We start from the raw sequence: 141,480 nt of genomic DNA, 5'->3' as shown, positions 1-141,480 counted from the left end.
CGAGGTGCAGAATACCTCATGTTTTGGTAATGAGAAAATTGCTGAGCCATTGCAAAGTGAGTAAGCAGAAAGAGATTGCAGAGTAAGAATGTAGACTAATTTCAAAAAAGTGAAGAAGATGAGATGAGAAAGAAGATGAACTGAATAATTCTTTTATAGAGAAAATTATGACGAATCATCTCTCGTGAATCATTTCTCTACAAGAGACAAGAGCAATGTAGTATCATAGCTGCGGTGCCTGACAACTACAGAAGAACAAAGTAGTGTCATAGCTATGCGGCGCCTGACAACTACAGAAGACCTATAAAAATCATGCGGATCAGAGTTGTCTGGTCTAAAACAGAGTGCCACCGATTTTGTTAAAAAGAGAGAGAGAGAGAGAGAGAGAGAGAGAGAGAGAGAGAGAGAGAGAGGTTAACGGCTTAATTTTGATGAATTCTCTACTAACTTTGGTATTTACAAGAACACTTAAAGTATATCGCCTATGTTTTTCTAAAGAAGAGTTTCGGAAGATTATTTACTTGAAATTTTAGGTTTGGAGAGTGTGTCGATACAACTTGGCCAACCTTGTGGAAAGAAGTATAATATCATTGTTGATTAAAATAAGAGAGTTAAGGAATGACATAATCTCAAAGGAAAATATATACGGGATAGATACCAGGTTGGTAAGCAACGCATATTCTTTAACTTGTTATTTCTTACTTACTTCGATTTCGAGGACGAAATCTTTTTTTTAGGAGGGGAGATTGTAACAGCCCGCTAGAAATTCAATTGTGAAATTTCTATTAACTTTAGGAAACTCGTGAAAACCCCATAAGTTTTCACGAATCCATTAATCGTATAGGTTTTTGTCTAACTACATAGTTAGTGTTATTATTTACTATGGTATCAGAAGTGTGTTTTTGATTATTGGAGATAGTTAGAAGTGTCAAAATGTATTATGGTTTGTGCCATTAGACTCGGAGGGTTATTTAAAGTCTTATGGCGCAATAACATTTTTTTATATTTTCGGACAAAACGTCTGTTCAAAACTGTAGATATTATTGGATAAAAAGAAATATCTTGAAATAATTTTCATGAATATTATTGGGTAAAAATATTTTGAGTTGATTTTTATAGATATTATTAGATAAAAATATCTTAAGTTGATTTTTTGTAGATACTATTGGATAGAATATTATGAAATAATCTTTTATAGATATTTTGGGTAGGAGAAAACTACACTCAACTCTCAACTCCAGCCTCATCTCTTCCATATCTCATCCATAAGTATCTCCAGCCACCTCTCCCCACGAAATTATTTCCATTTATACTTTTCATTAAAAGAATATCAAACACTCTCTCTCGGACAACTTTTAGGAGTTCTTTTGCACGCCCATTTCAAAGCTTTTGTAAGTGTTTTATCATAAAGTCTCCTTCATATAAATTGTTCCTTTTTGAGTCTAGTTTACATGGATATCTTATTTTTTCCATTTGAAGATCATTTGGTCAGTACAATATTGTGTAAACTATAGAAAGGTCATTCTGGGAGATAAACTGGAGAATATGTTATAGTTTGGAGTTTTTGACCAAGCTAATGGATATATATTGGTCCGAAATTTTTATGGAATATTGTTAACATGTATATGTGACTATTGGTTGAGGATTTTTGCATGATTAAAGGTTTTGATAAAAGATTTTCTTAAATTTAGAAACTTAGAAACTGGAAGAAGAAAAACAGTTTCTGTTTTGAGAAAGTTTAACTTTTTGGTGGTCTAAACCTATTCTAATGACTTTAATAATTTTATTGGAGGATCCTAAGTATCTTATATACATGTTATATTATTATTTTAAAGATATTTGATGTTAGTTTCAAAGATATGAAATTTTATGCAAAGAGATATTCAAATAAGCCAAAGTGTGGATATTCTTGGCTAAATTTATGTTTTGGTTAATTTCTAACCATGTGATCTTGAATTAGAAGCTTATATATGTTTTAGGACATCTTTTTAAACCATGTGATGGTTTGGTTTGAAGATCATATATTTATAAGTCATAGATCAAGAGATTTATCAAAACTAGTTGAGGAAAAAGTTTTTGTTTTTGGACTAAGTGTAAAATCAAAAACTCCAAATGTTATTTTGTGATTTTGGTGACTTTAGTTTGATGATTTAAATCATGATTGATGTTAGGATGATATTATGAATATGTAAGAAGTAAGATTTGATTTTTGAAATTCTTGGAGATGTTTTGATTTAAGGTCAAAACTTGTGATTTAAGTGCTTGGATCTTTTTAAAAAAAAGTTTGGTGTTAATTATTAGTTTTTTCTAAATGGATGTTTTAAGTATGGTTTTGAACTTAGGATTGGAAGATGTTTATTGCAAAATTTTGGTTTAAGCATGAGTTTTGAAATTAGAAGGAATTGCAACAAAATTCAAGGGAAATGGCCTATGAATGTTTCGGCCATAGTGTGTTATTCATAGTTGTGTTTTGTTTTAAATTTTTCTGAGTTGATATTTAAGTTTAGGACAAAATTTACATGAGGAATGTAAATTTTGGAAACTTTTGGAGTTAGTATGCAAAATCCTTAAGTTATGGATAAAACGGTCATTTTCCCACATGTAGAGAGTAAAATGAAAATTTTACTCTTTAAGTTAGTATTTTCCATATTTAAAATTATTAGTGATTTAGTTCTAACTTTTAGAATCACTAATTACAGTTCCTCGTGATCGCACTTGAAGTTTTATAAGAAACGCAGAGATCAAGGTAAGTTAGTTTTTAACTTACTAGCAGTCTACTGTGTATGTGTGCTAAGTAAAAGAACTACAGTGTATGTATGTGTGTTATCATATATGTCATGCCATGCCAAGTTATCACGTAATTGTCTATTGTACAGAATTTATTCTGTCATCAATTTTTATCTGTTACATAATATATTCTGTTATGTATTACTGTACATTACAAGTACGTCATGCTAAGTATGCCATCTATTACATGTATGTCAAGTCATATAATATTCACTGTTGCAAGTATGTCATGTTAAATATGTTGTCTATTATATGTTATGCCATGTTACGAAATGTTTCTATCTCAAGTTGGTCATGTATTTCAAGTTATGTTCAAGTCACGTTATGTTATGTCAGAGCTTCAATCTTTTCGTATTTCAGTCACGTTTCATCTTGATTACTTATGTATGGGGTCACAGCAATTGTGACGCATACATTACGTGAGACACAGCAATTGTGACACGTAGAATACATGGGGCCACAACAACTGTGGAGTATGTGTTTAAGCAGTTAAAGAATAAGTTTCCGTATAATACATGAGGCCACAACAACTGTGGAGTATGTATTTTTCATGTTAAGTCAAGTTTGTGTAGAATACATGGGGCCACAACAACTGTGGAATATGTATTTACACGTAGAATACATGGGGCCACAACAACTGTGGAGTATGTATTTTTCATGTTAAGTCAAGTTTGTGTAAAATACATGGAGCCACAACAACTGTGGAGTATGTATTTACACGTAGAATACATGGGGCCACAACAACTGTGGAGTATGTATTTTTCATGTTAAGTCAAGTTTGTATAAAATACATGGAGCCACAACAACTGTGGAGTATGTATTTACACGTAGAATACATGGGGCCACAACAACTGTGGAGTATGCATTTTTCATGTTAAGTCAAGTTTCAGAACAAGTTCATGCTAAGTCAAGTTTCAGATCAAGTTCAGGTCAAGTCAAGTTCAGTTCATGTTTCAATTTAAGTTATGTCAATTATGCTATGTTGTATGCCAAGTTATACTTTAATTACTTATGAATTTGATTATGCATTTATGCTTTTACTGTCATCCATGCATTATTAGCTTGTGTGGAAGTTTTTTGTTAACTTACTGAGATTTGTAATCAAATCTCATTTTGGTAGTCCCAACTACCATTCCCCCCGAATGGTAGATCTTGTTACAGGACCTGAAGGAGAATCGGTAGCTGATCAACTAGACACAGTTGACTAAGCGACGGTGCGACGTCAATGTTAATATAGTAATTAACGTAAATTACTACTTGTACGATTGAGTTGCATCTCTAGTACTTTTTGGATCATAACTATTTTGGACTAGTGTTGTGATCTTAGTTGTTCAATGGGTTTTTATTTATGAAGTATGTTTTAAGTATTTGGGATATTTTCAATTTGGTGCATAGTATTGTTAAAGAAAAAAAATTTATCCGCTGCGAATATTGCATATTGTTAGATACATGTTAGGAATATTGCATCTTATATGTTATGAACGGGGGCAGGTAACCTTATGTTGCATGTCTCAACACTTCAAATGTTCGTCCAATCCCAAACGGAATTTGAAGGCGTCACAGTTAAAATTTGAAAAGCTAAAACTAAGCTGTTGGCAGATAGATATGAGAATTAACTGACTTAAAAAAATGGGCTTCGTGATTTGTGATATGGTAAGTGAGGTAATAAGTTCACAAGTGACCATGCATGTCAATTTCGGGTAAATATGCTTTCAATTTTTTTAATTAACGTAACATGTCATTGCTTTAAAAATCAATTGTTAAGATTTACTATGTTAATATAATAACTGCTAGTATTTTTAAATTAATAAATATTTTTTTTAAAGATAATTTCTGAATAAAAGATTTCATAAGAGCCGACCAATTATATCAAAGTAACTACACATAGTATTTATCTCAATATGTATAATGCTATATAGTTCGTCAGTCAACTGACTCACTATTATTTTTCCACAGCTCTTAAATTTTATTGACTTGTATCCACAACTACAATCTTTTAAAAAAAAAATCCTTAACACCGTTCGTTTGAGAGCGCTAGAATTGGTTTCTCTATATGAATCTTCAAAATTACATCTTTTGAAAATTGATTTTGTATATCAAGAAAAACTCTCACATTGAATCATGTATTTTTTAACCAAATAATAATATTTTTTTTTTATTTTTTCCTTAAATTTATTATTTTAAAATTAGCACAATGTGCTTAAAAATATAAATTTCATATATCTAAATATTATCAATTTCATATATCATAATGACAAATTTTATCAATAAATTTTAATATGTACTAAAAAATATTTTGTATAATCAACTTAATACAAATTTTATATATCAAAAGCATTTTAATACAAATTCTACAAAATTAATTTTAATGGATATGAGAGAAAACAAAAAAGTAAAATAATATATGTAGAGTGAATAGAATTTCTTCAAATTTTGAAGAAATACTATTTATAAATATGTAAAATTTTGACGATGTATGATTCAATAGACTAATTTAAAAAAATATTATATAAATATGAAGATAAATACGGGGAGATGTACAAGCTATTGCAAATATTTGGACCTCCATTTTTTATCCCTTTACCAATCCTCCAAGTTTTAATGGGGCCTAATAGAGCGGCCTAAAGTCCAAAATCGAAAAATCACAAACCAAACAGCGAACGACTCATTTCGATTATCGAAGTATGGGCCGAGATTTAGCCGCAGTCATGTGTTGCTGTCTGGGCTAATGCTTTTCTACCTATGAGGTCCATAGTCCATACAGGAAGTAAAGGGCTAATGACAGGTCATTTTGTATATACATTAACAGGAATTCCTATAGAAGTTAAATCCATGATTATTAACAAAAAAAATAGCCCAAATAAAAATACTTCTTGTCGATAAGTTTTTTTTTTTTTTTCAATAGCATTATTTTACAAGAAATGTTACTTATTATCTATACACCACACACTAAAATATAATTTATTATTTTTATCTAGGGGTGTGCATCCGGACCGGATTTTTTTCCGGTCCGGTCCGGAAATCCGGATCCGGGTGAATCCGGGCGGTTTTATAAAACCCGGATCCGGTTACGGATCCGGTTTTATAATCCGGTAATCCGTAACCGGGTTTTATGTCCGCTTGTTTTATTATTTGCCAAAAACGACACCGTTTTAATCATTGATTTCTTTTCCTCTCAACTCTCTCGAACTCTCTCGAACGGATTGGCGATTTCGAAAACCCCTCACTGCAGAGTCTTCTCTCAAGTCTCAACCCTAGCCGTCCGTGCCGTCTCTCAACCCTAGCCGTCCGTGCCGTCTCTCAACCCTCTCGAAGCCTACGGTATGTTAATCTCTCTCTCTCTGTCTGTCTCTCGGTTTGGTTGTTGTTGTTGTTTTTTTTTTTTTTTTTTTTTTCTGGGCTTGTATTGGATTTTCTGGGTGGATCCGGTTAAAGCTATAAATTATTTCATCATCTGTCGTTGCCCACTCTGGCTAGATCTAAGCTTTGGTGTTTGTATATCACTTTCCTCTCTCGTTGGCCGTTGCCCACTTTAGCTAGATCTGAGTTCATATTTACATATTTGAGTTTCTGTGTGTAGATCTATAAAAAGTAAAGGATTTCTCTAGATGCTGTGATTGTGTTTATTATACTTTTTTTTTTCTCTTCTTTTTGGTTTAGATCTGGGCTACGTGCCGATTGCGAATCTGTGTCTGGAATTTCTGGGTTTGGATAGGTAGTCATCATTTTCCTTTATCTTCACTACATTCCATATTTTTTTCAAATTAAATCATTGATTATCCGAGTGAAGAAACTTGAGAGAAAGTCCTTGAAATTATTGTGAATGGGTTACTTTTTTTATGTTCTTTGCGAAATATAAACTGATGCTGAAGATGATGGCTTGGAAGATATGTGTAATGTTGTTGTTGGAGTTAGAAAAAGAACCATGTTGTTCTTACATCTAGGGGTTTCTATAGTTATTAATTAGAAAGCTAAATTTTCATGTACTGTCATGATCAGTACTGTAATGTTGTTATTGTTGTTGTTGTTGTTCATATTTTGGGAACTGATCTAGAATTTTAGACCAATAAATTCATACACACACACACACACACACACACACACACACATATATATATATATAGCAGCTAACTAGGTTGTGCCAAACCCAGGGTATATGTATGTATGTATATAGGCTTGATACAATGTTAGAAAGAAGAGGGGGATTGTCTTAGGAGACAGGAACTATGATGAGTTGTTTGTTTGACAGTGAATGGACATTGGCACAAGGTTTTTCTCCCCACTGATGTAGGATAAAACATGTGAGGTTGCATCTGATTGGTCCCTCACTGTTTGAACAAACTCAGGTAGGACCTACCCACAACGGGGCAAAGTTGGGGGCCACATGTACCAGTTTTGAGGCAAATGGTCCCCCTGAACATGAATTGTCCAATCAAACATTGGCAATAATCTTGTTGATATAAATAAAAACCAAACTGTCTTTGTAAACAAATGGGTATTATTTTGCTTCTGGTAAGCTCTAAGATCTATCTTTGTAATGGTTTCCACCATCTAATTAATATAAAAAACAGTACAGCTTTTAGGGGGCCTTATAATACATCATGATCATGATGCTTTTCTTTCTTTTGTTGTTGATTGAAGTGATGCCGATATTATCGATTTAAGATCGTCTGAATCGTGATTATGGCCCACCAAAGTTGTGTTTATCAAGGAAATTTAACCAACGATTCATAAAAAATTATATTTTACAATGGATTATTTGAGACATGATTCTATATCATATTACAAACTCCATTAACTTTCTAATCATGGTTCTTAATTTTCAGTTTATTCATTCTGTTTTATTTTTCTCTAAGATGAGATAGACTGAAGAAGATGATGAATACTTTCTGCAAAGAAGTCACTAGGATGATGCTGGAGATCCTCCATCTGAAGAACAAGCAAGAGGAGGGGAAGATTGTGATCATTCTTTTGTCTTGAAGGATGATCTTTTTTTTTTTAATCGGTTAATGTATTAGTTTAATTAGCTGTGATGTATTCTATTTATTTTGTTTTTTGTAAATTTATGTTTTGCGTTGTGATGTAACAATAATATTATCTAGTTTGCATTTTTATTTATTTTGTTCTTCAATTATTTTTTTTTAGAAAATTCTTTTCAAGTGTTTTAATTATTTTTTTAAAAAAATCTGGGCAATTTAAATATGAGATCAGAATTTTTTTTTTAAAAAAAAGTGCTATAATTTTTTTTTGAAGTTATAAAGATTTTTTCAGAAATTTTTTTTTTTCCAAAACCCGGATTGAATCCGGGTATAACCCGGATATCCGGGATTAAAGACAAAAAAAAAAAATAATTCCGGATATCCGGTTACAATCCGGATATCCGGATTGAATCCGGTTATCCGCCCGGATTGAGTCCGGGTTCAATCCGGGCGGATAACCGCCCGGATTTTAAAATCCGGATCCGGATCCGGTTATGGCCGGATACCCGGATCCGGATCCGGATGCACACCCCTATTTTTATCCTTCTATTTAAACATACTTAATTATACATTAATATGAGTGTGTTTAAATTAAAATAAAAAAATGACAAATCACATATTGGTACGTGGGGTAGAAGATGATAAATAGAATTTTTTTTTATTATATTATTTTTAGAGTCGGTCTAGCGTGTCGCTTGCAACTTATTATTACAAGTGATCGCTAGTGTAAAATTCATATTTTATTTTTATTTCATTTTTTATCATTTTTAAATATTTTAAAAAAATTAAAAAAAAATTCAATATATTAAAAATCATTTCTAATTAAATAAAAAAAATCACTAAACGGACGGCATAGTAACTTTCCTGTTATTTTTAACCATGTTTAAACAATATTGTTAAAACCATCCCTATGTGATGTGGCGGTTTTATCCGTTGACATGGACAGAATGACCATGTACTTGCCTTCTGTCCATGTACTTGCCAGCAATACTAATTAATTGATGTGAATCTTGACTTACAAGTATAAGCATTCTCATCCAACAAGAAAACCGAAAGATGAACAGATACTCCATAGCATTCCAATCAAATGTCTATTGACCAAAACGACGGGGAGGCTGGAACATATCTGTGCGTGGCTGCACCGTCAGAATAAGACATCAGTACGTATCTTACAAGTTTGCAGGTACTTCCAAGAAAAAGTACCATCAACGATTTTATTTTTTATTTTTTAAACTTTGGTATAGCTATATATATATATATATATATATTAAAAATTAATATATATTTATAATTAATAATGCTATGCACATATAATTATGAAATATATAAACGTTATGCAATTATTTAAAAAAAAAATAAGATTTACGATTAAAAATTTAATTCTTTTTATATAAGTCTCGTATTAAATTTTCTTTTTTAAAAACTGCACACTTGCACAACTACGATTATAAATATTATTTTTCTTTTATAATTGATATAAAACCAATAAATTCAGTGGATTGAAAGAATATGGATTCAACTTTCTATATTATTACTTCATTAAGGCTGTATTTGGTTTTTAAAAAAATTTGTGCTTGATTAGTGAACTAATAATCTCAAAGTTCAAACTACTTCACTAGTCTTTATAATTATTTACAACTGGTCAGTTCACTATTTATATTCACTATTTTTTATTATTTATTATTATTTAAAATTTATCTAGAATCACCTCAATATTGAAACGTAATTATATATATATATGTATGTATATATGTATACCATGCAAGAGAAGTTCTTGGATCGACAGTCACCCATGGATTTAGCGAAGTACATACATATATGGCGGACAATGATGGTACACGTAAGAAGGATGAGATACGCACAGTTTTGCCCACTGATCAGGATCGGACGCGGAACTTTGAACTTTTTACACGGTACGCCAACTTTTCCAGATCCTTTCACAATTCAACATCAGCTAGCATTTATAATATTTAATATATATTAATACTAAAGGCAGTGAAAACATGCACGTATTAGTTTCACCACCACAAGCCACAAATTAGAGGTAGCTGAGCCTGGAGGAGTAGTACTACTAGCTACTAGCTAGTATTCAATCCACAAATAATTTATACGAAGTGATCATCACCTAGAAATTAAGTTCAGGGGATAAGATTAAGCCATAATATATATTAAAGGCAGGCAAGCAGCCAGGCTAGGCACGCAGTCATGTGAGAAACTTGCATGATCGAACAAGGTATAATTCCATGATCTCGATCTTTTAATTTGTGCGCGTCAGGCAGCCGTACTGTTTACTGTTACCATAATGAGATCAGTCAAGTCGTGATTCACACTCCACTAGGCTAGCTAATTTCCCAAATGCATCATCAGCACCTATTTCATCGCATGTAATATTAATTATTGCTTAATTTGGACTAACTGTTTAATTTATAACGCGTACGTATAAACGCGTACACGATCTTCGTTCACATGATCCTGAATTATTAGGAAAAAAAATTGCAAAATTAAATATAGAAATTCTAAATTAAGCTAGTCACAGGAAAAACCGGCCAAAAGTAAAAGCAAGATTTCAAAAAAAAAAAAAAAACTTATAATTCGTATAATCGTACGTATTACATTTGACCTATGATATATATATAGATATATCCAAATCGCATCATGTGTACATGTATATTTTTCTCTCTTATTTCATGTGCTTCAGAATAATCTACATGAAAATCTAATGTAATCGAGAGTCATGCTTTTGAATAGTAGAAGTCCGAGGGCGAGGAGTACTGACGACCCGGGTGCGATCGGTTTCATACTGGGAAGTAAGTAAAATCTGATTCTTTGAGTTCTAGAAGTTGAAGAAGATTCTGGGAAGGACTCACGAGTCACTGAAGCTAGCTTGCTGCCAGTACTGGAGACTTGTTCATGGTTTATTGCCTCAGCAACGAGGTCATGCTTACGCAGTCGATCCCATGGCGGCACTTTCACACTGTACCCCCCGCTCCCCCCCCCCCCCCCCCCCCCCCCCAATATTTTACTTAATTCCCAAATTAAATCCCCGGCCCCTTACAATCATACTCCTCGTGTTGCCTTATTGTACAAGTAATTAACAAGCTGGTTACTGCTGTCATTCCAAAATGTCAACTTTACAAAAGAAAAGTCACAGTCCGCAACTAACAAAAGACGAATTCCAACCCTATATATATCGAAAACCCGCAGACTGCCTAAGTTTCATTCAGATTTTCATCACACCAAAGCCAAACTTCTTTTACACCGAAGCCATATTATTCATTCAAAAGGACGTATCCTTTATCCTTTTTCACACCCTGAATATTTCCTGATTTCTGTTTGTTTAAGTTTTTGGCACACATCATGAAGAGAACAATAGCAGAAAGAGAGATCGATCACATGACCATGGCAAACTGCTTGATGCTACTCTCTCGCGGAGGAGAAATGGACGCTTTCGCCGACAACTTTCCAAGCCGTGTCTTTGAGTGCAAGACATGTAACAGGAAATTCCAGTCGTTCCAAGCGCTAGGCGGTCACCGAGCGAGCCACAAGAAGCCGAGGTTGATGATGGGAGGCGCAGACGGAGGAAATCTTGATCAGTCTCAGTCACATGGTTCATCCCCAACCAAACCCAAAACCCACGAGTGCTCTATCTGCGGCCTAGAGTTTGCCATAGGGCAGGCTTTGGGGGGTCACATGAGGAGGCACAGGACAGCCTTGACTCATCACCAAAACCAAGCTCCTTTCAATCTCACACAAAGCCTGCAGCAGGTTCCTGATCTGGGGGCTAGTTCTTCTTCTTCTTCTTCACATGAAGTAGTACCCGTCGTAAAGAAAACGACTAGTCGGAGAGTCTTGTTTCTGGATCTCAACCTGACACCCGTTGAGAATAATCTGGAGTGTGTAAGGCTTGGGAAGGCAGCACCCTTGATTGATTGTTTTTTGTAATATGATTAAGCTTGTCATGTGTTTACGCATGCGGTAGGCCGCTAGCTACGGTAGTTCTCTCTGTTGATCTTTCACACGATGATCAGTACTAATTAAGATATATTTATTATACATATATATATATATTTGTTCATTTATTATAGTATAAAACCATCGGGTATTTCTACATAAGTAGGTTAATTTAGTGGAGCTTTTTTCTTCTTTTTTTCCCCTTACATACATACAAACATCTCGTGTATATATGCAATATCTGAGAGCTTAGAATTAAGATTGCCAAGCAAAACTATCCAAGAACACATGACGCGAGATGCAACGTACGTACAAGAGGTACTGGTATATCAGAGATCATGTAGTAGTACTGCATGCTGCGCTTTAATTCATGATTATCAGAAATAATCCGTAGAAAAAAATTAGTGTATTTGTTATATATAAGCATGAATTGGATGAACAAACGACGTATAAATGGCTGGCAGATGCAGGTCTACCATTGATATCAGCTATGGCATATGATGAAAGGCAATACTGCCTTTCATCATGATTAGGTACCTAACCATATATTCATGATTAAAATGGCCGGTGTGGCGATGTTGTGTCTAGCCAGCACACTGAATCTGGCTTGGCTTTGGATGAAGGAATTGAAGCGCGCTAGGTGTTATGAACTTTAGGTACAAAGAATAGACCACCCTGCCCGCGTACGTGGCCACCTCGTGGCAGCAAAAATAATCATTGCCTTAAGTTTGGATTAAAAAGACTCTTACTCGTCTTATTTTATCTCTTATTATTATTATAATTTTTATATAAAATATAATAAATAATTTAATTTTTTTTAATATTAAAAAATAATTTTTAAACAATAATTTTTAAGTATTAACTTATCTCAATTCAACCACCAAACCAAACTTAATTTTTCTAGTCTATATCAACGACACTAAGATCAAATAAATAATAATTAATGGTATATATATTGCTAAATTTTTTTAAGTGGTACTATATATGTTTATAAATTTATTATAATTCTATCGATAAAGTATGTATATATCGTGATCAAAATAAAATTTTATTTTATTTCAAAAAAATAAATAAATTTTAAACAAAATAAAATTTTATTTTATTTCAAAAAAATAAATAAATTTTAAATAAAATAAAATTTTATTTAGAATATATGGAAAATTTGTCTTCTCGAAATTATCACCGGGCCAATTAGAATAATTTGAGAGACAAAATAGAACCTCGAGTACTAATCGAGATGTAACTTAAAAAATAACGTATTGTAGTAATGTCAATGCTTCCATACAATTAACAAGAGAGTTGCTAGAGATATAAATAAATCTTTATAAGCTCCATACCGGTAGTATCTTTTAGATTGTCAGCATCTTCTACCTATCATGAGATAGTCCCCGACCATCATAGTCGGCACCTGGAGAGGCCACAAGGGTGGGCACTGGGGAGGGGAGGGAAAAAAAAAAAAAAAGGAGACAACAAGGTTCCATGTGGTTAGTGCCGCTTGGCCGCCGACGTCTTCTACACACCATGAGGTGGTCCTTGACCACCATGGCCGACACGAGGAGGGGGCACGGGGAGAGGGCAAGGAGCGGGCACTGGGGGATGGGGAGAAAAAAAGAAAAAAAAAAACAATTAGGGAGAAATATGGCATATTGGTAGTATGTCACATCAGTGTATAAAAATCTCTTTGTATTTATAATATTTTTCAATTAATAAATAAAAAACCAGGCAATTTTTCCCAAAGTCATAATTCTAGAAGACAACTATATTATATATATAGGGGTGAGCTCGTTAATTCCTAAATTAATGTGGCGTGAGCAGCTTAGTAATGTCTTATTCTTCTTTTCTTTTTCTTTTTTTTTTTTCTATTCAATTACGAATGAAATTTAAAGAAGAAATTAAGAGGATAAGGCTCATTGGATATAATACTTATAAATCAATCCAATGACTCTCAACTAATTTAATTAAATATTTAATAAATAACCGCCCTTTTTAATTACCCTCTTCGAATTAGTCAGCATATAATACTGACAGATCGAAGTAATTTTTAACATGCTAGTTAAGCTTGCATGAAGGTTTTAATTAATCATTCGTTCAAAATTATTCCACAATTTACTTAAAATACTAGCTACATTATAAGAAAATAAATATTTATAACTAATTATATGTGATGAGAATGATTATTTATTTTTAAAACAAACTCATCTTGATAAAAAATTATCATAAATATTTTTATAAAAAATAACTAATCACAACTAAACAATTTTCTTGTTCGGCTAATATCAAAGTTGCCCCCACCAAGTAAGCATTTATACTTCTTTTTTGTTTTAATTTATATATAATTGGGTGGCACCGGGGAGCGATCAAGTAACTCATGATCAGAATAAATCAAATCAAACTCTAGATGATCTCCGGCCGGTGTGTACGAATACGAACGGTTTAAAGCATGCAGCCAAGCTAGCTACATATATAATATTATTTCTTGATCTTGGCTGTTACCACTTCTTGCCACGTACGTTACTGAGTAGCATAATAAATCTAATTAATTACTTGGCTTATAAGAAATATATATATTAATTAATTATTGTTGACTTTGCTTACTTTGATATGATCATGAACAAAACAATATTAATGTTTTTATCATGATCAACCCCGGCCACAGTCGTGGACGTCGATCGATCATTTTACTTATTATCGTCCATATAGCATATATAAGTGGCAAGTGTCGAATTGTTATTAGTGATGATGTTGTAGGTTTTTTTTTTAAACAATTTACTAACTGAATTTTTGACATAAAATCAATTTGATCGTTTTTAATTAATTACGTAGATAAATTTAGATTATTAAAAGGTTGAGGAAATAATTATACAAAAAAAATGACTTTTTGTATCACTTAAATTAGATACGAAAAATATAAAATAATTGAAGTGACGTAAAATATCTTTTTTCTTTTGTAATTTGGCTTTGAGTACAAGCTATATATATATATGGCAGACCCAAATTTGTAAAGATAAACTATAAACGATTAGGACGCAAGCTCGTAACTAACAGGATTAAATATTAAATTTGTCTTTATAGTTTATCTTTATAAAATTGGGTCTGCCCTATATATATATATAGCTTGTACTAGCCATTTAAATGATCCCAGCCACGTCCTTTCAGCTGCCTAATGTCATGAATATATAGCTAGCGTGCAGAATGATCTCTCTCTCTCTCTCCCCTAATTTCACGCAATGGATGGAGCCATTAAACCCCTCGTCTCTCCTCTTTATAAATATTTTCTATCATCTCTCGATCGTCGTGCATGCATCTTCTTGCTAGATCTCTGGTTCTCAAAACATGCATGACTATTTGACTTAATTTTAATTAATCAGCCTCTTCTTAATTAAATTGGAAGGGAAATAATTCCTTAAATACTTCTTGTAAAACATGAGTACAAATACTTTGACACAAATAACTTATAAACATAAAACAAATTAATTAACAAAGGTAATTACAAAAAAACAAAACAAAACTTTAGTCTTTCTTTGTTAATTATTGATTAATGATGCGCACTCTCAAATCAGCCACCGATTTATAGATCATCTTGTCCTATAGATCTTAACATTACCGAACTAAGCTGCCTAACTAAGTAAGATGATTACCATATATTAAATTAAGGGGCCAACTACTGATCATTATATTCTCAATCGGTACTAGCAGGCCAGCCAAATGGTACTTGTAAAACGCATATATTATTATACACTACGTTCCCACGTACATTAAAGATATTCGCACGCTACGACCTGGTCCTTAATAATTAGTGCGCCAAGATGGAGATCATGAGAAACCAGATTGTTCAAACAGTTGGCATAATATATATATAGGTACAAAGGTAGATAGCTATTTAGTTAAACAGTTGGTGCAAGTTGCAACTGATCATCTTCATATTGTACTAGTTTCCTACTTCCCCTAACAGAAATTAACGGCCTAGCTACTTACTATACATAAATACATATATACCAATTATTTGTAGTTTTGTATTTATACAAAATTAACGTACGTAATATTCTTTGTTTTATATATGGTCAAACTAAAAACCACTGCTCAAGACTTAATTTCCTCCTAGCTAGCTGTTATCACAAATACATTTATGATTTGGTAAACATGAATATAATTTACCTCTTAAAATTAGTTGGTTTGAATTAAGAGATGAGATGAGATGATTTTAGATAAAAGTTTAAAATTGAATAAAATATTGTTAGAATATTATTTTTTTAATATTATTATTATTTTAAAATCAGGAAAAATTGAATTATTTATTATATTTTATATGAAAAATTAAAAAAAATATAATAATGAGATTAAATGAAACACTCTCTAAATCTATACAAGCTCTGAACAGAAAAATCTAATGATAATTATTAATAAAAAGTGAAAGTAAATTATAAGTGCAATTATCACTTCTGATAAGTATATATAATAATATCGATTCAGAAATGCTAGCTTTTAGATGATCATTAGTATTGGATGTGAACCCAAATGAGCACTGCTGATCTATAGGTATACGTCCCATATATGTGCATGTGTATACGCACGACCGGCCTTGATGACTTAATTTCATACCCAACAAATATATAAGACATGTATTTTTTTTTTTCCGGTACTCTTCTGTAGATAATCTCGAGGATGATTAAAGTATTGATGTTTGGCTACCAGGAAAGAATTATCACTTATCAGGTAAGCGGTGACGTTAAGGGAAAAGAAATTCCATTGGTTGGTTAAGACTGCAACTGCAAGTACTTATGTATACCTATCTCATTGTTTGGGCGTAAAGCCGCAATAGTCGGCTACCTATCCCTGCTGATAGCCGTAGCTTTACCGACCTCTCTCTCGTATTAATTCCACAAGGTAATTTTTTGCATTTTCCCATATATGATGTGTATCACAGCATTTTGCGTAACTTCGCTCTAAAGTCCGCTTGTATTTATAATATGATATAGACTTTGAGAGAGTGAGAGAGAGAGAGATTAATGCGAAGATATAGATCAGAAACGTTAAAAGTCAGAATTATTTCCACCATCAGCGTGACAGCGTTATCAGATATGGTCCCACTCGCAGCTAGTGTCTAACACTGCAGTGGGAGTGTTGACAGTTAATGCATGAACCGGTTGAGCTTTTCTGCATGGCCATCTGGGCGGGTTGGAGTACGGTTGGAAAAATATTTTTTGAGGATGCAAAAGTTCTCGTAGATAAACGAAAAATATATATATACATATATTTTTATTTTATTTTATTTTTATTAAATTAATTAAATTATTTTATTTATCATCTATATACTACATATTTATTATAAAAAAATAAAAAAAATTAAAATAAATGTAACATATGAAATGTAAAGATGATAAAAAAATATTTTGATAATATATATAGGTTCGAAAATTAACGACGTACGTACGTAGGTAGAATTGAGATCCGGGTGTATTAGGTGCACTATGGCCTGTGAGTTGGCTTTCTGTAAACTCAGAAATTAACTTAACGTCAGAAGGCACAAATTCCGACGGACAACCGAGAATCTTACATGTATAAAAACGTTATGCCAATCGTCAGAAAAAGTCACTACCAACTCATGAAATGAATAAAATATTGATTGGGTTGAAAAAATGACCGGATCGGGTTTGAGGTGGGACTCGATGTGTATAAGGTCAAAGAGGAGCTCATTCCCAAGTTAAGTAATTGGGACCAACTTAGCAAATTAAAGTTAGCATTCATGCGCACCCCTCTCTCTCTCTCTCTCTCCTTGGAGCTGGGACGTAGCTAATGGTCAGTTTAGCGAGTATTTGTTTTTTGTGATACATGATTTCACGGGTTTAAACTTAAAACGTCAGTTTGGAAGAAAACAATGACACGTTTTCACATGTTCACGGCCTACACGATGACCAGTAAAACTGCCATCTTCTTTAAAGAATGAGTCTGAAGACAAGTACTGTTGATAAGAGGTGAAACCACAGAGGCTACTAGAAAGTTACAAGAGCGGAGTAATATATATTTGCATTATTAATTTGTTGTTGAGATCGTAACTAATATTTGCATTATTTGGGGTCGATATGGTTATGTGGGAACTTCAAAACATCCGGGTCATTGACCCCGAACTGACGGCATTGACACTAAGGAAACATATATTACTGTACCCAGAAATCACAAGCGACGCAGGCTTCCTTCCAAGTTCCAACTTTTCTTATTTTCCTTGATGACGACAAGACGATCTCACCAAGGACCAACAACCACACCACAAGTCTTTACACGACATTGCAGTAGAGATTTTCAGATCATTCTGGCCTCGTGAGAAACAACCAGTATCGTAATATTTGGCTAAGTTGGTCCCTGTACTCATCTATCCAGAAGCTTGTACGCCGACAAACCCCCCCAGTACTAGTACCTTATACCCGATATCTGTGCTTATTCCTTTATCGCCGTATCTTAGCCCGTACGTGTGGACGGGAAAACTTCATTGATCAAGCTAGTCGGCCACAAGCTCTTACCAATGGGGTCACGGTTAAGGCTTCTTTCCATTTTACAAACCATCTCATCCTAACTAATTATTACAATTTTTTCAAACTCTCACACAAAATATAATAAATAATTCAACTTTTTAAATCTTAAAATAAAAAATTATTAAAAAATTATATTTTAATAATATTTATTCAATTTTCATCTCAAACCTAATTCATTCTTTTTTTAAATATTTTTTAAATATCTTTAAGCTTTTAAAAAAATACATAAACATTTTAAAAACTAACAGTCAAACCCAAGGCGTAAAATGAGGAACATGGGAAACATAACACAAGTAAAAACAAATTGCGATGTTCACTTAGTTTGGACGGGCTTGCCCTAGTGGAGAGGGTCAAAGATCTTCACTTTCAACTTCCAATTAGAGCAACTGTTAGTTACTCCGTTACACTATTCTACTATATACATGATCAGACATCCTCTGAGAACTTCCCTAGATTTTAAGAATACACCAATAAAAAATGAAGAAACAACCAAAATGCACCAAACGTTTGCGCCTTACAGCATGAAGCTCCTTCTCAGTCACTAGTGAAAAGTCACAAAAAACATTTATCCTTACACCAGTATTTCATCTACCTTATGTAAATGCTATGGTAGCTGCATCTACATGATTTGCTACTCTGCCAAGCACTTGTATATCAGAACTGCTACTTCAAGCAACGATATCCCCAACCAGCAATGGCAACAGCAAGGAGCTGAACAACAAAAACAATGGGGTATTGAAGTTTTAAGATACTGGAATTTTGCACAATTATATACCTTCTCCTCGATACTCCCACACGACCACTCACCAGGGGAATCCAGTGCTACTGGTGGGGTCTCCCACCCATACATTCGGTGTAACAATCATCTAATGTGGTGGTCAATTTTCAACCGTATCTTCTTATGAATAAAACTTCCTATCAAAAATAAAAATTCAACTGAATATCCAAAAATTTGTCACAGCTTCATAAGGCCTAAATGCAGAGTTATATAAAACCCTTATATGTTAAGACACTAACTAGTTTATTCCTCAAGAAATTGTGAAGGAAGTAGCAACAATCATTTTATGCTAAACCATGGATTCTCCATGTCTACATGCTAGAGGCCACAACTGTACCAGCATAAAAGTCCTCTTGTTTAATTTCTTTCCATCTCTTTTCCACATCTCTGACGCTATCGGTGTGAATAAAAACTCAAGGATTACATAGATTGTCAATGCACAAACTGCTCAAAACTATACACAAAATTAGTCATAACCTGTAAGCAAGAGTTCATCACTTACAAACATATTCACCTAATTTCACAACTATTCACTGGTGGATCACAACTTACACTATATATTGGGAGCTATGAGCATATATGTAAACCCAACGAGGTCATACGGAAGTTAAAGTTCTTCACCTAAGCCTAATGGCAACCAACTTCCTATAAAACAAACTTTCTCCTGGTGAATCCCAACTCGGCCTTTCAATACGGGAGTTCACACAAATTCCTCAAAGTGAAATTAACCGACCAACTGCAATATCCAAGAACTAAGTCACTCTTCTTTACACATATCACTTAGCATCACACGCATGCGCAGTATCACTTATCACTTAGCTCCTAGTTATCTTTCGCACTACTTAAATTCAGTGCATCTCCCAGTGTTTCCAGAAAAATTGAAAATTAAATCGAAACAGGCAACACTGGTAGCATGTAAGCAAGCCCATAAGAACAAGAACTTGATAATTATCCAAATAAAAAGAAACCGAGGTTTTTTTTTTTTTTTCCCCTTTATAGTTTATGTAATCGGTTTCACCAGTATTCAACAGAATGATTTCAGATGAAGCACTTGAAATCAACAACTACCAAGACCCTGTTTTGCTTAAAACATAGCACAGGGGTGATTCATTTCTCATCATCACTACCATTTGTATTGAGAGTACCAAACTTCTGCTTGAAGGAGTCCTGCCTCTGCAACCACATCATATGCCCCTGCAACCACATCAACCCACAGAACCTCATCAAATTCATTCACCAATTGGATGGATGTAATTTATATACACGCACGCAATATTCATTCGTAATTAGCGGCATGGGTTGGACCGTGTATAAGAAATAATTTTACCTGGAGAGCAGCGGCCCAGGTAATGAGAAAGGAAGCAAGCCAGAACTTCTTGTCCTTGAGCAGATTCTTCACTTCCATGTTCAAATCAAAACCCTAACCGTAGAAATGCCCTGGCTTCGATTTTTTGTTTTTTGTCTGTATATCTTTTCTTTTCCTTTTTTACATCTTATGTTTTTCGGGCTTAATCTGGAAACAAACCTTCCATACCATCAGCCCAAATCCGTTAAAACTGGAAGACTGGGCCTGGACTCGTTTACTAATAGTTCAAGCTATCCTGACAACTTTTTCTTCTGGACGACTAATTCTAAAAGAACAAAAAAATTTAAAAAAAAAATATTACAAACAAAACCCTCCAAAATGAGACTTCTGTTTTTAAGTCAACGTGTAAAGTATGCTATTCATAATATTTAATTTGTAAAATTTAGATTTTAAAACTAATATTTCAAATTAAATTATACTATATAACTATATAAATACTTTATCATGTTAGCTATACATACTGACTTGATAATAAAAAAATTTTATATTTTAGAAGTAATTATATTTTTTATCCTAAATTATATCATTCTCAATCACACTTGATAGTGTGACACATTTCATTGTTTCTTTTATCAACCACTAAAATGATATCCACTTTAAATATATTAATCATCAAGTGTTAATGAGGATGACATGATCTAAAATGAAGATAAGTATTTAAAATAAACATGCCAAAATTTTATAAAAAAAGGGTTATGTATGTATCATTACTCAAGTCAAAAGGCTGGTTTTAATTTTATTTTTAGATTAGTTCAATCAGTAAATATATTTTGTTTTTTGTTTTAAAATACTAACATGGAATTGGTATTTATTAATAGAGAGAATTAGGGTTCATTTGACAACATAACAGTTCTAAATTATTCTTAGATATTTCACTCTCAATCATCACTCAAACATAATACTTTCAATTTCAAATCTTCATTTTTTCATATAATTATTATTTTTTCAAAACAAGAATAATATTAAACAAATTATATCCAAACAACTTTTTAACTTTAGAACATTTTTATTTTAACTTTTTCTCTCTTATTTCTTAAAATCCAATAAAATATCTTATTTCCCAAGTCATTCATTTCCCCTAACACACATCATCATTCTTTTGTAGCCACATTTTATGAAATGCAACAAGATTTACTCTAAACTTATCTTATGCCTTGTTTGTTTTTAAATATGAAACGAGATGAGATAAATTAAGATAAAAGTTGAAAGTTGAATAAAATATTGTTAGAACATATTTTTTAATATTATTTTTATTTTACAATTTTAAAATTTTGAATTGTTTATTTTATTTGGTGTGGGAAATTGAAAAAATTTCGATTCATAATAATTAATAAAATGAGATGAGATGAAAATATTTACGAAAACAAACGAGTGTGTTTGCCACGTTTTATTGTGTCACATGCTCACAACACAACTTCACCTCCCTAATCATTTTTTGTATTGGGTTGAAATATTTTCTAAGATACATAGAGTGAGAAAGATTCACATAAATTAACAATCACTCACAATATGTTCAAGCTCTCACACACACACACACACACACACACACACAGACAGAGTTTTTTATGTATCATTTAAGCGTGTTCAAGATTGACGACTGTCTATGTGAGAGGACAAATAACCAAACAGGTATAACATACCTTTTCAGCTAACAAAAAGGCAGAGTACAATCATAGAAAATTGTTCACATGCACAAGGAGAAAGAAGAATGCTCTCAACATGTCAGTTTTCTAGATAAGTAGAGAGAAAGATTTTCTCTGATGATAACGGCGGTCTTATCGGCAGATTGGCAACTTTGTAGTCGATAACTCGAATCGTGATGATGAGACAAAGGCAGTTCATCTTGCACCTCATCCTCCATATCAATAACAATGTTGTGCAGTATGCAACAAACCAGAATGATCCTCGGCAACCTATGCTTATCAGGCTTCCACATTACTCCATGAATTATCTTCCACATCTCCTTCAACCTAGCTAAAGCTCTCTGTGCCACCATTCGGGTTGCAAAGTGCCTCTTGTTAAATTCGGACTGAAAATCTGAGCGGCCTCTTCCTTGATAAGGAGTAAGAAGCCATGGCAAAAGGGGAAACCCTGCATCCCCTACTATATATTCTCCTAACTCTATTCCTTGAGAAAGCTCCACTTTCTTTCCATTTAACCTCTTACCTTCTTCAGAAAGTCTGAAGAAACCTGAGCTTCGGAGCACAAGGGCATCACTCAAGCTTCCCGGCCACCCTGTAATTATGTCACGGAATCTCATTTCTGGGTCCACAATTGCCTGCAAGATCATGCTACAGTTTTTCTCCCGATCAAGCCAGACGTCATCAGTCGAGTCCATTGTAGGGAGGGTCATTGTGATGTGCGTGATGTCAATTGCACCACAACAATTTGGAAGGCCACGAATTTTCTGAAACTTAGATTTTACCTCTTCGATCTCTGCTTCTGTCGAAGGCCAACGGACATGGTGAAGTCCTCTTCCCTCCATTGCTTCCACAAACCTCCAGGTTATTTGGGAAACTGTTGATTGGTTCATCCCAAATGACTCACCAACGCTTGATAGTGATTCACCAGAGCCCAGTCTCCTAAGAGCAACAGCCACTTGGTCATTTAAAGACAAAGGCTTGCCATTTGTATAATTGAAGTTCGAAGGCCTAGCCTTCATATCATCCCTCACAAGAGAACATATGTAGTCGAATGTCTTTCTTGAGATTTTGAAAACGGATTCAAATTTCTTTGAATCAGATAGGGGGCCTGAGAAGTGGAAACATTGTAACATATTCATTTGAGGTGGTGAACGCATGGAGAAACCAGACACTTAAGGAAACATTATTTGCTGCAAATAGGATGGGGATTCTGCTCCTCCTCCTCCTCCTCCTCCTCTCTCTCTCTCTCTTCTTTTTCTTTATGATGAGAAAATAGAAAGATAGAATCTAGGTAAGTACAAACCATGGACATTTTCACATAACTGACAACATATAATTGTAGGGAGCGGTGGGCCATTTTTTTTCTTGGCTAAAGTGAATCTTCAGCTTTATTTTTAACTCCTCTCCTTGGTGGACTATTTAGTCTAAACCTACTCAGATACAAGAAAAACTAAAAAAACATGGTTAAATACTTAAACAGGGACAAGGAGAATCATGTCACACCGAACAACATACCACAAAGTCAGTTTCGGCCACGTCGATGTTTATGTAAATTCTTTGCTCCAATTACTGAAAACCAACACTTACTTCAGAACATCCGTGCAGCGCATGAGTTTCTTGAACCCATCCTAAATATCTCAATCTTTCAGTTTTATTGGTATTCAGTATAATCATATTTCTGATATACCTAAAGCCTATGCCTCACTTTCTTACCAGAAACATGTCCTCTATAGCTATGTGGGCTTACTTATGCCTCTGCCTGATCAAGCTGAAGTGCAAGTGAGTCCTACGAGGAATTCCCCCAGTTGGCATAAGCAATCTAATGGTCTCCAGGAGTTTATGTTTGTGCAAATCAGGAAGTCCACTCATAAAATTACTATGATTCATAGAAGCTCAAGTTCACCTTTTCAGAAAAGATCATTCCCTCAGAGTTTACAGGGTGCATAATTCATTAACTCTATAGAATTGCTAAAATCTAAATTAAAAAGCCTAATAAGGTGCATAATATGCCCATTTTGGATTTCCACGATGAGTTCTCACATCCAAGAGATACACAACGGTGGGGCTGTTTCATTGTTCTTCAATAAATAGCATATGTAAGGGACAACACAAAATGTTTTAAGATAGCTTCTAGTTTATAATGTTACCTTAGATAAGGTTCTATTCAAAAGCAAGTGATCCCTGATTGCCTGCATTTTGTGTAAAAGGAAAATGCTTGTTGATCTCTACAATTGTTTGATAACAATGAAATATTTGAAAGGAGAGATTTTTAAGACAAGAAGAAGAAGCTCCCTTAGATATTAAATCCATATCAAGAATTCCCAATTTAAAGTTCAAAGGCAAATATACCCTGGAAACAAAATCTGTAAGATGATATAGAGTGAAAACAATACATAAAAAGAACCACCAACCTATATAAGCACAACATTATATTTTTGAAACTAATAGATAGATTGTCCAAACATATGTAGATAACCAGAATTAATAGGGTAACTATATCATCGACTCTTGACATTAACAGGCTAGCTACTATTTTTCTTCTACAGTTCATTATGCTTTGTGCTAGGCCACAAAGCAACAAATGGAAAACCATGTGCTCAATCATTCTTCCCCAACCATATCTTTGCTCCTCTGTCATTAGACCAAGAAGCGTTTGGTGCAGTGGTTCATTTTTCCATTCACTTCTTCCCAGTATCAAATTCAACTATCTTCTATAAGCAGTTTAAGAGACCTTTACAATCGATAAAGCATGACGTTGACTACAATCTTCCAGAAATATCTTATATCAAGAAAACAGCAGACCCAGTTTTCCAATCATAATGATCTTCCCACCTAACATACACATATTATCAATCTCCATCATGGAGACAAGCTAAAAGAAGAAGCTTATAGATACTATGTGAATCCTATAAATCAGTAAACGTAGTATGTACTATGTAGAATTGAATGGATCACCCGACAAGGGTGTGACTTTTCTTTCTTCGTTCCTTTACCTTTCCCTAGGGAAGGAAATAGTAGTATAATGGAGAAGAGAAGCCAGAGAGATAAGGGCGTTACCCATTCAAGATACACATACGAGAACATAGGAAAGAAATTGAATAATTTAGACAAAAGAAATAGAGCAAACCACGTGAATTCCAGAAATCAATTTGTTTCTTAAAAAGCTGGATTTTTACCCTAGTCTTGATGTTTCACTAGATGCAAAGAAGAACTGATTTAAAAATCCTTAGTAGTACTATATCATCAGGCATGCCCGTTAAGAGGAACATCATTATATGAAATCAACCAAAACTCAACAACGCACATAATCAAGCGAAAGAAAGTTATTGCGTAGTGTAATATTCATATACATACAAGTCGACCCATGTCCATAAATTTAATTAAGAGCAAGGAAAACCTAACTAATGTCCTCGTAATCACCTCACCAGGTATGCCCAACTGTAATCAATATCAATACGTATGGAATTCTCAACCACACAAATCGATCAAAGAAGATAAGCAAGAAACACAAGCTAAAAGATCTCAAGAATAATATCAGTTTGCCAGTTTTCATAACTCAAGCTTTAAAACACAAAAAACATGAGTGAATACAGACATCGAAGATTTCAATCCAATTACTGAAAACTGCATTGACCCATGCATTCCAATTTCACCAAAGGCCAAGAAAGCCCAACTAATGCCCTCATAAGCAGCAAACGAGAAAATGAACACTAGAACCAATCTCAATGCATAATATTAATAAAACTCAAAAAATTAAACCGAGAAACGAGCAAGAAATATATGTAAATGCATTATAGAGAACTGTGGAATATGTTTTACCAGTAATCCTCTGGGAGAAGTCGTCCCACCAATCCAAGGACTGGGGTTGGGAGAGCAGCGAAGCGGCCAAGACATTTTGGTCCACTTTTTTCGCAGCCTTCTTCCTTCTCTTGGACCCTTTAATGGGTCCCATTGAATACTGTAAACAAGACCCAGTAGCATCAACCAAGAAAATCAAACAATGAGAGAATTTACAAAAAGAACATAAACCTATTAATCACGAGCCAGATTTGAAGCCAATGAATGAAAATGATGACAAACAAGAGGAACATACATGTATAAGAGGTTTGGCTCTGGAGGATGTAGGTGCTATGTCGAAGAGCACGAGAGGGGGTGCTTCAGGTAAGTGCTGCCTTTTTTTTTTTTTTTTTTGGCAAATTCAAAGCATGCAATAGTAACAAAATTGTTGGGGAATATATTTGAGCGAGAGATATGGGTAAAGAAAAGGCTTCGAAAGGAGCCAACGTTGTAAGTGACGCGGGCTGATAATATAATCTGTTAAGTAAAGACAATGTAGCAAGAAAAAGGAGAAATCAGAGGTTCTGGACATGGGCGAGACTCTCTTTCTTCTCGAGCCTAATACATATTATATATTTAACATTCTTATTGCAGCCAACGAATGGGAAATCCCAATGACTAGCACCCGATTTTGCTACTCGATCGGGCATGCCTTATGTTTCAAAATCCCACAAAATCCACAACCTGATTCTCCTAATTAAACTCGTGCATATTATGATATTAGTTTCAACTTTTAACTCTATTTGCTTTCTTTCTTTTTTTTTTACTAATTACATTATTTTCCACAAAATTAATTCCTGGATCGCAATCGTACAACTAATATATGACCATGATATCTATACACCGCAATATGTGATATACCAGACAATGTTCAAAGAACTTTGCAATTTTTTTCTTCTAACAACCATAGATCGAGTAGCCCATTTTCCTAAATAAATTATTGAGAACAATATTTCTGAAAGATTTAATGAACTCTTAAAGATCCATTGTTCAATAAAAATTCATCCATTTGCTAATGAAAAGGAAAAAACAAGATGGCTGGAATCTGGTTTTCAACAGTTTTTTATTGAAATCACATGTCCCATATATGACCATGTCAAAATCGTGGGGCTTGAATGGGCAAGAGATTATGATAGTTGGGAATTGGGAGAGACTGAAAGGCCAATTAAAAAACTCCACCCATTTTCTTGGGGGTGAAAAATCGACCATATTTGTTTGCGTTTCTGCGTAGTTTCTTTTTGAAGCATCTTGTTTCTGTGTTTGGTTATGTAGATCAGAGTTGAGTTCCATATTTATCAGTGGATCATATATTTTTGGAGCTGGACCAGTTCACAATCTACCATCTTCGTAAGCAAAACAAGTGAAAACAAGGAATTGAGGATTATCTTCGATTTCGGGCCTTCATGGAGAACACGTCGATTAACATAAAGAGGCCGAGGCCCGACTAGCTCTGCCTGCCAATTCCAACAGAGTTGAAACCACAAGGAACACGAGAAAAAAATGTAGTTACTTTTGGTATAATTGTTTTGATTTCGGGCCTTCAAGGAGAACACGACGATTAACATAAAGAGGCCAAGGCCCGACTGAAAATGTAGTTACTTTTGTTATAATTATTTCTTTTCTTTTTTCTTCTGTTGCAAATAATAATCTTGAGAAATGTTATCTGTTATTTTAAATTTAAAAATGTTATCTGTTATTTTAAATTTAAAAAACTTTTTAACTATAAAGAAAATAGACTCACAAATTAATGTCATTTGATGTAGTAGCTTAAACTTTACAATCATATAAAAATATATCAATTTATATATTTATTTTTATGAAATATTTTTGTGACTGTAGTATTTTCTTTAAATCTATCATTCCAATCATGCCTGTTAACGTGGCATATAGTATCTGTATATTCACGAATGAATCTTATTATTGAGACACAACGTGTCTACAATTTTTAAGTCTGAATAAAGAATAATCACGCAAAAGGTTAATCAATAAAATATTAAAAATATCTATTCATCATTCTTACATCACACATAATATAGATTTTTTTTTTCTTTTCCTTTAGCAAGTATAAGGTTGTTTGGATAGTGAGATGAGATAATATAATTTTAGATAAAAGTTAAATAAAATAGTATTTTTTAATATTATTATTATTTTAAAATTAGAAAAAAATGAATTGAGATTTGAAAAAATTGAATTTTTTATTATATTTTGTATGAAAATTTAGAAAAATTATAATGATAATATGAGATGGATTAAGAGTATTAATTCTCAATTCAAACAAGACCGATGTTATATATAGATGATAAGTAGAAGAAATTAATTAATTTAAAATAAATAAAATAAAAATCAATAAATATAATGTGTGAAATAATGAGTAACAAAGCTACTAAAATATTCACCGACCTTAATCAATCCCTAATTCATTTTATTTCATTCTTTAAACAGTACCAGTTTCTATGCATTGCACAACAACTCGTACTTGTACTCCATATTCATGTAACAGAATTTCGGATGCCTTCATCCTCGAGCTGAGACGATCGTTCTTTAATTCGTGCTCTAATTGCAGTACCTTTAGTACAACGCACCGTTTTCCCAAATAGTATTGAGAAGACGTAAACGACGGGATTTGTTTTGCCATTTTCACTTTGAATACTGTGTGGGTTCATGTTTGTGCCCGCATGTCAAGGTTAACCATCAACAACTAACCCCAAACAAAGCTCAAAAAGGACGAGAGAGAAATAGATTATCAATACGTTGCGTGTTATACAGAAATGGGAAGGAATGGTTTCAGAAATCTTGAAAATTTTGAGTAAAGAGAGTGGAGTGGAGGCGTCAATTGTGTCATTTTCCATCCAATTCTAATTATTTAGATAAATAAATATTAATAATAACTATTGTATCTTAACGGGGGATATATATATATATAATTAACTATAGTTTCATCATAGTCTAAAAATGTAACGTGTCAATATGGACAACTTGGATGTTGTAAATTTGTCGATAATTTTTGACAATCTCAAACCTCGTCAATAAATTAAAATTAAAATTAATTAATATCTCTAAAAAAAAAATTAATAATTCATGTCCCATGCATAGAAGAAACGCAACGCTTCACGCCATAAGAAGCTCGATTTCTATTACGAACAGTTATTTCAAAAAATAAAGAAAAAGAAAAATCCATCCATCTTTTTCTTTATTTTTTAATGCCTTTAGATAAGTCAGATCGATGCGGCAGTATAATTAGCACCACGTAAGTTTTTGGACTTTGTCAAGGTAGAGATGGGTAGATCTATGATTCTAGAAAGGATAAGGCTAAGCCTATTCTTACCTACAATTTTGATACAATTTGATGTTAAAATATTAATTTTTTATTTATCTTTTAATATAGTATTGACATAATAATATTTTAATATTAAATTTTGATAGATACGTAAAATATAAATACTTTAATGGTAAAAAAATTTATAAAAGTAAACAGATATATTATATTTTAAAGTTATTTTTAAAATAATATTTTTTATTATTTTAATTTTTTAATTTATTATTTAATATGATATTATAAGATTATGAAAAGATGATAAAAAAACATTACAGGTCGGGTGACAGTTTTGGATGGCAGTGAAGATGACGAAGGAGCTCATTCCAAGTGGATTGTATCTTAATAGTCAATGAGCGTTGTTTAAGTAACCGCAACAGCAATTAAGGACGTCCTATGCTAGTTTCTGCCCATCCGCGCGTCCGTCCATCCATGCATTGCATTATTATATACATATTATAATTATTCACCGATAAAGTACTAATGGAAGAAAAGCTGCTTTATAATTAAAATAAAAAATAATATTTATAATCGTAATTGTATAAATATTATACAGTCTTTTTAAAAAAAATAATTAATATAAAATTTATATAAAAAAATTAATTTTTTAATTATAAATCTTATTTTTTTTAAAATAATTATACAGTATGTAAATATATTATACGATTATATCTAATATTACTTAATTAAAATTCTCCAACCAAATACAAGACGTCCCATAAATGATTTGTCTGTGCCTTTAATTATTGTACCTGTATTGTCTTTAATTTCACAGCAGAAATCTTCCCAAAATCCATTGCAATTCATTTACAAATCTGGCAAGCCAGCTAGAAGTCAATGAAATCAGATCTTGCATGCCCAAGTGTGAAGGAAAAACAAAAATCTTCAGCTCTTGATATATATATATATATATATATAGGGAGTGCAGTAAACTCAACAAATATTATATATATTGGCTGTATATACAGCTTGTGACACAAAATATTGCCGCTGATGAACTGTGAAGTTGACCGTTGGTTCATGTCATCAACTATGAAGACGACAGTTCGCTATCCGCAAGGATCACACATGACTCCCAACTTTGAACCTCCACTTGGATCCAAGCTATCTCATCCCATTGGCTGCTTCAGTCCCAGCCTGGTTTGATATAAAGAATCGGTAAGAGCATAGTTTGGCTTTGATCAGCCAAGTCAAAACGACATTTCTTTTTCTGTAAGCTTCGATCATTATTTGGTACTAAGATGAAAGGTTCTTAATCTTAGGATCTCAATTTATCTCTGTCCAGAAAGATTTTGTCAAGTAGAAAGGCTAGGTTTCATTTGGTAGATAAAAATTTTCATCTCAAACTCAAAATTCTCATCTCATCATTACAACTTTCTCAAATTCTCATACAAAATATAATAAATAATTTAACTTTTTTTTATCTTTTTTAAATCCCAAAACAATAATAATATTAAAATATAATATTTTAATATTTTATCTTAAACTCAAAATTTTCATCTCACTTACCCAGAACCTAAAGTGTTATGATATACAATGAAAGTCAAATCATTAGAATTTGTCCTAATTCTGCATTCTTTTTTATTTTAGAGGGTTGGATTGAATATATAAGTGTGAACTAAGAAGAAGCTTCAAATGGAAAAGAATGGTCAAGAGCTGGTAATGAGATGGAAATTGTTATCGTGAAGACCAGAACCCAAATGTAAAAACCATATCATCAGCAGATGATCAAGAAACAAGTGCCGCAGTTCTGACACAAGGAAAGGAAAGACCATATATATACATTCAAAAAGGTAAGAACTTGCTCTTTCTTGATTTATAATCTTATTGTTGTATTGTCTACAAAGACCAGTAATCTGTTTTTTGGAACAGGAGGAATTCATGGAGGAAAAACTACTGGATTTACTAAGCAGTTTACCGGATGAGATCCTTGGCCGCGTCATTGCGTTTCTGCCTTGTGAATCTGCTCTGGAGACCAGCTTCCTTTCTACTCGATGGAGAGACCTTTGGAACACAGCTTTAGTGCAACGAGGAACAATAGAAGCGGCTGCCACCGCAATTTCTGGATTCCTAACTCAATTTGATGAGCGCGATCCCTTGAGGCAACCCCGGAAACTTCGATATCACTTCTGCAAAGATGGCGTTCTCTTGGCTACCATCGCAGCTAATAATAAACTTTATATGGATTTCTCTGCTGGGAAGCAAGGGTTTTCAAAGCAGTTTGGTTGGCAGTTGGAGCTGAATCGCCAAAACCTTACCTACCAGCCAAGTTCTTCTACGGCCGCCACCTTCGTCAAAACGCTTCATCTAAAATCGGTGAGCTCTCTTACCAGTGAGGCTGTGTCTTCTATGGTATCGAATTTTCAGTTTCTTGAAAACTTGAAAATCATTGAATGCGACGGATTAGAAGCTTTGGAAATTGACGCCGGTTCAAAGCTTTCGAGCTTGACCATCCTTGATTGTCCGCAATTGAAATCTCTCCATATGAGATCCTCGAAACTCAGGTCTTTCAAGTATCGAGGTCTGCTCCCTTGGCTGTGGCCCGAAGATCACTTTAACCTGAAACATGCCATGCTAGATTTCAGACAAGGCCCCGGCGATATCAGCTTTAACAGTGGTGATTTCGACGCAACTCTATTAACCATAAAAAACGCCGAAACTCTTACACTATGCAGATGGACTTTTGAGGTATGGTCTTGTAGTTTCTGCATATTTTAGTACAGTTCCAAAGTTCTGACCTCTGTTTGTAAGACAAACCACTAATAGCTAGTTAGCCTATAATTATCATGTTTTACCATCATCAAACATAAATAAATTGAGAATTTTCATGTTGCAGGCTCTGATTTGGCCATCGATTTCCTGTGTATTTAGCCACTTCCAGTTCTACAAATTGAAAGAGCTATGGTGGATTGATAATTACACTGAAAGATATAACAGTGACGCCTTGATCTCCTTCCTGAAACTTTGTCCTGCCTTGGAGCAACTTTTTGTCACTGTAAGGTCTTCAATTTTCCGCCAAAAATGGAACCGATCATACAATTTTTGGCATAATTATATATTATTATAATTATAATCATCATCATCACCTCTCTTTTTCCTCTCTTCAGATTGACCCCTCAAGCTACAGAATCCCGCACAGTACTGCTACGTACTCAAAACAAGTCAAAAGGAATCCAGAACTTGAACATCTCATGGTGATAAAAATGGAGGGATTTAGCAATCAAGAGGATGAGATCTTACTGGCAGAGCAGCTGAGAAAGCTAGCAGCCCTGGATCCACAAATCGTAGCAACATCCGATAGGAATGGATCACGAAGTTTAGTCAAGGTTCCTTCATATCAGCCAAAGCTGCAGTGTGGGAGCTACTTGGAAAGGGAAAGGGTCCCACCCTGGTCACAGAATGGAAAGCGTGCCACTAAATTTGCTCAAGTGATGGGAGAGCTACTCAGTGAGGCGTGTCCCAAACATGCTCACATGGATCCATAAATGTAACCCGGTCATCAAAATCTGTGTTCCTTTCATTTATATGTATATATTGGCAACTTGTAAACAAAGTATCTCTACCGTTTGTGTTGCAATCACAAATATGATTGGCCAATATGGTTCTCCGTTGGAAGCAATCAGTGGTGTTACTTTTCAACGAGCTAGTAAGAAAAAATGTGGTCTCCATCATAAAATCGAACAGCAGCTTATAATATAATTTTTGTATGGTCCCAATGTTCTCCACCAAATATGATCAAAACATCAAGTATGACTAACTTTGATTGGGATGTCTTCCTCTTCCTAAAAAATATGTCTTAGGAGATTATGGTATGAAAAAAGCTGTTCAAGTAGTAAGGACTTATTTGGAGAGTGAAATGATATGAAAATTTTGTAAATAGTAGTAAGATAGTTTGTTAATAGTAGTGAAATAATTTGAATTAAATATTTTTAAGTTTTGAGAAATGAGAGAGAGAAAGTTGAATAAAAAAATATTATAAAATTAAAATATTGTTATAATATTATTTTTGTTTGTGGATTTAAAAAAGTTGAATGGTTTTTTATTTTTTATTTGAAAATTTGGAAAAGTTATAATGATTAGTTTGAAAATTTTGTATTTAAATTATGTTTAAGAATGAGATAAGGTGAGAATTTTAAAATTAGATCCATTTCCAAACAAACCCTAAATGGTTCCAAAACAAAGAAGACATAATCCACTAGTTTAACAAAACATACAAGAAGCTCACTCATTCGTAAAGCATAAATGACACAACAGCAAGCACACCTCTGGCCTACAAAGTACTTTCCCCCCAGCTTCTAATCTTTATTCTCTCCATAATCCAGAGAGAGGGGATTAAATCTTCATTAAAAAGGGGTAAAATATGCCTAAAAGTCCCTGCTGGGAAGTGGCTCATGTGTAACCTCGCCAATAAAGATGTTGTCATAGACGATGGCTGCAATGGCTGCACCAATCAGTGGGCCAAGCCAGTAGACCCAGTGGTTAGTCCATGTCCAGCAAACCACCGCTGGGCCGAAGGAGACTGCTGGGTTCATGGATGCACCATCAAAGGCACCACCAGCCAAAATGTTGGCACCCACAATGAAACCAATTGCAATAGGTGCAACTATGCCTACATTCCCCTTCTTTGGATCCACTGCTGTGGCATACACAGTGTAAACAAGGCCGAATGTCATCACAATCTCCAGAACTACCGCATTCCATGCACCCACCCCAGATGATAGCGAGAATGCTGAGGTTTCCTGCAGTGGGTCAAGAATAAGTCAAGTTAGACACGAAAAGAGTATATTTATTTGAAAAGCAGATCTTGCATGTATAAAATAAATACATCACTCCTATTGTTCATGGTAGTGTTAAATTGATGACTTCAAAACCAGAATAGGACTGATTTGAAGAACTCCCTAAAAATTAGATGCTCGACTTGGATATAACTAGTTAGTCTAAATTATAATTCCCATTCCCCAATGCTTACCAGTCCACCGGTGGCAAACTTAAGTAGCAAGCAAGCGACGACTGAACCCAGCAGCTGTGCAATCCAATACAAGATGCTCCTCAACAGAGTAATGTTTCCTCCAATAAACGCACCAAAAGTAACAGCAGGATTTACATGCCCCCCAGAAATGTTTGCACCAACTGAAACCGCCACAAAGAGAGCAAATGCATGTGCCAATGCTGCTGCTACGAGCCCAGATGGTGTCGTTGATCCATTATCGGTAAGCTTGTCTGCCAAAACAATTACCACGAATCATCAGTCTTTGCCAATTACAATTAAGTAACACCTTTTTCCTTTGGGCGTCATCCAATACATCGCATCAACCACGCATGCAATGGCGTCACGGTAATCTTTTACACACAAACATTTCTCTTTTTTATATCGCTTATTCATCATTCAATATTCTAACAATGTATATTTAAAAAATAGGATTTAAGTTAATAGCGATCTTACTGAAAGCCATTCCAGAACCTTCCCCAGCAAAAACAAAGATAAGCATAGAGAAAAACTCGGCTAACGCGGCTTTTATCGCGTCCGGGCGGGATGCCTCTTCCGGCGTACCAATTGCAATTTTAGTGATCGGCATTTTCTTGAGTTTTGAGCTTGAGCTCTAAGCTCTTTACTGACTATAGTATCTTTGCTCTTTTCCCTCTGTATCTTGATTTTGTATAGCCTATGATATAGCAATGTTTGTTATTATTAAAGAGCTCTACGTTTTATATAACCACAAGTAACCGCGGGGTTTTGTCACAGCCGCATGTCGGTTTGAAATGGGGCCCTCGTGTGCCATTTGTGTGGTGGCAATAAACTTTAGCTCCGATTGAATCGGCGATGGATCGCCGGCCTAAGATACGGAGTGGGCCCTGGGTGATTTCTAAGGGTCGGCGGAGTCTTTTGGTGGGAACGAACCGACCATTGAATTATATTAAAACATGGGGATGTTTGCAATGTGTTGTTGGGTTGGGTCGGCTACAGTGGTCCCACCTGGGTCTGGACCCTTCTACTGTGTGCCCGTCTAGTGATGGTCCATTCTTCACGTGTTTAATTTTTTTAGATTTAGATTTTATTATTTTTTAAGTCAGTATATACATAATATAATTTATATTATTTAAATGATAAATTTTAATTTATAAAATTTAAAATTTATTTTTTAAATTAATCATACTATAAAAATATTTTATTGAGTATGTTCTATATACCGACTTAAAAATATAAGAACATTTTATAATAATTATAAGAACATTTTCCTTTAAAAAAACGTACGATTCTGTACTCAATTCAAAAACATTATGGTGACCATGAAAAGGTTTTTTCTCTGCATGTTTTTCATTTCTGGATAGAAGACACCTTAACATATATAAATTTCTTTCTTTCTCAGGGGAGAAAGGCTGTGAGATAGCAGTGCAGGCAGAGAGGGTTGGTAGGAGGAGGAGGGGAATTAAGGAAGGAATGCGCCGAATTGAAAATTTGAAAGGAACCGAAAGCTTTTTTAAAAATTTATAAAAAAAAAGAAACCTCAAATAATAAAGACTTCTAAACAAAATATCTACTCTAAATAAATAAATAAATAAATAAAATATAGCTGGACCAAGTATATCAATCACAGCAAATGATGAAAGATAATGCACGAGAAAGATCCTTTTGGCAGGTATTCAAAAGCCTGGTCGGTCCATTTGATAAAAAATGATGCAAAGCCTTTTGTCGGCATATATAACATAATAATTGGGATGAAAGTATTAGTCAAGTTGTTTTGTCATCTTGCTTGAGCTGCACAAACACACCAGAACCAGAAAATGGAAGAACATGTAAAAAAAAAAGAAAAATGTTAATAAAAGAAGAAGAATGATTTGTTCTTTATACCTTATATCTATAGAAATTATGAATTATTAGGGATTAAGGTTTAGATATAAATAATATAGAGTATCGTCGCTGGCCTAATCTATTTGATGTTCACCTATATTTTTCTTCAATCTAACTCTAAAATTAGAGAATTTTTTAAACATTTTTGTAAATTTAGGGTAACTTTTTTTCTTGAGAGATCGCCATTTTGTTTTTGTTTTTTTATGTTTTTTATTTGTAATATTCCTTACCATATTTCATTATGCATTATTTGAAAATTATTACTATTACCAATCTATTAATATATTTCATTATACTTTGAAATGCTCCAATTACGTAAAAGCAATCTTTCCATATGGCTCAATAAGTAACGGACTAAGACGATAATAGACTACTTCTTTTTAGAGGTGCTACTTGCACCCTACGGTGCAGGGTAGCCCCCTCCCCGCACCCCGCATGGTGCGGGGGTGGGTTTTTCCTCCCCACCATCCGCTCCCGTATCTCCTGGGCGGGGTGAGGGCGGATACCCAATCCGCCCCGCTTTATTTCTACTTTAAATATTGACTATATTTTATTATTTTAAAAAATTATTTTTAGATCTAAAAGTGATAAAAAATATATTTTTAGATCTAAATTGTAAATTTAAATTTTATAAATATGACTATAATTTAAAAATTATGTAGTTTTTAAACTTGTTAATGCATATTTTGTGTAAGTTGTAGTGTAATAGTTTTTAACCTATATAGTTTTTAAATTTGCTAATGTATACTTTGTGAACAAGTCTAACAAATTATAATATATATTTATATATACACAATTTGTAAAATATAAATATATATTTGTATATATAAACATATATTTATGTTTTTGTATATATAAATATTTATGTTTAAATATATATATAATATATATAGGTGAGGGCGGGGCGGGGTTGAGCCCTCCCCGCCCCCCGTCCCCAGCCCCTGCCCCGGCCCATGCGGGGCGGTGTACCCCGCCCCGTCGTGCTGGGGCGGGGCGAACGGGGGCGGGGTAGCGGGGTGCGGAGCCCCGTTGCCCACCCCTACTTCTTTTCAGGAGGATTGTCCAGACTATACGACTGTGTCTAGTATTATTCAAAATTTTAAAGCAGAAATCTAATGTAATTTCTATTGAAAAGGTAATTCCATGGAGGAAGGAGTGCCAGTTTCTTAGTTCTTGTTCCATCTTGTTGTAAACTTATTCTCAGCAGCATACCATTCACCATGAATACAATCCCAAAATTTCAAAATCTAAAACCAGCCCTGCTAACCATTATTCATTGGAAATGCAGACAAACCCAACTTCTGAAAATGCAAATACATAGGAGCAGACACATCGGAAAGATCAATTTGGGAAGACTAAGCATGTGACAGCTTCAACAACAATCACTCAAGAAAGTGGGCTTTGAAAGCAAAGAAAGACTTTCAATTTGGCATATGAAACCATCATTTTACAACAGATTGGCCTATTGGAAGCGACTCGCCCTAAAGATTGGATAGTTATATGAGATTTACCGTATTGGAAACAGAGTAATTAATGCTACCATTCATTCTAGATTTCCTCATCCCCAGTTACATTTGTTGATATAACGAGGTATGTTGCACAGTAGTTTCACACTCAACACATTATTATTTTTAAAGTGTAAAATAGAATAATGTAAAATAGTAAATTTATATTTTTTAATGGTGTGAAAAGTGTGAGGTTGCTGTATATATTTTCTGTGATATAATATATTCAAGGTGGTTGTCATTAAAATCACTTAAAATATATTACATCAGCAAATATGGTACGGAATGACAAAATTTAAAATAAATAATACCATTTTTTATCGAAGAAAATATATTCGTGCTAAAAGACAGGCACCATCATATTCGATAAAAATTGAGTCTTGGTGGCTTGCTCCTTGTTGAACCATCCTCCCTTTGGATGCAGAAACTGAAAATACTCCATTTGAAGTTTTATGAGATTCTTGGCAGCTTATAGTGTCAGCACCATCACCTTCAGCAGGTTGAATTTAGGAAACCCATTCCAGAACATCAGGAATATAATTAGCACTATTCTTAGCCAAAACCATTTGTATAGAAGCCTCTTGTAGCTAAAGAGCATACTCCAAATTCCACAGACATCTCCCATTGTTGGCCTCTCAGTCTAAGGGTGGGCAGCGGGGCCTGTACCCCGCTACTTCGCTCCCGTTTGTCTCGCTCTGCAAGGAGAATACCCAGTGAGGGCGAGATGACCTCAGCAAGGCCCCGCCCCACCGCTCCGCTCTATATATATAAAAAAAATATTTTTTTTATATTTATATAAATAAATATTTTGTATATAGATATATACAATTTATTAAAGATTTAAAATTGTATTCAACTTATTGGATTACCTTAGCCTTTTAGACTAACCTTCATATAAAAGATCAAGGTAATACAATAGTCATATTTAACTGAACTCAACTATTTCTTTTTCTTGTTCGATTATATTTTGTCTTCTTTATATAGAAATAATTCAAGAATGAAAACTAGCTTCATTTGGTGGGCTTTCTTTTTATTTTTTTTAAAACAAAAAATCTTTATCTGATTGATGTTTAGGTTAGTGCTTATATAATAGAATTTGATTTAAAAGATAAATTTTAAAATTTCAATCTTCCGTATCAAATCTTACTATTTAAGCTTGATTTTTATTATAAGTTAAGATAAGATAAAGTTAAGATGATTTGTGAAAGTTAAAAATTTGAGTTGAAATGATATGAGTTATAAATGGTTTGAGTTAAAATGTTTTATGAGATTTTGAAAAAGTAGAAAGAAAAAGTTGAATATAAACATTATAAGGCTAAAATATTATTAGAACATTATTTTTTAATATTATTTTTGTTTTAGAGTTTAAAAAAGAGAATTATTTTTTATATTTTATTTAAAAATTAAGAAAAATTATAATAATTAGGTAATAATTAAATAAAAAATAAAACATTTGAAATTTGAAATTAAAAAATAATTGTGTTTATGATATCTAGATATTAAGATGGGATGAAATGAGATGAAAGCGTCTCTCTATCCAAACTAAATACTTAAATTATGTAAAAAATATATTCTACACACTGACTTGAAAATAGAATAATTTTTTTTTTAAACTTATGCTTAGTTTGTTAAATGTTTGGTTTTTTTTTTTACATATCGTTACCTTAAGATAGTTTAGTAAGAGTATTTTGTAAAATATTTGTTTAGGAAAATAAAAATGAATATAACTGGGTACAAATTAATTTTAACGCAAATAACTTACAAACAATTGCACACGACTCTACCATGTCAGCTCTTAAAATTAAGATAATAATTATAGACAACTAAGAAATAATAAAAAAAAAAATGAAGAGATGATTGATCGCTACTGAATAAGCAGAACACGACACAGAAGAATGCCTGTTTTCATGCAGTAACACCAACCAACATGCTCCAAGTAATGAAACAGAAAGAAAATGATATGGTACAGTTTAACTCAAGAGGGATCAAACAGGCAAAACTGAATAGCTTGTAAATTATAAGTATCTATTTACAAAGGTTACAACTTCTTTTACCTCTTTTTTAACTTTCTACAATTTTCACAGATGGAAGTAGATCTTACAACAAGATATAAAATTCATCGTGCAAGCTGGAGGGAGACAGAGAGAGGGTTAAAGAAGTTCAATAAAAATGTAAAACGAAAAACACCTCAACAGAAAAACTAGAATTAATTCAAACCCACTTTCTGCTTGAGAAGCAAATCAATTATACCCAGGAGACTGAGCACAATGCCAATCTAATGACTCTCGCCTCCAAAAGAATATGCATCTAGCCCTGAGAGCACATCCTCTAAGGCCAACCAACTCCAAAAACCCTACCTCTAAAACCTAGTTTTGAACAATGTAACTAGCACTGCCGCCACAGGATACACCCACCCACTCACCCTGAAATATAAAAATTGTCACACGCCACATTGGTCTCATTTCTCTCCCTGCCCAACCTGGATTAGCACCAATATGATAGGGAAAAAAACATCGGCATAGATATCCCAGTAATTCAAATTGAGCAGAGTGAGAACTGTAGATGAACCAAACCCAATCACAAAACCAATTCTAGACAAGTCGGTGCTGACGCAAACCCTTCCCGAATTGAGGTTGCATCAAACGGACATACAGACCGTTCTTTGCCACCAAAGAATCGTGCGTCCCTTCCTCTACAATTCGCCCTCCATTCAGAACCACAATGTTGTCTACATGCCTCATCATTGCAGCTCTGTGGGCTATCAGAATGGTTGTTTTGTTTCCCATGATCAATGTATCTAGAGCCTCCTGCACCACCCGACTTGACTCGGATTCAATTGACGAGCTTGCTTCATCTAATAACAAGATGGGTGCATTCTTTAGCACTACCCGAGCAATTGCTATTCTCTGTTTCTGCCCAGGGGTCAGATCCACGCCCCTCATCCCCACATGTGTGTCATAACCATATGGCAAACTGCTGATGAAATGGTGAGCATTTGCTATCCTAGCAGCCTCTTTCATCTCAGCTTCACTAGCATTGTGCCTTGCATATATTATATTTTCCCTAATAGTCGTTGAGAAGATAATTGGTTCCTGCTGGACAAGACCTAGGTGGTTCCTCAACCATCTCAAATTATAAAGTTTCAGATCTCGCCCATCCAGTAGGACTTGACCAGCAACCGGATCATAGAACCTCTCAATCAAAGATATTATGGTGCTCTTTCCAGACCCTGAAACTCCCACCACAGCCACAGTTTGTCCCCCATTGACTTTGAGACTGAAATTGCTCAATACCAACATTTCTGGGCGTGTAGGGTAACAGAAATCAATATTTTTCAAGTCAATGCTTCCATAAACATTAGATGGTTTCAACGCTGAGTTATCATCTGGGTCAATCTTAGGCATTCGATCTATGATTTCAAACACTGAAATTAGAGATTTTCGTCGTTTAAGTATGTATGGAGCCAATCCAAAAGGCTCCACCAGTGCAAATGTCGCAAAAGAGAAAACCATATATTCCTTGAGAGCAGTAGGTAGGTCCATAAAGCCATGTTTAACTGAGTATGCAGTGTACCAAAGGAGAAGCGCATTACAGGCAAAAAGTAGAAACTGTGAAAAGCCAAAAGCGAAACCAATGGCCATTCCATGAAGGAAACTCTTCTTAAATATTTTGTGTAGTTGCAACCTGTAGAGCTCCATTACCTTGTTACCAGCACAGAATGCTACAACAGTGTATATGTTTCGAACAGCATCCTCAAGGACCAAAGATGCCTTCCTGTGCATCTCCTGGATGCCCCTTGAAAATCCAGCAAGCCACAATTTCTGCAACATTTAAGCATTGTTTCACTATTGAAGAAAAGAATAAATGGAAGTGAATCTTACAAATGAAACTCAGCCAATATGTAATTCTTACATCCATGGAATACAAATATATTACACTGGCGTAGAATACAGGTCAATAAGGTTAACACGATGATAAACAAATTAGACAGAAGAAGACCCAAATACAAAGACAATATTGCCATACTACACTTAAAACACTGACCATTTTTCTGTCACGATAATGCTACAGTGTTAGCAAATGTGTTTAAGAGACTTGGAAAAAGCACCTTCATTATCAAAAAAAGAATGTGCCAGATTACTAGATGGTGCATATGCTTATGCTTTGCAGCCTGCACAGCACGTTGCATGTAAGGGCAGATATAGTTGTGAGGTGCGTGCATTGTTTTTGTAGGGTGGATGGGAAAATATGGGAGGATCATTGTGGTTACAATCGGCAGGCAGCTGCAAGTGGTGGTTGAGCATGTGTGGAGTGATTTTATGTGGAAGTGGCATGGGCTTTATTCATAAAACGTTCTTGTGGGACTCATTAGAAATTATGGCTTTCCTTCTTCAGCATTCAAACCATACATACTGTCAACGCCCTTACGTTTATATAATAAATAAATCATTAGTTAAACCAATCTGAAAAATATGAAAATAGACAAGATATTCCCACATGAGAAACGGATTTCACGTCACCTTCAGAGGCTATTCTTGTGGGATGTTATAAATTATCGTTACCCTTCTTCATCATTCTAACCATATTGTCAACACCCTTATGTTTATATCATAAATAAGTCATTAGTTGAACTGATATGAAAATATGAAAATATACTTGTTTCTCACACATGTGCCAAACATATTTCATGTCGTTTTCAGATGTTCCTACCAAAGTGGAAAACTAAAAAATATCACTGAAACATTATCAATAAAAACACACCGCGTGTAACTCATTTTCTACACAAAATAAATATATCCTTTAAAACAAGGCCACAAAGCTCATGGAAAGAATAGTTATATGCATCATGGGTAGAATGAAAAATTACCTATTAAGAAAAAGATCTAATCTAAAGAATTAAGTTCAAATCACAACTCAACTATCCATTCAAGCACAACATGTATTTGTAATGGGAAGCAAATAGATATGGTGCAGACCTGTGCAATGGCAGAAACAGTGAGAACTGGTAGGGTTGCCAAAGCCACAAGTGCCAATCGCCATTGTAGCAACATCCCAATAAGAACAGCCACTATAACAGCAGCACTGTCCTGTACAAATATGGAAAGCCGGTTGCTAAAAGCAGCTCGCACAAATGTAGCATCATTTGCCAAACGCATGGATAAGGTGTCAGCACTGTTTTCCTCTTCATCAAACCATCCAACTTCATTGCGCAACATTGCTGTACATCAGGGAAATAGTTTATGAGAATAAACTGGATGGTCATCTCAAGAAATCTACTAGGAGATTTAGGAAGGAGTCATGCACCTGAGAACATCATTCTACGAACTCGTTCAGTCATCTTCTCCCCCATGATACCAAAATAAAAGTGCTGCAAAAAATTGGCAACAACTGTCACTATACCCATGCAGGCAATGATCAAGCACCATTTGTCTACTTCCTGCTGCAAGTGATGATGTTCTTCCATAGGTCTATAGTATGCTGTCACTATCAGTGCAATAACATAAGCAAGGAGAGGATTAAAAGAACCAAAGATGGCAGCACCAGTGCTTCCTAATACAGCGTAAAGCCACTCTGCAAGACTAAGCTCTGCCAACCTCCAAAGTGATGGTGCTTCTCGATGCTGTGCACTTTTTTCTTCCTTCACTTTAACTGGAAAGTCGTCAGATTGACTATGTGGACGGCTAAAAGTCTGTGAATGTGAACGTTCATTCTTGGGATCAGATGTCAAGAGGGGTGAAACAGGGGATTCGGGATCAGAACCATTTGATGTTTGTCTCTGTGCAGACTGAACATCAATCTTGGGTAGCTCAGGTAGCCTCATTTCAAAACTATCCTGCCTTCTAATTGATGGTTCCTTATCTGTTGCATCCATGGGCTGGCCATTTTCCGGCAACTTCTCTGCTGGTGGGCTTCCAGCTCTGGGTGAATCCTGTGAGGCAAAGTTGCTATCTGAGGGACGAAATACGCCAGGAACTCTCTGGAGAGAGGGCGATTTGACCATTTTCGGAGATGATGGTTCTTGGAAGTTGTAACTTGCAGAAGAATCCTTTTCAATTTGGAAAGCCGCAGTCTCCTTGTAGTTTCTCAATGGCATCCTGGGCATGGTTACATGGCAGAAGTAAAAAACATGCAACTTAGCAAAAACAAAAATACAAAGGTAAAGAGAAGTGCAATTTAATTATCTAGCAAAGAAGTCTGCAAATTAACAAATGTCTCTTTGCAATGATACAAAATGCTTAAACTTATTATTGCTGACTAATCAAATGCAGTTTGCTCTTGTATTATACCTCCTAGGAAGTTTTGCTGCTTCTTCACATTTGAGAAGCTCCGCATATAGGCCATCCAGGGTCAATAATTCATCATGAGTACCCATTTCAACAAGTTGACCGTCTTCCATCACAGCTATGTAATCAGCATTCCTTATAAGGCTAAGTCGCCGAGCTATAATTATAGTTGAACGTCCCAACATGAGGAGATCCAGAGCCTCCTGAACAGCTCTTTCAGCTTCAAAATCAAGTCCACCTGTAACCTCATCAAGCAGAAGAATTGATGGGTTTAGAAGTACTGCTCTAGCAATAGAAAGTTTAATCTTCTGCTCTTCTGTTAATGCTAAACCAGCCCTGCCCACCTGAAATGCAAAAGAGTTTTTCCTTTAACTTACCCACCCAAGTCCACAGGAACATGAAATGATCCAGACAATTCTATGAAATATAGGTTCAAGTAAATATCTTCTATTTTTCGAATTTTACCTGTGTGTCATATCCCTTCTCGAGTGAGCTGATTAAAGTATGTGCATGCGCTATTTTAGCAGCTTCTTCAATTCGATCAAAGGTAGCATCCCGTCCATAAGCAATATTGTCTCTTATACTTAAACTTAGCAAGGCAGGCTCCTGGGTAACTAGTCCTATTTGGCTTCTTAGCCATTCCAGTTTAAGGTTCCTAATATTTTCTCCATCCAAGAGAACTTCTCCTGCACCACAAAATGAAAACCATTGGAATAAGCAAGGATACTAAGGATTTCAGTGGGACCTTCCCAGTATCGTAGATGCACCTTTAAAATAGGAGAAAAATATGACCATTGTAACCCCCGCCCCTCCCAAAAAAAGGATACTATAAAACATTTAAAGGCAAAGAATAAGACCATCATACCTAATGTAGGATCATAAAACCGCTCCATGAGTGGGATAATACTGCTTTTTCCAGAGCCATTTCTGCCAACAAGTGCCACAGCTTTCTTAGCGGGCACAGTGAGATAAAACCCACTCAAAATAGGGATTTCAGGACGAGACAGATAGCTGAAATATACATTCCTAAACTCAATATTTCCTTGCACTGAAACTGGGGTAATTCCTTCTTGATCAACTGTGGAGGATGAGCGGCTTATCATCTCATAAAGTCTATAGGCAGCAATTCGTCCTTGGTCAAATGAATAGAAGTTTGTTGCTGCTTGATTCAGCCCACTATTATGGAAAGAAAGAAAGACAGAGAAAACACAAGTAAGAAAAAGGGTGGAAATGATGGACAGGGTATGAGTTCAAGAAAGATACTTACAGGCCACTTAAAATTATAGCAAATAGGGCAGTTATTATTTCACCACCATGAGCTTTTTCATGAGTAATTAGGAACCTTCCAACCCACAGTTGTAAGGCACAAGAACATATGGCAAGCCCATACGTAAATCCAAGACCAAGTCCTTGCACAAGGCTTATTAATATACCATATCTCAGAGTTGCTTGTAGTGATGTTGCGTAAGAATACTTGGCCAATGTTTCATTTGTAAATGCATACAATGTCCTAATATAGGAGACTGCCTGCATTTTTAAGAAACTATTCATGCTTCAGAATCACTGGAATTAATTACTTCACAAAAATGACCACAAGCATAATTCAAAAATTGTTGCTATATTTAAACTATTTACCTGTCACTTTGTAAAATAATATATATATATAAACGGTACAAGTACACATGTTGTATACAAGAGAAATACCCATCTAGAAAGCAGAAAAGATACAAGAAAATCACCTAAGCTCAGCCCAATAAAGTCTATACAAGTAGCCAAAATGAGTAGTCTTGAGCTCCTCCACAGTTCATTCACACTCCTAAAAATTTTTATTATTTCTTTCTGTCAAATACACCATATGAGATAAGTAAGAACCATTTTCTGCACTGCACTAAGTTTAGATAAGTAAGAACCATTTTCCGCACTGCACTAATTTTCTGGGCTTCCACCTAAGCCTCCCCAAGAGTAAAAAAGATCCACTATTTTACCTAAAAAAAAAAAGAAAAAGAAAAAGATCCACTATTCTGCTAGGCAGAACCCAAGACAAACAAGACCGAAAAAGTTACTCCCTCCCCACTCCTCTTAAAAAAGAAAAGCTACTGAAAGAAGGGTCATATATATATATTGGGGTGGATGAGTAAAGTGGCGTGAATAATAACGAGGACAGATAGATAACAAGGAATGCAGGACAAAACGAAGAAGAACTTGGCAGAAGGCAGATTGCCACTAGCAGTGACACGTTATTCAACCACTATGTTGGGAAGCAGAAGGGAAGACAAATCTGGAAATTGTAGTGACAGATTGATAATGAGTATCAGAGGAAAGAACAAAAGAGCATTATAGTATGTTAGAAAAACATGAAATGGTTTGGCATCGATGCCATATTCATTTTTTTGATAAGTAATAATCTTTATTGAATAAAATGAAACTAGGCAATGTCCAAGTACACGGGAAGTATACAAAGTGAGACACCTAATTACATTCTAGTAAACTGGAAAGAAGATAAAAACTTGTGAACATTCCCACCCTTCAATACAAAAGCAGAAAACCATTGGAAAAGAGAGAATACAAAAAAATTCCAGATTTTCCCCACTCCACGCTCCTTGTTGTTAAGGCACCTATCATTCCTTTCCGACCATAGACACCACATTAAGCACAAAGGTATCATCCGCCACACTGCAGCAAGTTGAGCGCTATTGTGAGACCTATTCCAGCATGCTAGTAGATCCACCACACTCTTAGGCATAACCCAACTCAGCCCGGCTCACAATGTAAAAGCAAATGATATATCGATTCCCCATTACTTTTACACATGTAGCACAACTCCATGACAATCATACCTCGCTTTCTTAGATTATCAACCGTTAAAATCTTCCCACGTGCAGCTGTCCAGGTAAAGAAAGCAACTTTAGACGGTGCAAAAACCTTCCATATACTCTTCCACGGAAAGAAAGTGGGCTGTTGGATTGTCAAAACCTTGTAACAAGATTTAACAGTAAAATTTTTTCTCCCCGTGTGAGTCCACAACATACGGTCACCCCCATTAACTTTGCTGAATACATATAACTGTAAAAACGTGCCAGCTCTTCAAGTTCTCAGTCCTGAGCGTTTCTTGTAAAAGTGACATTCCAAGTTACCGTCTCATTGGCACGACATAGTACTTCTGAAATTGGGGCCTACTTATTTCCAGCCAAGTTAAAAACAACTGGAAAAACAGTGCAAAGAGGGCTCTCCCCACTCCATACATCGAATCAAAAGCGGGTTCGTGCTCCATCACCCACCACAAACTTGAGATATTTTTCAAAAGTGTTCCACCCATTTCTTATGAATTTCCATAGGCTTACTCCATAAGACCCCCTACCCTCTTTAGAACACCATCCCCCCCACGCACAACCATATTTATGATTAATAACCTCTCTCCACAACGAGTTCCCTTCCATTTGGTACCTTCCACAGCCACTTCCCTACCCCCCCCCCCCCCCAAAAAAAAATATATATATATATATATATATATTCGCAATCGGACATCTCACCCCTTTGCCAACTCACAAGGTGAAATTTGAATTCCTTCCCCAAGCCACCCCATATGAAAGCTCTAAACAACTTTTTTATCCGGTTTGCCACACCCACCGGTAATGGGAAGAGAGAAAGATAGTAAGTGGGAAGATTGGAAATGGTGCTTTTGATTAGGGTTAATCTCCCCCCTTTTGATAGGTATAACCGCTTCCAACCCAATAATCTTTTCTCAATCTTCTCTACCACTCCATCCCAAATACTCTCTGCTTTGAATGATGCTCCCAAGGGAAGTCCAAGATATTTCATAAAAGAGGCAATTTTACAACCCAATAACTCCGCTAAAGAGGCTATATTACTCACATCCCCCACTGGAACCAAAACTCCGACTTCCCCAAGTTCACCTTGAGTCCAGAAACAGCTTCAAAACACAATAAAACTGACCTTAGAGCTTGAATCTGGCTACTAACAGCATCACAAAAAATGAGAGTATCATCTGCAAAAAGTAAGTAAGAAATGGAACTAACATTACCATTGCTGCCCACTGAAAAACCAGCAAGAAATCGCCCCCTTACGGAAGCCTTCACCATAGACTCAATGCCTCCATTACAATAACAAAAAGGAAAGGGAGAGAGCGGGTCTCCTTGTGTCAAAACCCCTAGAAGTCTGAAAAAATCCACATGATCTTCCATCGACTAAAACTGAAAACTGAGCGGTCGAGACACAATGTTTAATCCATTCACACCACCTATCTCCGAAACCACATCTTCTAAGCATATAAAAAAGAAAGTCCCAACACATATGGTCATAAGCCTTTCCTATGTCTAGCTTGCAAAGGACCCCCAGGATGCCTTTTCTTAACCAGCTGTCCAAACACTCATTTGCTATCAAAACTGAATCCAAAATTTGCTGGCCCGGTTTGGAAATGAGATTGTCCATCGCTAAACTCATACGATTAGCTAAAACCTTGTATATGAATCTTTGTTTTGGGGGGGGGGGGGGGGGGGGTGCAGAAGTTAGGCCCTTGACCCTTAATTCGCAAAGGGAACCCGTCAACCCTCGGTCCCAGGCCATAAGGCCTCATTCACAGGCCTTGAGCCCACAGACACAGACCTCAAGCCCTTAGCTATGGGCTGTTAGTCCACATGCCTCTATTAGGCCCCTTTGCGTGGAATGGCAGGCAAGGTCCAATCCCGAGCCCTCTACCTGCGGCCTGCAAAAGTCTTCCTCGCTGGTGGCTTCTCTGGCAGCTCCATCGCTGTCACAGATCTCACCAATGGTACAGAGGGCGAAGAGGCTAAGGACTTTTCTCTGGATGGGGGGTTCTCTCATCTTATGGGTCAGAATTACAACTTGTGTGTAAGAAGTTAGGGGCTGACACGCAGTTAGTTGTCCCGTGTGAACTCGGGGATGTGCCTAGCCCTCTTTGTTCGTTGCCACCAGCAACTTGGACTGATTTGCAATCAAATTGGGTCCTCCAGAAGGTTAACGATATGCGCCATTGCTTAGGCATGTCCTATGAGGGTTTTGAATACCAGCTGCAAGCTCTTCTCATCGCAATAAAGCAGGTTAACCTTTACCAGCCAGATTTGCAGTTGAGAAGGATAGGGAGCTTAAGAGACTTGCCTGCTCCATAAACTATGATGCACGGGAGGGTAGCGAGAGCAGGTGGCGACATAAGGATAGGGTGAATCGTGGAGACCCATGAAGCCCAAGATTCTATCTTGGAATGTTTGTGGTTTGAATGATCCAAACAAGTGCCTTACAATGAAGAATTTATTACGGGAATGGAAGGCAGACATTATTTGTTTGTAAGAGACGAAACTAAAGCTTTTCGATAGGCACATCATCACAAGTTTGTGGAATTGCTCTTATGCATGATGGACCACCCTCACTTCTAAAGGTGCTTCTAGGGGTATCCTGGTGATATGGGACATGGTTCAATTAATCTTATGGAGGAATGCGTCGGGGAATTTTCGGTATCATGTTCTTTCTTGAATGTGGATGATGGTTTTGATTGGGGGTTTGTAGGTGTTTATTGGCCTAACGATGACAGTGGTAGAAAACTTATTTGGGACAAGTTAGCTGGCCCATGTAGTTGGTGGGATATTCCGTGATGTATCGGGGGGTAATTTCAACATCACTCGGTTTCCGAGCGAGCGGTCGAGGGTTTCTAACACGAGTTCAGCTATGACTAATTTCTCAGCCCTTTTATTTGAGTTAGACTTGGTGGATCTCCCTTTAGTAGGGGGAGACTTCACTTGGTCAAACGAAAGGGCTTGGTCGAGGTTGGATAGGTTCGTTGTTTCTCCGTTATGGGAGGCCTACTTCCCCACTTCATGCCAAAAATGGCTCCCTCAGCTTTGTTCGGATCATTTCCCCATTTTACTTAATAGTGGGGGTATTCATGAGGGATGAAGATACTTCAAGTTCGAGAACACGTGGTTAAAGGTGGATGGGTCCTTTGAGAAAGTTAGTTTGTGGTGGGCCCCATATAAGCTCACAGGCACTCCTAGCTTTGTTTTAGCTGGGAAGCTTAAAGTTTTGAAGAATGATCTCAGAAAATGGAATTTGGAAGTCTTTGGGCACATCAACGACCAACGGGACAAACTTTTGAAGAAGCTACAGCAAATTGATGAGAAAGAGGCGAAACGAGCGTTATCGGCTAATGACAAGGCAAGAAAAATGACTGTAGTCGCCAAGCTGGAAAAAAATCACTCTTATGGAGGAGATCTCGCGGAGGCAAAAATCACGAGCCCTTGGGTTGAAGGAAAGACATAGGAGCACAAAGTTTTGTCATAAAGTTGCAAACTCTTACCGAATAAACAACGCCATAGAGCTTTTTCATGAGGAGGGCAGGGTTTTATTGGGTGGTGATGCTATTAAAGATCATATTGTCCACTTCTATGATAAGCTTTTGACAAAGCAGTACCTTTGGAGGCCCAAGGTAGATGGGCTTTTTTTTTTTTTTTTTTCATTGATCACACAAGCGCGGCTTGGTTGGAGAGGCCTTTTGAAGAAGGCGAGGTGCTTGGCGTGCTAAAAGGTATGAACAAAGATAAAGCCCTTGGACCAGATGGCTTTCCAATGGCTTTTTTTCATGCATGTTGGGACATTGTTAAAGAGAATCTAATGAGGGTTTGTATTGAATTTCACTCTTTTATGAAATTTGAGAAGAGCCTTAATGTCTCTTTCATTGCTCTTATTCCCAAGAGGGCGAGGACATTTAGCGAAGCAGCTGAACGAAGTGGGGAAGATCTTCTCAAAGTCCCAAATTACTTTCATGAAAGGAAGGCAAATACTAGATTCGGTCCCCTTTGCTGACGAATGCCTGAAAAGCAGAGTCAGAGCTGGCATTCCAAGTATCTTGGGTAAATTGGATACGGAAAAAGCATTTGATCATGTGAACTAGGATTTCTTATTGAATATCATTGGTAGGTATAGCTTCGGGGAAATATGGTATCAGAGGATCAAGCATTGCATTACAACCGTCAGATTCTCTATCTAGGTCAAGGGGACTCCCGAAGGCTTCTTCAATAGCTCTTGGGGATTGAGACAAGGGGATCCACTATCCCCACTCTTATTTATCCTAGTCATGGATGTGCTGAGCAAAATGCTGGAAGGGGTGGTGGATAAGGGTTTCATCTCGGGTTTCTCGTTGGGTGGTTCTATGCATGGAAGCTTGACAGTCTCCCATCTTCTTTTCGCCGTTGATACGTTGATCTTTTGTGACTTGGATTTGGACCAAATTCGCTCCCTAAGAGCACTTCTACTTTGCTTTGAAGTTATATCTAGCCTTAAAGTGAATTTATCTAAGTCAGAAGTAGTTCCTGTTGGCTAAGTCAATAACTTAGGTGAGGTGGTTGTCATCTTGGAATGCAAAGTTTCATCCTTGCCTATGAAGTACCTTGGACTCTCCTTGGGAGCCCCTCACAAATCTAAGGTAATGTGGGAAGGGATTGTTGAGAAAATTGAAAGCAAATTGGCGGGTTGGAAGAGAATTTACTTGTCCAAGGGCGGGATAATCACACTGATTAAGAGTACGTTATCTAATCACCCAACGTACTTCCTTTCTTTATTCCCTGTGCTTGCAAGGGTGACAAATAGACTGGAGAAGATTTTCCGTGATTTCTTGTGGGGAGGGCTAGAGTATGCAAAGAAATTTCATTTGATTTAATGGGATAAAGTATGCACCCCATTGTCTTGTGGTGGGTTGGGCTTAAAAAATTGAGAACCTTTAACAAGGCACTTCTTGGGAAATGGTTATGGCGTTATCTTCATGAAGGAGACGCTCTTTGGAGGAATATTTTAGATGTTAAATATGGGAGCGTCTAGGGAGATTGGTGCTCTTAAGGAAGTAAGAGGGACTTATGGAGTGGGAGTTTGGAAACTGATCCAGAATGGTTGGGATGATTTTGTTGGTAACTGCAGGTTTTTGTTGGGAAGGGGCACGCGAATCAGGTTTTGGCATGATATATGGCGTGGGCATGTTGCTTTGAAAATCACTTTCCCCTTTCTTTATAGGATTGCGTATGATCAGGGCTCCTTGATGGCTAATAATATGTGTAATACTGCTGATTCCATTCATTGGTCTATGAGATTCACCAGAGCTGTCCAGGATTGGGAGGTGGGAGATATCACTGATTTCTATAGCGTGTTATATGCATTGCAGCAAAGGGCAGGAGGGGAGGACAGCTTACTCTGGACATGCATAGGGAACAAGAAATTTTCAATTTGTTCATACTAAAAGGCCTTGGCAACTCACTCCCCCAATGCTTTCCCTTGGAAGAGCATTTGGAGGAGCAATGCCCCACTCAAGGTTGCTTTCTTCGGTTGGTTGACTTCCTATGGCAAAATATTGACTATAGACAAGTTAAGGAAGCATGGGCTCTACATTATGGATTGGTGCTTCATGTGCAAACACAATAGTAAATTAGCAGACCACCTTCTTCTCCATTGCGAAATAGTTAAGGTATTGTGGGATTAAATCCTCTCAAGGCTTGGTATCGCATGGGCTATACCTAGGAGGGTGATAGATTTATTGTCTTGTTGGCAAAGGATTAGGGGCAATCTTCATATCGCAGTTGTATGGAAGATGGTACCTCTATGTTTAATGTGGTGCACATGGAACGAAAGAAATGACCGCTATTTTGAGAATAGGGAACGCTCTCTCAGATGGTTTTGAGGCCTTTTTCTTTCATACTCTATTGCTTTGGGCCTCTTCTATTGTATTAAATGGAACGAGTCTTAATGACTTTTATGCTACTTTCCGTAGCACGTAACTTGTAATTAGACTATTTCTTGTATACTTCCTGTGTACTTGGATTTCGCCTTTTACGTGAATCAATAAAACCTCTTTCACCTAAAAAAAAAAAAAAGATATGATTTTATAAATCTCACCTACCAAACTGATAGGCCGGAAGTCTTTCAATTCATAGGCACCAACTATCTTCGGAATAAGAGCAATGAAAGTAGCGTTTAGTGACTTCTCAAGCTTATGACTAGAATGAAAAGAATGAAAAATCAGCATCACTTCCTCCTTCAATATATCCCAACACTCTTGAAAGCTATAGAAAGACCATCCGGGCCCAAGGCTTTATCTTTGCACATACCTTTCACCACAATATGCTCTTCATCAAACAGCCTCTCCAACCAACCTGCTACATCTGAATCCTGCTGTTCAAAAATTAAACCATCAAGTTTGGGGCACCATTCTACTTTTTTAGCAAGGAGATCCTCATAATACTGTAGCATATGATCTTGGATTTCTTTGGGAGAATGTAACACATTTGAGCCAGAATGGAGGGCTTCAATAGTGTTGTTGCGCCTATGTGAATTAGCAACCTCGTGAAAGAACTTGGTGCATTTATCCCCCTCCTTCAACCAAAGCGCCCTTGACTTTTGCCTCCAAAATATTTCTTCCATCAACAAAGCTTTCTCAATTTCGATCACCACCTCATTCTTCCTTAACAAAGAATCCTCATTAACTTCCCCTTCCTCCAATGCATGCAACTCATCCCAAAGGATACTTTTCTGCACTTCTGTATGTCTAAATACTTTTTCATTCCACTTCTTTACATCGGACTTAAGGGCTTTAAGTTTACCAGCCACTATGAAGCTAGGGTTACCATCAAAAGAATAACTATCCCACCAAGCCCTTACCTTCTCCACAAATCCACTTTCAGCAACATATTCTCAAATTTGAAGGAACGTCTACCCCCATGAATGCCACCACAATCAAGCAAATTGGGAAGTGATTAGAACATACACGTGGCAACCATTATTCAGACATAGATCCAGAAAGTGTCTCCCAAGAAGAAGAGACTAGAAATCTATCCAGCTAGGACCCTCCTCGACTATTGGACCAAGTATAGGCCCCCTATTAACGGAAGATCCATAGGATTCAAGTCAAATATCATCTCTGAAAAGCTTTCCATTGCACCTGTGACATAGATGCCCCCGCCCTTTCACTAGGGAACCGAACAATATTAAAATCTCCACAAAAAACCCAAGGTAAATCCCATAAGGAATATAGACCCGCCAATTCCTTCCACAAAAAGCTTCTCTCTCTATCCACATTGGGCCCATACACACCAACTAAAGCCCACATCCACCCATCCTCAATGTTTTTAAAAGTTACAGCCATTGAAAACAACCCGATACAATCCTCAACCATCTCCACCACTCTCTTATCCCACATCACCAACACACCTCTCGAAGCCCCCCAATGAAGCTAAATAACACCAACCCACAAAGAATCAACCACAAAGGCTACGAATTATGTATCTATCAATACCACACAACTTAGACTCTTGAAGGCAAACTATGTCAACCTTCCAGCTATTGAGAAGGGATCAAATGTGAAGACGTTTATTCACATCATTGATTCCCCTTACATTCCAAGAAAGAATTTTAGGCTTCATTAAAAGACGATGTCCCCCTTCCCTTCAACCTCTCCTTCCCCACACTTCCCTCCTTATTATTGTAGTTAATAGAACTTTTTAGGCGTTTCAACTCCGTCTTGTTTCACTACTGATTTTAGGCCTGTAGTTCTCCCTGCCTCTATCGCAATTAGAAGGGCTTAAACTAATCTTCAAATCCAACACACATTATCCCCACACACTCATGAAGTTTCTCTACTTCTTTTAACACCCAGTCTAATGTTAAACTGTACACTGGCTTTGGAGAGATAGTACATAGCAGGATAGGGCTATCCATCTCATTTTATACCCCAATACCCCCATCTAGCCCCCCTTCCATTTCCAACAACCATATCTCCTTATTGATGCACCCCTCTGATAGAGGACTAGGTGCGTCTTTGGGATCCCCCAAATCCATGTCAACTCCAAACTCCTTGCAAACTAGCTGTGAGAGTCCCTTCAATCGATAACTCATCATCCCCTTCTTCCACAATGCACAGAACCATTGAAGGGGTCTTCAAAACATCGGAAGAAGAAGGCAATCCTTGAAAGGGACTAGAAAAGTGCAAGGAGTTGTTGTAGCCCTCGACCCAAGGCAGCCCAGTGAAGGTCAAAGCCTCCATGCAAATATTTCCCCAGCTGAAGTTAGGGACGAGCCCAAACTATTAGCCAAAGGCCTAGGGGAGGACATCGGAACTTTCTAAGACACAGGCAAGCTCGTCGGCTCTTTCTGTGTCGCCGGCGAGGTTGCCAAGGCCAAGGTGCAAACGGTGACACCTTTCTCGATGCCATATTCATAGAAGAGGATAGAGAAAAATTGAAGGACTCACTAGAGGGAATTTACAGACTCTTCTAAATACTTCTTCTGGTCTCACAACCCATTTTAGATGGTAATGCTATATGTATGATTAAATCCCAACAAAAGAAAAAAAATATATTCCAACATATTAAAGGAGATTGGTTGGGCTGGAAATAAGGTATGGTTTAATTTAAACATTAGGTGGTGACATTTATTGATGACCAGAGTGAAAAGACATTTTATATAATTTAAATGAAAACAATGACACCAATTGCCAACTGGGATATAAATTTTTTTGACAAGTTACTCAGATAGAGTTAATACAAATACTTCAGAATATTCAAAAGCAACAGAAAAAATAGAAGGACCCATCCAAAATCCTACAAAGACCAAAAAACTTGATGCAAAACACATTCATATTGGTGAAACGATTCAGCATATTAATTCAAAATTCCAAAACTTCAGAAAAATTACCTTGATCCAGAGCTAGTGATACAGTTAGAAATATGAGCTAAAATTACAAAAATAGGCGAAAAAAGTTGCTCTCAAGAAATGGTAGTCTTCATTTTCTTTAGTGGGAGGGGGTTATGTCAAATGGAAAGAGTGATATAAATAGACCTGTTCGGCAATGCTAGCTGCTTCGGCATATGCATCTTGAATATTCTCAGCAAGCCTGTGAAGAAAAATATTTGATATTCCCCCAGCTGCTACAATGAATGGACCAGTGGCTAATGTTATGAGAGCAATCTGCCAACAGTTGATAAAACCAAGAACTAGACCACTGAAAAAAGTAGCCATATTATGAATATAATTTCCAACCTGTATCATCAGAGTCCAAGAAACGGATTACACAAAACAATGCATGCAGAGGGAGTTAATAATCTAGAAAAATTCAAAAAATATACATAAATGTATATGCGGTATGCTAGATCTTTTTTTATATAAGGCAATATGTTAGATCTTAACATACTTTTTCACTGAGAGCAGATTGAATAAGTAGCACATCACTCAATACTTGGCTCACAATGTCCCCATTGTTCCCATAGGTATCAAAAAAGCTCATGTCTTGATTAAGTAACACTTGAACATATCTTGACCTGATGACAGCCGTCTGCCTTTCCCCAGTCAGTATCCAGCATGAAACCTCTATAACACAAGAAAAGTAAGTATTGACGGCTGCAAATCTGACACAAAAACAGGAGTGAAGTATTGAGTAATCCTGACAAATCATTTACCAATCCAACCAGCGGCGAAAACACCCACAGCGATATACACGATTGTAAAAGTAAGCTGCAGCAAAACAATAAAAAATTCAAATGACCATGAGTTTGTCATCTCTTCAGCTTCTAGATCATGAACAAAAACAATAAATATTTCTTATTACTTATAAAAAAAAATTAATATTTCACATTCTATATTGAATACAAACTACGTGAAAATTTTGTGTAGCATGTAAAGGATAATAACAGAAGGCTGTTACTTGTGGCCAAATAAGGATAAAACAGTAAAGGGAGAATGTAAGACGCAAACAAAATCAAAAGCAGTTAGCAATTAGAATTTTCCGCCATAAATAAATGATGTTTCACATCATTGCTAATTAATATGGTCGAACCAGATACTTCTTTCAGATAGAAACTTTAGAACCAAAAACAACCCCACGGCTACAAGCCATGGACCAAAACTTAACAGGCTGCATACTTCATGGACTGAATTTTTTTTTTTTTACAAGTAATACGAAACTTTATTCCCAAGAATAGGCAAAGCCCAAGTACACGGGACATATACAAAGGAAAACTTCACGGACTGAAATATTACTTTTATATTAAGATTTTCCTCACTAACCACAAAAAAAATTAAATCCAAACATTTGATAGTTGCCTCTTTCAGAGATCATAGAGAAATAAATTGATAATACCAAAAAAATAATTTAGAATGCAGGAAAATTTAAATATGGTCAATATCTTTCAATCTCAGCTCACACACAGGACCTTTGATACCAAATGACCTCTTCAAAAACCACTTGAAAGCCAAATCTTAACCATCAATTGCCATACTAACCTCCAGCTTACCACCATTATAGTCTGATTAATTTTTTGAAAAATCAAGAAATTCAAAGGTTTGTTCTGGTGCAAATTGACCTGAGATTCCTTTTAAGTGCAGGAATATATGTTGGAAATATCCGCAAGGCAACATAAAAGATAGTCCTAGAGAGACCCATGGAAATAATTGACAAAAATGTGTAGATTAAAATAAAAAACAGAGTACAAGATAATCTTCTTTTAAGTTGGTATTGTGGAGAATTCAACAATACCAACCAGTGTTTTAAATTTCGTACCGTACCGGCCATTGGTCTTGTACAGAAATTTCACCTGTTTCGTACCGGCCGATATTTCGGCCTGTACCAGCCCACATACCGGCCAGTATTTCGGCCTTTACTTTTTTTTCAAACTACAAGTTCATTTTTTGATCCACAATTTAGACCAGACTATTTATAATTTATATATATATATATGTATAATTTATTTATATATAGACTATTATTTTGGAATATAATTAATACATATTTATATATATAATTTATTCATATATCAACTATCCCGAAACGGTACCGATACCGAAATATTTCTTCCAGTGCCTTGACCGGTACAGTATTCAAAACATTGATACCAACACAACTGCACTTAACTAAGCCTAATGCAAACTATTCAGCTAAGGGTCCGCTTGGTAACATAATTGTTCTCAAGTATTCTCAGATATTTCCTTCTCAAACATCACTAAAATACAAAGCACTTTTCAATTTCAAATTTTCAACTTTTTCATCTAATAATTACCTAATCATCAAAACGTTTCCAAACTCCCAAACAAAACACAAAAAACAATACTACTTTTTCAAATCAAAACAAAAGTTATAATAAAAATTATATTCAAACAATTTTTTAACTTTATAATATTTGTATTAAACTTTTTCTCTCTTCTTTCCCAAAAACCCAATAAAACATCTTACTCAAACTATTTCACTACTATTCACAGATATACTAAAATATTCTAAGCACTAAATAGGCCCTAAGTTGGGTTAGTGATTTCAGTCCTGGAAACAAAAAGGGCAAATGCAGGAGTAAAAAATGTAAGTTTGTAAGCAATCTTTCACTCTCCTCACAAACAAAAGGGCAAATGAAAACAGAACATGTGGTCAAATTGAGGCATAGATCAGTTCAAATTCAAATCACACACAACATCCACTATCTAATTTTTGTAAATGGATAGAGTCTTCACATTAAAAAAGCAATTACAATATGATATAGCCCCTCATCTTTTATGTACAGCCCAAGAAAAAACCCAAGCAGCATATAAGCTTATATTCCGACTAGTCAATGTTAAAATTAGACTTTAATTGGATCATTAAAAATGGTATCAAAGCCAATATAGAAGCTTGGTGAATGTGAGGGAGAAGATCTTTACATTTATAATGATCTAAAGGAATCTCCAATTGTAGTTTTAACTTGTCTTTTTGGAGTATAAACCCCAATGTGGCTTGCACTTTTCCTTGGGTTGTTACATCTTATCCCACGTCAACTCAAGAATACTTCCAATACAACAGAAACAACTATCTTTCCTTTTCCAAAAAAGTTGTCCTGATATAATAGACTACGAAAAAACAGTTAGAATATACTCTAGTCAACTTAGTCATAAATCACTTTTGGAAGGTTTAGCCCATAAAATATAGATTCCCTTTGGCTTTAAAAACAAGGAATGAATCATCAAGTTTCAGACGAGGATTGTAACAAAATCTGCAGCACCATGGCAAATGTAATCTCAACTCACAGATTCTAATTACTCCCAAAGTTTCCCAGTACATCTCCATAATAATTTCATACATATGACAAACTAATTTGACCGGAGTAATGGTATAATTACGGTAAATTTACAAGCGAACAAAAATTTTCTTAAAAAATTTTATGATAGTGAAAATAATAATAATAATACCGAAAATAACTTCTTACCGAAAACCGTGATCTTATTAGTCATTTAGTTCTTCATGAAACAGCCTAACCAGAAAAAATAAAACAGAAACTCTTCTATTACTTTACTGATAGGTTGGATCGGAAGTCAACCTGTGAGCTAAACACAATTACTGAGTCAAGCTTAGCGAGTAAAATTAAACCTAAAGATGAAACCCTAATTCATCCCATTTCAAATTTTCTCAGCAGCCGAACGAATACAATAGAATAACTCAATTTACGGCTTCGTAAACTGTAAATTACCTCCCTAAACTTCTCGAACTGCTCTTCGTGTTCACGGGGGTTAATCCTGAGAACGTGGACGATCTTAGCGAAGTAGTGGAGGTAAACGACGAGGGCAGTGCCGTGGGCGGCCGCAGCGAGCGAGCCGACGAGCATGAGGGCCCAGTCCAGGCGGTCGGCGCAGGCGAAGAGGCGCGAGAAGGGGACGGCGGCGGGAGGTGGCTCGATCTCCTCGGGCTCCTCCATCTCTTCTTCCGGCTCTACCTGCTGCCCCGCCGTATCAGCGCTCTGGTCCATGTACGGGGACGGAGACTCGGGCGGCTCCGATACCTCCGACACGGGCGTCAAGGGTTGTATGTGTGGTGGGGACCACCCGAACAACCCCCTCGAGATCATCATCTTCAGGGAGTAACTCGGAACCCCAAACTCTCACTGAAGTCGAAGTCACCGAGTCACTAGCTCCCCCTCCAGCACCAACTGCCTCAGGCAACAACGGCTAACAGAAAATCCCTCCAAATTTAGCAGATCCGCTAAATTTAGCAGGACGGACTAATGATATCAAATCATCAAATTCTTTTGTGTTTTTGAGGTTTTGAGAATCTATATTCTCATTGTTTCTTGCTTTTCCCAAAAAGCAAAAGGCAAAAACAGAAAGAAAATGAAATGGGGGGAGGGGGGTCGTTCGCAGCTGGGTGCGCGACCCGGTCAAAGAAGGCGGAGAGATAGAGAGAGAGATGTTTGACTGACTGACGCACGGCGACACCGAGAAATAGGATCCTCCTTCGCTCGCTCGCTCGCTCTTCTTGAATCTTTTGCCCTATTCTTTCCAAGAATTGGTTAACGGTCAAATGCCGGCGATGCGTTGCAAGAGAAGGATATAAGTTTGTACAGTACAGGAGCAGTAGGAGATGTTATGTACACAGTAAAGCCACCACTACCCCCGCTACATTCGTGTTTGGAATGGTGGGTGTTTTGGTCAATTCGGTAACGAAGTTGTGCTGTTGTTTGGTAAATGCGTTAACAGCTGTATGAACTAAATGAACGATGAATTTACGTTGAAGTCCGTGGAATGGGTAGTTAAGTAATGACACGTGGTGTTTTGTTTTGGTTCAGGTGACGTCTCCGGTGAGGTTAGCGTGAATTTTTCATTTAATTATAATATTTTATTCAAACAAAAAATGGGAGTGTCGTGGTCTGTGACCTGGGAGGCCAGGAAGCTAAGAGGGAACATCATAAATAAAAAGAAAGAGGATGATCCACTTTTTTTTTAGTGCCAGTCCATCTGCTCTGTTCTGTTCCCTTCTCTCCCTCTTTTTCATTTGCCTTTCTCAACTGGTAATGTTCTTTATTTTTGGCAAGTGGGTGGCGGACTTGTGCCTATTGGTGTATACTTTTTTTTCATTTTTTGGTTTTTTGTTTCTTGAACAACTGAGATTTCGATTGGTAAATGCAAACAAAGAACGTGTATTGTGGGTTTTCTTCTTTCGGATAAAGCTAAATATATTTAATATTTGTTTCTTTAGCCACCATACAATTGTATCAAAATGCAGACTACAATATCCAATTTTTTGTTGTTTTCCTGCATAAATTTTACAAAACTGATTTGATAATTTCCATGTTTGATAATCATATATTATTTTTCTTTTTTAGCCGTTGATGTATTGAGAAAAACACACAACAATAAAAAAAAAAAGGTTAACAAAAAAAAGGTTTCATTATAATAGATTCAAAGAAAAATTTAATTGCAAGTACAAGCGTGTACTAATATGTATACCAATTTAATCTGATTGGTTAAAAAGTAGATTTTATTGAAAATAGTGCTAATGTAAATTTTAAATATAAAGAAATCAGTATTGATATGCAAATTAATACGCGACTTTATTTATACGTAACAAAATTTTAAATTCAAATATGCTACTACTCGGATCGGTATAGAAGTAACATGTATTTTTCCAAAACCAAAAATGGCAAAATGTTGCATCAATCTCAATCTGATAAGCATTTTGGTAGACTCAATGCGCAACGACAAATTTTAAAAAAACTAATGGACTAAAGGTATTGACCTAGTAAATGAGAGAATTATCAAAACTCTCTCTATTTTTTCATGCATTCCTTTTTCAATAGCGTTCTCTCTTGAATAGTAATTAAAGATCGTGGAATTCTCTAGTGAATTACATAAATTATACGAAGAATTACCTATAAACTATTAAAAAGGAAAATTATTTACGTGGATGAGTCATGAGTGTCAAGCTAGAAAAGTACTGATATTTAACAGACGCCGGGACGCATACTAAAAGTGGGCCCAACTTCTGCAGCCCACTTTGCACGCTTCATACAATGTGGATAAGTCGACCGAAGACGGTAAACGGATTACAAGGTTTTCAGTCTCCACCACAAAGCCCGGAGACCCTCTTTTAGGTTTTTGTTTTTTCACTCCTTCGTACGTACACCGCGTCACACAGGTAATTCTGAATGGTAATATAAAGTACAATTTATAAATATATAAATATTTTATTAAAAAAAAAACTAGATTTTACCGATACAAAATAATTTTTCTTTTAAGGTAGAATCTACTTTTCTGTCTGAGACTTCAAGAAATCATTTTTCGTTAAATCTCCTCTCGCTCCATCCTCAAATATAGTTAGTTGCCTTGCCATCGAAGAGGCGGCATCTCAATTTTCATTCCTGGTCAGACCCGAGTAAGCAGAAAAATCCTCAACAGGCTCTCTTTCTCAAGGTTAACTTTGCTTTTAAATCTGCATTATTATTATTATTAGTCTGCTAATTAAATTGAATATGCAGCAGAGGCTGTCTTTCTTTTTGAATGTGCACGTGGGCATTCAGTGCATGTAATCAGTCTTGGCACTTTATAATCATGTACTTTATTTTTGTTTAGTTTAATGCCAAGAGACTCAAAACTTCCGCTGATCCCAACTGGAGTTGTTAATGTTCTCGAGTTGTTTAGCTGGGAACTCTGCATCAAAAATATAATTCAAAAGTATCTTTGATATAATAATTACCTCGTACCTAGGCCAGTGGGTCAATTATACCAAGGTCCTCGAGATGTGCTTAGCCAGACGGAAATTGCCTGTCTTGTTTCGAGTTGGATCTGTTCACTCATAATAAATTTACCCATGGAAGACATCCCAACAAGCTGCACCACCAGCATTATATGGAAGGAACATTAATCTATATGTTGTTCAATGTTCACCACATTTTTCTACTCTCAGTGTAATCACTACATTGGACGTGTGGTAGACCCCGACGACATATATCCTTCTTCTCTATTTTTTTGTACTTTTTAATCTGGCAGTTACACCCGGGAGACGCCAGGTGCTAGCTATAGGGGGAGACTGGAGTGGCCCCCCTTGGGTTTTCCTGTAAAGCTCGGCTTTCAATGAGATGGGCTTTCCATATCCTTGACCTTTCGACTGATGCAGTAGTGCTCATCTAGGAAAGCAAAGCCTGATATTTGTGCAGTGCATTCATTTCCTTGAGTAATGATGATGGCTGATATCCAAAGAATACTGCACCCTTGATATGGCTCAGTTGCTGCAGAAACTAAGAAGGGATTTCTGTCAGTCACTGATAAGAAAGATGGATACAAGTTTGTTTATCCATTTGGGTGGCAGGTCATGTGCTTTGCCCTGTTTTATCTGCAGCTTCGATTTTGTCTAGTATCTCCGAGGCTAATGTCACTGTTTTTTAGTTAACCTATCAGTAAACTGCTAAATGCCGACAGTTAAAAGTAGCTTCTCCATGTTTTGCTGTCTTGGGCATTTGCAGGAAGCAGTGATTGACGGTCAAGAAAGGGTTTTTAAAGATCTCATTGGGCCATTAGAAAGTGTTCAGCGTGAATGTGATCCCAACAAGCAAACAGGACATTCGAGTCTTTGGGCCCCCACAAGGGGTTAGCCTTATAATCCCATGCAATTAACATCTTTACCCTATGTATTCTGTTGGTTTCTTAATTCTTTACCCATTTTGATAGTTTCTATTACTCACTATATATACAATGATCACAGGTTGTAGAAACTTTGATGAAAAAAAAGGGTCTTGGCGCCCCCCGCCTTCCCAAAAGACAAAGATAATTGAGGCAGAAGAGGTTTGAGTCGTTTGACTCCATAAGTTTGGTTAATCAAGGTACAACTTAAATTATCCTTTATACGCTTTTGCTCGTGACTAAGACACTGCAATGGAGGTAATATTCCTTCTTATACAAAAGTTGGTTATCTTGGTCTCGTGTCTTCTTAAACCTTGACTGCTTTTAAGTCTGGTTTTACCGTTTGCCACAGTATTCAAAGAGGTATCTTTGAGGGATGACCATACTTTCTTTGTCCTTAAATCCAGTTCACATTTATCTACCCAAAATTCAACGCCATGTCTTCTATTTATTTTTTTATTTTTTTATTTTTTTAGAGAAAGGGTACTTCTTTCAGTTACTTTGTTGGTTGAATAGAATATAATTAAACAAATATGCAGAGTAAATTGTTTTATGGGAAGGAGATAAGAAGCTTTTGTTCATTTTATGTAAGAGCAGACCATTTTAGCATGAATCAGGAGCTTTTACTGCTAGTCGTTGGAGGTGATATTCTGTCATTTCTGGGCCCCTACTTACAGAAATGTTCCTTCTAAAATTATTTATTTATTGATTATCCTTTGTATGAAACAGCATGATGTTGATGGGAAAGCATATTGTACATTTGAGTTCATTGCTGAGGCTCCAAACTACACCCGCCATGCTCTCAGCACAATCTCCATAGGTATCAGGCAATGGCATAGTGCAGTTCCTATATTTGTACATGTGAGGTGCATGACATAATGCATTCTGGAACAGTTTGTTAATATTACCATCTTTAGGTACACTATAGTATTCGGTGTCCTTCTGGTACGAAATTCTGCTTTTCATTGAGAATCACTTTCTTAATGACAGGTAAGATGAAATACAGATTGCATACGGTTATTGATTCCTTCCAAAATTTCGAGGTTTGAGGCGGCCATTCGATTTTCCTATTCAAGATTAGGGACACCCGCTTTTGAACTGCAAGCGTTACTGCATTTGAGCCAATACCAGTCGGTAACTATTTCCTCTTTTTCTTCTCTTCTATGGCTCTCTTTCATGGAATTTTTGGGTAAAGACTATTGTTCAACTTAACGCATAAAGGAACAGTGTTGACGAGGTGTATTTGGTTGTTCCTAATGAAATCACATTGAGAGTTACATAATTTATGTGCTGGAAAGCATTTTTGCCATATATAGAACATAATTATTTTACAAACAGTATCGTGTGCGGACATACTAGATGTTGAGATGGTTGCGTGGAAGATTGGTATTTTCTTGTCTCAAATATCAATTCCTCTGCAAAACGAACACACACCTGGTCAATTGTTTTGTTTCGTAGAAAGTGTTTTAACTTTAGCCACCCCGAAAGAAAGGAAGAAAGGTCCGTGATGTTTTGTTTCGTTTCATTCCAATCGGGTGACCTGAATACAAGCAAAACCATCTGCAACCTTAACAAAACTTTCAGATTAATTGAATTGATCATGAAGCAAGCCCTAGCAGGCAACCTCAAACTCGGCAAAACATCAGCAGCGTGATCGTTTCATTCACCGTGGGCATGTCAAGAGGCACCGCAGCTCCCTTGATTCTTCGAACGTAGAAGCGTATGAGGTGATCTCATGTATCACCTCCAATACTGCATTCGGACCGATTTTACCGTCCATGCCGGGGTGAAATGGAGCTACTAAATAAATAAATAAATAATTGCATTGCAAAAGATAAAACATCGCGGAAGTATAATCAGGCAGATAGAACCACAAGCTGTATAGAAAACATTGTTCCAGATACAACTTTAAATAACCAACTGAAATTAAGTCCTAACATCGTGCCACGTTGTACTAACAAAACTGTCATAACAAGAATGGGATCACTTTGCTTGGGACAAGGGGATACAAAATTGTAGCTTAGATTATACCGATCTTGTTCGCCACATCCAAGGCATCATAGTCTGGTGTCAACCTAACATAAGCCTTCTTAGTTCCATCGGGCCTGCATCACATAAGTTAAAGGTTCAGTGCATGAATAGGAAATAGGTGTCTAATTTTTCCAATTTTACCCACACCAAAATCAAACCAGTGAATACTGATGCCTCAGATGTTTAGAAGTACGCCACCTAAACATTTTTGCGGCTCTTGGGTAAATCAATGACATTTACCTGATCAAAGTGTTAACTTTCTTGGCCTTAATGTCATACATCTTCTTCACAGCATCTTTGATCTTCTTCTTGTCGGCACGAATGTCAACAATGAAAACCAGGGTGTTATTGTCCTCAATCTTCTTCATTGCAGACTCCGTAGTCAAAGGATACTTGAGAATCTGATAATGGTCCAACTTATTTCTTGGGGGAGCACTGATACGGGGATATTTGGGGTTCCTCTCCTTCTTTAATGTCTTTGGTCGATGAAATGTGACTGATGTCCTGATCTTCTTAGCTTTCTTCTTAAAAACAGGGCCTGATTTCACAGCCTTGGCAGCCTTCAAGGCTTGAGCCTTTGGATCAGCCTTTTTTGCAACATCAGCTGCAAATAAATAAAGCATTAAACCAAATTACAGTAGAAGAAGTAAAAACAGAAATATCATGTACATTTTCTTAAGAAAATGGTGCAAAGACAACTTTCGTGATTGCCTATGACTCCAACCTTAGTTACCGCATTAATAATCTAACTACACCCGCCCAGAGAACATATTTGTCACACTATCAAGATTAACACCATCAAGTACAGCATCATAAATATATTCCACATCAATATAAGCTTGATGTTTGTACATTGTGAGCAGCAAGGAAAGAAGGGTGAGCAAAAGCACCATGATTTTGCCTTAAAAGTTGGGCAACATGGAAGGAGGGAGGCCATCAATTAGGCTAACCCGATCAAATATACAGAGGTAACGCAACAAATTCAATCAAAACCACTAGAACATCAAACTGACATCAGATTTTCAGCTTATTCACTCAAACTAAATTAAATAAATGGAGTTAGCATGCATAACAGATCTGCGGATCCGAGCTGAATTGCTTAATGCAACAAGAAGCCTCCCCCTCCCCCCAAAAAACAATCAATAAAATGGAAAATTATGATGCGTCACTGCACCATCACAATTTTACCGCAAAATTATTAAATTAATGACTCGCAGGCATTGCGCTCTTCTTTTGGCTTAGAACCAGGACGAACGACGAGGGCATAGATATTCTCTAATGAAAAAAATTATGCCACACATTCATAAAGGTGCGTATTTTATTAGCCCATAAAATCGAGTATTTAACATATTCATAGTTAATCCAAACACATAAGAGGCATAAAACTCAATAACACAAACGTAAATTTCTAATCACGGCCAAAACAGAAACCCAGAACATAAATATTATCTGCATTGAAAGCCCAGCAACGAATACATGACACTTCGAATGAAAAGAAAAATTAAAACGAAAAGAAAAAAAAAAACTCGGAAGAAGAAATGTACCTTTAGCCGGAGCCATTGGACGCTGGAGCCAAAGAACTTACTTACCTAACAAAACCAAAGTAAAACATGAAAAAGTGTTAATCCACATTAATAATAATTATAAATTATAAATTTCCAATCTAGATGACAAAACAAAGCTCGTTGAAAAAGCTTTGAACAGAACAGAACAACTGTTGGGAGAAATTGATATTGAATACTTCTTTGTGCAAATAGAAACGGAATGAAGAATACAGAAAATGGGTTTTTACTTGTGGTGGGTTGGGGGGGGGGGGGGGGGGGGGGGCGAGAGAGAGAGAGGTTCTGACCTGGGAGAGACAAGGATGGCTGCAGCGGCCGTGGACTCGTGGAGTAGGGTTTCCAAACGGAGACGATGAACGCTGCTATATATACGGGACTGAATTACCGATATAACCTGATTTCATTTTGGATCGAGAATTTAATGGGCTGAGTTTCGACGATAGTTACTCGTTCGGCCCTTGGGCTTCATGGGTAGACAAATGATTTTCGGGTTAGTTTGTTTATTCAAACTATTTCACCTTATCTCATCATTATAATTTTTTTAAATTTTTATATAAAATATAATAAATAATTAAATTTTTTTAAATTTTAAATAAAATTAATATTAAAAAATTATATTATAATAATATTTTATTTAATATTCAACAAAACATCTTATTTTATCATATATGAACTGTGTAACCAAACGAGATTACATAGATTGAGAAAAAAATAATAGTATTTTATTTTTCGTTGAAAAACATTTTAAAATACTATATAATACATGAATTATATTATATACAAGTTTGGTGTGTAATGCAGTATCTATTTTAAAAGTTATTATTTTTATAAAACGTTAAATAATATTTATTAATTAAAATGGCAAGTACCTATACTTTTCATATCACTTATATACCTTAATACGTCAATATATAAGTTCACCATAATAAAATGATGTTGTCCACTGACTTTTAGATTTTTATGTTTAAAAAAGAAAATAAGGAATGGTCTAGAAGGGATGAAAAGTGAGCTACTTTCCAATATTTAATTGTCGGTGTTAAATAAAATGGAACCTAAATTAATTATCATTGCCTTTAATTACAATAGTTGAGTTTTCAATCTTTCACGTCACAAAAGTAATTTGACTTCATTGTCTTTATATTATTATAATTTCATAAAGATTTAGCATAACATAATTATTATAGATATAAAAAGATTATACAGATATAAAAAGATTATACAGAGTAAATTTATAACTCGATATGATTTCATACAATCTGTTATATTTGCTTTATAATTAAAATAATTTTACAATCTGACATACTACATTAAGTTACATCAATTTATAGATTTGTTTTTATATAATTTCCTTATAAATAAAACATTTTCCTTAGGGATAATACATCTCCATACATCTTTTATGAGAGTGGAAGAAAATTGATATCGGGTTGCAAGTTACTTGATTGATGTTTTTTCACTCTTTTTTAAGGGAAAACCTGGTGACCAGCCGATCTGGTTTCAAGCCATAAACAACCCTCTAATCCGATTTCGCCAAGTCAGCTTGTTGGTAGGTTGTTTATACACTTGCCTACACTAGATCACAAATTCCCCCCACTCATCCGTGACCCAAAAACTTGCTACCCAAGGATGCTGCAATTTGATCGCTATAAATTCTATCTCAATGTTGGTTAAGGCGCAGGTTGCAGAATACTCAAATAAGAAAAGCGCTGAGAAAAGCATCATACATCCTTGTGAGGAGAAAAGATGTGCAGCAAGCACTATGTTCAGAAATGGAATTAAGGAGAGGAATTTACGAAAATTGCAAGACGTGCGATGAATTACCAATGCATCGCTCACCATTCAACTTTGAGGTCAATGTTGGTTGTCTACTTCTTGGTGAGTAATTAAATTTCTACTGGGTTTACAATTCCATGGGGATCTCGGTGGCACCTTCAATGGAATTGCTGAATGCGACTTCAAAGATAACTGAGATTTCCAAAATGTGGGGCTAGAAATCATAAACACAGACCCAAACAGCTAACCCATTTTTTAATCTTTGATAAGATAAAGGAAAATCTCGACAAGTAACAAGAGGAAATATTTGCCAAGAAAAATAGATAAATAAAGTTAAAAAATCATACCATTGGTGGCGGCTACAGGGAGAAAGCTTTGTTCTATAATCTTTGTTCAAAAATCAAACCATTCAAAGGAAAAATCTAATTTGAAAGGGAATGAGGATTTTCGGTGCAACGGGTTTTTCTCTAGATTCAAAGGGGAAGGGTGCGAAATGGTGAATTGTGTTATTAGAGGATTAATCAACTACTTTCCATTCTACACTTTTTGGACCAGTTTATCTTACGTGGAGCCAGCTCGTTGGTGGACTGTTTTTTGCCCAACAGCAACACGGCTGTTCCAAAGCGCCTCTCCTTTTTTAAACATTCCGTGTAAGTTGTGGATCTTTGCTGATTAAATTTACATTCTAATTATTATTATTTTTTATTTGTGAAAGTTAAGCAAATAATTTGCCACAAGAAAATTTCTTAAAATATATATATAGATGATATGGTATTTCAGAAATTATCATATGATTAGAATTCTGATGCAAATACTGAATTTCAATACATTATATGTTATAATTAATGAGACGCAAAAATAAACACGAATACTCATTTAAAAAATCTTATAATTATTCTTGCATAAATAAAGAGAGAAAAACTTGGGCCTTTCACTTCACATGGGATGTTATCTATTTAAGAAAAATCTTGTTTATAAATAGATTTTACAAAACAAATTTAGAAACTGATAAGTCAGTACGTAAGATAATAAATATGTTTTTTTGTAAAGTAAATATGAGGTATTATATTTTTTTGGCATCACTCAAGCCTTGTTTGGATTAGAAAATCTTTTCAACCCATTTTATTTTATCTTATCTTATTTAATTATTATACATTTTTTAAATTTTTATATAAAATATAATAAAAAATTTAATTTTTTTTTTAATTTTAATTTAAATATGAGTCAAAGTGGTTAATAAATATTACAGAAGTTTGATTGTATTGTCGTAAACGATAAAAACAAAGAAATTATATTCTATTTTGCAACAAATTCTTAAAAAGAGTAATATTACATATAGTCGTAAAATGTGTAAACATCGCGTAATCGTTTTAAAAAATAATAGAATTCACAATTAAATTTTTTTTTATGTAAATCTTATACTAATTTATTTTAAAAAAAAACTATACGGAGCTTATATAATTATAACTATAAATATTATTTTTTGAAAAAAAATAATCTCTTTTTGCCAAACCAGAACTGATCCTCATGCAGTGACGTGGAATATATCTAGAAAGAAAAGAGACAATATTTTTGGATGAACAATCACACTGATTCACAGACAGTTTATTGCAGCTAGAATTCAGAGATCAGCATATATAAAGATGGAACACTGCCTTCATCTTTCCCTTTGAAGCCCCTCAGGTAAGCCGCCCCGGCCCGACTGGCCCGATCAAGTTTCTTTTGGTCGTCTTAGACGCGGTATGATGGCTGTGCCGGCGACTGGCGAAACTAAACGGACCCGACCCATTCGTGTCTCAAGCTCATTATTTTCAATTATTTCAGATGGCCTCGACATGAAAACATCAGTCAGAACACTCTTGGATTTCAAAGAAGCCGCGAGCAATTTCACACCCTACAAACAAACCATGAAAAGGAAATAAATAATAAATTAGATTATAAATAAAAATAATAATAATATTATTAGAAAAGACAAAAAATTAAGCAATTAAGCTGGGATGGATAGATCATAGATGAGTGGTGCCTGCCAGTCTGCCATATATAATACCTCATCCATGCCAAACTCAACCACTTTCTCCTCAATAGACCCAACTTCCTTGGCATTTAAATCATTAAGAAGAGAGATAAAAGAGGTGGTGAACATGGGCTTCACCTCCAAATCATCCATCACCATGTATGTAACTGTCCCTTTCACGTAACCCTCCTCATTTAAATATTCAATCTTGCCGTGAGCCAAACACGGTTCACAACTTCCGGCCTCTTCATACACATATGCCGTGGCGCGAGTATATCCTAAGCACCCGGAGCAGTAAAGACCAGTCTCTCTATAAGTAAATGCCTTGACGCCCGGCAAGAGGAGAGGGACTTTGGGGCCAGGAACAGCTACTTTAGGCTTCAGCAGAAAGGCTTTGTGTTGGTCTGGCTGAATGTAGTTATTGCTCAGATTCTTGTTTATCAGAAGTTTCAGGTTTACTTTGGCGGCGGCTTCCATGTTTTAGCTATCTGAATAACCCAGAATCTTTCCGACGGATTCGGTATGCAAAATTGCAAATGCATGGGCGCCCTTTTATCAACGGGTTCTTTTGATTTTCTTCTTGGTAACTTTTATGTTTTTATTTTTTTATTTTTTAAAGAAATACTATTTTGGCGCTCGAAGTGTACCATTCATCAATTTAATTTTTGTTTTTAATTTTTTTCTTAATGATTAAGGAAGTTATTTTAAATGTATTGGTATGTATTTTTTATTTTTAAATAAATATTCAAATATATTAAATAAATATAAAATGAAAAAAAAAAGTTTAAAATGAACTAATGGTAACAATTAGCGGTGCTACTTAGTGCATGTTTGGGATTGCGGTGAGAAATATACCTTATAACTTCAGGCTTATAACTTTTAACTTAAATAATAAACTCTATTATTAAAAAGTTATTTATTATTTAATAATCATGTCTCTAAAGTACTTTTAAAGTTAGTTATATTAATTTTTTTAAAATATATAGTTATCTGCATAAACTTTTTGATAAAAACTTTAATTTTGTGCTTTTTTAAAAAGTAGATTTTCAGATTTTTTAAGTGATTAAAGCACTTTTTATAAATTTATCAAACATATCATTTCTTCTTTAAAATAGCTTTTAAACAATTAAAAGTACTTTTTAAACTTTCAAACTCAATCCCAAACAGGCTCTTAGGCGGTAGGGTAGTACAGCTTTTTTTTTTTTTTTAAAAAGACTGTCAATATATAAAAATACCTAAACAACATTCAGATAATCACAATTTGTAAACTTTAAATGATATGGTCATAATATTTAAAAAAATTAAATAATCGTCATTTCTATCACATAAATCACTTTTTTAATTTATTTTCAAATAAATGTAACATGTTTGAAAATGTTTTAAACATATAATTACCAAACAGTAAATAACTTTTTAATAATATAACTTGTTACTTTTTTTTTTTTTTTGAAATAAATATAACTTGTTACTTAAACTATAAGTTATAGGTCTTAAAGCTATAAGTTATATTTTTCACAGCAATCTCAAACATCTACTAAAAGGTTCTATAATATGTATCACCTAAACAATCTAATTTTTACATTAAAGAGCTTTTAAGACTATTTACGCACTTTTTAATACTCCTAACGCAATCCGAAACAGGTCCTTAGTCATGTTTGAAATTGTTGTAGGAAATATAATTTATAATTTTAGTGCATGTTTGGAATTACGGTGGAAAACATAACTTATAACTTTAAGACTTATAGCTTATAATTTAAGTAATAAATTCTACTATTAAAAAATTATTTACTGTTTGATAACTATATGTTTAAAACACTTTCAAACATATTACGTTTGTTTGTAAATAAATTAAAAAAATACTTTTATGAGGTGGAAATGAAGATTATTTAAATTTTTAAAGATTGATCATATCCTTAAAAGTTTGAAAGTTATAATTATTTTTAAATTGTATAGTTATTTTCGTTAATTGACAATCTTTTTAAAATTCGAATTACGTTTCATATTATCCGGAAAAGTAAGTTTGAGAAAAAAATTAAAATGATGTTTTTCCTCAAACATACTTTTTAGCTTATTTGAGATTAAAAGTGCTTTAATATGTAACACCCAAACGACCTAATTTTTTTCATTACAAAGCTTTTAAGAATATTTAAGTACTTTTTAAAACTCTAAATACAACCCCAAACAGGTTCTTAGTGTTTATAGCTCAAGTGCATGTTTAAGATTGTGATAAGAAATATAGCTTATAATTTTAGAATTTACAGCTTATAGCTTAAGTAATAAGTTATACTATTAAAAAGTTATTTACTGTTTGGTAATCATATGTTTAAAACACTTTCAAACATGTTACGTTTGTTTGGAAACAAATTAAAAAAGTACTTTACGAGGTAGAAATGACAATTATTTGAATTTTTTTAAATTATAATCATATCCTTAAAAGTTTGAAAGTTGTAATTATATTAAAAGTATGGATATTTTCGTCTATTGATAGTTTTTTTTTTTTAAATCGAATTACGTTCCGATTAAAAGTGTTTTAATATGTAACACCCAAACAACCTAAAATTTTCACTAAAAAGCTTTTAAGAATATTTAGAATTACGTTATGATTAAAAGTGTTTTAATATGTAACACCCAAACAACCTAATTTTTTCACTAAAAAACTTTTAAGAATATTTAAACACTTTTTAAGGCTCTTATCGCAACCCCAAACATACCCTAAGTAATAAGTTTTAGTATAAAAAAGTTATCTACTAGTCAATAATCATATGCTTAAAATATTTTCAAACATATTATATTTGTTTGTAAATAAATTAAAAAAATTATTTCTAATGTCAAAATGAAGATTGTTTGATTTTTTTTTAAGATTATGGTGTATGTAGATAGTAAGGTGATCTCAAATGATACTTGATTAGTAGTGAAAAATATTGATAAAATATTAAATAGTAGTAAAAAATAATGATAAAATAATAAATAGTAGTTGAGTAATCAGATCACTCCCAAACACACCTTATGACTATATATTTGAGAGTTTGAAAGTTATAATGGTATAAAAATTGTAAGGGTATTTTCATCTATTAATAATTTTTTTAAAATTTAAATTACGTTTGACATTATTTGAAAAAATATATTTGAGTAAAAAGTATCAAAACGATAATTTTTCTTAAATATATTTTTTAATTTATTTGAAATTAAAAAGTATTTAATATTTTATACCCAAACAACCTATATTAAAAAACTTTTTAGATTATTTAAATATTTCTTAAATTTCTTAACACGACCACAAAGAGACCTTTAGACGGTTACAAACTGAAATTCTAATTTTTTAAAAACTACCTAATTGAAATTTTTGTTAAAAACTCTACGACAATATTACATTTTATTTTTTAAACCGCCGTATTTAACTTTAATAACAGTAAGACGAAACTAGCCTGGTAATTTATTAGGTAGTATTTTACTCTCTCTTTTTTAACGTGATCTCAAGCTTTTGCTTTTGCCTTTTCTTTTCTTCTTGGTTAAGATTTTCTCGACCTACATCTTTCTCGTACAGGTCTTTTAGCACCAGCCTGTTTCTTTGGGTTTTGCTATACAACCTCTCAACGTTCTAATGCCTCATTTTTTTTAATTTTTTAATATTTTTTTTGAATTTATTCTTTTTAAAATAATTTAATTATTTTATTTATTATTTATATATTAAATATTTGATAAAAGATAAAATAATAAAAATTAAAAAAAAAGTGAAATATTGAAGTGTTGGAGGTTGAAAAGATTTTTTCTTCTTTTATCCCTCTCAGTCCTTTCCTATCGCTTTTGACATCTTTTCCAGTGGTTTTCTTTTTTTTCCCCTTTTCTTTGCCATGAATCATGGATTTTAAAACCACCGTATTTACTCTCTTTTTTAAAGTGATCTCAAGTTTTGCTTTTGCTTTTGCTTTTCTTCTTGACCATCTACATCTTTTTCTTTTCTTCATGGTTAAGATTTTCTCCACCTACATCTTTCTCGTACAGGTCTTTTATCCCCTCTTTTGACATCTATACAGATTTACATTTCCAGTGGTTTTCCTTTTTTGCCCTTTTCTTTGTCATGAGTCATGGATTATGACATTTTGTCGTCCTCCAGCTAATACGCGTGATCAAGTGGAAATCCGAAATACTTTTAACGAAAAAAGTTGCTCCAGAGTTGTTTTTTTTTTTTTTTTAAAGCAAGTTTCATTCCTGAAATAATATTACATAGTTTTCATAATTCATAATGCTACTTAATTATACATAATTATACATAAAATTAGGAAAATGGAAGATTCTTATCACTATGAAATTTTAAAACACAATAAAAAATTTGAAACTGGAGAATGCTTCTATAAACAAGATTGGAAGTTACTCATTACTTAATGTTATGCGCACATCAATTCTAACATTGATGAATTTTCCTAGCATTCTATTTTTCAAAATAACAAGGAACCGATCGGCGGGTGGCAACGTTTTTTGAAGCCAGCTCAAACCGCTAAACCGGCCGATATAATAATACTCTTTTTTTTAAAAATTTTTTTTTTTATCAATATAAAATGACGTCATTACACTTAAAACGACGCCATTTCACTTAAGTTTAAGTGGAACGACATCGTTTTACTTATACATTTATCTTACACACAGATTAAACGACGTCGTTTGTTATTAAACCAAATGACGTCGTTTTGTCTATAAGGTGAGGAAAAAAATTAGAACCGCGTCGTCTGGTATTAAACCAAACGGTGCCGTTTAGATATTACATATTGTATTCTTCCTTTTTCCTTTCCGTTTTTGCGTTTCTAACCCTCTCTCTCTCTCTCTCTCTCTCTCTCTCTCTCTCTCTCTCTCTCTCTCTCTCTCTCTCTCTCTCTCTCTCTCTCTCTCTCTCTCTCTCTCTCTCTCTCTCTCTCTCTCCCCTGCAACTCTCTCTCTCTACTCTCTCAGACGAACGACGTCGTCGGAGGGGAACCGAGAACCGACCGTAAACCGCCGGAGTCAATACGGCTGGTTGTTCTCCTCCCCGTCGACTGGTTACAGTCGGTTCATCCACCATTTTCCCTCTCATCGGTCGGCGGCGATTCTGCCCAAAAACCGCACCGAAGGGATCGATTTTCACCCCTAGATCCCAACACTAATCCTCGTATTTTATTACATAGGGTGGAATTAATTAACTTCCAAATACGTACAGATCATGCATGACTCCTCAACAATCCATCAAAGTCTACGGTTGACTGTCCTCTATATGGTTTTTAAGATTTCTAACATTTTTATCCAAAATTTAAGTATTAGAATATAAGGAGATTGTATAGATATAATCAGTAAGCCAATGATCCAACTGGAAAAAATGTAAAAATCTTTATCAATGATTATAATCTCTCGTCCATATATTAGACAACATCTAAGAAAATACTAATTATAGACTATTATTATAAGAATTCTATGGTGGCGAATGAATGAAATTCTTGTGGCTTATAATGATTTTAAGCAATTTAAACCACAATATTGACTGATTCTTTAGAATATAAACCAAAGATAATTCAAGAAGTTGAAGGAAGTGGCTAATTAATATTCCAAAGACTTTGCTCAAGGGTGAAATTAGGTACGGATCAAAGTCCATAGACCTATAAACTATGAAGGAAGTCATGATCATAGTCTATTATATATGATGGGAAATCTTTTGCTTAATTATTTAAAGTTATATGACTTTGATCCTAGTAGTGCTGCCTTTAAATTTGCATTTATGCTAAAGTAGTGTATCGATGATGATCATTTGCTTTCTCGTTTATATATTGTTTTGCTTGCTTTTTGTCGGATCAAAGTAATTTGCATTATCCAGGTGAGTTCCCACTTGCTATTTGGAAAGTTCAGAAGGCATCAATCCAAACACTAATCCACGTATTTTATTACAGATGGTGGAATTAATTAATTTCCCATTGTCGAGGTGATCTAGATCATGCATGACTCCTTAACAATGCATCCAAATCAATGTCGACTAATCTTTCAAACACAAAGAATTATGGTGAGAGCTAGACTTCCACAATAATGAACTAATCTCGCAAAAAATATGATCGTTATAAGTACATGAGATACTATCGATGCAGAGAGTAGAGACCATATGTATTATGCATGCATGCACGTGAAGCTCTCATAGGCAAAGCACATGTCATAGGAAACAAGCTGGATGGGTCATGATCATGAATATTAATGGTGGCTCGCGAGTATCCATCAAACCTATATATAGTTGCTAAATCGTTGCCAAAACAGGAATTCACAATATCATAATATTTAAAAAAAATTAAACTTATTAAAAGACACTCCTTTAATTATTAAGTTAAAAAAAAAAACACAATTAGATCAAAATCCTCCGCACACATCCTCGATAGCCTTAACATTTTCCATTTGTTGCCGCCACGCACGGCATCAACTGAATCAGTGGCCTTAGATTTCTTAGATCTTATCTCTTTTTTGTAACTGGTGACGTGTGAGCCCCACCCGCCTCCATAGTCAGTGGCGGTCCTTCACCGGCGATTCGGCCCTTTTTTCGATTGCTACTTTTCTATATTTATGTTTTCCCTAACCAAGGATCAAGATAAAGTAGTCGTAGAAGTTTACTTCAACCAGTCCAGTCTAGTAAACTGCAACACACTTTTCACTATGGTTTGTAGCCGTAGTCTTATAGTCTGTTCATCAGACTATGTTAAAACCCTTGTAGGAAATGGGTGAGAGTTATTCTTTTAGCTCCAAAGCTTTTTCTTTTTCTTTTTTTTTTCAATAGTGTTGTGTTTGTTGGTTTTGGGATGATTGTCGATGACTCCCATCTCGTTGACTCTTGTATCTTGTAATCTGTAGTTTATCTATGAAATGCTTACTTAGAAAAAAAAAAAAAAAGTGCTAGATAGTGGACACTGTACAATATGAAAAATACTAAGTTGTCCTTTCCAATTTGTCTCCCAAGTTGCCCCGAGTGTATTTTAGGTTTTCTTTTTTTAATGTTAAAAAAATTATCACTAGTGAATTTGTGTGTATATTTTCTTAAGAGAAATACATAGAGGTCTAAACCACACACTTCCACCTATATGTGATTTATCATTTTTGTCATTTTATTTGAACACGCACATATTTAAATATTAAATAAAATGACAAATCACATGTTAGTTAAGTAAAAATATATGGTCTAAGCTTTTATTTAAAATTTCTTCTTTTGTTTAAATGTGTTTTCTAATATATATATATATATAAGATCTAAAATATACTAGGGGAAATTTGGGGGCAATGTAACGTTACCCTATTTTTAAGGAATATGATAGAGTTACAACCATCCTACTACTTATTTATTATTCTTTTTGTATTTGATTTTTTTTTTAATTTTTTGTTTAACTTAATGATTGAGGAAGTGATTATTAATAAAATTATTTTTTTTAATTTTTTCTTAGTGATTAAGGATGTTAAAAAAATATTTAAAAGAAATATTTAAAAGAAAATGATAAGAAAATAAAAAAATTCAAATCCTTTATAAGTAGTAAATGGGTAGTGATAGGGTAATAAGTCTACCCTATTTTTAATACGTTAGATGGATAAAATTGTCTAATAGCAAGACTGAAGAAATCAACACAATCAGTGTCCAAGCGGACTAAGAGAATAATACCTCAAATTTTAAAAAAATTTTACTTTTCATTCTTTACACCGTACATCAAGATGTGATTTATTATTTTTATCATTTTATTTAAATATACATATTGATATAAAAATATATATATATTTAAACTGAATAAAAATGATAAATCATATATTGATGTAAGGTATGAAGATGATAAATAATATTTTTTATCTTTTAAATTTATGTCTAGCGTGAGAAAATATTGTTTAATATCTTTTTTCCATTAAAATAATGAAAGAAATAGTAACCTAGCTTTTTAGTTTAAAAAATCAACAGTCCCATTCTGAAAGGGTAATTCTACTATACCACCTAAGTTTGTCCACTTGGTATGTTTCCTAGTATAAATTATTTATTTATTTTTACATTTTTTCATATATTTTTTGAACATCTTTAAATATTTTAAAAAAATTAAAAAATTTCAATATACTAATAATCAATTCTTTAACTATTAAATAAAAAAATTAAAAAATAAAATAAAACATATGAGCGTTGAACACATGAGAGAGAGAGCGAGAGGGAGAGAGAGAGAGAGAGCCTATAAATGGGAAACCAGCCAAGCCAAAGGAGGAGGTCCCTTTGCCATACCGAATCCATTCCAAGATTCATCATCATTCACAGAAATTACCTAAAATTATGGCAACAACCAAAGTAGGCCTGAAGTTGATAATAGACAAAAAGAAGCAACGTCTGATTTTTGCTGAAGCAGACAAGAAATGCGTTGATTTCCTCTTTAGCATTTTGACTCTGCCGGTGGGAACTGTTGCTGAGCTGCTAAAAGAGGAAGGAATGGTAGGCTGTTTGCCAAGCCTCCACAACAGCGTTAAAAATCTGAGTGCTCCTTGCTTTCTCAATGACAAAAGCAAAGACTTCCTCTTAAACCCCAAAGTAGTCGCTCCTGGTGCTAACGTGTCTCTCCTCTTGCCAAACGATGAGCCATTTACATACAGGAAACTTACCAGTCAGTCAGTACATGGCAACAATTGCAGTGGCTATAGGATCGAGGATGATAATCCGATCAACGGTTGTGGCGGGCATACTGCTGAGGGCGGTTATATAAAAGGGATGGTCACATACATGGTGATGGATGATCTGGAGGTGAAGCCCATGACCACCATCGCTGGTATAACTCTGCTTAAAGAGTTTAATCTCGAGGAAGTTGGAGCTGTTGAGGAGAAGGTTGTCGAGTTGGGTATGGATGAGGTATTCACCGTATTCTATTTATCGATCCCTTCCTTTCTGGGCATTGCAGCTATCAATTGCTTCTTTATTTGCCTCTCACCACACTACATGTTATCAATTGCTGCTTTTGCTGTCACTTATTTTTTTGCCTCTCGCCACAAATACAGTCTATTGTGGATGTCTAATGAGTCTAGTTCTGTGATGACTTTGTAGTTTCTTTTTCTGGTATGCAGTTATATCATCGAAGAGAGAAAAATAAAAAGGAAAATAATGGATAATGGTAGAGCCATTATTATAATTACATATGATCAATGGTTTGTTCCTTTTGTCTGGTTTGTTGATAGGGTGTGAAATTGCTCAAGGCTTCTCTGCAATCCAAGACTGTTCTGACTGATCTCTTCCTTTCCTGCCCGGACAATTAAAAACGAGGGATTATAAAGGACCAAATGAAGGCGTGCAGCGTTACATCTTATTCGTCTTTTCTTCGGGTTCCAAGTGCAACAACTGTGTTATTCATCCAGAAATTAAGGGGAAAAAAAAAAAATTATCTGTGAGATTTCTACTTAAGATGTTGTGTTCCATGTAAGTCAGATTAGATATGGTGTGGCAATATGCTTTTCCTTTTTGTCTGTAAAAGAAAAAGCATAATTAATTAGTTTATCTAAATAGAAAGTAAACTTGCGTTAATTCTGCCTTCTATTATTGCCAGCGGATATTGGTATGACCTCTCCCATAAGGTGCTTGAAATAAAACTGACTGCTCAACATTTTAGTGCCATGCCAACACGCCAATTGCACGTATTCTATTGGCTTTCAAACCAGAGATACATCAATTCAACTCATGTACAAATATGGCAGCTTATCAGGATATAAACCAAGCGGAGAAGATGATGGCTGATATACATACATGACCTATGACCAAACAGAATGAACTATCGATATAGACATAACCTTTTGGAGGATCCTGAACGTATTGGACTTGGATCCCAGTCCTCCCTATTATGGGTAATGGCAAGGATGTTTTTTCAATATCTTAATCAAGGGGAAGATGGATGGCATTAGCACAATATTAGCATTTTGAGTTGCCTAGAATACAAATTGTGATATGATTTGTAACACGCACACAGCATTGCGCATAGAATTTGAGGATAACTAACCACTGAAGGACGATTCAAATGAAGAAATAATAACAAGAGAATCCAGCAAAGAAAGTATCAACTGCATCTATTCTGTCTGCCAAGACCCTCTGAGATTGTTTCTAATGGTGTGAATATACAAGAAAATGAATGTTACATGAAAGTAAGAGTGTTACGATGCTGTACAACCAGGTGATGAGCCACGCACCAACTTCAAAAGCAGCCTCCTGCAAACAACATTAGGAAAATATCCCAATAAGAAAGACGGGGATAACAGGCCGGCTGAACGATAGCCCAATACATCAAAAATTATGACCGTTCATAGGCCAGCTGGTGAGCACAAGGGCAACAATTTGAAACGCAGTCTGAAAATTTCACCATTAGATGTACCAAGATAAGATCGATGCAGCATATGCAAATTTGTTGAAAATTCCATTGGCAGTTGTACAGTTTTCAAAAATACCAGTGGCCAAGCAGCAACATCTCAAAGGAAAATTAGCTGTTTTCAATGGCCATGGCCGTGCATAACAACTACCAAGTGTTTCACCTAACTCTCTTATATGACATAAATCTACATATGTAGGTATGTATGTACCGTTTACTAGAAATTTAAATGAAAAAACTGTGAAGTACTTTTGGAATTACTCATTAAAAAATGAATGATCGAACAACTAGCGTATCTTCTCTTAACTATATTTGAGTTTAACTGTTCCTGGAAATTAATAAGCATCTTAGGCCCCGTTTGGATTGCAAGATGGTCTCATCTCATCTCAACATTCAAACATAAACTTTTTTCAATTTCAAATCTTCAATTTTTCCAGACTTCTAAACAAGACAAAAAACAATTCAACATTTTCAAATCCCAAAACAAAATTATATTAAAAAATTATATTCTAACAATATTTCAACTTTATAATATTTTATTCAACTTTTTTTTTTCTCTCTTTTTCCAAAACTCAATAAAACATCTTAACTCAAACTATTTTACTACTATTCACAAATTATTTCATTACTATTTATAAATTTCTCATCTCATCTCAACATCTAAATGAGACCTTACTTCCACAAATTTAGCATGTTGTCAGTAAAAGTCCAAGGAGAATAATCTTGAAGAAAACCTACTTTACCCATTACAACAAGAATAGATACACCATCATGTGCTTTGGTAACTAGAAGAAATGCATTTAGATGGAGGATGCTTGACACATAGTCATTACCTCAATGATTTTTTATCAGGGAATGTTTATCTTGATTATCGAGAAAGTTGCAGGGAGTTGAGCCAACCTAAGAAACAGAGAAAGAACCAGCGCATTGTATTGCAGAATCTATGCGACTACAACGAACTCAACAATGCAAGAAACTCCATTGGCTCTTCATATTCTTTAACAATCTGCTTATAAACCACATACAGCATTCAGATTAGAGGAACTATAAGACACTGCAAGAATACTTCAGCATGAATCTTTATGCCACTGCCTGTCAATGTGTCATGTAGCCAATTTAAAGAGTGGATTAGACCCAAAATATATTGCGAGCGACAGATTTCTTCTCCAAGGCTTAAAAGCTTATAAAGGATTGAGCCCCAATTGGCTCAAACCCAAAATCTTTCCCACACATCAATCGCAACAGCTTTTACCACAAGGCAAGAATTAACAATCCATGGGGTCAATAGATAGTTTACCAGTGACAAATAAATTGCTCAAAAAAACTTAACTCACATATGGCCATTTAGAAGCAACGGTTCTCAGATGTCATTTAAAAACATCCCGACACTTCAAACCAAGGTTTCCTTGAAAGTTCAGAACATGTTATTCTGCATCTTTTCATTTCAAATAAAACAATTTTTTCATGTCTAATACCACCTGAGCTAAATCATAAAGGCTTAAAATACAGTTGCTGTCCCACAATACATCAAAACTTCATATGGCAAACTGACTAAACCATACAAGGCAACAAGCAAATATAAACCTTGCCTTGTTCTAGGCATTTGAAGATTATAAAAATTATACACAGAACAGAAGAAGAAAATAACATAAACACCGTAAATGAAGATTTAATACCTTGATAGCGGTGTCTCTCGGAAGACCCATTTGGTTAAGAGCATCACGACCAATTTGTTTCCAATCAAGCTCTTTTCTATCATCTAACTCTATGTCACTGTCTAATTGAATCTGGCTTGCATCATGGTCGAAAGACCTTCCTACCCAAAAATATAATATTCTATTCTCATTTTTGCCTAAATCTGGAGAGAAAATAGCAAAAGCATCTTTAGAATTCATATCAGTTGCACCAAATGTTGCAATCTTTTCTAAACTGGGCCATCGGCATACTAAAGGTTGCATACTGTTACAATGTGCTGACCCACTTTCCACCATCCCATTTGAAACAGAAGAACCCAGGTCATTTCCCAGAGGATGTTTTTTCCAGGATTTAGTTAAATCTCCCAGCCCACTATCAACAGCATCCTTGAAGTCAACTTTATCTTCTATCCTATCTAGTTCACATGGAGGGCAAGTATTATTGTTCATCCTAACACCGTCTACTTGATCATCAATATAACTTGAGGGGGTATATGCCACTCTCATATTATCAGCCATCAATGGCAATTTCAGAGACTTTGATAAGCTCCCCCTGCGTTCAGCAAGGGAAGGTGAAAATACTTTAGATTGGACAGAAGAAGTTGATTTAGAACGAGGCTGCAACTTCAAATTGACACCAACAGTTTCTGGAACATTAGAAGTTTTGGATGACACGAGGGACAAGTTAGAAAAGTTAGGCAAAGTTGAAGATACTGGAAGAGAACACGAAGCCACAGAAGGTGAATCCAGAGAGGATTCTGACAAGTACTTTGAACTGGCGCCTGAATCTGAACAGATGGAATTTGGAGAGAGATAAGGAGGTGAAGAAGCAGAAGATGAAGATGACAACGATGATGACGAGAATGATGATGAAGGTGACGATGCTGAAGAGAATGATGATGAAGGTGATGATACATTTGTGGATGGATGTCCTATCATCCTAGAATCTGAGTAGACCCTTGAGAGGTACAATTTGGGAGCTGCCACAAACTCTTTCATGTCGCCAGATGCAAACTTAAGCCTTAATACACTCCAACTGCTTCCTCTGGCAGGAAGGTGCGTTTCATGTTCATTCTCAGATGACGCAAGTGGAGGCACAAAACCCCCCTTAATAGCTTTCTGGAATATCTCAAAATCAACATTATAGGAGTCCACTTTCCTGTCACCTGTACAAATCTTGACTTTTAATTCTCCAGCCTCTAAACCATCGCTCGGTTTCTCCATCAAAGGTAAAAGGTGCTTAAAAGCATCCCAGAAATGAGCCGGTTCCTCTCCTTCCTTTATCATCTTTACTGGCCCTTGCACTCTCTCATACCGAACAATCTGACATACAGCCCCTCTTGCATCCTCTTCCATGATGGTCTCACAGTTCTTACCAATCCAAACATATATTGCAGAAGGTATATGGACAATAAACGCACCCCTAGAATCCAGTGCAGACGAGGAAGGATCATTTAACATTTTTGGGACAAGATGCAAAGGATCATAGGACGAGTGTGGGGCCATTCTATACATCCTTAATAAAGAACTCGGGCTAAGAGGGAATGCATGAACTCTCTTTTGGCACTGTAACAATTGGCAAGCAAAACCCATATTTGGATCCGCAATACCCCTCGCTGCCTTGACATACTGAAAGGCATCATCAAAACTCTGTCCTTCTCTCCACATGTGATACGCAATCACCAAGGATGTGGATCTAGACACCCCTTGGCAACAATGAACAAAGACCCTTCCACCCTGTTCTCTAACATCTTCAAAGTAGTCAAAAACATCATATAAAATGCTAGTAATATCCTCGGATGGACTGTCCTGCAACCACAAAGTTCTGTACATAAAATCATCTTTGAAATACTCAGGACAAACAAAACCTACACAGTTCAGAACATGAGTAATCCCATTCTGTTTTAGTATATCCTTATCTTTTGCAACTGCATCCCCACCGAGATATATGTGGTCAGCCACTTTTGAGCACTCCTTATCAAAGGAAGCGATCTTATCCCTCTTCACAAGCCCGCCATTCTTCTCCGGGTTTCGCTCGATGGATGACAAATCAAGCTTCAATCTCTCCCCACTCCCTCTCCCACTTGGTGTAGGTGGTCCTGGCCACTCGCCAATATCATCTGACCCAGCCTTGGGCCATTCATCCAAGCTCCGGCGAGCAATAGCCAATGGCTGCAGTGGCGGTAAACATGACCGAGCTTTGAAATTCTGCTGTGATCGCGGGGTTAATGGAGCAGGAAACCGACGGTTTTGCCCGTTATTGTTTCCTACATTACCATTTGGATCCCCGCATTCTCTCTCTCCAGAATCCGGGTTTTGAGAGGCAGCACGGGAAGAGGACCACGATGCCGAGCGCAGAAACATCCTATGGTTGCCAGAAACTTGGCACGGAGCCCGAGAATTACTGGAGGCATCCTCTTTACCCACCATGCCCAGTTCAAGATTCTCTATCTCAGTGTGAAAACGGAAGCAAACCCAGAAACCTTACTATTCAAACACTATCCTCGGTGAGTGAAGCAAGGTGGGGTTAACCAACATGTGAGGAATTAAACCCATATCAGATCAAGCATAAGATGCACACTGCGACAGATAAAACTTGATAGTAAATCAACATTTACGCAGCAAATTAACAATTAAGCAGAAAACCTAGAGGGGGAAAATTGAAAGCAAATTAACAGAAAAAACAAGGAACAAGCATTCTGAATTTGGAGAGAGAAGAAAGTGGCAAATCTAACTGGCAAAATAGCAAGAAGAAAGGGGAAAACCTAGTCTCAGTCTTGAAGTGAAATGCTTAAACACGAAAAAACAAGACAAAACAAAATGAAATAAATTAAGAAACTCATATCATGAAAGAAACCATAGTGTAAATTTCTAGGGTTTTGTTTTCTTGTTCTGCTTTGTTTTCCTGCTTTGCGAAGCTGAAAGAGAGAGGAGGGTGGGTTAGATTTGTGACTTACAGAGTGAGATACGTAAAGGAAGCCATGAAAGGGACGTAGTTTTGAGAGAGAGAATGGATGTGGGTGCGAGAGACACAGAGAGCTTCAGAGCAAATAGAGGGAAAAAAGGAGGCAAAAGCTGAGCAAAGGGTAGAACGGGGCGAGGTGGGTGGAATAAGGAGCCTTTGCCAATTGTTGCGACCGTGCGAGAACCAATTTAACTTGCTTCTTTCTTTGAGTTTATGTTCACATCCTTAATATATATCATAATTTTATGTTTTGAAAAAGTATATTCACCTAAAAAATTATAGTTTCTTAAATAAAAAAAAGTAAATATATCATTTATTTAAAATTACTTTTGAATAAAAAATTAGTAATTAAATAAATATTAAATAATAATTGTTTAGGATATATTGCTTGAAGGTAAAATTCATACCAAGAGTTTGATAGTCTGATGGCATATGATCCGCTTTTCTAATTAGAGAATTTAGATTTGAAACTTCCAACCCTGATATAAAAAAAAGTAGAAGATAGAATCCATATTTTTCTTCAAAAGGGACAATTTATTTGGAAGTGCTTAGTTTAGATCTGAGTGAAAATAAAATGGCTTAAAAGATGAGAGAGAGGAGAAAACTGAAAAGTTGGTATAAACCTGTTTTAGTAAATGACATTGTTATGTTGAGATAAGATAATAAGAGATAGAAGGAAGGTCTGAAACCCAAAAAAAATAGTGATTGATGGTAGAGGGAGAGAAAACGACATTTTTTGTCAGCATTGAATTATTTATTAGTCTTACCTAAGCACTAATTGACTTGATAGTAAACGTTTCAAGAGATATGGATTTACACGAGGAAAAAACACTAAAATAGATGGACCCATTTATCTGCATTTCTGACTTATAACGAGGAAAGTGACATTGGATATACTAACTCTAATCCTAGTTTCCCATGTGTACAAATTGCTGGGGGAAAAAAGAAGAAAATAAACACTCTATGCCAAAACTTAACTCATGATCCATGGCCTACATGCTTTAAAAATCTCTTGAATTCACACTTACGTGTACATCCCGACACGTAAACTGATGTGTTGCCAGTTGAATAGAGAAGGTGCAAGAGGTGTGAATTTGGAATAAAAGGCAAGGATGATGGGAGGGAACACATTTTCAGCACATGCATGACAACAACTCATCATAATATTTTGAATACAAACACTCATGGGTCGCCTTCACAAGAAAAAAAGAAATTTAACTTTCACCAATGGAGGGGGGGTCTTTCATTACGTGCCAGGGCCCAGCATTTTATTAGCAGTAAAGGCACTCACTCGACTTTGAAAGTCTTTTTTCACCACCCTAAAATGCAAGCAAGACAGCAGTGCAGAAGGGGAAATGCAAGACATGGAGCCTTTGCAGACAGGTAACTTGAATTACCTTCAGGGTTTGGCAATGGCCAGTAGCCACATACGCGGGTTTGGTCAGCTAAGTGTAAACTACAAGTCAATTTCAATTTGGGGAAATGCGAGAGAACCGGTTCCGGAAGCATGGAATTGGAACATGAATTGGGGCGCCATGCGAGCATCGCATTCATTGTTGTCTGCAGGTCTTTTTCCTGGTTATCTAAACAGTATGATGGCAGATTAGAATATCTCAACCTAGGTTGTCATCTTTTTAGGGAGTTTCACTAATATTCGCATGAAAACTCGACTCTCTGCCATGGCACACAAATGTTCCCTACATCGTCAAAAGGGGACCTTTTCTAAGTTGGGGCACTATTTCTGTGTAACATGGGAAGAGACAAAATTGGTCACGTTTGAGCGATGAGGATTGGCCAAGCAAAATTTCAGCCTACAAGGAATCAGAACAGACAATATTTGTTCGAAACAAAAAAAGCCAGAAAATTCCCATCCCGAATGAATCAGGGACATTTTTTATGGACGCCCAAAATCATCCATCGTATTTGCAGGACTACAGTAGAAATATCTACGAGTTCACAACTCTTGCTCAGGAACTGATAATTTGAGATGGAAAAAAAACTGAATACATCGATTTATTTATTCCAAGTAAAATTACAAAACAGCATTAGCATCATCAATACCACATCACCAGTGACATATTTTTTATTCATTTTACTTCACAGTCGATACTGATCTTAACTCGCACAAGCCAATGAGACAGGATTCCAAACCCATCCATATGAAATAACAATTCAACAGCAATTAATTACCATACAGTATGATGGACTCAAGAAAGGATGTTTCCATTTGGTTGCATTCTTTTGAGTACCATGTACAAAACACAGCCAGAGTTCAAACTCGCTCCTGATAGGAATCTTATCGATCAAAGCATGACCCTGGACCATTGGGGGGCCCTAGGCATTCTTGCTAGTCATTGGGGTGGCTTGAACCCCACACCTATTCAAGAGACATTTGAAGTATTGCAACCGGAGTGATGCAGTTGTGGTACATGTCCTCTCTCCTGCCCCACAAGCACCCTATAGGAAACAAAGTGGAGTCAAATGCAATTCTCAAGAGCCAATAATAGCCAAGAAAGTAAAACAATGGAAAAATTGCATCCAATATTAAGACAATCAATATGAGCATCTATAAATTGCAAAAGTTGAAGATAAGAGAAACAACTCAAATGAAGACGTGGGATGAACTTGCTCACCCTTGGGCATTGCAGCGAAAACTCAAAACACTGGTTAATGTTTCAAATAATAATTAAAAAAAGGGAACACCTTTTAGCGTGTACATGTGTCTGTTGGTGTATATATCATGTCTCTACGACCTCACAATTTAAATTACAATGAAACTAATGGCTTTGCTTATTCAACCAGTTCACATTTTCAACTTCCACATCAATGATAACAAACACATTATCTTCTCTTTTTCCCTCTCAAAATATTTCAAAAAAATCACCACCACTTCTCTATTGAGAAACCTGGAGGAAAAGGGAAATAACAATTACGAATAGACAAGTTTTACATTCTGAATGCCTAAGTTGTAATTGATGATTTACTATCCACATATGCATACCTGCAGCTGCTGCAGCTTAAGGTCATATCGTTTGCCGAACAACTGATGTATCAGCTATTTCCACCCCACTTACAAACTTCTCCTCCAAGCACAAGTTCTTGCTCGGAAGCATTATTTATTCCTTCTAGTGGTTCGGCAGTATAGACTCTATCCCAATTGACATCCAGATGGTCAAGATACTAAATGCCTGGCTGCTGAAAAATGCATCTGAAACCCTTTGGAGAAACCCCATGTCCCAACATGCAAAATTTTTTTAAGTTGACACAACTGGACATTTGGCTTTATGCCAATGTGAAGTTACTGCCAGGAACCACGAGTTATGCACTACATTCTGTGGGTAGATTTGCTTCAAATGAATTGAAGGTTTCTCCCCTGAGATGTAAAAATTAAAATACTTTACATGCATTGGTTTGTATAAATGACACTTCCCTTGGGGGTATTTGCAGAACAGTATGGAAATTTTTTGCTAAAGACATCTGTAAATTATGCACAATGACTTTTCACTTCTCTTAAGTATTTTCCATTTCCTTACTTTATGCTCAAATCCTAGGACTTTCCAAACTTTCAACTTGATCCAAACAGGCCATATAAACATATTACTAGGGTAACATCAAGTTTACACTTTACATAGCAAGCAATACTTACTGCAAATATTAAGTTTCCATGCAAGGAACTGAGTTGAAAAGATCCATATAGTGTATCACCAAAAACGCCTTAACTGCCGTAAATCATCCGAATTGACTTGGAAAGATCCACATAGTTTACAAGTTTTGCATTTCATTTACGATCTTCTGTGATATTCATCACCATCACCCACATATATGGCAAACAGATAAAAATAAACATTTTTTCAGTAAAAAAAAAAGTGAACAAGATTATAGAACTACTATTCATCTGTTGGGCAACATGTAAAACAACGTAACGAAACTTAGTTGCGTAACCAAAATGGTTGAGGTATTTTCCTTTCCACAAAATTTGGGATTGTATGTAATTCGAGGGGAAATGATTGCTCGTCTATGATGTGCCAATTTTCAGTATCAGAATGTTTTATTTTTATAAGAAGTATCAGGGTAATTTATTCTACTGATAAAAATATCATTTCCAATTAAAAACAACTTACTTCTTTGATATCAGAGTGAAATAACCTTCAATTCGCTAATATCTTACACGAATTTCCTTCGTATAAGCCTGCTATCCGTAGAAAAAACATCGCTGTGATTGAACAGCATCGCTCTGTAATTATCCAACACCTTTTCCGACGAAGGAGAGCGAGAAGGCTTCGTGAACTCAAATCTGCCCAGAGGTAGCTGAGAAAGCCATCGATTTCTGGAAAGGAACTGAGCCGCCCTGGAGTTCGGGAAAAACTCAAAACAGCGAGAATAAAGGAAGAGGGATTGAAGAAATGGACAAACGTGGCAAGATATAAAATGGAGCGATAATTTAATTTAATTTAATTTTATAATTATAGAGATTTAATTTTTATAATCATTAGTACTGATCTAATATCATTTTATATCCAACAATTATTATATTTATATTATCTAATCACCATTTAATTGTATTATATTTTGTAATTTGTATTCTATTATTCATATTATATAATTTTCTTTCCCAATCTCATTTTCCTCTTATTCATTTTATACAATGCGATAACAAATTTACGGAATATAAGACATTTATACCAGAAAAATTTTATTTGTAGTCATCAACATCTGGAGCCTTACGAAAGGGCACCGAACAAGAGGGAAATTTGCAAGTGATTATTGGATCGTCGTTGTCAATCTATTTAAAATTAATATATATGTGTTTTTTTAAAGATAAAATTAATATATGTAATCATATTTAATTTTCTAAACATACCTTCATTTTTTATTTTATTTTATTTTTTTTCCCTAATCAGCTTCAATTTCATTTGTACAAAGATTATATGATAATCCGTAATTTATCATTTTTCCTTAGAGAATAGCCCATTATCATTCAAAAGCTGCCCCCACAGCTGGGTCGGCCGCCAATAATCGCTGGGCTTATTTTTAAATATTGAAAAAGATATATACAAATCTATTAATAATTATTTTATTAATTATTAAATTAAAAAGAATATTAAAAAGTAAAAATATAATTTGAAAAAGATATATACAAATCTATTAATAATTATTTTATTAATTATTAAATTAAAAAGAATATTAAAAAGTAAAAATATAAAATTACAAGACATATTAGCATTCTCCTTTCCAACATCATCAATCCTCAATGCAACTGATCTGAAAGGGTTATTAATTCTCCGCCATAGCATCTAATAATGTCACCGACATAAACATAGATTAGCAACGCTCCTCCTCCGCCATAGCATCCAACATCGGGTATTTCCGTCCGTCGTTCTCCTCCGCACACCTCAGGCTCAAGCCGCAGACGTCGCCGTCCTATCTATCTTACATTCGCTTTCACGCAATCCTAACCCGTCCACGTGTACAAAATTCCTACACTACTATCACCATCACCATCACTTTCACTTCCTCACTAGTCCCTAGTGACTGGTCCAACGTTCATCCACGGTTCCACACGTCAACAAATCCGAACAGCCTTACCCCCACGCTCCAAATTGCCGTTCAAAACCCACGCTATTCTCTTCTTTACCAGTAAATAGGCGCGTGGATTAGAAGCGAGTCACCTTGTTTTTTTTCCTGTATTTTACTGTTTTGTTGTTCTCAATTTTCGCACTCTTTCATATACATCCCCTAGTTCGAAAATCTCAGATTCTAGCAGCCACAACAGCCGTTTCCATATCTTCCCTGATCGAGTTCTGAGTGGTGGAGAATGTTGGAGCCTGTGACGTTTGAGCAAGACGAGGAGCGCTCGCTCTTGTCTCAGCCCAACATTGTTGACGGGTCTTGGCGGTTGAACTTCGACGGGTTACAGTTATGCCCAGAGCAGAAGGAGAAAAAGCCTCCTCGTGGACTCCACGACTGCCTTGGGGTTTTAGGTACTTTTTACTATTACTTCTGGCTTGTGATCTTTCTATTTTGATCTGCAATCCCAATATTCTATTCCCATTTGTTTTGTCCGTTGGAAGTTTACTTGTTTTGGTGTTATTTCCAATTTTTCATATGGTTACGTTCTGCACTGTATCATGTGACTAATACTGACTTATTCGTACTTAAATTTTAAATTAACATTCTTTTAATAAAATTTATTTTTTATCTAATCACAGTAAATTGGAACACAATTATACTTGCGACTAGATATTTTATATTTTATAGGTGTTCTCCGGCGTATTATATTCATTGCTTTATTTATTTTTGCATTTACTTTATTCTTGGTTTTAAGGCAGTGGGAATTAATTGATTCTTAGCGTTTCAGCTTTCATTGCTTTATTTATTTTTGCATTTACTTTATTCTTGGTTTTCAGGCAGTGGGAATTAATTGATTCTTAGCGTTTCAACTTTCAATGTGTATTTAAATGTATATGAACCAGGTGTATGTTGTTGTGCATAAAACAAAGGCAGTGGGTGTTTTGAACTTCAGTTTGCTTTACCATACATTATGTGTGATACTAGTTGCTTGGGTCGAAGATTGGGAGTATTAGATGAAAAGCAAACTCACTGTGAAAAGAGCAACTATGTGGCCGAGGAAACATTTGAGTAATTTTTGGAATCTTCCTTGATTGAAGAAGGCTTGGATTTTTATTTTTATTTTTATTTTTATACCGGCGGTCCTCTTTGCTTTTGAGCTGGTTGGTTGTTTGGCTGTCTCGGGTTCTTCCCGACTGATTGAGATTGTAAGTTATCATTGCACTTTGCCTATCTGTGTTTGCGCGTGTTTATACATGTATGGTACTATATCCTCTATATCACCAAAAGAACGATATTTGGCTCGTAGATCTTATCGTATAAGCTACTAAGGTTGAATAACAGAAATCTTTTTCATGTTATAGGTTCAAGAGGTTTAGGCCATATTTGGATTCCAAGATATTTCTGTTTTCTGGCAAGAAAAAGTTTTCATTTTCCAGCAAATGTCATTTAGGATAGAGTTGTTGGTGTCAATCTCCCAAAAGAAAGAAAAAATAAACCTTTTCCTTTTTTCAGCTGCCTTGGTTTCCAAGACACCAAAAAAAAAAAAAAAAAAAAAAATTTTACAAAAACCTAGAAAGATTCCAACACTTTCAACGAACACATAAAAACACACATCTAAAAGATTCTCTTTTCCCAAACATATTTCTGTGGGGTTTCACCGCTTTCACAAACATATAAAAAAATCTCAAAAACAAAAAATCTCTGGGATTGAAATTTTCCTATCCAAACTCCATAAAAAGCCTTAAAAGTTCAGCGTGATAGAATTCAATTATAGGTTCTCTTAAATCATTTTGCATAGAAGTTACAAACTTCCTAGTAAAATGGGTCAGAATTCACAATTTGCATAGCTTATGTGTCATTGGTTAGTTATAAAAACTTGGAGAAACTGAGCAAGTGAAGTTGATTAGACTGATTCTTCAAGTAATATGACTCACAATTGACATTTGGCAGACATCATGTGAATCCCTCTCGATTGTTTTGCTTGGTGGCTTCAGGTCCCGAAGACAGTGTGGCTGAATACTATCAGCAGCAGGTAGAAATGCTCGAGGGATTTAATGAAATGGATGCCTTAGCAGAGTGTGGTTTTATTCCTGGGATGTCAAAAGTTCGTAAGATCATTACATTTCCAAGTGCTTAAGTTTGTGTTTGTTTATTTTTGGCCCTGGACTTAAAATTGAAGTCGGGTTATTGTTATGGTTTCAGGAAGAGCGAGAAAAGTTGGCTAAAAGTGAAACATTTGCCATTAGAATATCAAATGTTGCAAACATGGTTCTCTTTGCAGCTAAAGTCTATGCATCTGTACAAAGTGGTTCCTTAGCCATCATTGCATCCACTCTGGACTCACTTCTCGATCTTCTATCTGGTTTCATCCTGTGGTTTACTGCATTCTCCATGCAAACACCAAACCCATATCAATATCCTATTGGGAAGAAACGCATGCAACCATTGGTTAGTCATCCTACAATTAGACTTTGTGATAACCTAATTTACTTGCTTATCAAGTTTATACTGAACATGATTATTTTACTTGTAGTATTGGGTGCAAAATGAAATGTGAGTGATAGTTTGTGGGCAAAAAAATGTGATTTTCCTTATTTATTTTTGGTTCTTAAATAAGTTTGATATTGAGGTTTATGTTCTTACATGTGTGCCTACATACTTGGTACATGCTTAAATACTTTGTCTCCTAGCACAACTCCCCATTTGGTTTTGATTATCTGATACTGGGCAGTACATTCTAAACTAATAACCAGTGTGCTATTTATTGGTGACATCAATCTCTTCCTAGAATGCTTTTTTGAAGCATTTAAAACAGTAGCGTGATCTCCCAGTCATTTTATATTGTTCGTACTATTCTAATCAACCTCTCTTTAGAACTCTCTCTTTTCTTTTTTCTTTTTTTCTTTTTTTATTTTTTATTTTTTTATTTTTATAAATTTTCCATAACAAAAAAGTACCAAGGCTAAATATAATAGATTTTGATACGTTTCAATGACAATTTGCAGGGGATCCTCGTATTTGCCTCTGTCATGGCAACTCTTGGACTGCAGATTATCTTGGAGTCGATGCGCACACTTTTATCTGATGTAAGTGGGTGTTGTAGAATTCCTAATGTGTTAAAAAGTTCCATTTTCCACAGATATGTTTCACTATGTTTACCAATAAGCTCCGAATTACTGGATATATTTGAGATTGAGCATAAATGGCATCTGATTTTACTTCTCAATATTCATGTGCTTCCTAGGAGAATGAGTTCAGCTTGACCAAGAAGCAAGAGCAATGGCTTGTTGGCATTATGCTTTCTGTGACTTTGGTAAAATTCGTTCTGGTCATTTATTGCCGTTCTTTCACTAATGAGATTGTCAAAGCTTATGCTCAGGATCACTTTTTTGATGTTATCACCAATATCATTGGACTCATTGCTGCTCTCCTTGCAAATTATATTGATGATTGGCTGGACCCCGTTGGAGCGATCATTGTAAGTACCTTCTCTGTCTCAAAATTCTGTTTGTTCAACACAGAGTTGTGCTTGCAGACTTGCACGATGCTGAAGGAACCGTTCATACCATTTCTTTTTACATATAACTGAAGCTACTACATCTTGGGTCGTTCTTGGAGTTTCCAAATAATTCTAGGGAATAGATAAAAGGCTGTCGCACATGTACACTTTTCTCTGTTTCTGTGATCAGTAACTTACCTTTATAATTCTTTTGAAGAAATATGTTTAGAAAACTGTGATAATCGTCTGATTAATATGTCAATTGTCACCATGAAGACTGTTGGATCGACCCATCGATGCTGATTTTGTAACGACATGGTGCTGCTGGCATTTCATTATTTTCTCTCAGCAGCCTTGCACTTACATATTTCTTTGGACTTGCTGCAGCTGGCTTTATACACCATCCGTACATGGTCAATGACTGTTTTGGAAAATGTGAACTCCCTTGTGGGAAGATCGGCTGCCCCGGAATATCTACAAAAACTAACGTACCTCTGCTGGAACCACCACAAGGCCATAAGGCATATCGATACGGTCCGGGCTTATACCTTTGGGTCTCACTACTTTGTGGAGGTTGACATAGTCTTGCCAGCAGGCATGGCGTTGCAACAGGCTCATGATATTGGCGAATCCTTACAGGAGAAGCTCGAGATCCTGCCTGAGATTGAGCGTGCCTTTGTACATCTGGATTACGAGTACACACACAGACCTGAGCATGCTCAGGCACACTCGTAGTAAAAAGACTTTATAATTCACGGGATCTTGCTGCTAGCTGTAAATGTAAGATATAATTGCCATGGAGGACAATCTGTAACTGCAAGAATGATGCAGGAAAGCCGGTGATGGCTGCTACTGAGTACTGATGGAAATCCTTACTCATTATAGGAAAAGGTAAGGTAGCCAGGGAACCAACTTACTGGGCATTTGCTTGGCGCCAGTGCAACTTGAACTGGACCACAGCATTCTATACATATTGGCGACATTCTATGATTCAGTGTGGTGGCTGAAAGACTAGCCTGAATTCTAATTAAAGCAAGAAAGTTGTTCTTAAAGCATTCTCATAAGAATAGCCAAAGTCAAACCTTTGTTTTAGCTAATATGAGACTAATTTGACTTTGCCTATTCCATTCACATCAAATTCTTATATTGGGTTATCTATTTATTCATTATATAGTAATAAAATAATATTTGTTTTAATTTATTTAATTTTATCATATTTTACCATTTTACCTATTATATGTTAATTAGTAATATTCTAATTAAATTATTGGTTAAAAAATCATATTTTCAATGGTCAATTAATGCTAACAACCATAAACACATCTAATGCTAATAGCCATAAACTTCTAAATTATACACATAGCGAGACAATGGAGCAGATGAAGATTGAAAAAATTTAGAGGGAAAGAAAAGAGAAGCAGTTGGGTGAGAGAATATCGAGAGAAAGGAGAGGGTTTCGAAAAAATAATAAAATATAAATTTGATCCTTCTTCTACAGTATTAATCAGATATGACTTTTGTTTTGGATATACTGTAGCTAAAATTAACTAAAGATACATGGCTAATTCAATGCAGCCCATTTTTTGTTACTTTTTTCCTAATAACCATTTGAAGCATTTTATTTACATGACTATTTCAATGATAATGCTCTTAGGCTTCTTCCTTTATTGATAATTTCGTTCTAATGTACTTCTCTCGGTAAATATGTTGCGACTTTTCTCAAAATTCAATATGAAAATTGCTATGTTTGGTCATCTTTTTAGTTATTTCATAATCTTTTAATATGATATTAAATAAATTTAAAATATTTTATAGATTTTTATTAATTATTTGATGATACGCCAAAGAATGATGAATTCACCACAAAATTCACTATTGTTTCAAGTTTCTTAGGCGCAAGACAGCTTGTATATCTCTTACTGCTTTATTGATTTGAGGGAATGAATCAAAGTGACCGCCAATATTATTATAGCTATATAAATACAATCATTTTTTTGTGACTATTGAAAACTTGGTGTGAAATGATCGCCAAGATTATCTTCCACGTGTGCTAAAATAGTCTCAGTGGTCCTTCAAATTCAACCGAGCACGTGCCGTTCTAACGTGCCTTATGGTCAGTCCCACATGGAGCAAAGCAAGAAAGCTCGTCCGGTTGGAGCACTATAAAGATAACTTATCTACCACGTACCAAACTGCCTTAAACTAATGAGTAAGGAAAACAAAGCGAGCGGTGGGAGCCGCTCGCCGCGCCCACATTAACGTGCGCAAGAATTTTTGGAGGGGTAATAGGCTGGCCGAGCGTTGACGCTGCTTACTTTGCAGAACTCGCTTGTGCGGGCCTCCCATTTACCCAGCCCAAATCCCCATTTTCCAAATACTTGGTGGCTACCTACTTTTCTCTTTTCCTTCTTGGTATATCTCTAAATGCGCAGCCCAAATTCTCGAACCCGTTCTTGTACCTCTTACCTTTTAGCTCTTGACCCGAAGTTCTATATTCTTCGGGCAAAAATGTCTAATTCAATCCAGGTGCATAACCAGACATATTCTGGCTCGGAAAGTTGACACTTCATCTGCTCAATTAATTGGGGGCAAATGTCTTAGCAAGCACTATAATATCTATTATATTTTTCACTTGGAAAATCATTTAAGTTTGGATAAGGATTTGAAACATCCTTCTCCAATCTCCACTATTATTATTATTATTATTATTATTATTTTATAAATTGCTTCGTAACAAATGCAACTCGTAAGGGACACAGACAGGCTCAGGCATATTGTCATGAACTTACGTGCAGAAATAAAACTCGGGGAAAATATATTTTTATAAAAAGATTATACATTTATGATGAAATCTCTTTTTTTTATTAAATATTTGCACGAAACAAAATTGAATATAATATTATTTCTTAAGATATACCAATCACCGAGATGAGTGATTTTTTATTGAAAAAATATAATTATAAGTATAATTATGTATTAATCTGTGTACTAATTTAATATGATTGGTTAAAAAATAAATTTTATTAAAAATAATATTAATTTAAATTTTAAATATAAATAAATCAATATTAATATACAGATTAATACACGACTTTACTTCTATATAACAAAACTCTTTTTCATTTCTTCGCCCGCTTACAAGTGTGACGATTTAGAACTCTACGTTTTACTTTCTTGAGTTTTGGTAACAGCATTGCCCGTCAAATTAGGCGGCTTTGATCTCCTTTTTCTGGTGATTATATTTTCGACAAAATATCGCTACATTCGGAGATTTCTGCGCATCTGACGTACATGGATGGAAGTAATAAAACAAAAAATAAATGCAGAATACCTTATCCAATTTGAAGCATATGGTTACTTGCAGCTGGTTATCGCATTGGGTGTGTGTGTGGGGGATAGTTATGACCAAAGTTTTAAATATCCTACTAATCAAATAAATTAGAATGAAATATTTTGATATTAATATTATTTTATATATCATTTTAAGATAATCTATATAAAAATAAATTAGATATATAAATTATATTATAAAATAATAGTTTATAGATGAATAAATTATACATAAATACATATATATATATAAATTATAAATAATTTGATTTGAATTGGGGTAAAAAAATGAACTTACAATTTGAAGAAATGAAAAAAAAAAGAAGTAAAGACCGAAATACCAGCCGGTACATAAGTCGGTACATGCCGAAATATCGGTCGGTATGGCCAGTATTTGAGCTTGTACGAAACAATTATAATACCTGTACCGAACTAGTACGAAACAGTTATAACAGTACCTATACTGGACCAATGATCGGTACTATATATATTGGCTGGTACGATACGATATGGTATTTGAAACAGTGGTTATGAGTCATGACCGCCCATCCTATCTAATTTGAGTACGCACAAAGAAATTAAAACTTATAAAATCTCTAATTCTAATAATTTTTATAGGAGTTTTGCTATATACAGTTATTTTTATATATTTTTTGCAAACTCCACTAATGTGATTGGTCAACATAATTATTTTTTATTAAAAAAATAACGTAACTAATCATATTAGTAGAATGCGTTAAGAGTACACAAAAATAACTGTACATAAAATTTTTGTAAAGGAAAAGTGAGTTTGTGTATATAATTCTTAATTCTATCACACGTATCAATGAGACGAGAGTGATACATTAGATATATTTTGATGTAAGTGCTTTCTGCGGTATAGATTATTTTTTTGGATCTAATCTGGGACTTCGATCGATTTCAAGAGGAATTTCATAATGTTTCAAACTTTGAATACATAACCAAGCTGTATCTTACATCAGCAACTGCAAGTTGTATTGAAATGTTCAAAAGGTCATTCCATACAAGCACACTAGGTGTTTGCTGGAATGCCTTAACAGAAGGAAATAAGCTACCCGAAATGAATTTTCTTTTCACTTGTATATTATGAAAGGTTTCTACACAGTGGTGTTTATATACATGTAGAGCAACTATGAGAGAGAAGGAAAAACATTGTTTCCGTATTTACAAAGCACGCCAATCTCATATCTCCAGCTCACTATTTCCAGAGAATATGCTAAGTAGTCTGTGGCGTGTTGCTCTGTTGTGGCAGAGGTGGTTTGTCTTGTAGTGCAGGTGCAGGAGCCTTTGTAGTGCTGCCACTGTAGTGCTGCCACTGTAGTGCTCTGATGAAGACCGTTGCTCTGCTGAGGCAGGTGCAGGTGCAGCTGCCTTTCTAGTGCTGCCACTATAATGCTCAGATGAAGAGTTTGCCTTAATAAGTTGTACTACGAAAAATGATAAAATTAAAATAAAGATCAGTAACATTATTGAACTAAAGTACTGGGTTTCATCTGAAATTTCATTTTCATCACTATATATATTTGCATGTGAGATTTTTACCAGTTGGTTTCATTCGTGGAGAATTCAAAAGAAATCGCCCCTCAATCATCAAGTCCTTGAATGGCACTTCAATGGAAAATGTTTACAAAAGGAAAAATAAAAATAAAAATAAAGGACTAAAATGTTAGAATATTACCAAACTTAAAATATATTCATAATATTCTAGAAAGTATGCTAATATAACGTATTCTCTACCATATTTGGTTTATTTTGCAAATCAATCAATATCAATTAATATCATTGATTGATTATATTTTCATGATTTTTCTAACCTCATTCTCCTATAAATAAAGACATGTTATGTATGTAGACATTTCAGTGTAACTCTAAAAGTACTGTCCCTCTCTCATACTCCCTATTCCCTTCCCTTCTCTTTTCTACATTTTATTTTATTTTTATTTTCTTTATGGCATGATAGACATGCATGATCATGTTTGATTCTGTGGACCATCCCCTTTCTTTCCAGTGTGTTCTTCTCGATTACTGCACATTCACTACAATGTTTTCCTTCTTGTTGTTAGCATTTTGGAGTCTTGGATATTTTTCTTGGATTCTTTTTTTGTCAAGCATGTCCCTCTCGTTGCTTTCCAACCTTTAACACGGCTTGTTCTAAAACCAAATTTCAAAATTAAGTTAGCATAATCATTCGATCTGTGAAATATTGAAAATTTAGAACTCTCAAATTTATCTCTATAGGATCTACCATTTGTAGGAATAATAAAAAAAATAGAGAAATAATAATAACACAAGATATTTACGTGGAAACTCCTAAATAGGAGAAAAACCACCAAACCCATAAAAGAGAATTTATTATATAAAAATTATTACAATCACACAATTTCTCTCATCACTCCAAATATACCTACAAAACTTTCCCCACTAGCAAAACTTTAACTCACACCTCTTCCCATTTTACAAAAATGGATAACAAAAGAATTTAATTAGAGTTAAAAGTTACTAGTTAAGTATTTGACTGGTGCACATGACCATGAGGCTAAACCTTCTTTTTATAGGCCAAAAATTTACTCCTTCTTCACTTCCCACCCATATGAGACTTAAGTAAATGAGCAAAAAATTAACATGAAAAACCTAATTCCAACTAGAGTATTTTTTTCAGCGTCCTTTTCTTGGCAAGCTTGTCACCATTTAGTGCTTTCCATCTCATGGTACAAGTCATATGATTTGTGAAATACTCGATTCCAATGCTAGGGTCTTTTTCCAACGTCTTTTTCCAACAAGCTTGTCATTGCTCAGTGCTTTCCAACCATTCATCGTTGTTAATTTGTTCTAATACTAAATTTCATAATTAAGTTCGCATGGTATAGGTAATCTGATTTGTGAAAGCCTGATCTCATACACTGTCACATGCATACATTTGGAGTATCGTTATTAAATGCATGTGAGTTTTCTTCTTCTTTAATTGGATTTCGGCATTCTAATTTTGGTCATTGACCATGACCACATATAACCTGTTGTTGGCCACATTTTTGGATTTGATGCTCTAGTTGCCATGTCTCCGCTACCATTTCACCATCTCATCAATGACCAATCAATGAATATGAATATTATACTCAAATTTCAAATTCAAGATTTCAAAATTCTTCATCCTAAGCTTGAGGAGGATGTTAGAATGTTACCATGCTTATATTATATTCAAAATATTCTAGTCAGTATAGTAATATATATGATGCATTCTCTACCGTATTTAGTTTATTACGTAAATCAATCAATATCAATTAATATCATTGATTGATTATAATTCTATTATTTTTGAGAAATGATTTGTACAAGCTCTAAATAAACAAGCCTTATGCAAGCCATTATAAAAAAGTGGACTCTACCTTAAAAAAGTGTAAAAAATTACTCTTTATTAGTGTGACTAATTTTATTTTATTTTTTGTTAATAAAAGGCTTATATGGGACTAGTTTATTTAGAGCTTGTGATAAGCATTATTCATTATTTCTTTAGCCTCATTTTCCTATAAATATGGACATATCTTATGTATTCAGACATTTCATAACAGCAAAAATATAGCACTAAAAGTGTCTCTCTCCTTCTCCATTCCCTTCCCTTATATATATATATATAAAATATTTTCTACATTAACAAACGTGCAGTATTCCTAGGCATGTTTTTAACTTCCTGGCTCTAACAGCGTACTGTTTGCTTTCTAAGAAACAAAAGATCATGAAAGGACCGAAGGCATCCACAAGCATGAATTTGGTGGCTATTTCATTCAGCCTAGCTAATTGCAGATTTCCAGAATTATTCGATGAGAAGACACATCCTCATACAGACATACAGACAGAGACATTTCATTATGTTCTTTTATGAATTCATGACTGTACATCCTGGCTCAAAAGAAGATGCAGATTGTCGTTAAGTACAAATTAATGCAGAATATTTTTTCTAATTTCATTCGAAGCATGTCCGTAGCTAGCTAGGTTCAGCCATGACTGTACATTCAACACTAGCTAACAGCACATATATGTAGGATGTTGATTGAGCTTCTAATCACAATACAGCTGTACTCAAGGAGGTATCTTAACGTACGCCAGCAGCTGTGCATCACAGTGCACAAATAGGTGCCGATTTCTTTGTCCTTTGCAAGGAGCAACATGCAATGGTGCTTTATGCATGATTTTCCTGTCTCTGGGTACGAATCGAAAAATAAGATCTTTCACCGTGTATATCAGCACTCTTTCTGACACCGTAAACAAGGTTTAAGGGAGCTTGAAGTATCTGGAAGAAAGAATCCTTCGGCTCAAAAAGCACGAATACGGAGATAGAACATCAACCCTGGCTTCGTGATTGTAAACCAATCTTCATCCGACACGTCATCAAGCTCAATCTAAAATCATATCCGATCATGCATGGCAATTGGTCATGCGTGTTGACATGGCAAAACTAAGCTGAAGCACTGCTGCTGAACCATTGGTTACAACTTACGTCATGTGCACATGATCCAACTGATCAGTACTGCAACAAGCTGGAGCACGTGTCAACCACATTTTGTAGGCGAATCTTCTCGACCGAGGATCTAAATTATCATGAAAAGGAAAAACTTATAAACAAAAATCGATCGATTGGCCTGGAGATTACCAACAGTGTAAAAGATCGTAATTTATACGGCATTCATCTTTACTGATTCTTGCATGGATTTTTATAATATATCAGGTTCCTGCTCCGACTCTTTGTGTGCGTATGATATTGTAATTGTAAATTAATGATAGGGTTCCAAGTCTCGATGGCTGAGAGTATATGTATCAGAAGAAAATATCAGGGGGGAAGCAAACAACTCGTTTATTGAGTCACAGTCTATTGCATGCAATATGCATGTGCCACTAGAACCTACTTGTTCTTTGTTCTTTTTAATTTATTATTTTCTTTTAGGGAATATATATATATATGTTGATGGGTACTGGATGATGAACTACAAGAAGAAGAAGGAAAAAAAAGAAGAAGACAAAACTGTCAAGAATTCTCGGAACAGGACAGAAAAGAAAGCATTAATACAGCAAAGCCTACATGATTTTAAGTTTGAAGGTTCGTGTTTCTTTCATATAAACAAAACAAATAAATAATTTATTGGCCCATGAAATTCTCAAACCTACATGCGACCTTCATGTTGTTAGCACGATTCTCTAAAGAACTCACGAATCATTGTAGATTCCTTACCTGTTCTTCTCTCGTTGCCTGTTGCCAGTAATATTCAACGCCAGTGCTTTGAGCCTTACTCATGAGGTTACTTCTAAGTTTGACGTACGCTAACGGATGATCTGCCGCTCAAGCATTGATGTCTCTCGCTTAATTAGATTATAAAAGATTGATTCTGCCCTCTTCGTAATGTTAGACAAGACAATGAACATCACTTGCGTAGAACCTGTAGCTAGCTCGCTGGCTGACACGATCAAATCCAAGGGAAGAAAGAGCCATCGATCGAAAGTAGCAGAGTTAGGATCCTATTGATATATGAGTGATATCCCCACTAGGGACCTCTTCATAAACCTAGACAAGACAATGAGGTCAAGCTTAGTTTATACATTGTGGAGCTCCTAATCAACTCCAAGAAGCCGACCGAGTTTGAAATGGCATATAGGTGTTGCAGATCGATGTTCTGGGTAAAAATTATTTCGACCAATCGCTACATGCCACATGGTACGGGCCAATTTTCTATGCTTGCAAACTGAGAAATTGGAAATAGCCCTTCATTAATTTGAATACTCGAAATAGACCTTCATTTTCATTGGAAAGACGAAGACATCCCTTTGGTAACATACGTGTCACCCTGTGGTTTGTGGGATGCTAGCCAACGAGGGTGACATTGTCTCCAATGGGAGGATAACACCTGCACTCAGTTGGTTTGTCCGTTAGGAGGATTTCTCCTTGGGATGGCCCACTTATCACGTGGAAGGATGCAGCCTAATGGCAATCCTACGAGACAAAGAAATGGTCATTTACGAATCTACTCTAATCTCCTCCCAACCAATTATCATCTATCTCTCACGTGGGACTCCTGGCCCCACTCTAGCTACCATCCTTCCACCTTTTAGTTCCATATTTTAAAGGTTTGAGGAGCCTCCCCTAGGGTATGAAGCTCCTTGCACTCAGTTATCTCTCACTAATTCCTGTAATCATTTCCTTTACTTTTTTGAGTTTCGCATAGAGTTTTGCTGAAGATCGGGGATTATAGGATCATGGGAGACTCTTCTGCCTCTTATATACACATGGTACTTCAGATCATAACTTCTTCTTCTTCTTCTTTTTTCATCGTTGTGTTTCAATAATTCTGTTTTTGCGACGTGTATGTAAGTTAATTTTAATTTCTGTTTTCGTTGCTGCTTGTTGACGATGATCGGAACTACTTGGAATAGGTGCAGCACCTGATAGAGAAGTGTCTGATCTTTCACATGACTAAAGAAGAGTGCATGGAAGCCCTTTCAAAACATGCAAACATCAAACCTGTTATCACTTCCACTGGTTTGTTTCCTTGAACACTCTCTTATTGATCTTCTGCCGTTATGGCTCTCATTAGTTCACAAAAAACACGCATATTTACTCCATACACTCGCATGCGCATACATATGCTAGAGAGAGAGATCAGAAAGAGAGAGAGAGAGGTAGCTTACTTGACTAGTAAATGTTAGGCCTCGTCTGAATGCTTGGCAAGATCACAGATAGGATTGGGCTTGGCATATTTATTTCTTGAATGATCTTGAACCAATATTAACGGACGCTACGATCGAGAATCGTGCAAGCTGTATCTTGGTATATTAGAACTCCAACGAGCCAATCAAGACAAGATAGCCTTTGCAGCTCTTATTTTCGGTTTGAAAAGGTTATATATATATATATGAGCACCTGATCTCACGAGCAGCTTAACGCAGTTCAACATTTTTTTTTTTGGTTACAGCTTTACAGGCAAGAAACCCTTTTTTCCATCATCCATCTTTTTGATAACCCCCCCAAAAAAAAAAACACACTCACGCACGAACACAGAGAGGATTCTTTTAGAAATATATATAGTAATAACGCTGCAGCCAATACATGCATCAATAACTGCAGTGTGGAATGAACTGGAGAAAGAAAATAAGGAATTCTTCGAGGCGTATGCGCAATCTCAGAGCAAAGCAGAGCGAATGTCCGAGGAAGAGACAAGCCAGATGATCCAGAAGATGATATCGGATTCATCCAAAGATTCCGACGATTAACATGCTCTCTGAAAGCGATCTTGCCCGGTTCGTAGTTACTTGAGCACTCCAAAATTTTTACATCTACCCAAACACGGGTCTCAGCTAAATGTAGTCCGTGTCAGAGTGGTCCTATACGGAAGAGTACGATCCGAGTATCTGCGCCATTGTCCTCTCCAATTAAGTTAATTAACCATCCTCAATCTGTGTAACCAACCAGACAAGCCACGTTACTCATGTATTAATTAGCTTGTTAATCAAGCGTACGATTATTTACATGTGTATATATATAATTACGCGCGTGATAATCATTAATTTGGTACTACTGTTTAATTAAGCTGTTTTAAATAGATCATCATTTCTACGACTTATGGCCTGGCTGTTTTGTGAGTTTTATGGGGTAGGGCTGCAGGTAGATCACGACATCTTCATCTTCGCGTGACATGTAAAAATCTATATTTGTAATTTTGTCTGTGTTCAGTCTTGTTCTGCTGTGTGCGCGCGGCGCACGCACACACACACACGTATATATATATATATATGCTGTAGTATACTACTGCTGCGTGTGATCATGTTGCTAATTCTTATTGACGAGATTAATGAATGAAGCAAATAATGTGGGGACTACTTTACATTTGTCGTCGCAGTCAGGAACTTTATTTATTGGTTTGTGAGGGCGATGTTACCGGTCTTTTAGGAGCCCAAGGGTCTGAATTCATTGTACGTTAGCATCAGGTGATATCTCACTTCAAATGATCACATGAAACGTATGCAGGGTGACAAATTAGGTCTGAGGACATGCATGATCATAGAAGGAATATATAGATACAAGAATTAATGTCGATACCCGCCCATCCGAAGAATTTTGATATATGACAGAACATCAGATAAAATGTTTTGGAGAATTTATTAAGTGGTACTTCTTGGCGGGGAACTGGAAGCTAGGCTTTTAAAGCAAGGAAATTGGCAGTCTCTGCCAACGGCAGTACTACACTAGTCCTCGCTGAATTCCTCATTTATTATGTTTAGGTAAAAAGTTCAAAACTGATTTAACCAATTTCTAGACCTGGTCAGTGTCCTGATCATACGCAGCTTGTATGAAAACAGCAGTAATTAACCCTTTTGGGTTGGTTCAGTTACCTTTGGATGGATGTCATGAGTGGTCTGGGGTGTCGATTTGGTGGTTGAGATTGCTGTGATGTAAGGGCGTTGAGGGTGTTGCTCTAGCAGTTGAAGGATATCGTACGTTTAGGTACCTAGTTGGGAGTTCAAAATTTTGATGGAACTAATCGACAGCGATTGCTCGACGTACACGTACCGAGATTCGTCGATTCTTATGATCGAAACCAATCGATTTCCAGTAAATCGATTGGTTACCTTTTTGACATCTCACAAAATACGTACACTTTTATGATGTCGTATGAAAATGAGGAAACTTTAATTAACTGCTTGCCTTTGCGGCTAAAGTTTGTGTGAACAGAAAATGAAGGGGTCGAGGTATTTTTTATTTTTTTAAGCAAATAAGTTTATAGATAAACTATACCCCTACATGATACAAGATTCAATGGGGTAGGAATATTCCCCAATAAACATATCAAAACAAACAAATGTAACAACAATGAAAAAAAAAAAAAGAAAAAAAAGGAATTTGGAGCTAAAACATAGCTCCCACCCATTTTCCACTAAGGGGAAATCACTTGAAACAATTTTAAAATAGTCTGATAAATAGACTATCAAACTGCGACTAAAAGTCAAAGTAAAACGAAGTGTGCTGCATCTTGTTTATATGGACTGGCTGTAGGAGTCTTTCATGACTACTTTATTTTGATCATCAGTTAGAGAAAATAGAAATGTAGCAACCAGAGAATGCATTGATACGCCAACGGAAGACTTTTACTGTTTGTGATGGCGCATAAGGGTCACTCACCACTCTAATAAAAAAAAATGGTGGTTGGTTCTGAGAGAATCAAAGCCACTGATCCCAATGGTGTCGTATGTGACGGCGACAGACTTGTTAAAGACCTCGGTCTAGTCCTTAAACATTATGGTCCTCAAGTTTGCCTTGGAGAGGTTGTGACTGAATGTGCCTAGCTCACTTGCTTGGCCTCGCTTCTTGGACGGCAATGGAGAGCACCTAGGATTAAGAAAGTATAGTGTCTAGGAGGGAGAAGTGAATATGCGGATGATGATGGGTGTCTAAGTGTTTAAGGAATGCAATATGAGGGAACTCAAGGCACAGGTGGTGCTTGTTCTTGGAGGTGGTGCTTAAAAGATGAGACTAAGGAGGTGAACGGAAGTGAGGTTTGAGTGTGTGGCTAGGGTTTTCCCAAAATAGTAAGGGGACAACTTGCTTTTTGGAAAAGCAAGTTGTCTAGTTGTCCTTTTGGAGTGGCGACTAGGGTTGGAGAACTAGGTTTGCCCAATTTGGATGGGGCAACTTGGCCTTGGGAAGGGGGAATGTTTAGGCTTAGGAAATGGGAAAGGAAAGGGACGACTAGGGTCTACGAGGGTGCAAAGGCTCAAAAATGGAAATGGAGTTAAGGAAAGTTTAGGCTGGCAGTGTATGGTGTAGGGTTTATTTGGTAGTCTTTGGGAAGTGGGAAAGTTCCTATTAAGCTTTGGGCAATGCAAGAACACGATGGATAAAGCAATAGGATGAAGAACAATGCAATGCAATGCAATGAGGATGATGATGAACAATAGTTTATACGAAATGGAAATGGAAATAATGCAAGATAAAAACAATATCATGCAGATTGGATAAAAATGAACATCTTTTATTCACGGATTGCAAGAAGAGCTTCTCTCTATGAGATTCAAGTATTGCACCCTTAGAGCCCAAGTGCTTGGCATCGATAATCCTCAAGAACACACAAGAGTTCAATGATAAAAATGGCAAAAGTCCCATTACAAAGTTTAAGTGTTGCATATATAGTAAAACCCTAGATGGCATTCAATGGTTTGGATGAGCTCCACGTGGCCCTTGGCATGGTTGGGTCCGTGTGGCTTGAGTTGGTTCTGAAGTTAGTGGAATTGTGTTGCATGGCCTGATCATGGTTGGTTGGGTGGCCTGGTTGGTTTGATGCCGTGGGCAAGGCCTGCTACTACGTGACATGGCCAGGCGTGTAGGCCTGGGTGTTGACTGGTGATGTGCTGGTGCCTGTGTGTGGGCGCACACAAGGCTTGGTCTGGCATGCAAGTTGGCCATGCAGCTGCTTGGTTTGGTTTGGGTATACATGCTGGTCGTGCAGGTGTCTGGCTTGGTTTGGGCATGCATGTTGGCTGTGCAAGTCCACTAACCTCACTGGGCATGCACATGGGCCTGTGCATGCTAGCCTGCCTGCATGGCTTGTGGCATGTGGCATGTGGCAGGGCGTGCTGCATGGCTTGCATGGTTGGACGTGCACATGTGCTAGTCACTGGGCGTGTGCATGGCCTGGCTTGTGGCATGGTTATGCGTGCTAGCTGGCCGTGTACATGGCCTGGGCTTGCTGGCCAAGCCATGGCATGGCCTTAGCTTGCTTGGGGGTGGTTGCAAGGTGCATGAGCACCATGGGCAGCTTGGCCGTGGTCAACCTTGTTCGGGGCCTTGACAAGACTCCCTCTGACGCTGCAGCATGTAAAACTCACGCATCACACTTTTAGATAGTTTTCTTCGACTGTACAAATTGATTGCTGGAGAATCTGCAGGCAAGACACGTGACGACCGTAAGAGGTCGATGCATGTTGGTGCTATGGATGAAAAGTGACATAAAATCTGAAATTTAAACAAATATATATATATATATATAAACAGGTCCAATGATGATCGGAGGAGAGGATGAGGGAAGGAGGAGCCGAAGCTCAAACCACCCTCTAGTTGAAGAAAATCGAAGGATAGCCTACGGTTGATTTGAGAGAAAATGACCTATGGAGAGAGAAAAAATAATCACGAGCTTTTCACTTTTAGTTTTCGGGTCACTAAATTACATGTTCACTTTGTCTTTTTGATTCTTTTATTTGACTTATTGGCCGTTTGCGTGGTAACTTCAAATACATACAACATAAACGACAAAATCAAACCTCGTCTTCGATTCACGTTTCCTTCGGCCCGTAATGTTTCTTGTTTCTTTCCTATATGTAAAGCTTAGAGAATACCCTGGAAACTTGCTCCTCCGGGTTTGAAAGGAACAATCTCATGACTAAATAAACTACTGTTCGATACCAAGTAATCAGCAAACAGGCCAGAGGAATCCAAAATAAAAAACATAGCTCGCATATACAGGCAAGAATGCATTTATTGGATGTCATGGGAACAAACCATATGTGTCTTTTTTGGTCTAAGCTGGTTCACAAGTCTCAACCACTGTTCATATCTGAAGCTCAAAAGCCCTTTATTATTTACAACCCTTTTATGCATTAATTACCTTCGGCTTCCATCCAGCAATTATAGATTCTATTGCAGGATTGGTTTTCTGAAAAGAGTCCCGAGAGAAAAGCAACTGCGAAATAAGATATATATAAGACAGAGAACCCATGTATATTAGCCCCATCATTTGATTCGATAAATGAACACAGAAACAAAGCTATACATGAACAAGTATAAACGTACCTTCTTGTAGATATGGAAATGAGTTAAGCTTTCAGGGACAGTCCAGTTCTTGAAATGACCGAGAGCCACCTCGAGATGGTACAGCTTCGGTGCCAAACTCAAATCAACAGCAGTCATCTTCTCACCCGCAACATATGGCCCCTGATTCCATCCTCCAGCTTCTCAGCATACATGAGTTTTGAATATATAACTAATAACTCTTACAAGCGTTCTATATATTTCAATGTAAATATGACGCATACGTGTGCCTTGAGGTGTTCATCCAATGCTTTCAATTCATTAAGCAAAGCCTGTTCTGATCCGTCATGATCAGGATCCTTGCTCGTTAAGAATTTCACAAAGGCCACAAAAATCTTCGATCCCCTTTGAGCTCGCAATAAAAGGACGGCAACAAAATTAAGAACTACAAATTATTAATGACTTGTGGGTCTAATCAACCAAACAAAAACAACGACGGATGGCAGATCAATGTAAATCCTTTTGTATGTGACACAAATCAAAAGCAAAAAATAAAAATAAAAAATATACTCGTACGAGGACAAGATCGATATCCACTGATCCGGACAACAACAACAACAAAGAAAAGAAGCTTTTTTCAGGTGTAAAACAATTTATTCCATGCACCAGTGTAAACGGACATCGTAAATCATCTCTAAGCTTTTGTGAAATTATAAATTATATGCAGAAATCTTTCCAAGTACTGATCAATTATTGTTTGCTATTCTCAACACACATTCATTGAAATGAAGTACGTACAATAAGAAAGAAAGGAATGCTAAAATTTAATATTAATATATTACAACATGCATCAAAAATTAACAGATGGAATGCCCAAATCCTTGAACTCCTCGTACACTTATAGCACACTCAGTGATTCCTATAAAATACATTTTCTTTTAAAATATAAAAAAATGTTCTTAAAATACTATTCCATTAGATTTTGTATTTTAAAAATATTATATATTTTGCTTCAGTAATCACTCTATATGTAGAGAATCCTGTTTATCAAATGTAAACATTTTTAATTACTTTCTCTTTTCTCCTCGTGTGATTTCCCATTTCTTCAAGTTTTTTTTTTTTTTTTTTTTTTCATTTCATACCCCTCTCTCTTGTAATCGGTCTCAGGCTTAAATATATATCTTGCATTTGCCAAGAGCTCGTAAGGACTTTCAGTTTTAGAATTTCAATCAATGACAATGCCAACTTCTATTCTAGCTTATGATTACTTTCATTTAACTTTATCATATTATGTAATACTTAAGACATTATTAACTTTTCCGAATGGAGTGGTGATATTTTAATAAAATTGAGTCTCACATATTATTTATAGATCAACTATATTCACGAAATATATCGAAAAATATCTTAAAAATATTCTTTTACAATTATCGAAAATGTATATTCTCATAATATACTTTAAAAATATTTTCAATATATAATCTATTCTTTCTTATTTTTTGAGCTAATTTATATTTTTGTTTAGCTTATAAATTTGGATTAATTTAAAATAAAACATAATTATATAATATTATATATGGAGAGATATTACAAATATTAAAAGATATGAGAATATTATTAGTAATTAGAGAAAATATCTGAAATGAATAAAAAAGAACAAAAAGTATAATATTTAAATGATACGAAGAAAAAATATATAAGGTAATATATGATATATTGTAAAAATTAATATGTAAAATTAAAAAAAATTAATAATATATTTTAAAGAATAGGATGGAAAAATATATCTCGTTTGGTTATCAAATCCTCCCAACTCACTTTATCTCATCATTATATTTTTTTTAATTTTTTATATACTTTTTTAAATTTCTATATAAAATATAATAAAAAATTTAACTTTTTCAAATTTTAACACACTCATAATATTTAAAATTACTATTCTAATAATATTTTATTTAACTTAAACTAACTCGACTCAATCCGACGTCCACATCCAACCTAAGAGTACTCTTATAATCGCGTGTAAATTAAAAGAGCTGTCTTAGACCTTAAGCACAAAATCGAAATTCAGACACGTAGAGGGAGAGAGTGAGGAACATACACAGAAGCGAATTCAGAGTAGTGAGAGAGGGTTCAGGGTACTGCTCCTCGAGAATCCCTACAATAACATCGGAGTCAGACACCCATTTGTCATCGAACTTCACGATCGGCACCTTCCCTTCCGGGTTCACCTCTAAAAACCTATATATACATTCATGATCATCACCACCCAACGAGACTCATTTGTCCAAGCATTTGAAAATAACACAAATATATATAAATATATATAAGAAATGATATTTACAGTCGTGGTTATGCAAGTGACGTGCAGTCGCTTTGAAAAAAATAAATTAATATGAAATCTACATGAAAAAAGAATTATTTTTATAATTTTTTTTATTTATTCCGTATAACCGTTTGCATCCTGCTTGTATTTGCCGACTGCATTTAACAGTTTTGAAATATATATATTATATAAACAAATCTTCAGATTCAGACTGCCTAAATACCATTGGGGTTTGTCATTGAAATTGATGAGGTGCAACTTGTACGGAATTTTCTTCTCCTCCAAAGTTAAGAGGACCCTCTGGGAGAACGGACCTGAAAACAAAAGGCTCGCCCAAATTAACCCAGAAAGTTAATCATAGAGAGAGAGAGAGAGAGAGGTAATTTAAACATACAATCTCCAAGAATATCAGGTGCACCATCGGCAGCCTTAACAGCGACATCGAGAGCCATTCTTTTTTTTTTTTTTTTGGAGTGAGGGGCGGCATTAATTGAGAAACTCAGCGTTATTAGCGACGGGATGGCAACTGGTATGCATTTGCATGGGCTAGATTTATATAAGCTTTATAGGTTGAGATATGAATTAGGTGGTTTCAAGTTTTGCGAACGGTCCAATCTTGTTAACTAGAAAGTTCACGCCTTTGCCACTGAATGTATGGAATACCCTTGGGCCTTCTAGAGTCGAACTAGGGTCCCGGTTTAAATGCCAGAGGCTTCGAGCGACGTACTAATTAATCTATCTGATCGTTCCGCCAGCCAGCTACCACGTACGTATTGCCACAGGAAAATACGAATCTAAGTGGTGCACCACAGCGTCATAGTCCACCACGCCTGTCTTATAAACATGTGTTGTAATGAGATGTTGACACATAATCGTTTGCCATCTCACGATATAATGTTTTTGTGATGTTCGATAAAACATGAGATATAAACTCAAACTGCCTCCATGGTTCAAGTTCATGCCTAAAGGAAAGGAAATTGATGTTTTCGATTGGTTGTGCCACCATGGCAGTGTCTCTACCGGTCAATTCTTTTTCTCTTGAGGTGGGTGCATAAGCAGGGCGAAGTCAAATTATAATGATGATGCGTAGCGATAGAGATTTTAAAATAAGAAAAATGATATTTATGAAATATGCAATCATCATATAATTTTTTTTTAAAAATATGAATAAATATAATATCAAATACGAAATTTATATAAAAAAATTAATTTTTTAATATTAAATCCTTAATTTTTTCAAAAAAATTATACAACACTTATACATTCTACAATTATAAATATCTAACATTAATCTTAAAACTAATATTTTTATTTTTTTAAAAAGACTAATTCTTTTAAAAAAAGTTAGTCACTGGATATAGCATTATTCTTTTCTTTTTAGTTCTTTTCCTAAATAGAATCAAATCTATAAGAACTTTTGAGATGCCCGATTGAAACCCATAATTAAAGGATAGAACAATTGGGTGGCTTCAAATTGAGTGCGTACACGACAATACCGAACTGTCATATTTGACTTTCCTATTCCTTTCGTTTCCGTTTCTTAACTGTAAACATAGCATAGTAACTCTACCGCTCCGGGTTTGAAAGTCTCACTTCGAAGTCAATCTAAATGCGGAATTGCAGCATCTACTTGTGTCATTTTACACCTTAAATAAGCCCAAACTGCCCAATGAACTTTTCTTTTGAGTTGGATTCTTCCTGGAGAGGTCGCAGCACACAATAAACTCATACATGCCTGTACTAGAATATAGACTAGGCTCGAGTCCAATTTCAATGGATGAGGGAAATGTGTTCGTTCCTGTTATGGGACACGTTGTTCACAACCCAAGCCAAACCCGGAAAAGAGTTACTAGGTAAATGCACACACTCCCAAAGGAAAACAGAGTACATAAATAGACCACCGACAGAAAAATATACCAGGGAGTTCAGTAAACAGGGGAAGAAAAGAAGCAAATTCAGTAGCTAGCACACACAACACATAAGATCACATAGACATGGGATCATTGCTCTTAAGGTTCATAAGTCTCAACCACAGTTCACAACTACACTTCAACAGCCATTTTAATTTAGATCTCTTTTAAGCATTGACCTTCGGCGCCCATCCTGCAATTACATGTTCTTTTGAAGGCTTGGTTTTCTCAAAAGATTCCCGAGAGAAAAGCAACTGCAAAATAAGATGGACAAAACATTACCGACAAAATTATTGAAAACACGTACAGCCCTTACATCAACATATTTTAAGGCACAGAGGATTCTGAAGGAAGAAAAGGGGATTTGCCAAGGCAGTGCATTTATTACGGCTATTCCTAATACAACAGAAAAACACAAAGGCCTTTCTTGTCCCGCCAATGCCTCAACTATAAACGTTGGAATATATAACCATGTAAAATATGACTTCAGAAGTTGGCTTGTGACCATAGTGGTTCACCTCAGAAAAGTCCACTTCACTAAAATCTTCTAAAAACATATGCTGAACACCAGATATGGGCCATTAAAAGGCTACAAAGTATCCAAACATATGATAAACACTCTTTTGATGAGATATTTCTGTAGGGTTCCATCAGCTGGTAGAAAACGGAGTTTCAGTGCAGATTTAAGTATTTGTTGACTGAGGACACATACTTAGCATAGTAAAACAAATCTGCTTCTAATGTGGGTTAACATTTTGAAGCATATAAATAGGTTAGAAAAGAAAGCAGTTAATCAGAGGGCAGTAAAACAGGTTCAGGCTGGAGGAGAAATCATCTCCAGCGTGAATTACCTACCAGAGATTCTAGTCTTCCACTGAACTTGTACTTCCAAGTTAACAGATTAACCAAACCAACCCTTCTTCTGTATTGAAATTTGGAAGGATGTAGTTCTGTGAACCTCTCCAAGGCAGGGCCCTCTGGACCCACCCCTGCAGAATAAACCCCGGTCCCGTGCACCGCACCTTCAGTGGAAGGTAAAAACCTTTCTACTCATGATACGCGAATTTGGTTGATTTTTCACTTCAACATGCAGTTTATAAAAAGTGGACCCTCAGATTACTACTACAACAATCAAACTCATATAGCGTCTTTCCTAAGACCACCTTAGGTCATTTTTGCCATAAGATGCATTTGTAGCTGAGTGGAAAGAGTGTGAGAAGAACCAATCGTCTTAGACACATGCAAGACACGGTCTGAAGTGCTCACAATGCTTCATTGCATTTTGTATGTGGCCCAGCATGAACCACATGAAAGAGTTTATCAATATGACTACCACACTACACTATCAACTGTCTATACTATTGCCATGATCCTGGCGACCCAAGTCCAAGCCCAGTATGGACAGCAATAACAATCGCATCTCCACATAAATTATGGGAAAGGAGTTTTCTCTGTTTGCCATTCAAATAATAGAAACCAAAACAGAAACAACTCTCATAGGAGCATAGATCCAAACAGCTACCTAACAAAAACAAGGCTGCAACCATTATGCAACAAATACAACAACTACATACCTTCTTGTAGTTGTGGAAATGAGTTAAGCTTTCAGGGACAGTCCAGTTCTTGAAGTGACCAAGGGCCACTTCGAGATGGAACAACTTTGGTGCCAAACTGAAATCAACAGCACTTATCTTCTCTCCAGCGATATATGGTCCCTGATTCCATCCTCCAACTTCTCAGCCAACAGTTTCGAGAAAAACAGGGAAAACCAATAACTATCTCAAGGGTCTCATTTAAATGTAAACATACATACATGTGCCTTAAGGTGTTCATCCAGGGCCTTCAATTCATCAAGCAAAGCTTGCTCCGATCCGTCATTGGGATCCTTGCTCTTCAAAAACGTAACAAACGCCCCAAAAATCTTTGATCCCCTGCGAGCTCACCACAAAAAGGAAGGCAAAATTTAGAAACTTCTTTTGTGGATTCAACTCAAGCAAGAACTGACAACCACGGATTGCAGATTCATCCATGTCCTTTTGGATGAAATCCACCAAGAAAAGCAAAAGAGATGAAATTTTTGAAAATTTTAATTAACGCAAAAACGATGGATAACTAATTCGCACAACAAAAGACAGCGAATTTCATGTGTAAAACGATTATTATAAGCGGCAGAGTAAAAGGAATTCGTAAATACAAAATCCAGACACACACGATGAGAGAGAGAGAGGAGAGGAGAAGAGGGGGGGGGGGGGGGGGGGGGGGGGGGCGGAGATACATACACGGAGGCGAATTCAGGAGGAGTTATGAAAGACGGTTCAGGGTACCGCTCCTCAAGAATCCCAACGATAACATCAGAGTCTGCCACCCATTTGTCATCGAACTTCACAACCGGCACCTTCCCTCCTGGGTTCACCTCCAAAAACCTATAAAAACAAAATCACCGGCAAACACGATTACAACCCCCATTTGCTCAGACACTTAAAATAAGCACAAAACCGGCAAAAAGTGATCTTTAGGCTCTGATTTTGAGCATACCATCCGGGTTTATCAGCAACGTTGATAAGACGCAACTCGTACGGAACTTTCTTCTCCTCCAAAGTTAGGAGGACCCTGTGTGAAAATGGACCTAAAAATAAAATGCTCACCCAAATCAACACAAGAAGATTCCATCAAAACCCAGAAATGTGTTCAGAGAGAGAGAGAGAGAGAGAGAGAGGTAGTGTTGACATACAGTCTCCAAGGATATCAGGTGCGCCAGGAGCAGCCTTGACAGCAGCGATGACCTGAAGAGCCATTTGTTCGGAGTGAGAGTGGACGACAAACAGAGAAACCGAGAATTATATGCAATAGAGCGGAAAGGTTGGGGTTAGAATTGGTAGTTTGATGTCTTATGTAAAGACTTAGTTGGAACGAATCACATAAATCAGGCTGGTCCGTCAAATCTCGTTTACTAGAAAGTTCGAAACCCTACCTTTGTGGACAGATTTTAAGGATATAAAGATGTTTTAACTCGTTTTAATTTATTTTATTTTATTATTCTAATTTTTATATAAAATATAATAAATAATTTAATTTTTTAAAATTTTAAAATATTAAAAATATTAAAAAAATAGTTTAATAATATTTTATTTAATTATTACCTCTGATTTCCCTTCACATTTATGAGCCGTGCGGTAGCGGCCTTTCCACTGTTCAGCATAAACAGGGTCTGTATTTAATATGTCTTTACCTATTTTCCCATTTAATACATGTATTTGCGATTTGGGAGAAGATTTTCTAAACATGTGGAAGATAATGTTTGAATATGAAAAATCATCTAACTTATTTTTTAATTTATCTTATTTAATAATAATAATTTTTTAAAATTTTTATATAAAATATAATAAATAATTTAATTTTTTTAAAATTTTAAAATAATATTATTATTAAAAAATAATTTTTATTTTTTATTTTAATTCATTCTGTCTCAACCATCTAGTCTCGTCTAACAATATCCGAAAAAGTAGACATCCCTTTATACTATTTCAAAAGGTTTTCTCGTAAGGATACCGGGACAATGTATTTTTACAATTTTATTCTAAAATTAAATTATTTATACAGAATGACGTTATTTTTAAATTATTTTATAAAAATACATTTGATTTAAAATATAATTATATAAAAAATGATGCCTCTTGTCATTTTTTTGTGTTGGCAAATTTGTCGTCGTTATCACATGATATGACAAATCAACCGTTCCACTTTGGATGAATCTGGTCTCCATAGGTGTCACATTCCTGAATCATTGCTGGGCTACGACGTGTCATTTATTAGTTAACCATTCCCACGTGGCCTTCCAACTTCCACGTATACAGTAGCTCCCAAACCCTCTATTAGGGCTGCAAACGAACCAAATCGAGTCGAATTCGAGCAGGGGTCAATAGCTCGTTTAGCATATATATCCGCTCGAACTCGACTCGAACTCGAAAAATATTAAAAATTTCTGATCGAGCTCGACTCGTATAAAATAAATGATGATCGAACTCGACTTGAACTTGAGTATAAAAAATATACGAATTTATACGAGCTCGAGTAACTTGACTCGAGCTCGGTTAAAATATTATCCACAATTTTATTTTATTTTTGGTTGGCTGAAGCACAAATGAGATTTTTTTTTTTATAAATAAATGAGATTATTTTATTTCGGTTCAAATTGTCTAGATTTGTTTTTAATAATTTAAACACTTTAAAAGTTTTTGTAAAAAATAAATTGATGAACAAAATAAATACAAAATAGATAATATTGTTGTTACATAACAATGCAAAACATAAATTTACAAAGAAAAAAATAAATAATAATACATCACAATTAATTAAACTAATACAATGTCACTACTCTTAACCGATCAAAAAAAAAAAAACCAATGTCACTGCTCTTCATATCTTCAATCCGGATTTGGGGTGAGCTACACAATTAGACTAGATATTTCACCATCAAATTGATTAGTAATTGCAGCAGCTATAATAGAACCATACCATAGCATCGAAATGCATTCCATAAGCTTATCAGAACAGAGAGAAAAGCATTCCAGACCATCTAATTTGTAAGACAAAATAATAAATACTGTGATTTAAGATACCTCTCTTAATCCTCCTAGACATGTCAACCAAAACAAAATTCAGACTTCACTCCTTATTTCCTATTGAAAGTGTAACATATTTTTCAAAAGCTAAAAAGAATGTCTTGTTTCATTTAAAAATTGCTTGTGAACGTGGGAGTTTCATTACATCATTTAGTGCCACAAAAATAACAAAATAGAAACTCAAGAGGCCTGTACAGTGTTGAATTCAGTCAAACAAAAGTTAAGAAAAACTCATTTAGTGGGGAGGGTGGTGACCAATTACAGAAAACAGAAGAGACAAGAATGAAGGGCACAAAACACAGGATAAACAGAGCAATTCAAGAAGAAAGAAGGGAAAACATTGTTACATGCAATATGCTGATCTAATCTTGAAAACATTAAATAATATCCTCAGTCGAAGTAAATAGTGAAAGATGTGATAACAAAGTTGATCAACATATTGTGTCATGTGTTAAAAATGAATATTGGATAGCACATTAATCCAAATCACGTACTTCCTGAACAGCCTCTCTTAACACTAAAATGCTCCTACCCCTTACCGGTCTTTAATTCAGTCATTTCCATATCATTATGCGAAAAAAAAAAAAAATACTGATTTTAGGATCCATATGAAAGCCATTGAACCATAATCAAGAAAAAAAAAATCTAGGTCTCAAATTTCCTTACCCAGATCTATTTAATGTTTCCATAATCATGTCATTCTCCATATGAAAAGAAAAAATTGTGAGAATTGATTCATGGACCACGTACAAAACCCAATCTGAGCTCCACAAAGTATTGATTTCATGCAAGATGTTCTCAATACAATCAATTAATTAATTCGTTCACTGAATGAAATATATATAGTGATATTTTCATAAATATACACCAAACTTTTCATATGACTCTAAAACTAAATAATAGACAGATTGGGAATGGTAATACTACAGAGTTAGAACAGGGAAAGATGGATAGATCACCTGGTTGAAGAAAATTATTGGGCATCCTCTTTTGAAGCCGACCTAAAAATATAAGCTTCAAAATCCTACCATGCTCAAAGAGTAAACAAGAAGATTAGAAGATAAATAGAGAACCAGGAGTAGAGATAAACTAGTGCATCCTATATGCTAGTTATGAAGAAACCCAAACAAGTAACCCACCATGAGAGACTAATAAAACCCCAAACCCACAATAAAAAAGAGAAGGAAAAAACATAAACTTAGATTTGAGATTGAATAAACACGGGTAGCATACCAACAGATCTGAAACCAAAAAACAGATCTATAAACATAAAAACTTAGATCTACAAGCACATAAACTCAGATCTACAAACACATAAACTTAGATCTAGCCAAAGTGGGAAACAGAGGAAATACCCACTAAATTCATATGATATTAGTACATTCTGATGGCATAAATGACTGCAGACTCAACATTTCAAAAGATAAAATCAATATATACAGGAGTTATACAAGAGGAAATACCTACATACACTAACTAAAAATGACAGGAAAGACTAAAGCAAATCCAGAAATTACTTCTAAAAAAATCTAAAGTAAATCCAGAAATTCTTCAACATTCATTACAATAGCCTTAGCCTACAACAGAGTATAGATACGAGTACTAATATCCATACAATCAAGCAGAAAATGTCCATATGAGAGTGTGCGTGAACGTATATGAGTAGCGTGAAGGCTAACCTGGCTTAGATTTCTTGAGACCGCCATTGCCATTCAAAGCAGCTTCGGGCCTCCCTCTTTTGCGGCCAGCGCCAAACTCCATTTTAGTACCAGGATCCCGAAGAACCTAGAGAGAGACAGACAGAGAGAGAGAGAGGGAAGAAGGGGGGCGGGGAAGAAGACTCTCGAAGGGGGGCGTTTGAGGAGCTTTTATAGTTAGGGTTTTGTGGTGTGAAACGGTGCCGTTTTCGTTAGGGATGGGGGTGGGTTAAGGGGTTTAAAACGGCGTCATTTAATATAGCCTAATTAAAATTTTTCACTTAATATTTCAATTTTACATATAATTCTATTAACAATTTAAAATATGAAAAATTAAATTTAAAATGTTGTAAAATTTTCATTACTTATGTATTAGTATATAGTTCGTTTAAATTTTTTCACTTAATGTGAAAATTTTGCATAAAATTTTATTAACAATTTAAAATGTTTTTTCTCTTAAATTTAAGTTTTAAATTTTTCTACTTAATATACCAATTCTACATAAAATTATATTAAGATTTTAAAACGTCAAAGAGTAACTTAAATGTAATCAATAATTAATATCAAGAAAACATATTAAAATAAATCTCACACCTTAAAAATCATAAAATAATCCACCAACAAATAATTAGTTTTTTTTCTTATATTTTGTAACTTTTTATTTAAAATCACCAACAAACCCCTTGTTAGTAAACATCTTTAAATATATCCTTCGTTGTTTTTCTCTTGTATGCAATTATATCTTTTTAAACATCTTTAAATATTAAAAAAAAAACAAAGTCATTAAAAAATTTGTGTTAATTTAGAAGACATAAATTTTCAGCATATAAGGTATTTAAATTTTTATTAATTATGCAATTATAATTAAAAATTCCCTTTGCAGGAACATTTGTCATATATAGAAAATTTTGTGGCACAAGTTTCACAGAAAGAGTGGAAGATTGAACTTTTAGTAGACCTCGATCGACTCAACCAAAAGCAGTACAAGAATTTCAATGTCGTCTCTATTGAAGCTGTACAGGATGACACAAAATGATGGATCAGAATAAAAACATCAAATGACTCATATTTTGAACTGATGTTTTTGTTGGGCTCGTATTAAACTTATCACATGTGTTGGACTAAGTTATGTTTTGAACTAATGTTTTTGTTGGGCTTGTATTAAACTTATCACATGAAATTTTGCTAAAACTATCCATGTTATAAATATGTATTAGACTATATCATATTTTGAACTAATATTTTTATCTTTTAATCTATACAAGCATGTAATTATTATACTATACTTAACTATCATTATCTTAAATATTTGCTAGATTTCACAACTTTTTCTATAAGCTTTAAATTATTGATTGAAATCAATTTTTTTTATAAAATATATATATATATTTTTAAATAATTATTTCATTAAACTGGAGCAACGTGCATTCTACCTAATAATATTAAATATGGCCAAATAATCAAAATATGATTAGTTAAGAAAGTGTCGCAATCAATTAGAGTTGTTTATTTTTATAAAATTTTTATATTTGACTCAATAATTCTTTTATGAACTAGATAAATTATTATTGTAAAATAATAAAACATGTTACTTATAAATAAACTTAAAATAACAACATATATTACTTATACAAAGTATAAAAAATAATATACATAGCATATAAAATATATATAATAAAAGAATACATGTAAGTATATATGTAAATATATATATATTATGAGTATTGTGACGAGTTCAAAACGAGTCGAATCGATTTTATACGAATTTTGTTCACGAGCCTAAACCGAATCGAGTCGAGATTATACGAGTTTTGCTCGTTTAATATTCGAACCAATATTAATGTTCACGAACAACTCATTTATTAAATAAACCGAGTCCGAGTCGAGTTTATACGAGTCGATCTCGAATTGTTCATGAGCGGCTCTGTTCATTTGCAGCCCTACCCTCTACCATTCTTTCTTTTCTCTCGTTCTTCCTCTTCCATTTGCACTCGACGGACAGAAGCTCCCAAAAAACAAAGTACCTCAAAACCTTAGCATGGAGCGGTATACGTCGCACCGTCGTCAAGATACTCTAGACAGCAACCCCAATGTACAAGGGCACCTATGCGCAGCCGCTTCACATAAGAGTACCGACGCACTCCTCCGCTGCACCAATACCCACGAACCCGGCTCTACTAGCACAACTCAGGATCATCGCACGTGCCACTACCGATGGAAACCCACACTGTTCACCACTTCGCACAGCTCCCTAACACCACTCACATGCTTCATCTTGCCACAAGATTTGGTTCGGACCTTCTGCTTTTTCTTCTTCTTGTTTGTGTTTAGTGGATTCAGACGGTTAACGAGAAATCCATAGGTAAAGGTTATTAATGCTCTGATACCAGATGGTTAAAAACTCCCAGTTCCTATCAAACTGAAATCAGAAAAATTAACGTAAAATATAAAATAGAGTGAAAGATGATGATAAATTGAGGGGAGAAAACAAACCAAATTCCGATGACACTAATTGCACATCATTTTTCTTTGTTTAACTTTTTTTTTCCCGTTATATATGCCTAGTTTTCGATTCTCTGATTCAATTCCCATTGTTATGGTTCATTATTGCTTTGAACCTGTTTGATTACGAGTGTGGAGCCGAATATTTTTAATATTATTATTTTAAAATTTAAAAAAAATTAGTTATAATAATTTAATGAGATGAACATAGTATAGTTTAAAAAAAATTAATCCACGCATATAAGTTAAAAACTGTCAGATATGTTTTTGAAAAAAAAAACTGTCAGAAATTACACCTTTTTTATGCGTATAATAATAATATTATTAAAAAATATTATATTTTAATATTATTATTGTTTTATAATTTAAAAAAAGTTAAATTGAGATTTTAAAAAGTTAAATTATTTATAATATTTTATATAAAAATTTGAAAAAGTTGTAACGATGAAATGAAAATTTTGTATTTGAGATGAGAATTTTGAGTTACCAAACCTAACAATTTGGGGAGTAAGATGATAAATTTTAGTTTTAGATAAAAGTTTAAAATATTTTATTTTAATATTATTATTATTATTTTAAAATTTAAAAAAGTTAAATTAGGATGTGAGAAAGTTAAATTGTTCGTTATATTTTGTATGGGAATTTATGAAAATTGTAATAATAAGATGATATAATATGAGAATTTTATCCCATGCTTCAAACCTAACAGTGTTGGTTTGATTACTAATTACTAAACTATTTTATCTTATTTCATATAATCATTATAATTTTTCTAAATTTTCATACAAAATATAATAAATAATACTACATTTTTAAATTTCAAAACAAAATTAGTATTAAACGATTATATTATAATAATATTTTATTTAATTTTCAATAAAATATCTTATCTCATCTCATCTGAATTATGTAATCAAATGAGGTCTTAATGTATTCTTCATTCTATTTTTTAAAATACATTATTAAAAATCATTTTTTTCTATTTTATGCATTGACTTTTATAATATATCATATATCAGTTTATCTATTTTTTCACGTCATTTAAATATTATACTTTTTAATATTTTTTATTCATTTTAAATATTTTCTCTAATTATCAATGATATTCTCATATATTTTAATATTTACAATATCTCCTCATATACAATGTCATATAATTATATTATAATGTGAATTAATCCAAATTTATAAGCTAAATCAAAATATAAATTGATACAAAAATTAAAAAAATATTATATAATGAAAATATTCTCAAAATATATTATGAGAATATTTATTTTCGATATTTGGAAAATAATATGGTGCCTTTAGCTTTCTGATCACATTAAAACGCTCTATATTTGTTCTCAAAATTACCTCTATATCAAGACTCAAATTCACAAACTCCCAATCCCTTGTTTCTCTGGTCCCCAGAAGGCCTTTCGAGAGCGTGGGGGAAGATAAGTTCCTTGATTCTAGCTTGCACAAATTCTGCCTAGATATCATGCTTGTCGTTGGTTTTGAGTTGGCAGAGTAATCTCATGATCTTCTTTAACAGTTTCCTCCGTATCTAACGGGAGAACTATAGCAAAATGTAAAGTAAAGATAGAATAGAAGATATATTGCAATGTACTTTTGAGAGAATGTCTATATATTTTAAAGAAAAATATATTATAGAGTATCTATTGGGAATATTCTTAGAGGATACATAAAATTTTTATATGATCTCATTTTATTTTATTCTCAAATATAATTTAAATATGAAATTTTTAAACTGATTATTATAATTTTTTTAAATAAACATAATATTATAAAATAATATTATTATAATATTTTAAATTTATAAAAAATTTTATTTAATTATTTAAGCACTCATTTTTAAAAATCTAAAGTATATTTAATTTAAATTACTACAAAATTATTCATAAATTATCTTATTAAATTTTCTCACTTTCAAACTAGCCGTTAGTATATATCGTACGTCACCATTTGTTATTGTCAGAGACTCAAGAGCCTTGTAAAAAGCGAGAATGAAGTTTTTACTTGTAGGAAATGGCGAAAATATAATTATAAATTTATATGGTGTATTTATTTTTATTTAATATTTCGGGATCTAAAAAATATTTAAAAAAAAAATTCTTCTTATCATTCTTAAATTTTATACATTATATTTATTTTTATTTATTTTTATTTTTTTATAATAAATATATAATATATAGATGATAAATAAAATAATTTAATAAAAATAAAATAAAATAAAAAATAATATTTTAATATATAAAATATATGATATAAGATTACGTTTTATAAAAAAAAAAAAAAAAGTTCAGAGGCGTTTAAAACTAGCAGAATTCAGAAATGACACGTTTTTCGTCCGTAGATGGGTGGCCCAGCCGCATGCTCTGAGTTGCTTTCTTTCCCACCTCCAAAGAAAATCATTTTTAAAGAATGACAAATCTTCTTCACATTTTATATATTATATTTATTTTAATTTTTTTATAATAAATATATAATAAAAATAATTTAAAAATGATTTAATTAGTTTAAATAGAATAATTTAAAAATGATAAATAGAATAATTTAATTAGTTTAATAAGAATAAAATATAATAAAAAATAAAAAAATAATATTTTAATATATAAAATATGTGATATAAAATGATGTGTAATATTTCTCTTTAAAAAATAAAAGAAATATTTCGTATTGTCACGATTGGCTGCTGTCAGATCGTTGTAAAAAGCAAAAAATAAATCACTGTCACGTCGGATATTATCCCCATGAATGGGTTCGCTCGTTTCATTGCTGTCATCATTTTCCATTCGCACGATGGTGGAACCTTTTTTTATTTCTAGAGTTTTCTGGTTAGGCTCTGTTTGCATAAGCAGTTCGTATAGTCTAATTTATCTCATCTCCGTATTTAAATATTATAAATAATATTATATATAATTATAAAATATATAAATATTATATAATTATTTAAAAAAAATAAAATTTATAATTAAAAAAATTTATTCTTTTATATAAATCTTTTATTAATTTATTTTTTTTAAATTACGCGATACTTGCACAATTATAATTATAAATATTATTTTTTAAATATTATTTAAAAAAATCTAGTTACGAATATAATTGTATATTAATATGTACACTAATTTAATATAATTAATAAAAAATAAATTTTATTAAAAATGATGTTAATTTAAATTTTAAATATAAATGAATCAGTATTGATATATAAATTAATACGCGATTTTATTTGTATGTAACGAAACTCTTATTTAAATATATATTTTTATTTTTATTTAATCATTATAATATTTCTAAAATTTTATTATAAAATTATATTATAATAATATTTTAATTTTATAATATTTTTATTTAAAATTTTTAAAATATAATAAAAATTTAAAGTTAAATTATTTTATTATTATTTATATATTTTTAAATGATCCAAACGATGCCTTATTGTTGCAAAAAGATAGAAAAATACTTGAGCTGAAAGTAGAAATATTCCCCTCAATGGGCCAAAGCTTGGCATTGCAGAGTCTCGTCTTTTAAAAAGTTCGATGCCACTTGCTTTTGTTTTCACAAAAATTGATTAAAAAAAAAAAAAAGAAGAAGGTATTTTAGGCTCACGAGGTTACCAAATGGCCACCGGTCAATTTAGTAGAATTCTTGTTGGATGCCAGAATGGGAGATCTCTCTAACCCTCTACAAATTACAATCCCTGCGATTCTCGACATTAATAAAGGAAAACACTAGTTACACAGACCATTTACCGAAAATTTGTTTTATTATTTTATTATTTAGTGATTAAATAAATATTTTTAAATGAATATGTAATTCTTTTATTTTTAAAAAATGTATAAATAATTTAAAAAAATGTCGAAAGAAAAAATTAAAAAAGAAAAAACTAATCAATAAAGAATTTCGGTAGAAATTCCCTATAGACATAGCGACGTCGTTAAATAAATCTCGCTTGTCATTTATTTGCAGAAACTTACAGATATTTATCAATTGCATTCATGATTCTTGATGGATTATAATTCTTTAAAATCATATCTTTAAATTCCGTTTTGTTTCGGTCGAAGTTTTTTTGGTTTTGAAGTAGTATCCCTTATAATATACTTTTTTATTTCATTTTGTTTCAAATTTTGACTCTTTCTAGTTTTGTTTCCATAGTTTTGGTTAAATTTCGATCATTTAGGATCCTATTTTATTTCAAGCTGTTTTTACAATTTTCTTATATTTTGATTAAATTTTTATAAATTTTAAATTTATATGATATTTAATCCCAAAACTGTATATCAAAATACATCGATATTGAAATATTGTGATCCAGTATTTAAACTATAATAACCTCCCAAACCGAATTTAAAACTTTATTAAAATCCCAATTGCCATTTACTTACTATTAATTTAATTTTAAATATTTATTATAAATTAAAGATTATCTCAACAGGATGATGGATGTGTTCTCTACACTAACTCGAATAATAAAATTATTTTATATGTCTATATCTATGTACTCCGATTAATACTATTTATTATTTTAGGAATATTAAATGATTAAAGAATATTTATTATATTTTATTTATAAATTTATTATTTAATGTCACGTTTGATAAGATATTAAGAAAATTGATAATAAATATATTTTTTTAAAGAAAAATACAAGATTATAATTATATTTTGATACGTCCCCTCCATCAAATGATAAAAAATATAATAATTTTCCCTTGCGTTAGAAGTTTGAATGATAGAAATATAACAATAGAGTATTAAGAGTATACTTCACGCGATTATCTTTTATTAGCAGTCTCTTTCACTCATTTCCATCATAAATTACGATCATCTTATGTCCTCTTGCTCCCCACCTACTGACATCAAAATAATAACGAGTGGCCCACAATCGTCTGCTGAAATTGGGCCTACTCGCAACTTTAAAACTTATTTAAATCAAACTGAGACTTTGGTCAGGCTTAATTGTCGATGAATGTATCCAAAAGACATATGCCCAGTAGCAGACTCGCCTACATAAATTTATGGGCTCAACGTCCAGGCCCAAGATTACATATTTCTTTTAGACCAAAAACTTTGGGCCCAGCCGCCAAACCCATATAATGTCTCTTGTCCTCTTCACTCTAAAAAGACATCACACAAATCTAATGCTAAGCATTGGTTTTTTTATATGTATTTTTAAAATTACAATTTTTAAAGTTTAATTTTATATATAAATAAAAACTCCCATATTAGATTATATATTTTTGAACAAAATAATAATAAAATATTATTTTTTTATTTTTTTCTTAAAATTATTATTTTTATATATTTTACAATTAACACATTGTGCTCAAAAATATAAATTCTATATATCTAAATATTATCAATTTTATATATCAAAATGACTACTTTTATCAATAAATATTAATATATACTAAAAAAGACATTTTGTATCATTAACTTAATATAAACTTAATATATCAAAATCATATTAATACAAATTTCACAAAATTGATTTTAATGGGTAGGAGAGAGAAAAGATAGTAAAATAATGTTTGAAGAGTGAATTGTGATTCTTCAAACTTGAATAAATACTATTCATAGTTATGTAAAATTTTGAAGATACATAATCCAATGTAGACCAATTTAAAATGATATTATATAAATATGAAGATGAATATGAAGATAAATAAGTCATTGCCAATGCTCATAGATATTGGTAGGAGAAAATAAAAGAATAGAAATGTAAGGATTTCGGTCTAGACCCGGTCTGTCTCCCCTTTACAAAATTTTTGGTTCTTGGTCCGGTCTCATGGTGGGGTTTTTTCACCCCCAACCGGACAGGACGGACATATAAAAATATACATAATTTAAAATATTATATATATTATTTTATATAATAATTACATAATTTTCATCTAATTTGACACTATTGACAATATAAAATATTACTAATATGTAATTACTAAGTAATCAATAATCAATTAACTAATCCATCACCATTAACTAATTCTAATATCTATCTCTAATTAAAGTTAATAGATACATTTTTTTATAAAATACTTAATTTGCAAGTAAGTATAAAAGCATGTACGGTCAATGACAATTATTCATTAGTCATATACAAAATGTTGAAATTTAATATAGCCTATTATGCATTATCTATCATAATATATTTACATGCTCTAAGTTAGTAATCAAATAGCAATTAATATCATAAATATAATTATAAGATTTTATTTTTTAATAATTTAATTACACAAGCCACATTAAATAGTTTACTTAGTTTTAATAGTTTATTTTTATCTGTTTTTTGTTTTTAATTTTATTAATATGATTGATAACCTTTTTGGATGGATCTGGATAATTTTTATTTTTCTATTTTTATTTTATTTGGAGTTTGAATGTTAATATTGCATATTTTTCAAAATTTTTTTCAATTTTTTTATGTTAATAATAACTTAAGCTAAAAATGAGATAAAAGTAAGGACTTGAGCCGAAATTTGACTACTAATGTAAGTTGGGGGCCGAATGTCAAAAAATTGGCCCATTAGATATTGGGTTGAACTAATTGGACCGAATGATTATAATCTAACTTGGTCCATAACAGAGTTCAGTCCAGTCTAAGATGAGAAAATCTGGATTAAAGGAGTTTGGTCCGATCCCAAAACCCCTTATGGACTGACCAGACAAGACTGAATTTACCCTTAAATAGAATGGTATTTTAAAAAATATTTTTATATAAATAATGTAAGATAATTATAATTTAAAAAGAAATGTTATAATATCGTCTCATCATACAATTCACTATTTTATTGACATGGCATTATCACATGGCCATCACTGCCATGTGACTATCACTGCCATGTGACTTATTAAAAAATTAAAAGTATAAATATAAAAAAGATAAAATAAAATTTAAGATTTAAATCTTCTTCTTTTTATATTTTATAAAACATCTTATTCTAAATATGTATTTTTTCAATTTTTTTAATAAAGTAAGTGAACTTCTTCTTCTTTTTCATTTGTTTTTTTTTTTTTGTTTTTTATTTTTTAAATAGAAAAATATAATTACAAGTACAATTATATACTAATCTGTGTATCAATATGATGTGATTGATTAAAAAATAAATTTTATTAAAAATAGTATTAATTTAAATTTTAAATATAAATAAATTAATATTAATACATATATGAATATGCGATTATACTTGTACATAACAAAACTTTTTTAAAAACTTTTTTAAAAGAAGTATCGAACTAAGACCCTCAATTTTGAATGGTATGTCAATCAGCCAGGAAGGCATGTGGTGTCATATCAATCAAATACAGTGAAATATAACTTCCGCAGCACAGTAATAATTCTCTTATTTAAAAATATGTATTCAAACAGGAAATGTAATGCGAATAATTTTTTTATTTTTTCCTTTGTTATCGAAATATTTATTAAAGAGAAAATTTGAAAACTCAACTGCATTTAAATGTTAAATTAAGTTGAGTGGAGTTAATTTAAAAGTTAAAAATTAAATAAAATATTATTAAAATATTATATTTTAATATTAATATTATTTAATATATTTTATATAAAAATTTTAAAAAAATTATAATAATTAAATGAAATAAATTAAAATAAGTTAGATGAATTTGAGAGCCAAACTTACCATAAAAAGAATTATTTCATTATTCAACCTTCTAAAGAAAATACTCATCAAGGAGAACCGTATGTGGCGCGAACTACACTGATAGGACAGACAAAAGATTCGCGCGAAAGTTCATAAACGACAATATTAGAGAGAGAGAGAGAGCGAATAAACCCCACCATCCCCCACATTTTCACTTCGTTTTCTTATCGTTCCCGTCCTTTTCTCAGGTCTTTCTTCCTCAATCCTCATACACGTCTCGATTTCTTTGAAATCTGTTTCTTTTTTCTTTTTTTGTACAAATTTAAAATCCATTTCTGGATCCAACTACATATCTATTTCCCATGGCCCAGATTTTTGCTTGGCCGACCAATTTGCGTGTCCAAAGTTCTAGCGATCTTTGACGTTATGTTAGATAACGTTTATGGTTGACCAAATTTGCCTATATGTCGGCGCGCCCTTCTATTGTTGGACTTACAATCAAAGACCAGGAAGCGATTTGGAACTTTATTGGTATATATATGATCGTCGGGAATGGAGTGGATTGGATGAGAATCATTGCATGTGATAAGGAATTTGAATTATGGGTGCGCTTTAAAATCCAGAATCATTGTCATGGTGCAGACAACTGTTAAAAAAAGGTAAGCTTTTCTCTGTTTTGCTAATCAATATGCAGGTCTTGGTTTTCTTTTTCTTTGCTTAGTGTGCCGAATATTGCGATTCATGGCATTTTTTGTGTGGGGGAGGGGGGCTTTGAGTTTTCGTTTGCTTTTTATGAGTGGATTTTGTTTCTTGTGGAAATATAATAAGGACGTTCATATTTTATTGGGATCAATGTGATTTTGTTTCAATGAATTGTCGGGTGGTTGAAAACTATGAAGTGTTTTGAAGGCTTATTATGTGGGACTGTCTCTTTTCTAGGAGTCTGTGATGGTAGGTTCCAATTACTCATGCACTTTACATTTTATTCTAATAACTACATACCAAAAACTGTTGTCTCAATCATTTTGTCTCTGCAATGAAAATTGCATGAAACTTTAGTCATTTGTATTCATGGGGTTTCTAGAAACTTTTTCTATATCTCTCTGGACTGTCAGATGGAACTTCCAAAACGGGATTCACTACTTTTCACAATTTCATTAACTTATTGTATGTTTTACTTTTTCTAATTTGCTTTCAAAGCTGATGGATATTATTCAGTATATGATGTTCCCGATTCTATGGAAGTTTTCCTTTTTGCTTGCTCTTTTTGTTTAGGCCATAGTTTTTATTATTTATTTAGAAGTTGTTTTGGAAGTCCATGATCTATTTCCTGCTCTTGTAGAATTAAAATTCCAGGAAGCAGGGAGCTCTTATGACTCACAAATGTTCCAAAATTCTGCATCTGATATCGTAGTTGTTGTGGCTATTGTACAAAGAAAGAAATAGTATGTAGCTTTTTGCTGCTTTTGTTCTTATGGTGATTTTAATCTTGCTTAGTTGTTTGCTTCATTTTCTCATAAATGGGATGGCAGTAATTACCATGTGTTCCCTTCTTCATATTGCATTCTCTTTGCTTGTCGCAGATGCATACTTCCACTTTCTAAAAGGCGCTTGAGTTTTTGCAAGTCTTTATTTAAACAAGTGGAAGGTTTTTCAAGTGAAATGGAATCCAGTAAAAGAACGCCCAGCGTTATCGCAAGATTGATGGGTCTTGATGAACTGCCGCCTCAGCAGCCTGTCCAAAAACAACAAAGAGTTCTTTCTGAGTATTATTTACAGAGAGTTGCTTCTATTGGTGTCAGGGAGAAGCGCCCATCCCATGAACATCCTTCATTTAGGATGAGCATTGAAGAGCGAAAGGAATTAAGTTACATCTTTAGAGTATTGGAAACATTGAATAGGCATAAGCAACATAATCCCCCAGTTAAAGGGGGGAAAGGTAGCTCCAGTTCATCAGAAGAGAAATTGGCATTCATAAGGCAGGATTTTTTAGATGCAAAATGCATTTCAGTGGATAAGAAGCTTCAAAACCAGATGGAAGTTCAAGATGCAACAAAGACTACATATTCTAAGAAAGATTCTTTTCCAAAATATCCCCAAGAACCAGATTCTTTATTTGGCAAGTTCTTCCATGATCGGCAAGGTGTACCTCTGGACAAATGTAGAAAGTTAGGGAGGGAAGCTTTACAAGGGAATGTTAAATTGCTGCACAAATCTGACAATGGCCAAAATTCCCATGCAGATCTTGGCATCAATGATATATGCAAAATTTCAAGATCTCAATTGGAGTCAAACAGTGTAGCATGCCATCCCCCAACAAAAGTTGTTATTTGGAAACCAAACCATGGCAAGGCAGAGAATGATGCACGGTGTTTCTCTTCATATAGTTCTTGTGAAGGTTTGCCTTTGGGTGATAGGAGGCTTAAAGAGCTTCGTAGTACAGAAAATGGGAAATTAGACATTAAAGTCAATGAGGGGAAGAATTGGGCTTATGGCATGGAATCTACTAGGCAATGCCCGGTATATTCAAAAGAGGATGCTACCAAACAAACAAGGCATGGCTCAATCTGGATTTCACCTAAGGTATCAAGATCAGAATTGAGAGTTGATGGCACATTTTCCAAAGATTCTGAGCTGATGATGCCTTCAAATTTCTCTGATTGGAAGAATCGATACAAGTTCTTGTTTTCATTTTCACATGGATCATATGTTTCCAGGGGAGCAAAGAAGCAAATCTTGGAACGATGGAAGTTGAATAAGACATTACAAAAAGATGGATTGGTTGGTAGAGCGAGTACTCTGGGTGGATTGCTTGAAACGGCTAATGGTGAAATTGGAACAAGAAATGTCCATCACATGCCTAGTAAGTACGGCCTGAGCAATCAAACTGCTCCTAATGATGTGCACGTGAACTCAGGTGTTCTTTTAGGTGTCATCAACAGGGATGGCTCGAATGATGGGTCTGTCAGAAACTTTCCAAAGATCACATCTCCTCCTGCATCTTCTTCTGCCGGTGGGAGTCCTAGAACCAGGACCAGACATGAAGGTCTTCAGAGTGACAGGTATTTGAGCCTGGAAAGGTCTATTAATTGGGCACAACACAAATCAAGAAATCAAAATTTAAACCAGAAAGATGGTTTAGGATATTACAACATGTTCAGCCACAAGAAATCTCATCCTTCTCCCTGCTCGGATTTAGAAGTTAATCGTATTGCAGAAGATATGCTTGTGGTCGTGGATGAGGTGAAGGGCCAACTTGACAAGGATGTGTCTAATCAGGATTTTATGGGTTCTCAGTTAAGCTCCAGTGTTTCTAACTCTGATATGGGAAATAGTTGCATTGTACAGGACACATGGGTGGTGGAAGGTGAGATGAAGCACGAGCTTCAGAACAGCAACTTGTCAGCACAGAACATCTTGCTTCCTCGGCCCTTGGTTTGTAGTGCTGCCTCGGTGAGTGTGGTAACTAATGTGGTGGCTGCTGCAGAGGGTAAGGTTGCGAGCGGGGCCGGCGGGCCTTGTGGATATTCTAAGGAAGAGCAGTTTGAATCAATTCCCTGCATCTTAGACACAAATTCTGATTCTTCCAGTCATGCCTTGGATACATCAATTCAGCAGGTTTGATGTTTCTCTCTAATAAGATGGTTAATTATTTACCAATAAAAAGGATGGTTCATGATTTAGTTTATATATCATTAGTAAGCTTCAAGAAGTATATTTCTAGACATTCCTAAAAAATGATATTTTTCTGGCATACTTGTTTGTGATGTTAGGCTATTGTCTGCTTTCTGGGTTGGTGACATGTGTATGTTCAGTCTCTACCTTTAAGTATCATGAGATATTTTCAAGATGTTAGACATATCAGTTTCATTTTTTTTTTAGAAAGGCCGTCCTTAAATTTTCTACAACAAGGTATAGTTTCAAATGTGGTTGGAATTCATTCATTCAGTTTTATCTCAAATTAAAGTTCAAATTTGTCTAAAGTCACTAGAATCCAATACCGTTTATCTCTGTTATGTATCATAGGAAATGTCAGTTGGATTTCATGAAGAAGGTTCTGTTTTCTCACAGTGCTCTCACACAGAGCCAGAATCCAGATTGAGCTTGGTGGATGCTTATTATCCTAGCCCAGTTTCAGTTCTGGAACCTGCTTGCATAGAAGACCTTTCATGTAGTTTTGAATGCTTAGAGACTGACGACATCTATGGTAAGTCCTAGTAGGACTGCATCTCATAATATTCAACCCCCTTCTTTAGTCCAAGTTCCATGTATATCTTCCCCCCTCCCCTCCTTCTCTCTCGGTGGGTTCATGGATGCAACTTTCTGATGTCAGATTTCTCAGAAAGCGCAGAAGGATCTGGAATGATCGTGTCAAGTGATGAAGCTTCCGGAGAAGGATCTGTAAATGACCCTGAAGAAAACGAAGGGTTAGTGAGTTTATTTAGAGTGGAAGAAAGCAGGAATTTCTCCTACCTTACTGATGTCTTAACTGAGGCAGGTTTTCATGATGGGATCCTTGATATGGACTTTGCTACCTGGCATTCTCCAGAATATCCAATAAACCTTTCAGTTTTTGAGACGTTAGAAAAAAAGTTTGGTGAGCAAGCTTCCTGGAGGAGGTCGGAAAGGAGGCTTCTCTTTGACCGAATTAATTCAGGTCTTATGGAGATTCTCCGGCCATGCATGGGTGTGCCCAAATGGGCAAAGCCTACATCCAAGAGATGTAAACCCAGGCTGAGTCAGGACATGATTGAGGAAGAGTTGTGGATGTTGCTAATCAGCCAAGAAAAGGAAGCGAGCAAGGACTCAGCAGAGAAAGTGCTGCAAAAGGAACTGAATTCTATAGATTTAGGAGATGATATTGATTTTATAGGTAGTGAAATAGAGAGATTATTGATTGATGAGCTTGCGACAGAGGTGATTAGCATGGACACTTTTTGAGCAGACGTGTTGTTTTTGGTGGATATCTACATTATTTGAAAACCATTCAGACAAACATCTTTATGCATACACCAGTCTTTTTTTTTTTATCTGAGTGTAGTAGTGTGAAGAGGAGATAGGTATAGATTAGTTTGTTCATAATCCTACATGAGTGTATTGATATTATCAAGGGATCATGCATTTTTGAGATCTATGTATTATGAGCTTTGTATCAAATTCTTTGTTATTTTATTAACATTTATTCAGGGATTGAAGTTTCATGATATTCCTTTAAGTGATGCCTTACTGATTTGCCATTCCCCTTTGACAGTAGATACATTAAAGTCCAATCAGCCTCGAAAAACCATTTGCAGTCGCAAGCAATATCGTGGGTGCGACTCAAACAAATGTTATAGAAGTCCATGGGCATGGGTGACCTAAACCCGTCCTAGCCTAATCATTTTTTTCATCTACTTTTGAGAGTCAACAATTTATTTCGTAGTCCAATTTACCCAAAGCATGCGTCAACTAACTCCACCTCATCAACTCCCATTTCAAAGCTCAACCCGTGTGTTATATGCGAATTGTAATATGTATGTCAAATCATTTTTAATATCTGTTGATTATTCATTTACTAATGGTTTGATTTGTGTTTAAGTGCATGAAGAGCTCGTGGCTCGAACTGGTCCCGTGAAGCTTAAATCTGCCTTCAACAGGCACGTGAGGAGCTTGTGCCTTTAATCTGAGTATATGAGCTGAGCCATTGGATCCGATACACGTGTTACAATCCTGATGCACCATATATATATATATCTTGTTCTCTTGTAACCCTAAGGCAGAGTTCATTTTGGTGTTTCGGCTGAAATAAAGAGGCAGAGAGGGAAAGGGGGAAAATTCTAGGGTTTCTAGGGTTTGAGCGTGAGGGAAGAAATCGGTGTGATTTCTTTGTGAGATTTGAGTGCTTACGGATGTATTTGAACTGAGGCTTCTCTGTGATTGATTTGATTCATCAATAAAGAGCTCTGAGGCCATTCCTGCCGTGGATGTAGACCATTAGGGTCGAACCACGTATCTCGGTGTGTTCGTTCCTTGCTTTCTTACTTTTTTCTATTTTCTTGTTCTTATATGATTTCTGTAATATCCTGATATATCTGTTCTTGCTTATATTGTTGATTCGAGAGATATATCTGATCTGGATGATGCTGTATATATTGGTAGATGGATCTGTGTTGGTATAAATTGGTCTTGTGATCATAGCTGTTATATACATATGCTGTGTTTGATGTAATCTTGAGCATTCTGTTTTAAAGTCACAAGATAAAGACGTACGTGTATATTGTTGTTCTGTGACCAAGCCTTTTATATAGATTATTAAACAGTGAATTTCCATACAAATCTTGGCATTTCTTTGTAAATATAAAACACAAGTTTTATAACAATTGGTATCAGAGCCAGGTTCAATGGGGACAATGAGATTTGATATAGAAAAGTTCACTGGTGATAATGATTTCGGCCTATGGAGAATAAAAATGAGAGCACTGCTAGTCCAACATGGACTACAAGATGCTCTCCTAGGTGAGAAACAGAAGGGCTCTTCCTCAAAGGAGGAAGATAAGGGGCTTGTCCAAAAGGACATTCTCCAGAAAGCCCATAGTGCCCTTATCCTCTCTCTTGGGGATAAAGTCCTGAGAGAGGTGGCTAATGAGGACACGGCTGCAGGCATTTGGCTGAAATTAGAAAACCTATATATGACAAAGTCTTTAGCAAATAGATTACACAAGAAAACAAGACTGTATACCTTCAAGATGACCCCTGGGACTCCAATAGGACAGCACCTAGATGAGTTCAACAAAATCATATTAGACTTAGCCAATATAGACATTAAGGTGGAGGATGAGGATCAGGCCATCCTCTTGATGAGTTCTTTGGACTCATCATACCTAAGTCTAAAAGAAACCATGATGTATGGTAGGGACTCTTTGACACTTGATGAAGTACAATCTGTACTTCATACTAGGGAACTTCAAAGTAGGGGAGATACCAAACAGAATCATGGGGAAGGCTTGTCTGTAAGGGGTAGAACAGAAAAAAGAGAAAGGAAGGGTAAAACTGAAAATAAAAGATATAGGTCTAAGTCAAAGGGGAAACAATTCAAATGTTTCCACTGTCACAAAGAAGGGCACTTTAAGAAAGATTGCCCTGATAGGAAAAATAATCCTGGAAATAAAACCAAAGAGGCAGGGGATGCCGCAGTGGTTTTAGATGGGTATGAGAGTGCTGAGGTACTCACAGTGAGTGAGGTTGACTCAAAAACAGAGTGGATAATGGACTCTGGATGCTCTTTTCATATGTGTCCAGTAAGGGAGTGGTTTGAGACTTTCTCTGAACAAGAAGGGGGACATGTAATTCTAGGCAACAATAAGTCCTGCAAAGTCATGGGAATAGGGTCAGTTAGGCTTAAAATGCATGATGGAATTGAAAAGGTTTTGAGTGAAGTCAGATACATACCTGAATTAAAGAGAAATTTAATTTCTCTTGGTATGCTTGACTTGGCAGGTTATTCTTTCAATTCTAAGGCAGGGGTACTTAGAGTTACTAAGGGTTCCTTAGTTATCATGAAAGGAGAAATAAAAAATGGGTTATATACACTACTTGGGAAAACAGTAGTTGGGGAAGCTTCCCCAACTCAAAACTTAGTAGAGAACAAAGCTGTACTATGGCATAGGAGACTTGGGCATGTAAGTCAAGGGGGGCTTTTAGAATTACAAAAACAAGGGCTGCTGAGTGATCCAAACCTAGGAAACTTGCCTTTCTGTGAGGATTGTATCTATGGAAAGGCAAAGAGGGTTAGTTTTAAGTCAGCAATCCACAACACTAAGCAAACCCTAGATTATGTTCATTCTGACCTATGGGGACCAGCAAGAGTAAATTCACATGGTGGGGGAAGTTATTTCCTCTCTCTAGTGGATGACTACTCTAGGAAAGTTTGGATTTACATCCTTAAAAACAAGAGTGACACCTTTGAAAAGTTCAAGGAGTGGAAGACCCTTGTGGAGAACCAAGTAGGTAGAAAACTCAAGATCTTAAGAACTGACAATGGTCTTGAGTTTCTCTCAAATGAGTTTAACATGTACTGTCAAAAGGAAGGAATTCTTAGGCATAAAACAGTAAGGGAAACCCCACAACAGAATGGCCTAGCTGAAAGAATGAATAGAACCATATTGGAAAGGGTAAGGTGCATGTTGTCAAACTCAGGGCTGCCCAAAACATTTTGGGCAGAAGCTGCCACTACTGCTGTACATCTTATTAATAAGTGTCCTTCATCAGCCATAGGTTTTAAAACTCCTCATGAGTTATGGTTTGGAAAACCTCCAAAGTATGACTACCTAAGAGTTTTTGGGTGTGTTGCTTATGCACATTCAAAAACTGACAAGTTGGAACCTAGGGCACTTAAGTGCATCTTTATAGGGTATCCTGAAGGTGTTAAGGGTTATAAGCTGTGGGTAGATGGACCAGGAAGATATAATAGCATAGTAAGCAGGGATGTGACATTTAATGAGTCACAAATGGCTCGGGTACAGGGAGAAAGGGTAGACCAAGAAACTGTTAAGTCCCCAAGAGGATCTCAGATTGAGGTGGAGCAAGTAAAGGCCCAATCTGAACCTAAAATTGGGGAAAGTAATCACCCTGAGGAAGAAGACTCAGGGGACATGGCTCAAGGTGGAGCCAACTCCTACAACCTAGTAAGAGATAGGCAAAAGAGAGTTATTAAACCTCCTATAAGGTATGGACAAGCTGATTTAACTATGTATGCCTTAACTATAGCTGATGAGATAGTTAATCAGGAACCTAAAACTTATAAAGAGGCAATGGCTAGCAAGGATTCCCCCAAATGGATCCTTGCTATGCATGAGGAAATGGAATCTCTAAATAAAAATAAAACCTGGGTTTTAGTGCCTAAACCTAAAGGGGTTAAGCTGGTTGGATCCAAGTGGATCTATAAGAAAAAGGAAAGCATGCCAGGGGTAGAAGGGACCAGGTATAAGGCTAGATTAGTAGCCAAAGGGTTTACACAGAGGGAAGGAATTGATTTCAATGAAATCTTCTCACCTGTAGTTAAACACAGCTCTATTAGGCTACTGCTAGCTTATACAGCTTTTGAAAACTTGCATCTAGAACAGTTAGATGTTAAAACTGCTTTTCTGCATGGAGAACTTGAAGAAGAAATTTATATGCAGCCTCCTGAAGGTTTTACCAAAGAAATTAAAAACAATCAAGTGTGTCTCCTTAAAAAATCTTTGTATGGTCTCAAACAATCACCTAGACAGTGGTATAAGAGATTTGATACACACATGATTAATAATGATTTTAACAGGAGCTATTATGATAGTTGTGTCTATTACAAGGAAGAAAAGGGAATATTTGTTTATCTCCTTTTGTATGTTGATGACATGCTGGTGGCTTGTAAGGACATAGTTTTAATTAATCAAGTTAAAAGCATGCTAAAATCAGAATTTGAAATGAAGGATTTGGGTCCTGCTAAGAAAATTCTAGGAATGGAAATTGAAAGAGATAGGAATGCTGGTTTGCTTTACTTATCTCAGAAAAATTACATTTCTAAAATTCTCAACAGATTTGGTATGGAACATGTTAAGCATGTATCTACACCCCTAGGACAACATTTCAAATTGTCATTAGATCAAGCCCCTAAAACAGACTCTGATATTAGTTTTATGCAACAAATCCCTTATGCTAGCATGGTGGGAAGCATAATGTATGCTATGGTTTGTTCTAGGCCTGATCTAACCTATGCAGTGAGTGTAGTTAGCAGATTTATGGGGAACCCAGGAAAACCCCACTGGCAGGCCATTAAATGGGTATTAAGATATTTGGCTGGTACTATTAACTTGGGTCTTACTTTTGGGAACAATGTGAAAGAGGGTTGTGAGTTGGCTGGTTTTGTAGACTCTGATTTTGCTGGGAGCATAGATACTAGGAAGTCTTTAACTGGATATGTATTTACTGCTTTTGGGGGGGCTATTAGCTGGAAATCACACTTACAATCTGTGGTGGCATTGTCCACCACAGAAGCAGAATATATAGCATTGACAGAAGCTATTAAAGAGGCCATATGGTTAAAAGGGATTGCAAGTGAATTAAATATTTTCAGTGGTAACATCATAGTGCATTGTGATAATCAAAGCACACTTCACTTAGCTAAAAACCAAGTTTTTCATGAGAGGTCTAAACACATTGATATACGGCTTCACTTTGTGAGAGATGTTATAGAATCCAAAGTGGTAGGTGTGGAAAAGGTCTCAACTGAGGATAACCCCTCAGATATGATGACCAAGTCAGTCCCATGGTCAAAGTTCAGACACTGTCTGAACTTAGTAGGTATGGAATCAAGAGTCAGTCCTCATTAGGAGGACAATGCAGGAATGAGCCAATGATGAGGGTTACTTGTAAACATTAGGCAAATAAATGTTTTGCCAAGGTGGAGAATTGTAATATGTATGTCAAATCATTTTTAATATCTGTTGATTATTCATTTACTAATGGTTTGATTTGTGTTTAAGTGCATGAAGAGCTCGTGGCTCGAACTGGTCCCGTGAAGCTTAAATCTGCCTTCAACAGGCACGTGAGGAGCTTGTGCCTTTAATCTGAGTATATGAGCTGAGCCATTGGATCCGATACACGTGTTACAATCCTGATGCACCATATATATATATATCTTGTTCTCTTGTAACCCTAAGGCAGAGTTCATTTTGGTGTTTCGGCTGAAATAAAGAGGCAGAGAGGGAAAGGGGGAAAATTCTAGGGTTTCTAGGGTTTGAGCGTGAGGGAAGAAATCGGTGTGATTTCTTTGTGAGATTTGAGTGCTTACGGATGTATTTGAACTGAGGCTTCTCTGTGATTGATTTGATTCATCAATAAAGAGCTCTGAGGCCATTCCTGCCGTGGATGTAGACCATTAGGGTCGAACCACGTATCTCGGTGTGTTCGTTCCTTGCTTTCTTACTTTTTTCTATTTTCTTGTTCTTATATGATTTCTGTAATATCCTGATA

General features: G+C 34.9%; 15 protein-coding genes, 2 long non-coding RNA genes and 1 other non-coding gene across 41 annotated transcripts; 8 read left to right on the top strand and 10 right to left on the bottom strand.

The window, feature by feature from the left end:
• Positions 1 to 10,970: 10,970 nt before the first annotated feature.
• On the top strand, positions 10,971 to 11,841 carry LOC122303669 (zinc finger protein ZAT12-like). Its single transcript, XM_043115548.1, has one exon. The coding sequence runs from the start codon at positions 11,124 to 11,126 to the stop codon at positions 11,706 to 11,708; it is 585 nt and encodes a 194-aa protein (XP_042971482.1). The 5' UTR covers positions 10,971 to 11,123; the 3' UTR covers positions 11,709 to 11,841.
• An 8,139-nt stretch (positions 11,842 to 19,980) lies between these two features.
• Positions 19,981 to 20,510, bottom strand: LOC122290373. Its single transcript, XM_043098020.1, has 2 exons — positions 20,350 to 20,510; positions 19,981 to 20,216 (listed from the first exon to the last, which is right to left on the bottom strand). The coding sequence occupies exons 1-2, from the start codon at positions 20,425 to 20,427 to the stop codon at positions 20,130 to 20,132; spliced, it is 165 nt and encodes a 54-aa protein (XP_042953954.1). The 5' UTR covers positions 20,428 to 20,510; the 3' UTR covers positions 19,981 to 20,129.
• Positions 20,511 to 21,860: 1,350 nt separating this feature from the next.
• LOC122290345 (protein ALP1-like) lies at positions 21,861 to 26,473 on the bottom strand. 4 transcript variants are annotated; one of them, XM_043097987.1, is made up of 3 exons: positions 26,125 to 26,473; positions 25,851 to 25,989; positions 21,861 to 23,139 (listed from the first exon to the last, which is right to left on the bottom strand). In XM_043097987.1, the coding sequence occupies exons 2-3, from the start codon at positions 25,981 to 25,983 to the stop codon at positions 22,103 to 22,105; spliced, it is 1,170 nt and encodes a 389-aa protein (XP_042953921.1). In that variant the 5' UTR covers positions 25,984 to 25,989; positions 26,125 to 26,473; the 3' UTR covers positions 21,861 to 22,102. The 4 variants fall into 4 exon arrangements, with proteins under 4 accessions (XP_042953921.1, XP_042953942.1, XP_042953928.1 ...); XM_043098008.1 differs by lacking the exon at positions 26,125 to 26,473 and adding an exon at positions 24,179 to 24,220 and having other exon boundaries at positions 25,851 to 25,959; XM_043097994.1 differs by lacking the exon at positions 26,125 to 26,473 and having other exon boundaries at positions 25,851 to 26,075.
• Positions 26,474 to 29,938: 3,465 nt separating this feature from the next.
• Positions 29,939 to 32,290, bottom strand: LOC122290335. 2 transcript variants are annotated; one of them, XR_006236357.1, is made up of 3 exons: positions 32,102 to 32,290; positions 31,100 to 31,921; positions 29,939 to 30,318 (listed from the first exon to the last, which is right to left on the bottom strand). It is a non-coding gene; the product is annotated as an uncharacterized LOC122290335 (long non-coding RNA). The 2 variants fall into 2 exon arrangements; XR_006236359.1 differs by having other exon boundaries at positions 31,100 to 31,740.
• On the top strand, positions 30,203 to 32,800 carry LOC122290323 (F-box protein At2g39490). Of its 2 annotated transcripts, none has more exons than XM_043097966.1 (5): positions 30,203 to 30,339; positions 30,772 to 30,974; positions 31,057 to 31,869; positions 32,018 to 32,176; positions 32,289 to 32,800. In XM_043097966.1, exons 3-5 carry the CDS (start codon positions 31,063 to 31,065, stop codon positions 32,664 to 32,666), a joined length of 1,344 nt encoding a protein of 447 aa, XP_042953900.1. In that variant the 5' UTR covers positions 30,203 to 30,339; positions 30,772 to 30,974; positions 31,057 to 31,062; the 3' UTR covers positions 32,667 to 32,800. The 2 variants fall into 2 exon arrangements, with proteins under 2 accessions (XP_042953900.1, XP_042953894.1); XM_043097960.1 differs by having other exon boundaries at positions 31,054 to 31,869.
• Positions 32,801 to 33,347: 547 nt separating this feature from the next.
• LOC122290313 (aquaporin TIP1-3) lies at positions 33,348 to 34,870 on the bottom strand. Its single transcript, XM_043097949.1, has 3 exons — positions 34,625 to 34,870; positions 34,151 to 34,401; positions 33,348 to 33,920 (listed from the first exon to the last, which is right to left on the bottom strand). The coding sequence occupies exons 1-3, from the start codon at positions 34,755 to 34,757 to the stop codon at positions 33,546 to 33,548; spliced, it is 759 nt and encodes a 252-aa protein (XP_042953883.1). The 5' UTR covers positions 34,758 to 34,870; the 3' UTR covers positions 33,348 to 33,545.
• Positions 34,871 to 39,519: 4,649 nt separating this feature from the next.
• Positions 39,520 to 60,242, bottom strand: LOC122290303 (ABC transporter B family member 20). Its single transcript, XM_043097940.1, has 11 exons — positions 59,312 to 60,242; positions 56,285 to 56,339; positions 56,020 to 56,195; positions 55,668 to 55,868; positions 45,088 to 45,347; positions 44,686 to 44,996; positions 44,286 to 44,506; positions 43,824 to 44,164; positions 42,841 to 43,631; positions 42,513 to 42,754; positions 39,520 to 41,357 (listed from the first exon to the last, which is right to left on the bottom strand). Exons 1-11 carry the CDS (start codon positions 59,687 to 59,689, stop codon positions 40,128 to 40,130), a joined length of 4,206 nt encoding a protein of 1,401 aa, XP_042953874.1. The 5' UTR covers positions 59,690 to 60,242; the 3' UTR covers positions 39,520 to 40,127.
• A 1,415-nt stretch (positions 60,243 to 61,657) lies between these two features.
• LOC122290285 lies at positions 61,658 to 64,535 on the top strand. 6 transcript variants are annotated; one of them, XR_006236351.1, is made up of 5 exons: positions 61,658 to 62,027; positions 62,604 to 63,200; positions 63,316 to 63,875; positions 63,963 to 64,053; positions 64,224 to 64,535. It is a non-coding gene; the product is annotated as an uncharacterized LOC122290285 (long non-coding RNA). The 6 variants fall into 6 exon arrangements; XR_006236353.1 differs by having other exon boundaries at positions 61,660 to 62,027; positions 63,077 to 63,200; XR_006236346.1 differs by having other exon boundaries at positions 61,660 to 62,922; positions 63,077 to 63,200.
• Positions 64,536 to 65,080: 545 nt separating this feature from the next.
• Positions 65,081 to 67,227, bottom strand: LOC122290278 (60S ribosomal protein L23a-2). The gene is made up of 4 exons (XM_043097909.1): positions 67,114 to 67,227; positions 66,809 to 66,853; positions 65,505 to 65,868; positions 65,081 to 65,338 (listed from the first exon to the last, which is right to left on the bottom strand). Exons 2-4 carry the CDS (start codon positions 66,822 to 66,824, stop codon positions 65,254 to 65,256), a joined length of 465 nt encoding a protein of 154 aa, XP_042953843.1. The 5' UTR covers positions 66,825 to 66,853; positions 67,114 to 67,227; the 3' UTR covers positions 65,081 to 65,253.
• A 2,941-nt stretch (positions 67,228 to 70,168) lies between these two features.
• On the bottom strand, positions 70,169 to 71,153 carry LOC122290264. 2 transcript variants are annotated; one of them, XM_043097898.1, is made up of 2 exons: positions 70,752 to 71,153; positions 70,169 to 70,493 (listed from the first exon to the last, which is right to left on the bottom strand). In XM_043097898.1, the coding sequence occupies exons 1-2, from the start codon at positions 71,088 to 71,090 to the stop codon at positions 70,311 to 70,313; spliced, it is 522 nt and encodes a 173-aa protein (XP_042953832.1). In that variant the 5' UTR covers positions 71,091 to 71,153; the 3' UTR covers positions 70,169 to 70,310. The 2 variants fall into 2 exon arrangements, with proteins under 2 accessions (XP_042953832.1, XP_042953823.1); XM_043097889.1 differs by having other exon boundaries at positions 70,647 to 71,152.
• Positions 71,154 to 78,824: 7,671 nt separating this feature from the next.
• On the top strand, positions 78,825 to 80,136 carry LOC122290258. Its single transcript, XM_043097877.1, has 2 exons — positions 78,825 to 79,470; positions 79,794 to 80,136. Exons 1-2 carry the CDS (start codon positions 78,904 to 78,906, stop codon positions 79,869 to 79,871), a joined length of 645 nt encoding a protein of 214 aa, XP_042953811.1. The 5' UTR covers positions 78,825 to 78,903; the 3' UTR covers positions 79,872 to 80,136.
• Positions 80,137 to 80,577: 441 nt separating this feature from the next.
• On the bottom strand, positions 80,578 to 85,824 carry LOC122290247 (protein-tyrosine-phosphatase MKP1-like). Of its 4 annotated transcripts, none has more exons than XR_006236337.1 (4): positions 85,620 to 85,824; positions 82,645 to 85,242; positions 81,802 to 81,974; positions 80,578 to 80,811 (listed from the first exon to the last, which is right to left on the bottom strand). XR_006236337.1 is itself a non-coding variant. In XM_043097863.1 (4 exons), the coding sequence occupies exons 2-3, from the start codon at positions 85,090 to 85,092 to the stop codon at positions 81,918 to 81,920; spliced, it is 2,505 nt and encodes an 834-aa protein (XP_042953797.1). In that variant the 5' UTR covers positions 85,093 to 85,242; positions 85,620 to 85,824; the 3' UTR covers positions 80,578 to 80,811; positions 81,869 to 81,917. The 4 variants fall into 4 exon arrangements, 1 of the variants encoding a protein (XP_042953797.1); XR_006236339.1 differs by having other exon boundaries at positions 82,645 to 85,160; XM_043097863.1 differs by having other exon boundaries at positions 81,869 to 81,974.
• A 5,154-nt stretch (positions 85,825 to 90,978) lies between these two features.
• Positions 90,979 to 95,828, top strand: LOC122290223 (metal tolerance protein 11). Of its 4 annotated transcripts, none has more exons than XM_043097826.1 (6): positions 90,979 to 91,608; positions 93,149 to 93,302; positions 93,401 to 93,646; positions 94,204 to 94,284; positions 94,443 to 94,676; positions 95,085 to 95,828. In XM_043097826.1, the coding sequence occupies exons 1-6, from the start codon at positions 91,547 to 91,549 to the stop codon at positions 95,430 to 95,432; spliced, it is 1,125 nt and encodes a 374-aa protein (XP_042953760.1). In that variant the 5' UTR covers positions 90,979 to 91,546; the 3' UTR covers positions 95,433 to 95,828. The 4 variants fall into 4 exon arrangements, with proteins under 4 accessions (XP_042953760.1, XP_042953754.1, XP_042953777.1 ...); XM_043097820.1 differs by having other exon boundaries at positions 90,990 to 91,608; positions 93,193 to 93,302; XM_043097843.1 differs by lacking the exon at positions 90,979 to 91,608 and adding an exon at positions 92,060 to 92,403.
• A 1,061-nt stretch (positions 95,829 to 96,889) lies between these two features.
• On the top strand, positions 96,890 to 97,041 carry LOC122293863. The gene has a single exon (XR_006237376.1). It is a non-coding gene; the product is annotated as a U12 minor spliceosomal RNA (small nuclear RNA).
• A 7,119-nt stretch (positions 97,042 to 104,160) lies between these two features.
• On the top strand, positions 104,161 to 105,648 carry LOC122303656. 2 transcript variants are annotated; one of them, XM_043115528.1, is made up of 3 exons: positions 104,161 to 104,321; positions 104,466 to 104,571; positions 105,157 to 105,648. In XM_043115528.1, exons 1-3 carry the CDS (start codon positions 104,289 to 104,291, stop codon positions 105,300 to 105,302), a joined length of 285 nt encoding a protein of 94 aa, XP_042971462.1. In that variant the 5' UTR covers positions 104,161 to 104,288; the 3' UTR covers positions 105,303 to 105,648. The 2 variants fall into 2 exon arrangements, with proteins under 2 accessions (XP_042971462.1, XP_042971470.1); XM_043115536.1 differs by having other exon boundaries at positions 104,166 to 104,321; positions 104,472 to 104,571.
• A 3,890-nt stretch (positions 105,649 to 109,538) lies between these two features.
• On the bottom strand, positions 109,539 to 110,512 carry LOC122301238 (glutathione S-transferase DHAR2-like). Its single transcript, XM_043112449.1, has 4 exons — positions 110,497 to 110,512; positions 110,115 to 110,275; positions 109,873 to 110,013; positions 109,539 to 109,762 (listed from the first exon to the last, which is right to left on the bottom strand). Exons 1-4 carry the CDS (start codon positions 110,510 to 110,512, stop codon positions 109,673 to 109,675), a joined length of 408 nt encoding a protein of 135 aa, XP_042968383.1. The 3' UTR covers positions 109,539 to 109,672.
• A 3,516-nt stretch (positions 110,513 to 114,028) lies between these two features.
• Positions 114,029 to 116,981, bottom strand: LOC122290216 (glutathione S-transferase DHAR2-like). Its single transcript, XM_043097806.1, has 6 exons — positions 116,798 to 116,981; positions 116,602 to 116,692; positions 116,346 to 116,489; positions 115,880 to 115,997; positions 115,641 to 115,781; positions 114,029 to 114,320 (listed from the first exon to the last, which is right to left on the bottom strand). The coding sequence occupies exons 1-6, from the start codon at positions 116,859 to 116,861 to the stop codon at positions 114,234 to 114,236; spliced, it is 645 nt and encodes a 214-aa protein (XP_042953740.1). The 5' UTR covers positions 116,862 to 116,981; the 3' UTR covers positions 114,029 to 114,233.
• Positions 116,982 to 130,652: 13,671 nt separating this feature from the next.
• LOC122290181 lies at positions 130,653 to 135,706 on the top strand. Of its 6 annotated transcripts, none has more exons than XM_043097798.1 (5): positions 130,653 to 131,150; positions 132,075 to 134,109; positions 134,518 to 134,698; positions 134,834 to 134,918; positions 134,990 to 135,131. In XM_043097798.1, the coding sequence occupies exons 1-5, from the start codon at positions 131,125 to 131,127 to the stop codon at positions 134,997 to 134,999; spliced, it is 2,337 nt and encodes a 778-aa protein (XP_042953732.1). In that variant the 5' UTR covers positions 130,653 to 131,124; the 3' UTR covers positions 135,000 to 135,131. The 6 variants fall into 6 exon arrangements, with proteins under 6 accessions (XP_042953732.1, XP_042953723.1, XP_042953708.1 ...); XM_043097789.1 differs by having other exon boundaries at positions 130,655 to 131,150; positions 134,825 to 134,918; XM_043097781.1 differs by adding an exon at positions 131,834 to 131,936 and having other exon boundaries at positions 130,660 to 131,150; positions 134,825 to 135,706.
• The last annotated feature ends 5,774 nt before the right edge of the window (positions 135,707 to 141,480 follow it).

This window comes from Carya illinoinensis, chromosome 1 (assembly GCF_018687715.1).
Source record: "Carya illinoinensis cultivar Pawnee chromosome 1, C.illinoinensisPawnee_v1, whole genome shotgun sequence".
NCBI lineage: Eukaryota > Viridiplantae > Streptophyta > Magnoliopsida > Fagales > Juglandaceae > Carya > Carya illinoinensis.
This window is presented reverse-complemented; position numbering and strand designations above follow the sequence as displayed.

Excerpts from the sequence above, each read along its gene's own strand:
- LOC122303669 (XM_043115548.1), top strand. The coding sequence starts at position 11,124 with ATGAAGAGAACAATAGCAGAAAGAGAGATCGATCACATGACCATGGCA.
- LOC122290373 (XM_043098020.1), bottom strand. The coding sequence starts at position 20,427 with ATGGAAGTGAAGAATCTGCTCAAGGACAAGAAGTTCTGGCTTGCTTCC. Across the intron at positions 20,217-20,349 it reads CCTGGGCCGCTGCTCTCCAG|GGGCATATGATGTGGTTGCA; the intron begins GTAAAATTATTT and ends ATGTGGTTGCAG.
- LOC122290345 (XM_043097987.1), bottom strand. The coding sequence starts at position 25,983 with ATGGGACCCATTAAAGGGTCCAAGAGAAGGAAGAAGGCTGCGAAAAAA. Across the intron at positions 23,140-25,850 it reads CTTCTCCCAGAGGATTACTG|GCCCCCTATCTGATTCAAAG; the intron begins GTAAAACATATT and ends TCCACTTCTCAG.
- LOC122290323 (XM_043097966.1), top strand. The coding sequence starts at position 31,063 with ATGGAGGAAAAACTACTGGATTTACTAAGCAGTTTACCGGATGAGATC. Across the intron at positions 31,870-32,017 it reads TATGCAGATGGACTTTTGAG|GCTCTGATTTGGCCATCGAT; the intron begins GTATGGTCTTGT and ends TTCATGTTGCAG. Across the intron at positions 32,177-32,288 it reads TGGAGCAACTTTTTGTCACT|ATTGACCCCTCAAGCTACAG; the intron begins GTAAGGTCTTCA and ends TCCTCTCTTCAG.
- LOC122290313 (XM_043097949.1), bottom strand. The coding sequence starts at position 34,757 with ATGCCGATCACTAAAATTGCAATTGGTACGCCGGAAGAGGCATCCCGC. Across the intron at positions 34,402-34,624 it reads AGGTTCTGGAATGGCTTTCA|ACAAGCTTACCGATAATGGA; the intron begins GTAAGATCGCTA and ends TTGTTTTGGCAG. Across the intron at positions 33,921-34,150 it reads AGTTTGCCACCGGTGGACTG|GAAACCTCAGCATTCTCGCT; the intron begins GTAAGCATTGGG and ends GACCCACTGCAG.
- LOC122290303 (XM_043097940.1), bottom strand. The coding sequence starts at position 59,689 with ATGATGATCTCGAGGGGGTTGTTCGGGTGGTCCCCACCACACATACAA. Across the intron at positions 45,348-55,667 it reads CAGCTAGCATTGCCGAACAG|GCAGTCTCCTATATTAGGAC; the intron begins GTCTATTTATAT and ends TTAAAAATGCAG. Across the intron at positions 44,165-44,285 it reads AGAAGGGATATGACACACAG|GTGGGCAGGGCTGGTTTAGC; the intron begins GTAAAATTCGAA and ends TTTGCATTTCAG.
- LOC122290278 (XM_043097909.1), bottom strand. Across the intron at positions 65,339-65,504 it reads AAAGTTAACACTTTGATCAG|GCCCGATGGAACTAAGAAGG; the intron begins GTAAATGTCATT and ends TATGTGATGCAG.
- LOC122290264 (XM_043097889.1), bottom strand. The coding sequence starts at position 71,090 with ATGGAAGCCGCCGCCAAAGTAAACCTGAAACTTCTGATAAACAAGAAT. Across the intron at positions 70,494-70,646 it reads TTGAGTTTGGCATGGATGAG|GGTGTGAAATTGCTCGCGGC; the intron begins GTATTATATATG and ends GTTTGTTTGTAG.
- LOC122290258 (XM_043097877.1), top strand. The coding sequence starts at position 78,904 with ATGGCAACAACCAAAGTAGGCCTGAAGTTGATAATAGACAAAAAGAAG. Across the intron at positions 79,471-79,793 it reads TCGAGTTGGGTATGGATGAG|GGTGTGAAATTGCTCAAGGC; the intron begins GTATTCACCGTA and ends GTTTGTTGATAG.
- LOC122290247 (XM_043097863.1), bottom strand. The coding sequence starts at position 85,092 with ATGGTGGGTAAAGAGGATGCCTCCAGTAATTCTCGGGCTCCGTGCCAA. Across the intron at positions 81,975-82,644 it reads CGAGAGACACCGCTATCAAG|ATTGTTAAAGAATATGAAGA; the intron begins GTATTAAATCTT and ends GTTTATAAGCAG.
- LOC122290223 (XM_043097820.1), top strand. The coding sequence starts at position 91,443 with ATGTTGGAGCCTGTGACGTTTGAGCAAGACGAGGAGCGCTCGCTCTTG. Across the intron at positions 93,647-94,203 it reads AGAAACGCATGCAACCATTG|GGGATCCTCGTATTTGCCTC; the intron begins GTTAGTCATCCT and ends GACAATTTGCAG. Across the intron at positions 94,677-95,084 it reads ACCCCGTTGGAGCGATCATT|CTGGCTTTATACACCATCCG; the intron begins GTAAGTACCTTC and ends GACTTGCTGCAG.
- LOC122303656 (XM_043115528.1), top strand. The coding sequence starts at position 104,289 with ATGGGAGACTCTTCTGCCTCTTATATACACATG. Across the intron at positions 104,322-104,465 it reads CTGCCTCTTATATACACATG|GTGCAGCACCTGATAGAGAA; the intron begins GTACTTCAGATC and ends TACTTGGAATAG. Across the intron at positions 104,572-105,156 it reads ACCTGTTATCACTTCCACTG|TGTGGAATGAACTGGAGAAA; the intron begins GTTTGTTTCCTT and ends CAATAACTGCAG.
- LOC122301238 (XM_043112449.1), bottom strand. Across the intron at positions 110,014-110,114 it reads ATGAACACCTCAAGGCACAC|GGGCCATATGTTGCGGGTGA; the intron begins GTATGCGTCATA and ends GGATGGAATCAG. Across the intron at positions 109,763-109,872 it reads ATTTCCATATCTACAAGAAG|TTGCTTTTCTCTCGGGACTC; the intron begins GTACGTTTATAC and ends CTTATTTCGCAG.
- LOC122290216 (XM_043097806.1), bottom strand. The coding sequence starts at position 116,861 with ATGGCTCTTCAGGTCATCGCTGCTGTCAAGGCTGCTCCTGGCGCACCT. Across the intron at positions 116,490-116,601 it reads GTTGCTGATAAACCCGGATG|GTTTTTGGAGGTGAACCCAG; the intron begins GTATGCTCAAAA and ends TTGTTTTTATAG. Across the intron at positions 114,321-115,640 it reads ATTTCCACAACTACAAGAAG|TTGCTTTTCTCTCGGGAATC; the intron begins GTATGTAGTTGT and ends CTTATTTTGCAG.
- LOC122290181 (XM_043097758.1), top strand. The coding sequence starts at position 131,125 with ATGGTGCAGACAACTGTTAAAAAAAG. Across the intron at positions 134,110-134,517 it reads TGGATACATCAATTCAGCAG|GAAATGTCAGTTGGATTTCA; the intron begins GTTTGATGTTTC and ends TATGTATCATAG. Across the intron at positions 134,699-134,824 it reads AGAGACTGACGACATCTATG|ATTTCTCAGAAAGCGCAGAA; the intron begins GTAAGTCCTAGT and ends TTCTGATGTCAG.